This window comes from Papio anubis, chromosome 1, assembly GCF_008728515.1.
Source record: "Papio anubis isolate 15944 chromosome 1, Panubis1.0, whole genome shotgun sequence".
Taxonomy (NCBI): domain Eukaryota; kingdom Metazoa; phylum Chordata; class Mammalia; order Primates; family Cercopithecidae; genus Papio; species Papio anubis.
In genome coordinates this window covers 19,879,529-20,000,410 of record NC_044976.1, presented here as the reverse complement: position 1 = coordinate 20,000,410, position 120,882 = coordinate 19,879,529, and the positions used below count along the sequence as shown (strand labels likewise).

At 42.9% G+C, this 120,882-nt stretch overlaps 1 protein-coding gene and 1 pseudogene across 10 annotated transcripts; one reads left to right on the top strand and one right to left on the bottom strand.

Moving 5' to 3' along the window:
* Nucleotides 1–6,611: 6,611 nt before the first annotated feature.
* Nucleotides 6,612–113,875, top strand: USP48 (ubiquitin specific peptidase 48). 10 transcript variants are annotated; one of them, XM_031665213.1, is made up of 28 exons: nucleotides 6,638–6,975; nucleotides 36,094–36,214; nucleotides 37,175–37,331; nucleotides 40,728–40,855; nucleotides 41,195–41,319; nucleotides 42,236–42,344; nucleotides 45,549–45,682; nucleotides 46,999–47,081; nucleotides 54,741–54,920; nucleotides 61,467–61,592; nucleotides 62,561–62,710; nucleotides 67,235–67,432; nucleotides 69,534–69,648; nucleotides 70,132–70,262; nucleotides 75,117–75,185; nucleotides 83,591–83,715; nucleotides 83,869–83,991; nucleotides 84,271–84,332; nucleotides 84,621–84,731; nucleotides 86,064–86,194; nucleotides 86,813–86,919; nucleotides 88,838–88,942; nucleotides 95,249–95,404; nucleotides 100,495–100,620; nucleotides 100,845–100,960; nucleotides 103,358–103,406; nucleotides 109,791–109,817; nucleotides 111,195–112,033. In XM_031665213.1, the coding sequence occupies exons 1-28, from the start codon at nucleotides 6,842–6,844 to the stop codon at nucleotides 111,222–111,224; spliced, it is 3,228 nt and encodes a 1,075-aa protein (XP_031521073.1). In that variant the 5' UTR covers nucleotides 6,638–6,841; the 3' UTR covers nucleotides 111,225–112,033. The 10 variants fall into 10 exon arrangements, with proteins under 10 accessions (XP_031521087.1, XP_031521073.1, XP_031521069.1 ...); XM_031665209.1 differs by having other exon boundaries at nucleotides 61,464–61,592; XM_031665229.1 differs by lacking the exon at nucleotides 6,638–6,975 and adding an exon at nucleotides 36,915–37,049 and having other exon boundaries at nucleotides 36,100–36,214; nucleotides 61,464–61,592; nucleotides 111,195–113,875.
* On the bottom strand, nucleotides 53,187–53,243 carry LOC116272110 (annotated as a pseudogene).
* Nucleotides 113,876–120,882: the final 7,007 nt, after the last annotated feature.

The following is a 120,882-nucleotide window of genomic DNA, read 5'->3' as shown; positions in this document are numbered from 1 at the left end:
TTTGCCGAAAACCCAATATTAGGATGGATGACGGCTAGGTTTTGCGAAATGACCCTGTCCCTTTGTTTGCGTGTAATTTCATGGCAAAACTGTTGGTGAGTGCAATCTTCTGCAGAAAGTAAAATGTCTCTGTTGCTGAGGAAATTAAATGTATGTTCAAGTGCTATTTTTTGAGACGGTCTCGCTTCTGTCGTCAGGTTCGAGTGCCGATCTCAGCTTCACTGCGTTCATTCCCCGGTTCACGCCGCGATTTGCTCTATTGACTGATTCGCCGCACCTCGCCTGCTAAGGTTTTGTATTTTTTTGAGGAGACGGTTTTCACTGGAGAATAGATGGTCTCGGATCTCCTGACCTTTGTGATCCGCCTCGCCCTGGCTCCCGGATTTATATTTGAGTTCACAAATACTGGCCTTTTGAGGACGGAGTCTCGCCATTGAGGGCCGGATCTCAGCTCATCGTGGTGCCCATCTCCGGTTCACGCCATTCCTCCTCGCCCTCAGCCTCCGAAAGTTGGGATCATGCTGCCACCTCGGCCTCGGCTATTTTGTATTCTTAGTAGAGATGGTTTCAACGTGTTGAAGCCAGGATAACTCACTTCCTGACCTCTGATCCTCACGCACCTCAGCCTCCAAAGTGCTGATTACAGGTTTGCCACCAGCCTGCCTCTTTCTTTTGAGATGGGAAGCCCTGCCTGTCACTAGGCTGGAGTGCAGTGGTGGCCAATCTTGGCTCAGTGCAACCTCCACGCCACAGGATCAAGTGATTCTCTGCCCTCAAAGCCTCCCCAGGTTAGCCAGGGATCAGCAAAGCCACTCATGCCCAGCTAATTTTTGTATTTTTAGCAGAGATGGGTTTCACCATGTTAAATAGGATGGTCTTGATCTCTTTGACCTCGTGATCCACCTGCCTCTAGCCTCCCAAAGTGCTGGGATTACAGGCATGAGCCACCACGCCTCGGGCTCTCAAAGTGCTTATATTTCTTTTCTTTTCTTTTTTTTTTTTTTTTTTTTTTTGGAGGAGGAAGTCTCTTCACACTGTTGCCCAGGCTGGAGTGCAGTGTGTGGTGCCATCTCGGGCCTCATTGCAAGCTCCTACCTGTCTACCTATTCTTTTGCCTCAGCCTCCGAGTAGCTTGGGACTACAGGTTTCCTGCCACACGCCTCAGGTAATTTTTTCATTTTTAGTAGAGAGAGGTTTCCACCATATTAGCCAGGATGGTTTCGGACTCTGACCTCAGGATCCGCTTCACCAGCCTCCCAAAGTGCTGGGATTACAGGCGTGAGCCACCACGCCCGGCCTCAAATGCTATTTCTTTAGGGCACTGGGGAACAAGCATTCTAACAAGACCACCCAGGGAGTAAACAAAGTTAAGGGAGAGGTCCAAAGGACTGAACCCTAGGCCAGGCCCAAGCTCTGTGTTAGAGAGAAAGAACTAGCAAAGAAGCCAGAAGGATGGGCCAGCAGCACTAGAAAATCAGGAGGTGGCGCCCCAGGACTAGGCAGAAAGAAAGTGTTTCTAAGAGGAAAGAGTGAATGGGTTCACAATTTGCCAAGCAACAGGTTCAGCAAGAAAAGGAGTTTACCACCTGGCCAACAAGGTGGAGGCCACAGGATCTTCATAAGTGATGCTTCAGAAGTAGGCAAGAACCTGATTTGGGAGGTTTAAGGAGGAATAGGAGGAGAACTGGAGAAGAGTACAGAAAATGCTTTCCAGGATTTTGCTATAAAGGGAAAAAGAGAAATTGGACAATAGCTGGAAGGGGATGTGGGAGTCAAGAGAGGGTTTGTTAAACTTAAGAGAAAGTATAGCAAATTAGCACATTTGGGCTTTGTTTGTTTGTTTTTGAAACAGGGTCTCCCTCTGTTGCCCAGACTGAAGTGCAGTGGCACAATCTCTGCTCACTACAGCCTTGACCTCCTGGGCTCAAGCAATCCCTCCACTTTAGCCTTCTGAGTAGCTGGGACTACAGGTGCATACCACCACATCTGACTAATTTTTGTATTTTTGTAGGGACAGGGTTTCACCATGTTGCCCAAGCTGGTCTCAAACTCCTGAGCTCAAGTGATCTGCCTGCCTCAGCCTCTCAGAATTCTGGCATTATTTTACAGGTCTGAGTGACCGTGCCTGGCCAAATTATAGCATAAGTGAATGCTAATGAGAATGATCCAGTAGAGACCGAAAAACTCATGATGCAGAAGCAACATATCCCCTCGAGACTCAGACTCACACCTGCTTTCCTGACATGGATGTCCCTGACTCACCGGAAATGCAATATATTCAAAACTGAAATTACCTTCCTTCTTTTTTTTTTCTGAGACAGAGTTTCGCTCTTGTGACCCAGGCTGGAGTGTGATGGCACTATCTCGGCTCACTGCAACCTTCATCTCCTGGGTTCAAGCGATTCTCCTGCCTCAGCCTCCCAAGCCACTGGGATTACAGGTGCCTGCCACCACGCCCGGCCAATTTTTGTAATTTTAGTAGAGACGGGGTTTCCTCATGTTTGCCAGTCTGGTCTCGAACTTCTGACCTCAGGTGATCTGCCCATCTCAGCCTCCCAAAGTGCTGGATTACAGGCGTGAGCCACCACGCCTGGCCGAAATCATCTTCTTTCTAAATCTGCTCCTTCTTTGGTGTTGCTATCTCATTTGGTAGAAATTCTACTTTATTATCCTATTTAGAAAACTGCCATATAGTAGTGTCTTCACGGTGAATGATAGTCACAATTTCATTATGTACTAAGTGAAGCAAGGGATTACACAGGGAGCTGTAGGTACCGAGGAAAGGGGTGTGACCAGACTTGAAGGTCAAATATCAGAAAGGTGAAGAGATACCAGACAAGTCAACATCATCGAGCTACAGCAAGTCCTCATTCTGTCCGAGGTGTTTGAACCAGAGTGACTCTATCTTGAATGGGGGCTGGGTAAAATAAGGCTGAGTCTTATTTTCAGACTGAGTCTCCCACCGTTGCCTGGGATGCAGTGCAATGCCGCAATCTCGGCTCACTGTAACCTCTGCCTCCTGGGTTCAAGCGATTGTCCTGCATCAGCCTCCTGAGTAACTGGGATTACAGGTGCCACCACGCCTGGCTAATTTTTATATTTTTAGTAGAGCCAGGGTTTCACTGTGTTGGCCAGGCTAGTCTCAAACTCCTGACCTCAGGTGATCTGCCCACCTTGGCCTCCCAAAGTGCTGGGATTACAGGCGTGAGCCACCACGCCTGGCCTAAGGCATTCTTAGACACAGGATGAGATAGGAGGTCTGCACAAGATACAGGTCATAAAGACGTTGCTGATAAAACAGAACGCAGTAAAAGTAAGGGAGGAGACCACCCCTCATATTGTCTTATGCCCAATTTCTGCCTCCAAAGAAGTAAAAACTAAAAGGCAGAAATGAAATCCACAGGCAGACAGCCCGGCGCTGCACCCTGGGCCTAGTAGTTAAAGATCGACCTCTGACCTAATTGGTTCTGTTATCTATGGATTACAGACATTGTACAGAAATGCACTGTGAAAATCCCTATCTTGGCCGGGCGCAGTGGCTCAAGCCTGTAATCCCAGCACTTTGGGAGGCCGAGACGGGCGGATCACGAGGTCAGGAGCTCGAGACCATCCTGGCGAACACAGTGAAACTCCGTCTCTACTAAAAAAATACAAAAAACTAGCCGGGCGAGGTGGCGGGCGCCTGTAGTCTCAGCTACTCAGGAGGCTGAGGCAGGAGAATGGTGTAAACCCGGGAGGCGGAGCTTGCAGTGAGCTGAGATCCAGCCATAGCACTCCAGCCTGGGCGACAGAGCGAGACTCCATCTCAACAACAACAACAAAAAGAAAATCCCTATCTTATTTCGTTCCGATCTAATTACCAGTGCAAACAGCCCCCAGTCACATACCCTCTGCTTGCTCAATCAATCACGACCCTCTCACACGCATCCCCTTAGAGTTGTGAGCCCGAAAAGGGACAGGAATTGCTCACTCGGGGAGCTCGGCTCTCGAGACAGGAGTCTTGCCGGTGCCCCTGGCTGAATAAACCCCTTTGTTCTTTAACTCGGTGTCTGAGTTTTGTCTGCATCTTGTCCTGCTACAAAAGAAGTTGGTCAAAACCCACCAAACCAAGATGGCCATGAGAGTGACCTCTGGTCATCCTCACTGCTTATCATATGCTAATTATTATACATTAGCATGCTAAAAGACATGCCCACCAGTGCATGACAGTTTACAAATGCCATGGCAGCATCAGGAAGTTACCCTATATGGTCTAAAAAGGGGAGGAGGCCAGGCGCAGTGGCTCACACCTGTAATTCCAGCACTTTGAGAGGCGGAGGTGGGCAGATCACCCGAGGTCGGGAGTTTGAGACCAGCCTGGCCAACATAGTGAAACCCTGTCTCTACTAAAAATACAAAAATTAGCCGGGCGTGGTGGTGGGCACCTGTAATCCAGCTACTCAGGAGGCTGAGGCAGGACAATTGCTTGAGACCAGCCTGGCCAACACAGTGAAACCCCGTCTCTACTAAAAAATAGAAAAAAAATTATCCGGGCGTTGTGGCAAAAGCCTGTAATCCTAGCTACTTGTGAGGTTGAGGCAGGAGAATTGCTTGAACCTGGGAGGCGGAGGTTGCAGTGAGCCCAGACCACACCATTGCACTCCAGCCTGGGCAACAAGAGCAAAACTCCGTCTCACACACACACACACAAAAAGACTCTTCTCTGCCTCACTACACAAAATGCGAATCTCCATTATAGCACTCAATAGCTTTACATCTTCAGTGGGTACCTTGAATAAAGGCAAGGTCTTCCTTTCAAGCCATAACTCTCACCTGTCCCTGTCTCAGAAATTGTGGCCCTCTCACGCCAAGCTTTTCTCTTCTGTGCCTTTGCACCTTGTGGTTTTTCTGAAATGGTGTCTTTCGTCTGTCCTGGCTAAGTCCAACTCATTAAAGGTGGGCTTCGGGATTACTTCTGGGAAGCCCTTTTTTTTTTTGAGACGGAGTCTCACTCTGTCGCCCAGGCGGGAGTGCAATGGCCGGATCTCAGCTCACTGCAAGCTCCGCCTCCCGGGTTCAGGCCATTCTCCTGCCTCAGCCTCCCAGGTAGCTGGGACTCCAGGCGCCCGCCACCTCGCCGGCTAGTTTTTTTGTACTTTTTAGTAGAGACGGGGCTCCTGGCGAACACCGTGTTCGCCAGGATGGTCTCGATCTCCTGACCTCGTGATCCACCCGTCTCGGCCTCCCAAAGTGCTGGGATTACAGGCTTGAGCCACCGCGCCCGGCCTCTGGGAAGCCTTTACTCAAGTACCCCAAAGCCTCCCAAGACTGGGATGGGGATCTTTGTATTTCTACTGCTCACTCCCTAACCCACCTCCAGAGGCAGGGACCACATCTTACTTTCTTCCTGCTTTCAGTGAAAAAAAAAATTTTTTTTTTTGAGACGGAGTTTTACTCTCGTTGCCCAGGTTGGAGTGCAATGGCGTGATCTCGGCTAACCGCAACCTCCGTCTCCCGGGTTCAAGCGATTCTCCTGCCTCAGCCTCCCGAGTAGCTGGGATTACAAGCCTAAGCGACACGCCCGGCTAATTTTGTCTTTTTAGTAGAGACGGGGTTTCTCCATGTTGGTCATGCTGGTCTCGAACTCCTAACCTCAGGTGATCCGCCCACCTCGGCCTCCAAAGTGGTGGGATTACAGGCGTGAGCCCCTGTGCCCTGCCCAATGAATGTTTATCTGAAGAATTCAGCCTAACGTTTTCCAGCGGGCAAGCAGTTGAGTCAGAAATTAGCGCTTAGATTCTGGCAGGGCTCTGATTCAAATGCAAAATTCTTAAATGGCCTCACTTTAGTAGAGTTCTTTACAGTTTGCAAAACAATTCTCATACAGCTACTCTTTATGTCCTGGGGCAGGCAGGAGTCGCAGAAAGGAAATGTTTTAAACCAGGAGCTAGAGAGGAACGAGAAAATCCCGGCATAGAGATAACACTTTTGAGAAAGGAGCCAACAGCAAGCATGACCTTGCTCACCAGAGAAACTCCACCCTGGCACCTCGGATCCCCGCCCGCACAGTCTGCGGCGCACCGAGCCCTCCCACCTCGAAGACTACCAATCCCAGCATGCCTCACAGTGAGTGACAGAACGCAGGGCATGCCGGGACACGTAGTCCCACCCTAGCACAGGAAAAGGTTAGAACGTCCTATGACGTCAGGAGGGCTCGGGAAAGGGGTTCGGAACCGGTCCAGGCTCAAGTTAAATCTCCCTCTAAAGAGCCGACCCTGGTTTCTTTGGCGACTCGGTTTTGACTCTAAACAGGTCCCGCTCCACAGTCTGGGCGGACCTATGGTGTGTGCTGAGTAGCCTGTAGCGTGAAAACTTCATGGTTAAAAGGGAAGTACTGGAGCCAAGAAATAGTTTTCGAGACACTGGTTTGTTAGAGTAGTGGTACGTAGGGTGCCGCCCTAAACGGGGGCTGAGACGCTGCTTTTTCAGCAGCGCCAGTGAGGACGTGGCAAGACTGCCTCGGGCGTACGCTTCCTCTTCCTTAGGCCGTCGGGTTAGGGGCGCGGGAGGCGCAGAGGCTGCTGGGAACGCGCATGCGCCTAGCGCGGTGGGGAGTCCACCTTTAACGTCCGCGGGCGCGGGGTGTGTCGGGTGTCGACGGCGGCGCTTTGCGGCCGGTCGTGCGGGTCGGGCGCGGGCGGGCGCGGCGGTAGTGGCGCGCACAGGTGATTGACTGGCCAGCTGCCTGAGGGAGCGCCGGGTCCTCCTCGCTGGCAGGTGGCGGAGCCCATTGGGGCGGCGGTGCAGACCGCGGCGGCGGCGGCGGCGGTCTGGCTCGGGAGGCGTTCCTGGGGCCAAGGCCATGGCCCCGCGGCTGCAACTGGAGAAGGCGGCCTGGCGCTGGGCGGAGACGGTGCGGCCCGAGGAGGTGTCGCAGGAGCACATCGAGACCGCTTACCGCATCTGGCTGGAGCCCTGCATTCGCGGCGTGTGCAGGTGAGGCCCGCGCACCGCGCCTCGCGGGCCCCTTGCGCCGGACCTTGGAAAGCCGGGGCGGGGTTGGGGGAAGGAAGACGGCCAGCCCTTTGCGTGCATTTGGGAGGCGCGGAGCCGAGCGAGGTGGAGTTTCTCCTTTTGCGCCGTCTGCGCGACCTGGGAAACGCAGCCTTCCCAGGCTGTGTGCGGAGGTGATGCTGGCCAAAGCACTTTAGGAAGGTTTGGGTTCCCATCCAGAAGATGGCGGTGGAGATGAAGGCAGGAGCCGAGAGCTTAGCAAGCGTTGATGACTGGGGTATCTTGGCCACATCACGGCTCTTTCGTTTATGAAAAGGAACTTTGAAAGTGAGCTTCAATCACAGTGTATCTTGTTGGTGTTGACACCGAAGGCCTGATCATCTTAGTATTATTTTGGAGAGGGCAGCTTTAGAAAAAACTGTGGTCAGCCTACGTCATCGATACCCTGCACCCCCGTTGACCTTCCCTCACTCGTTAATCTAGTTTTTTTTTTTTTTTTTTTAGCATTTCTTTGGTCGTTCTGGTTCGACACCACTTTACCGAGTACCAAGTTTGAGCTGTGATAGTGTTGTCCTTCACGTCTGCCCCGCCCTTGAACCTTCCCTTTCCTTAACCCCCTCTTGTAGATTGAATCCTTAGGCTTTGCTCCCGTTTGTTCCTTTTTTTCCACCTTGTAACGCGGGAACTGTAGTTTTCGTTTCAGAATGTTGTTGAAATTGACTTGGCCAAGCCGGGCATGCTCAGTAGCCGTCTTTCGGCAGGCATTTAGGAAATGCTTTCTGCAGTTTTTACATTCCGCTGGGGGATCCTGAAGGAATGGAAGTATGGTCTCTGGCTTTGGAGCTTAAAGTCTAGTCTGAGACGTGAAATAAGTTAGGGAGTTTCTGTAAAGCAAACGAGTTAAGTCCAAGCTCTGGGCGTCTGTCTCACAAGGAGGGTAAATCTGACTTTAACAGTAAGTTCTGGAATGACTGAAGTCTGTGTATAATAGAAATAATCAAGCTTCAGTCAGTTTCCAGACTAACCAAATAATGTAAACTCTTAATAGTTCTGGTTGTTTGTGAGCCAGGGTCTCACTCTGTCACCCAGGCTGAAGTACAGTGGCACAAGCTCGGCTCACTGCAACCTCCACTTCCCTGGCCCAAGCGATCCTCCCACCTCAGCCTCCCGAGTAGCTGGGATGAGAGGCATGAGCCACCACACCCGACTCAATTTTGTATTTTTAGTAGAGACGGGTTTTCGCCATGTTGGCCAGGCTGGTCTCGAGCTCTGGGCTCAAGCGATCTGCCCACCTCCTCTGGGATTACAGGCGTGAGCTACCATGCTGGGCCAATAGTTCCGAGATATATATATATATATATTTATTGAGATGGTGTTTCGCTCTTGTTGCTCAGGCTGGCGTGCAATGGCGCGATCTCAGCTCACTGCAACCTCCGCCTCTCTGGTTCAAGCGATTCTCCTGCCTCAGCCTCCTGAATAGCTGGGATTACAGGCATGCACCATGATGTCTGGCTAATTTTTTTTTTTTTTTTTTTTGGTATTTTTAGTAGAGACAGGGTTTCTCCATGTTGGTCAGGCTGGTCTCGAACTCCTGACCTCAGGTAATTTGCCTGCCTTGGCCTCCGAAAGTGCTGGGATTACAGGTGTGAGCCACTGCCCACCTGGCTGATACTTTTTCTTTTTTTTTTTTTCCGAGACAGCATCGTGAGACGCTGGAAAAATTTTTAAAAAGAATACATTAAAAAAATATTTTGTGTGTTTTTAGTAGAGACGGGGTTTCGTCGTGTTAGCCAGGATGGTCTCGATCTCCTGACCTCGGAATCCGCCCGCCTCGGCCTCCCAAAGTGCTGAGATTACAGGCGTGAGCCACACAGTTTTTAAAAGAAAAAAAGAATAGACCCGGTGTGGTGGCTCATGCCTGTAAGCCCAGCACTTTGGGAGGCTGAGACCAGCCTGCCCAGCATGGTGAAACCCCGTCTCTACTAAAAATACAAAAATTAGCTGGGCGTGGTGGTGGGCGCCTGTAATCCCAGCTACTGGGGTGGCTGAGGCAGGAGAATGGCTTGAACCCAGGAGGTGGAGGTTGCAGTGAGCCAAGATGGTGCCACTGCACTCCAGCCTGGGCAACAGGGCCAGACTTTGTCTCAAAAAAAAAAAAATTATCTTATCTTGGCCTCTGTATTCTCTGCATGTTCTGTCTCTAAATTTCCCTATTCTGGACATTTTATATAAATGGAATCCTAAAATATGTGGACTTTTGTGACTGATTTCCTTTACTTATCATGTATTTAAGGGTCATCCATGTTGTAGCATGTTTCAGCACTTCATTAAAAAAATACCTGGGAAATACATATAACAGTGTTTACCATCTTAAAGTGCACAGTTCGGTGGGTTTCAATACCTTGATAGTGTTGTACAACCATCACCACTGTCTGGTTCCAGAACTTTTCATTATCCTAAAAGGAAACAGCATCTGTTAGTCACGTCCCACTTTTCCCCCTCCCCCAGCCCCTGGCAACTGCTAATCTACTTTCTGTCTCTGGATTTCTCTATTGATATTTCCATGGAATATTACAGCAATGGAGTTATACAGTACGTGGCCATTTGTGTCTGCCTTCACTTAGCATAATGTTTCCAAGGGTTATCCCTCCTGCACATGTGTCAGTACTTTATTCCTTACGGCTGAGTAGTATTCCATTTTATGGATAATGCCACATTTTATATATGTATTCATCAGTTGAGGGACATTTTGATAACTTCCAACTTTTGGTTATTTTGAGTAGGACTTCTCTGAATATTTGCATGCAAGTTTTGGTTTGAACATCCGATTTCAGTTCTTTACCTGGGAGTGGAATTACTGGGTCATACACAGTCAATTCTGTGTTTAACTTACTGAACCGTGAAACTTTTCCACAGTGGTTGTACCGATTTACGTTCCCACCAGTGATGTATGAGGGTTCAACTGCCTCATCATCCTCATAAACACGTACTATTTTCTGTTTTTCTGATTAGGCCCTCCTAGTTGGGTGTGAAGTGATACATCTTTGTGGTTTTGATTTACATTTTCCTAGTGGCTAATGAGTTCAGCGTCTTTTCATGTGCTTGTTGCCTCTTTTCTTTTTATTGATCAATAATATGCCATTGGCCAGGCGCGGTGGCTTACACCTGTAATCCCAGCACTTTGGGAAGCTGAGGCGGACAGGTTACGAGGTCAGGAGATCGAGACCATCCTGGCTAACACAGTGAAACCCCGTCTCCACTAAAGAATACAAAAAATTAGCCGGGTGTGGTGGCGAGTGCCTGTAGTCCCAGCTACTCGGGAGGCTGGGGCAGGAGAATGGTGTGAACCCAGGAGGTGGAGCTTGCAGTGAGCCGGATTGCGCCACTGCACTCCAGCCTGGGCGACAGAGCGGGACTCTGTCTCAAAAAAAAAAAAAAAAGTAATAATAATATGCCGTCATATCTCTGTATCTACCGCCTTTTTTATTTGCATTCATCTGCTAATAGACATTTGAGTTGTTTCTACTTTTTGGTTATTATGAATAATGTTGCTATGAACGTTCGTGTAGTAGTTTTTATGTGGGCATTTGTTTTTATTTCTCTTGGTTATAGAACTGGAAGTGGGATTGTTGGGTTGTGTGGTAACTTTTAACTTTATTATTATTATTATTATTTTTTGAGACAGAGTCTCTCTCTGTTGCCCAGGCTGGAGTGTAGTGGTGCCATCTCGGCTCACTGCAACCTCCGCCTCCTAGGTTTAAGCGATTCTCGTGCCTCAGCCTCCCAGTCGCTAGGCTTACAGGTGCCCACCACCACACCCGGCTAATTTTTTGTATTTTTTAGTAGAAACTGGGTTTCGCCAAGTTGGCCAGGCTGGTCTTGAACTCCTGATCTCGGGTGATCCACCCACCTCAGCCTCCTAGAGTGCTGGGATTACAGGCTTGAGCCACCTCACCCAGCACTTTTAACTTTTATTTATTTATTTTTTAAAATGAGGTCTCACTCTGTAACCCAGATTGGATTGCAGTGCAATTATGGCTCACTGCAGCCTTGAACTCCTGGGCTCAAGGAATCCTCCCGCCTCAGCCTCCTGCCACTACAGGCACATGCCGCAACACGTGGCTAATTAAAAAAATTTTTTTTGCCAGGTGCGGTAGCCTGTAATCCCAGCACGTTGGGAGGCCGATGCAGGCGGATCACGAGGTCAGGAGATCGAGACCATCCTGGCCAACATGGTGAAACCCTGTCTCTACTAAAAATACAAAAAATTAGCCAGGCATGGTGGCGGATGCCTTTAGTCCCAGCTACTCAGGAGGCTGAGGCAGGAGAATGGCGTGAACCTGGGAGGCGGAGCTTGCAGTGAGTGGAGATTGCATCACTGCACCACTCTAGCCTGGGTGACAGAGTGAGACTCTGTCTCCAAAAAAAAAAAAAAAAAAAATTTTTTTTTGTGTGGAAATGGAGTTCCACTTTAGTGCCCAGGCTGATCTTGAACTCCTTGCTTCAAGTGATCCTCCTGCCTTGGCCCCCTAAAATGCTGTACTTGCATGAGTTCATGGCCTTTTTTTGGCTTTTTTTTTTTTTTTTTTTTAAATATGAGTGTCTTGCTGTATTGTGTAGGCTGTCCTTGAACTCCTGGGCTCAGTCGATCCTCCTGCCTCAGCTTCTCTGGTAGGTGGGACTGCAGGCACGAACTACCATGCCTGTGTTTAATATTTTGAGGAATTATCAGGTTGCTTTCCAGAGTGGCTACTGTTTTCCATATTCACAAGCAGTGTATGAGGATTCCAATTGCTGCATGTCCCTGTACTTGTTTTTTTTTTTTTTTTTTTTTTTTTTGAGACGGAGTCTCAGGCTGTCAGCTTCAGGGCTGGAGTGCAGTGGCCGGATCTCTCAGCGCTCACTGCAGCCCGCTTCCGGTTCACGCCATTCTCCGCTCAGCTCTCTCCGAGTAGCTGACCATACGCCACCTCGCCCGCTATTTTTGGCCGGTAGAGGTTAATCAGAAAGTTAGCCAGGATGGTCTCGATCTCCTGACCTCGCGGATCCGGCCATTCGGCCTCCCAGTGCTGATTACAGGTTTGACACCGCTACCGCCCCTGTAATTTACTGCCTTTTTTCTTTTAGCCATCCTAGTGGGTGTGAAGTGGTGTCTTTTATGTTTTCATTTGTGTTTCATTGATGACTAATCATATTAAACATCTTTTTGTGTACTTATTGGCCATGCATACATCTTTTTTGGAGAAATGTCTGTTGAAATCCTTTGCATGCTTTTAAATTGAGTTGCCTTTTTATTATTGAGTTGTGATCTTGTTTTGGTCTTGTTTTTGTTTTGGTTTTTTTTTGAGACAGAGTCTTGCTCTGTCACCCAGGCTGGAGTGCAGTGGTGCCATCTCAGCTCACTGCAACCACCGCCTCCCAGGTTCAAGTGATTCTCCTGCCTCAGCCTCCCGAATAGCTGGGACTACAGGCTCACACCACCACGCCTAGCTAATTTTTTTTGGTATATTTAGTGGAGACAGGGTTTCACCATGCTAGCCAGGCTGGTCTCTAACTCCTGACCTTATGATACGCCCACCTCAGCCTCCCAAAGTGCTAGAATTACAGGCGTGAGCCACTGCATGCGGCTGAGTTTTGTTCTTTATATATACTGCATATAAGTCCCTTATTAGATACATGATTTGGAAATATTTTTTCTAATTTTTGTGGCTTTGAATTTTATTGGTGGTATCATTTTCAGTACAAAAGCTTTTAATGTTGATGTAGTCCAATTTCTTTTTCTTCTCCATCTTTTTATTCTTATTAATGAAGCAGGGTCTTTGTTGCCTAGCCTTGAGAGCAGTGGTGTGATCATAGCTCACTGTACCCTTAAACTCCTGGGCTCAAGTGATCTTTTTGCCTCAACATCCCCAGTAGGTACAACTGCAGGTTGTACCACCACACCCAGCTAATTTTTTTGGTATTTTTTGTAGAGTTGGGGTCTTGCTATGTTACCCAGGCTGACCTTGAACCTTTAGCCTCAAGCAGTCCTGCTTCAGCTTCCCAGAGTACTGGGATTACAGGTGTGAACTACCTGGCCCCAACATTGTACTATTTGATACTTTTGGTCTTGTAAGAAGCCACACCTCACCTAAGGTTTGAGCAGTTTTAATTAATGAATTAGTTAATTTTATGAGACAAAGTCTGGCTCTATTGCCCAGACTGGAGTACAGTGGTGCAGTCTTAGCCCAGTGCAACCTCTGCGTTGCAGGGGTTTCAGCCATCCTCCTACCTCAGCCTCCCAAGTAGCTGTGACTAGAAGCATGCTTCACCACACTCGGCTAATTTTTGGTGTTTTTTTTTTTTTTTCAAATGGAGTCTCACTCTGTTGTCCAGGCTGAGTGTAGTGGTGCAATCTTGGCTCACTGCAACCTCCGCCTCCCGGGTTCAAGCAGTTTTCCTGCCTTAGCTTCCTGAGTAGCTGGGATTGCAGGCACCCACCACCATGCCGGGCTAATTTTTGTATTTTTAGTAGAGATGGGGTTCTGCCCTGTTGGTCAGGCTGGTCTCGAACTCCTGACCTCAGGGATCCCCCTGCCTTGGCTTCCCAAAGTGCTGGGATTACAGGCGTGAGCCCCTGTGCCTAGCCCTGTCAGCTTTTATTTAGATATCCAAAAAGCTCTCTTTCTACTCAGTTTCTTCGTTTTTGAGACAAGACACTATTCACTTTCTCCTTTTTTTTTTTTTTTGAGACGGAGTCTTGCTCTGTCACCCAGGCTGGAGTGCAGTGGCTGGATCTCAGCTCACTGCAAGCTCCGCCTCCCGGGTTCACGCCATTCTCCTGCCTCAGCCTCCCGAGTAGCTGGGACTACAGGCGCCTGCCACCTCGCCCGGCTAGGTTTTTTTGTATTTTTAGTAGAGACGGGGTTTCACTGTGTTAGCCAGGATGGTCTCGATCTCCTGACCTTGTGATCCGCCCGTCTCGGCCTCCCAAAGTGCTGGGATTACAGGCTTGAGCCAACGCGCCCGGCCCACTTTCTCCTTTTTTATGGAGACAGTTTTACCACGTTGTCCAGGCTGGTCTCAAATTCTTGGGCTCTAGCAGTCCTCCCTCCTCAGCCTCCTAAATTGCTGGGATTCCAGGCATGAGCCTTTCTCCTTTTGTTTATTTTTTCTCTTTGCAAGAAGAGATTAAATAAATAAATAGTATCACCAATATGTATATTTCATACTTTATGCAACGATTTGTTATGAGATACCAAAGCTGAAGAATGAGGTGTTTGACCACATTCAAAGACCACATGTGTCAGGACTGTTTACATTTCTGAAAGTACTTAGGACAATCACAGGATGAAAGCAGTGTGTACTAAATCGTCTGTCCACAGAATTCTGCAAATATTGTATGTTTTGAGGGCAGACTTGTTTGCTCACAGTGAGGTCAGTGGTCAAGTAAGTTCCTGGAAGTAAAATTGTTTGGTATGGGATGTATGTTTTTCATTTTGATCCATATTGCTAAATTGCCCCTCAGAATGAGGATTTCTCTTTACGTTTCCCTGTCAATGTGTGAGTATCTTACATATATATCATGCCCTCACCCACATAATATGTTAGTCACACCTTTCGATCTAGTGCAAAGGGTGTCATATGTTTAATACGTATTTCTTTTGTTACAGTTTCTTTTTGTTACAGTTTTTTGATGTGAGATTTGTTTTGTTTTGTTTTTGAGAGGGGGGTCTTACTATGTTGCTTAGGCTGGTCTCAAACTCCTGGGCTGAAGCTATCTTCCTTCCTCAGCTTCCTGAGTAGCTGGGATTACAAGTGCATGTCACCATGCCCAGCCTTGATACGAATTTTCAGAGACAGAATTTACTTATATTTCCAGCCATGTATAGGAGTACAATGTCTTGTTCTCATTAGGGAAACATCATATGACTATTACCAAATTAAAACATTACAGAAATGTGTGAAGCACTCTAGAAAGCCAGTGTCATGCCACCTTACATCAGTGGCTTTGTAGCTCTAGTCCAAAACCCTAATGAGGGTCATGTGCGGTGGCTCACGCCTGTAATCCCAACACTTTGTTAGGCCGAGGTGGGAGGATTATTTGAGGTCAGGAGTTTGAGACCTGTCTGGTCAACATGGCAAAAACCCATTTCTACTAAATTAGCCAGGCATGGTGGCGGTATACACCTGTAATTCCAGCTACTCAGGAGGCTGAGGCACGAGAATCACTTGAACCCAGGAGGTGTAGGTTGCAGTGAGCCAAGATTGAGCCACTGCACTCCAACCTGGGTGACAGAGTGAGACTCTGTCTCAATAAAAACCAACCAACCAAACAAAATAACCCTAATGAAGACCCATAGTCCCAGCTATGCTGGAGGCTGAGGTGGGAGGGTGGCTTGAGCCTGGGAGGTGGAGGTTGCAGTGAGCCAAGATCATGCCGCTGCACTCCAGCTTGGGTGACAGAACAAGACCCTGTCTCAAAAAAAAGGAAAAGGAAAAAAGAGGAGTCACAATGCATACTTTGTTGCAACTTGTTTCTATTATTCATGCATGTAAATCTGCCTTATTTATTTATTTATTTTTGAGAGAGTCTTGCTTTGTTGCCCAGGCTGGAGTGCAATGCGTGATTTTGGCTCACTGCAACTTCAGCCTCCTGGATTCAAGTGATTCTTGGAGCCTCAGCCTCCAGAGTAGCTGGGACTACAGGCATGGGCCACCATGCTTGGCTAATTTTTGTAGTTTAGTAGAGATGGGGTTTCACACTGTTGGCCAGGCTGGTCTCTAACTCCTGACTTCAGGTGATCTGCTCGCCTCAGCCTCCCAAAGTGGTGGGATTACAGGCATGAGCCACCGCACCCGGATATTCTTTTTTCGTTTGTTTGTTTGTTTTGAGACAGAATCTTGCTCAGTCACCAGGCTGGAGTGCAGTGGCGTGGTCTTGTCTCACTGCAACCTCCGCCTCCTGGATTCAAGCGATTCTCCTGCCTCAACCTCCCGAGTAGCTGGGACTACAGGAGCGCACCACCACACCCGGCTAATATTTGTATTTTTAGTAGAGATGTGGTTTCACCGCGTTGGCCAGGATGGTCTTGATCTCCTGACCTCGCACTCCACCTGCCTCAGCCTCCCAAAGTGCTGGGATTACAGGCATGAGCCACTGCACCTGGTCCTATTCTTTTTTAAAAAAATATTTTTATGTGTGTTTATGGTATATAGCATAGGATACTGTGTTTATGGTATATAACAGGATACATTAACAGATAGTAAAATGGTAACTGTAGTGAAGCAGATTGACATCTATTATCTCACAGTTACAAATTTTGTGTGTGACAAGAGAAGCTAAAATCTCATTTAGCAGGAGCCCCAAATGCATATCTGCCTCACTATTATTATTATTATTATTATTATTGTTGTTGTTATTTTAGATGGAGTTTTGCTCTTGTTGCCCAGGCTGGAGTACAACGGGGCAATCTTGGCTCACTGCAACCTCCACCTCCCGGGTTCAAGCGATCCTCCTGCCTCAGCCTCCCAAGTAGCTGGGATTACAGGCACCCGCCACCACACCCGCCAAATTTTTGTATTTTTAGTAGAGCCACCACACCCAGCCAGTTATATAGTTTATTTAAAAATAGAGATGGGGTGTTACTATGCTGCCCTGACTGGTCTTTTTTTTTTTTTTTTTTTTTTTTTTTTTGAGACGGAGTCTCGCGCTGTGTCACCCAGGCTGGAGTGTGCAGTGGCGCGATCTCGGCTCACTGCAAGCTCCGCCTCCCAGGTTCAGGCCATTCTCCTGCCTCAGCCTCCGAGTAGCTGGGACTACAGGCGCCCGCCACCACGCCCGGCTAGTTTTTTGTATTTTTAGTAGAGACGGGGTTTCACCATGTTAGCCAGGATGGTCTCGATCTCCTGACCTCGTGATCCGCCCGCCTCGGCCTCCCAAAGTGCTGGGATTACAGGCTTGAGCCACCGCGCCCGGCCCCCTGACTGGTCTTGACTTCCTGATTTCAAGCAGTCCTTCCACCTTGCCCTCCCAAAGTGCTGGGATTACAGGTGTGAGCCACTGTGCCTAACCTGCATTTTAATTTATTTGACCAGTTTCCTGTTGATGGACTTTGGGGTTTCTGGGTTTTGATATTACAACCACTGTGCCTAACCTGCATTATAATTTATTTGACCAATTTCCTGTTGATGGACTTTAGGGTTTCTGGGTTTTGATATTACAACCCGTGCTGCCCTAGCCAGCCCTCTGCATTGATCTTGAGTGTTGAGTGAGTGTTTTCACTTAGGTTGCTAAATGAGAAATTGCTGAGGTAAAGGAACTGTTCAGAATTTTGATAGATGCCAAAAGTTCATACCATTTATCCTGGTCCTCTAGAGTGAGTGTGCCTATTACCTTATTCAAAGCATTCCTGTTCCCAACTTCCATTTGATTAGCGAAAAATAGCATCTTCTTTTCATTTGCCATTTTTTGCTGGTGACATTGAGCATCTTTTTAATTTTATTTTTTAGTTTTATAGAGATAGGATCTCGTGTTGCCCAGGACAGTCTTGAACTCCTGGGCCCAAGCAATCCTCAGCTTTGGCTTCCCAAAGTGCTGGGATTACAGGCATGAACCACTGCGTCCCATCTCCTTTTTTTTTTTTTTTTTTTTGAGACGGAGTCTCGTGCTGTGTCACCCAGGCTGGAGTGCAGTGGCGTGATCTCGGCTCACTGCAAGCTCCGCCTCCCGGGTTCACGCCATTCTCCTGCCTCAGCCTCCGAGTAGCTGGGACTACAGGCGCCCGCCACCACGCCCGGCTAGTTTTTTGTATTTTTAGTAGAGACGGGGTTTCACCATGTTAGCCAGGCTGGTCTCGATCTCCTGACCTCGTGATCCACCCGCCTCGGCCTCCCAAAGTGCTGGGATTACAGGCTTGAGCCACCGCGCCCGGCCCCATCTCCTTTTTATATTTACTTGCCATTTGTATTTCTCCTGTGAATTGTGTGATCTGCATTGTTGGTCATTTTCTTACTGATTTTCAAGAGCTTATTGAATATTTCTGTTTTGTTTTTTTTTTTTTTTTTTTTTGAGACGGAGTCTCAGGGTGTCACCCAGGCTGGAGTGCACTGTTGTGATTTCAGCTCGCTGCAACCTGTGCCTCCTGGGTTCAAGCAATTCTCCTGCCTCGGCCTCCCAAGTAGCTGAGACTACAGGTGCCCACCACTATACCTGACTAATTTTTGTATTTTTGTAGAGACGGGGTTTCACTATGTTGGCCAGGCTGGTCTTGAACTCCTGTCCATGTGATCTGCCCGCCTCAGCCTCCCAAAATGCTGGATTATAGGCGTGAGCCACCGTGCCTGGCTGAATATTTCTTTCTTTTTCCTTTTTTCTCCTTTTTTGAGACGGAGTCTCGCTCTGTTTCCCAGGCTGGAGTGCCATGGTGCGATTTCAGCTCACTGCAACCTCTGCCTCCCAGGTTCGAGCTATTCTTTACTTCAGCCTTCCAAGTAGCTGGGATTACAGGTGCGCGCCACCACTCCTGGCTAATGTTCGTATTTTCAGTAGAGACGGTTTCACCACGTTGGCCAGGCTGGTCTTGAATTCCTTACTTCAGATGATCCACCTGCCTTGGCCTCCCAAAGTGCTGGGATTATAGGCGTGAGCCACCACGCCCGGCCTAGTTTATTGACTATTTCTGTCGAAGATATTTTCTGCGGTATTTTTGGACTTTGTGGGCTTTTTTTCCTTTTGGTACATTAGTTTTTGATTTTTTTATGTGGTAAAATTTGTGAATGCTTTTTTTTAATGGTTTCTGGATTTCCCAATTCTGAGGTTATAAAAATATTCACTCATGTTTTGTTTTAGTACTGATGGTTTACTTTTATGCAACCTTTATGTTTTTATAATTTAATTTGATTTATGGATTGGGGTAGGGATCCATCAATATTTTAATTTTACTTTTTACCAAATGGCTACTCAATTGTTTTAAACCGTTTATTGAACAATTCAGTCTTTTCCCTCACCAGTTAAAAAGCCACCTTTATTACATGGCAAATTCCCTGTTTACTTGGGTTTATTTCTCAGCCCTATTTTTTTTTTTTTTGAGGCAGAGTTTTGCTCTTATTGCCCAGGCTGGAGCGCAATGGCGCAATCTCGGCTCACCGCATCTTCCACCTCCTGGGTTCAAGCGATTCTCCTGTCTCATCCTCCTGAGTAGCTGGGATTACAGGCATGTGCCACCACGCCTGGCTGATTTTGTATTTTTAGTAGAGACGGGGTTTCTCCGTGTTGGTCAGACTGTTCTTGACCTCTCGACCTCAGGTGATCAGCCTGCTTTGGCCTCCCAAAATGTTGGGATTATAGGTGTGAGCCACCGCGCCCAGCCTCTCAACCCCATTTTTTTTGCCATTGATTAATTTCATTGAATAACTGTACTGATGCCACAATTCTAGTTATTTTATAATATTTAAAAACTATTTGATAAGGTGAGACCTAAATTCCTTTTAGAATTTTTCTCATGGTTCTCATGAAAAATAAATAATTTATAATTATTATATTAACTATAATTTATACTTATAGAATCATAATTATAATTATGAATTATAAAATTGATAATTAATATATTAGTAATTACTAATAATTTATTTATTTTTTGAGACGGAGTCTCGCTCTGTTGCCCAGGCTGGATTTCAGTGGCATGATCTTCGCTCCCTTCAGCCTCCACCTCCCGGTTTCAGGTGATTCTCCTGCCTCAGCCTCCCTAGTAACTGGAACTACAGGCGCGTGCCACCACGCCCAGCTTTTTTTTGTATTTTCAGTAGAGATGGGGTTTCACTATATTGGCCAGGATGGTCTCGATTTCGAAAATGTATTTAAACAATTATTTGTATTTTAATTGTTTTTTGAGACAGTCTTGCTTTGTCACCTGAGCTGGAGTGCAGTGCCATGATCTTAGCTCACTGTACCCTCCCCCTCCTGGGTTCAAGTGATTCTTGTGCCTCAGCCACCTGAGTAGCTTGGATGTGCCACCGTGCCTGGCTAATTTTTTTGTATTGTTTAGTAGAGATGGGGTTTCACCATCTTGGCCAGGCTGGTCTTCAACTCCGGGCCTCAAGTGATCTGCCTCAGTGTCCCGTAGTGCTGGGATTACAGGCGTGAGGCACTGTACCCAGCTTGAAAATTTATTTTTTTACAAACAAAAAGCACACAAATCATAAGAATAACACTTGATTGGCTGGGTGCAGTGGCTCATCCCTGTAATCTCAAGGCTTAGGGAGGCCGAAGCATGCGAATCACCTGAGGTCAGGAGTTTGAGACCAGTCTGGCCAATATGGTGAAACCCCATCTCTACTAAAAATACAAAAAATTAGCAGGGCATGGTGGTGCGCGCCTGTAGTCCCAGCTACTCAGAAGGCTGAGGCAGGAGAATTGCTTGAACCTGGGAGGCAGAGGTTGCAGTGAGCCGAGATCATGCCACTGCACTCCAGCCTGGGCGACAGAGTGAGCTCTGTCTCAGAAAAAAAAATAAAAAGAGTAACATTTGATTGACTAATTATCACAAAAGAAATTTATCTGTCATGTATCTACCACCAAGATCGAAACATTACTAGCACTTCAAGACACCCTTATCTTCCATTTTTCTCCTACCAGTTACTACTACCTCTCTTCCTTGAAGGGAACCACTTACCCTTACTTTGAATTCAGCAGATTATTTTGCCTATGTTGAACTTTATGTATATAAATACATTGTCATTGCTTCTGCTTCTGTTTTCTTTCACTCAACTTTATAAGATTAATTTATGTGTAAGCAGTAGTGTGTTCACTTTTAGTGCTGTACAATTTTTTTTTTTTTGGTGGGGGATGAGGTCTCAATATGTTGCCCAGGCTGGTCTGGAACTCCTGGGCTCAAGCAATCTGCCCACTTCGGCCTCCGAAAGTGAAGGGATTATAAGCGTGAGCCAATGGGACCAGCAGTGCTGTACGTTGTTTCAGTGTGTTAGTATATACTATATATTATATTCCTTTCTACTAGTGATGGTCATTTTGACTTTTCTGTGTATTTGGTCATTATGAATAAAGCTGCAGTGAACATTCTGCATATATATTTTAGTGTCTTTTTTGTTTTTTGTTTTTTGTTTTTGATAACAGGATTTCACTTCATCACCCAGGCTGGAGTACATGGTGTGATCACAGCTCACTGCAGCCTCGACCTCTGGGGTCTGTCTAGGTGGTCCTCCCACTTCAGCTTCCCCAGTAGCTGAGACTACAGACACTCACCACCATGCTTGGCTAGTTCAAAATTTTTTTGTAGGCCTGACACAGTGGCTTATGCCTTTAATCCCAGCATTTTGGGAGGCTGAGGTAGGTGGATCACTTGAGGCCAGGAGTTTGAGACCAGCCTGGGGAACATGGCGAAAACCTGTCTCTACAAATATACAAAAATTAGCCAGATATGGTGGTGCATGCCTGTAATCCCAGCTACTTGGGAAGCTGAGGTGGGAGAATTGCTTGAACCTAGGAGGTAGAGGTTGCAGTGAGCTGAGATCTTGGCACTGCACTCTAGCCTGGGTGACAGTGAGACCCTGTCTCAAAAAAAAAATCTTTTCTGCTCCCCTCCCTCCTCCCACCTTCCACCCCCAAGTAAGACCCCAGTGTCTGTTGTTTTGTTCTTTGTGTTCAAAGTTCTCATCATGTAGCTCCCATGAAATAAAGATTTAAAGATTTATCATCCTTAGGGTCCTAAATATTCTCCTGTGTTATTTTCTATAAGTTGTATTGCTTTATCTTTCTTTCTTTCTTTCTTTCTTTTTTTTTTTTGAGACTGAGTCTCCCTCTGTCACCCAGGCTGGAGTGCAGTGCCACAATCTCAGCTCACTGCAGGCTCTGCCTCCTGGGTTCACGCCATTCTCCTGGCTCAGCCTCCAGAGTAGCTGGGACTATAGGTGCCCACCACAACGCCTGGCTAATTTTTTTGTGTGTTTTTAGTAGAGACGGGGTTTCACCATGTTAGCCAGGATGGTCTTGATCTCCTGACCTCATGATCCGCCTGCCTTGGCCTCCCAAAGTGCTGGGATTACAGATGTGAGCCACCGTGCCTGACCTGCTTTATCTTTCATGTTTAGACCTGGAGTTGACTCCTCATCAGTTGGGAAATAAGATCATGGAATAATTTGAGGTTACTTGATCTCTATGACTTTAGCAAAGTAGCAGAGGATTGAATGACTGAGAATCTGATGTTAGCAGAAGCAACAACTCTAAGCAAAAGGAAGACATACATGGGGAAAACAAATACAATTACTTAAAATTAAATACATGACAAGACTGTGTGTGTGTTTTAAAAAATGATATTGGGCCACGTGCGGTGGCTTATGCTAGTAATCCCAGCAGTTTGGGAGGCAAAGACGGGAGGATAACTTGAGGCCAGGAAGACCAGGCTGCACTGAGTTACGATTTTACTGCTGCACTACAGCCTGGCCAATAGAGCAAAACCCTGCCTCAAAACACAAACCAAAACCAAAACAATACTGTTTTATTACTACTAGCAGCAGTGGCCTGCATGGGTAGTGGGTATGCTGGGTTTAGGGTGTGTGGGAGCCATGAGGAGGAGATGGTGACTGAGAGCCTTGAAGGAAAGAGGGGGTGGGGCTTGACAGGGGCGGGGCTTGAAGGCAAGACCCAAGGGTTCCTTAGATTTGCTTCTAGGAATAGGTAGCCATGATAAAGCAGTCATGGCTTATGGTGAACTAGGGCCATGCTGCCCATAAGATTAAGAAATTTTTCAGTCTGAGGTGAGGGAAACAAAAAAGATTAAGCCATTTTTGAAAATCTTAACTGCCTGTCACAGTTGAGGTGTAGTTTCTTCATCATGTGGTCAAGGACACCAGGGTCCTTGTGGTTCTGCGTGAGGGCAGCCAGTTCTGTATTCACAAAACTGAGGGGCTCCCCTTTTGGAGAGTTTGTGGTTGTGGCATCCTTTCCAGCATCCTCCTGGAAAACAGCGATCAGGAACTTGATGCGATGCTCAGTCTCTGTAGGGCTGGAAATTTTTTCCATGTTGGAGTTGAGTGAGGTACCTGCTGAGACTTTTTTGTATTTTGCAAACTTCTTATACCTCATTCATTTCCCTTGGCTTCCTGAGGTAGCGATCTAATCATTAAGAAAAAATTAGCCTTGCATTTGGGACAATGTAAAAAAGAAGTACAGTAGAAGAAAAGCTTCATATTGGATCTAAACATTCTTATGTTTTCTGTGTGTTTGAAAAACTTTGTTTGTTTATGAGACAGTCTCACTCTGTTGCCCAGCCTGGAGTGCAGTGGGATGATCATAGCTCACTGCTGCCTTGAACTCCTAGGCTCCAGGAATGCTCCCTCCTTAGTCTCCCAAAGTGCTGGGATTACAGCTGTGAGCCACCGCATCCAGCCTCCCCCAGAAAGGTGGAATCATTGTGCAATACTCCATTTTACATACCCTAAAGAACCATTTAACTGTTTGCTGTTGGGCATTTGTCTACCTGCCTTTGTCTTCTTGTTGTGTTCCTTGCCCCTCCTCCACTTCCTCTTCCTTTTTGTAAGGGAGGGAGGCTCTTTTTTTAATATTGAGAACATCTTGTAAGTAAATATTATCTGCCCATCTAATTATTTTCTTAGAAAAACATTGCGAAAATAGCATGAACATAATGTGTGTCGAGAAGGCTTTTGATATACATGACCTTTGCAGGGTTTTCTCCTACCAGCTGTGTGCGGTATATGAACGTTCCTGTCTTTGTGTTCTTGCCATCGGAGTATTAAATTGAACTCTTTTTGGCTGGGTGCGGTGGCTCACACCTGTAATCCCAGCACTTTGGGAGGCCGAGGCAGGCAGATCACAAGGTCAGGAGATTGAGACCAGCTTGACCAATATGGTGAAACTCCATCTGTACTAAAAATACAAAAATTAGAGACCAGCTTGACCAATATGGTGAAACTCCATCTGTACCAAAAATACAAAAATTAGCTGGGCGTGGTGGCGCATGCCTGTAATCCCAGCTACTCAGGAGGCTGAGGGAGGAGAATCGCTTGAACCCGGGAGGCGGAGGTTGCAGTGAGCCGAGATCACACCACTGCACTCCAGCCTGGTCAACAGAGGGGGATTCCTTCTCAAAAAAAAAAAAGAAAAAGAAAAAGAAAATTTATAAGTAAATAATGGTATCTTGATTTCCAGTAAAATTGAAAGATACTGTGTGTGTGTGTGTGTTTTTTTTTTTTTTCCCAAGTGCTTGGCCAGTGTTTCCCAAATCGTATAAAGCTTGAGAAACATTTCAAATCATCCTTGGAAAACCAAGAAGTCCCACTGTAAGAAAAAAAAAAAATCGTTACAGTTTGAATAGCTAAATAATCCTCTTTAGACTGGGCAACTCCTTTTGACTTGCCAGTTAGTTCTCTCCTGCCCTGAACATTTTCCCTTTAATACCAATTTGGGAGGTAGCCTTTTAGAAAGATTATAGACTGGGCATGGTGGTACACACCTGCAGTCTCAGCTATTCGGGAGGCTGAGGTGGGAGAATTGCTGGAGCCCAAGAGTTTGAGTCCAGCCTGTGCAACACAGCAAGACCCTGTCTCTTAAAAAGAAAGTAGATTTCTAGTGTTTCCAAGTAGGCTTACCTTAAAAATCATTTTTGCTTTGCTGGTTCTCCTTTTTCTGTAGTGTGTGAATCCCAGTTTAGTGGGCCCTAACTTTGGAGGCTTGGAAAAAATGAAGTTATTTCATGTTTGCTAGGTTGATTGGATTCTTTATTTTTTTTTTTTTTTGACGGAGTCTCGCTCTGCCGCCCAGGCTGGAGTACAGTGGCCGGATCTCAGCTCACTGCAAGCTCCGCCTCCCGGGTTCACGCCATTCTCCTGCCTCAGCCTCCCGAGTAGCTGGGACTACAGGCGCCTGCCACCTCGCCCGGCTAGTTTTTTTTTGTATTTTTAGTAGAGACGGGGTTTCACCGTGTTAGCCAGGATGGTCTCGATCTCCTGATCTCGTGATCCGCCCATCTCGGCCTCCCAAAGTGCTGGGATTACAGGCTTGAGCCACCGCGCCCGGCCTGATTGGATTCTTAAGCTTTAAAATATATTTAAGCCAGGTGCAGTGGGTCACGCCTGTAATCTCAGCATTTTGGGAGGCTGAGGTGGGCGGATAACTTCAGGTCAGGAGTTTGAGACCAGCCTGGCCAACCTGGTGAAACCCTATCTTCACTAAAAATACAAAAATTAGCCAAGCGTGCTGGTGCACGCTTGTAATTGCAGCTACTCGGGAAGCTGAAGCAGGAGAACTGCTTGAACTTGAGAGGTGGAGGTTGCGGTGAGCCGAGATCATGCCACTGCACCCCAGCCTGGTCAAGAGAGTGAGACTCTATCTAAAAAAAAAAAAAAAAATATATATATATATATATATATATTTGGGTTTTATTTGAGTACTGACTATACTATTTAAAGGATTGCTAACAATTTAAGAAGCTTTCCATCTTTGATGTTTTATGTAACTTTGGTGTTGAGTTTTATTTTGCTTTGTCAGTTGTTTCCCAAACCTTTTATGCCCGACTTCTCTATACATATATGGCAGAGGAGTTCTAGGAAAATAGTACGTAAGTGCTAAGTGACCTCTTTGTGGTTGCTTTGTTTTTATTGTTTATTTGTTTTTTTGAGAGAGCCTTGTTCTGTCATCCAAGCTAGAGCTGGCTGGCATGAGCAGCTCACTGTAGCCTCGACCTCCTGGGCTCAAACAGGTCCTCCTGTCTTAGCCTCCCCAATAGCTGGAACCACCCACATGTGCCACTCCACCTGGCTCATTAAAAAAATTTTTTTCTTTGTAGAGATAGGGTCTCACCATGTTGCCCAGGATGGCCTTGAACTCCTGGGCTCAAGCAATCCTTCTGCCTTGGCCTCCAAAAGTGCTGGGATTACAGGCATGAGCCACCATGCGTGACCTGTTTTTAGATTTGCTTATTTCTAGCATGTCTAATTTATGAGACCTTGATACAGTAATGCCATGAGGCATTACATGAAAATCACTGTAAAGTTTTTAGTAACTAGAACCTAGAATTTATATTATCTTGGTTCTCCTTTATTTTTGCTTTCAGGAAAATCTGTACTTCAGTGTTTTAAGCACTTTGGGAGGCCAAGGTGGACAGATCACGAGGTCAGGAGATCGAGACCAGCCTGGCCAACATAGTGAAACCCCATCTCTACTAAAAATACAAAAATTAGCCGGGCACGGTGGGGTGTGCCTGTTGTCTCAGCTACTTGGGAGGCTGAGGCAGGAGAATCGCTTGAAAACGGGAGGCAGAGGTTGCAGTGAGCTGAGATTGAGCCACTGCACCACTGCACTCTAGCCTGGGCAACAGGACGAGACTCCATCTCAAAAAAAAAAAGGTCCCAGGCACAGTGGCTCACGCCTATAATCCCAGGACTTCGGGAGGCTGAGGTGGGTGGATCACTTGAGTCAAGGAATTCTAGCCCAGCTTGCGCAATGAGGGTAAACCCCATCGCTACAAATAATACAAAAAAAAATAAAAAAAATTAGCCAGGTGCAGTGGTATGCCTGTGGTCCCAGCTGTTTGGAAGGCTGAGGTGGGAAGATCACCTGAGCCTGGGAGTAGAGTATTATACACCCTGAGTGCCCAGGAGGCCATGGATTTTCTTTTGTTTTGTTTTTTGTATTTTCTTGAGACAGAGTCTTGCTCTGTCACCCAGGCTGGAGTGCAGTGGCACGATCTTGACTCACTGCAACCTCCACCTCCCGGGTTCAAGCGATTCTCCTGCCTCAGCCTCTCAAGTAGCTGGGATTATAGATTTCTGCCACCACGCCGGCTAATTTTTGTATTTGTAGTAGAGACAAGGTTTTGCCATGTTGGCCAGGCTGGTCTTGAAGTCCTGACCTCAAGTGATCCACCCATCTCAGCTTCCCAAAGTGCCAGGATTACAGGCATGAGTCTCAAGAGGCTGGGGCAGGAGAATCTCTTGAACCAGTTAGGTAGAGGTCGCAGTGCACTCCAGCCTGGGCAATGGAATGAGACTCCATCTCATAAATAAATAAATAAAAACTAAGAAACTAAGAGGTGATGAGGAAGAAGAAGCAGAACATCTGTAAACGACCACTTGGAGTGAAATCCCTACCCCCTTTCCCATTCAAAGGATGAATCTTTGAACTGCATAGCCACTGTGAAATCTTTGATTATATATTTTCCACTCATCGTGCATACTCTTAAATGACAGATCCTTGGAGATCTACCAAAACAGAACTGAAAGTGTATCTCCTACCTATAGTCAATATATTATAGAAGAAACTTAGTCTTTCATACCCTTTGATACCTAGCCTACTACTTTTCTACTCTCCGAACACAAATTTTGATTTGTGGAAAATTTTTTTTTTTTTTGCTGTGTCACCCAGGCTAGGGTGCAGTACCATAATCTCGGCTCACTGCAACCTCTGCCTCCCAGGTTCAAGTGATTCTCGTGACAGCTTCTGGAGTAGCTGGGATTACAGGCATTCGCCACCACACCCAGCTAATTTTTATATTTTTAGTAGAAGTTTAGTAGAGTTTTGCCATGTTGGCCAGGCTGGTCTTGAGCTCCTGGCCTCAAGTGACCTTCCCCCCTCAGCCTTTCAAAGTGCTGAGACTATGGGTGTGAGCCACTGCATCCAGCCTGGAAAATCGTTTTGTTACAATTTTGGGCATCATTCCAGATTTCTCCTTTTCTTTCTTGCCTGTCGCATCTTATTAGTCCCCAGGTTCTATTGATTTATTCCCATCAATATGCTTGAACTTCCTCCGTTCCTATTCCCACTGAATTGGCTTTTTTTTTGGAGATGGAGTCTCACTTTGTCACCCAGGCTGGAGTGCAGTGGGATCTCGGCTAACTGCAACCTTGGCTTCCTGGTTTCAAAGGATTCTCCTGTCTCAGGTGATCCGCCCACCTCAGCCTTCCAAGGGCTAGGATTACAGGCATGAGCCGCCGCACCCGGCCTGAATTGGCTTTTTAAGACCTCATCTTCCACGAGAAAAATTGTTAGTTATGTCTCACACCTTGTTTAGCTTTGGAGTTATGTCTCATGCCTTGTTCAGCTTCGGGCTGTCATTATTATTATTATTTTTTGAGACAGAGTCTTGCTGTGTCACTCAGACTTGAATGCAGTGGTGGGATCTCGGCTCACTGCAACCTCCGCCTCCTGGGTTCAAGCGAGTCTTCTGCCTCAGTCTCTGAAGTAGGTGGTACTATAGTCGCACGCCACCATGCCTGGCTAATGTTTGAATTTTTAGTAGAGACAGGATTTCACCATATTGGCCAGGCTGGTCTCGAACTCCTGACCTCAAGCGATCCGCCTGCCTCAGCTTCCCAAAATGCTGGGATTACAGACGTGAGTCACCGCGCCGGGCCCGGTCTGTCCTTTTTAGTGCTGCCAAAGTGTGTCTCTGGCCTAAAATCACAGCAGATGTCTGCCTAGCACATCATAACCAAACCTTTTGGAGCCTATCCTCTGCCTAACACTTTCCTGTTCTCATCTAGTGCAGTCTTGGAACAAAGTACCCATTAGGGTTATCTGAATTCCTTATTGTGCTGTGGCATTGCCAATGTGCTGTTATTACTCAAGTTTTGTGGACATGTGCCCAGAAGTAGAATTATTGAAACAAAAACGTTGGTGTCATTTAACATTTTTGGGATATTTTCTTTAGTTATTTTCCCTGCAGGGTTATATGATATTTTGATTTATAAGAAATATATGCTGGCCGGGCGCGGTGGCTCAAGCCTGTAATCCCAGCCCTTTGGGAGGCCGAGACGGGCGGATCACGAGGTCAGGAGTTCGAGACCATCCTGGCTAACACGGTGAAACCCCGTCTCTACTAAAAAATACAAAAAAGACTAGCCGGGCGAGGTGGCCGGCGCCTGTAGTCCCAGCTACTCGGGAGGCTGAGGCAGGAGAATGGCGTAAAAACCCGGGAGGCGGAGCTTGCAATGAGCTGAGATCCGGCCACTGCACTCCAGCCTGGGCGACACAGCGAGACTCCGTCTCAAAAAAAAAAAAAAAAAAAGAAATATATGCTTAGTCTTTGTACTACTTCTGGCACAGCTCCTAAAACCTTTGGAATCTCCAAAGTGACTAAGTGTCTTTTTGTATGCTAATGAAATGACTGATGGCTGGGAGCTCTTAGTAGCCTCCAGACAGAGGCTGGTTGCCAGGAGAACCAACCACTTGATGAGAGGGTTAGAACTTTTATTCTGACCTCTGGGAGGGGAGAGGAGCTAAAGGTTGTTGATCTCCAGTGGCCAGTGATTCAATCAGTCATGCCTGTGTAATCAAGTCTTTTCTTTTTTTTTTAATTTTTTATTTTGAGACAGAGTGTCACTCTGTTGCCCAGGCTGGTGTGCAGTGGCATGATCTCGGCTCACTGCCACCTCCGCCTCCCGGGTTCAAGCAATTCTCTGCCTCAGTCTCCAAAGTAGCTGAGATTACAAGCGCCTGCCACCATGCCCGGCTAAGTTTTGTATTTTTAGTAGAGTCAGGGTTTCACCATCTTGGCCAGGTTTGTCTTGAACTCCTGACCTCATGATCCACCAGCCTCGGCCTCCCAAAGTGCTGGGATTACAAGCATGAGCCACTGGGCCCGGGCTTTTAAAAATTTTTTTTTGGAGATAAGGTCTCTCTCTGATGCCCAGGCTGGAGTGCAGTGGTGTGATTTCAGCTCACTGCAACCTCTGCCTCCAGAGTTCAAACAATTCTCTTTTTTTTTTTTTTTTCCGGGGGCCGGCACCCCGCCCGGCTAGTTTTTTGTATTTTTAGTAGAGACGGGGTTTCACCGTGTTAGCCAGGATGGTCTCGATCTCCTGACCTCGTGATCCGCCCGTCTCGGCCTCCCAAAGTGCTGGGATTACAGGCTTGAGCCACCGCGCCCGGCCAAACAATTCTCTTATCTCAGCTTCTTGAGCAGCTGGGACTACAGGCATGTGCCACCACGCCCGGCTAATTTTTTGTATTTTTAGTAGAGACGGTTTTTTGCCATGTTGGCCTGGCTGGTGACAAATTCCTGGCCTCAAGTGATCTGCCTGCCTCAGCCTCTCGAAATGCTGGGACTACAGGTGTGAACCACTGCTCCCTGACACTGTCTTATATTTTGTGAAACACTCAGCCTCCTTGATCTGTCTTTATAGTTGATAGACACAAGTACACGAAACTATTTTTCTACTGTAAGGAAATTGGCATACATACACATGATGGTAAATGATCCTTGACACCTGGGGCCTACTCCTAATGAGGGATAAAATGGAGTTAGGGGCATTGGAGAATGACGAATGGGAGAGGCTACAGCCCTCTGTAGTTGGCATTCTGCTGTGCTGCTAAGGCTGGCTTTAGAAATAACAGCTTATAATTAGAACTGTGATTTGTGTCTGTCCTTTTCTTTTCTTTTCTGATACAGAGTTTCTCTCTAGTTGACCAGGCTGGAGTGCAGTGGCGTGATCTCGGCTCACTGCAACCTCCGCCTTCCGGGTTCAAGCGATTCTCCTGCCTCAGCCTCCTGAGTAGCTGGGATTACAGGCATGTGCCGCCATGCCCGGCTAATTTTTTGTATATTTAGTAGAGACGGGGTTTCTCCATGTTGGCCAGGCTGGGCTCAAACTCCTGACCTCAGTGATCCGCCCGCTTTGGCTTCCCAAAGTGTTGGGATTATAGGCGTGAGCCACTGCGCCCGGCTGTTATTTGTGTGTGTTAAGTAGATTCTTTACCTCTCCAACTAAGAGAACAAACACAACACCGCCCCCCTCCCCCCGCCCCGCCTCATATTGGGCTGTTTATGAAAGGCTTAGCAACAATTTAGACATTTAGAAAGTCCAAGCCTTTTTAATGCAAAGCACCGCCTTTGGCTTTTTGGTTCCCACCTGAAGTGTGGCCATAGAGGCTCGGAAGCCATAGGTTTGGCCGGGGGTGGTAGGCTATCACAGGTCACCTGCACTTGGCATTCTGCTGTGATGGTGTTCTAGCCAACTGAAGACTTACTCAGTAATACCTAGCAAGCAATTAAGAAAATTTAAAAAGAACAACGCCAGTGTTCTGGGGCCTAATAATACAGATTGCTCCCAGCTTCTCATAGTAGCTTTTGAAAGTCTTATTGTGGTAATATTTAGGCCATAGGTTGTGTTTGCCTTTTGATTCCAGCTTTAGAACCAGTTAAGTATGCGTGATTTTTGGGTGGGGAGTGGTAGAGGTGAGGACAGGGAGAGCCTACCTTTTGTTCATTGTCTGAATTATTTTGCTATCAGGAACTGAAAACTAAAATCTGACCAGATCCACTGGAACTATTTTCTGAGAATCATGTATGTGTTTGACCCATGGGAGTGTCTGCCTCCCCAGCCAAGTCATGTGAAACATGTTTACCACCCACTTGTCCAAGAGGAGGGAGTGAACAAACAAGACTTGATGTTACACTTTTGAAAAGCAGAGTTGAAAGAATTGATAAAATAAGTGCCTACTTTGTTTTAGAGGTGTGTTTTCACCATGGTTACTGACACTGTTTTTTCCTATCTCCCAAAGACCCTTGAGAGAGTCCATTGCCACTAGCTGTAGTTTTCTTTCAAAAGAACCTTCCTAATATATCCTTGTCACTGTTCCCAGGAAAGATTTTATGTTACTTTTCTCAGTCCCAGAGTCAGCGTTCTTTTCTTTTCTTTTTTCTTTTCTTTCTTTTTTTTTGAGACAGAGTCTCGCTCTGTTGCCCAGCCTGACTGGAATGCAGTGGTGCGATCACAGCTCCCTGCAAAGCCCCGTCTCCCTGGTTCAAGCGATTCTCTCACCTCAGCCTCCCGAGTAGCTGGGATTACACGCACACACCACCACGCTTGGCAAATTTTTGTATTTTTAGTAGAGACGGGGTTTTGCATGTTGGCCAGGCTGGTCTTAAACTCCTGACCTCAAGTGATCTGCCCACCTTGGCCCCCCAAAGTGCTGGGATTACAGGCAGGAGCCACCGTGCCTGGTCAGTTTTGTTTCTTTAACTCTTTTATAGTAGACCTTTCCCATTAGAGGTAAGTTATAAGCACTAAAAACCCTAGCTGCTTCTCCCCACAGTGTATGGGTTCTACTTTTATTTCATTAATAAGCTTTTTTCCCTCCTGGCTTTGACATAAGCTGACAAAACTGTCCTTAAATTGGTCGAACTTCAGTTTTCATTTTTATTATTTCAAAAGTTTTAAAATAGAGATAGGGTCTCACTTTGTTGCCCAGGCTGTAGTGCAGTTGCTGTTCACAGGTGCAATCATAGTTCATTGTAGCCTCCAACTCCTGGGCTTAGGCCATCTTCTGCCTGAGCCTCCTGAATAGCTGGCATTTTAAGCATGTGCCACAACACCCAGCTTCATTTTTATATTTTAGAAGATAGTATGTTTAAACAGAACATTAAAACAATTATTTACTTATTTTTGGAATATGTAGTACATTTTATTGTTCAAAGCCTGAAAGATATAAAAGGGATGGGGTCAGCCTGGGCAACATGGCGAGACCCTGTCTCTACAAAAAAAAATTAAAAAATTATCCAGGAATGGTGGCATGCACCTGTGGTCCCAGCTACTCCAGAGGCTGAGGCTGGAGGATCATTTAAGTCCAGGATGTAGAGGCTGCAATGAGCCATGAATGTGCCACTTCAGTGTGGGAGTCTCAAAAAAAAAAAAAAAAAAAAGGAAGTTCAGAGTGTTGTTTACTTCTGACTTACATCTGGCAAGTACAGAGATAATCTTTGCCAATAAAGTTGTTTCCACTTTATAGCATACTTTTCTATCTAAACAAACAGGTGTGTTTACCCCATTTGTAAATTTTTAAAAATGGCAACATTTTGTACCTTCCTTTTTTTTTTTTTAAGACAAAGTTTCACGCTTGTTGCCCAGGCTGGCGTGCGGTGGCACGATCTCACCACAACGTCCACCTCCCAGGCTCAAGCAATTCTCCTGCCTCAGCCTCTCGACTAGCTGGGATTAACAGGCATGCGCCGCCATGCCCGGCTGATTTTGTATTTTTAGTAGAGACAGGGTTTCTCCATGTTGGTCAGGCTGGTCTTGAAATCCTGACCTCAGTTTATCCGCCTGCCTCAGCCTCCCAAAGTGCTGGGATGCACCATGCCTGGCCCACCTTCCTTTTTTCAACTAATGATACCGTTATATATCACAACATTAAAAACTTTCCCTACCTTTTTATTTATTAATTATTATTTTTATTTTTTTTGAGATGGAGTTTCGCTCTTGTTTCCCAGGCTGGAGTGCAGTGGCATGATCTCAGCTCACTGCAGCCTCTGCCTTCTAGTTTCAAGTGATTTCTCCTGCCTCAGCCTCCTGGGTAGCTGGGATTACAGGCGCCCTCCACCACACCTGGCTAATTTTTGTATTTTTAGTAGAGATGAGGTTTTACCATGGTGGCCAGACTGGTCTCGAACTCCTGACCTTGTGATCCACCCGCCTGGGCCTTCCAGAATGCTAGGATTACAGGCATGAGCCACTGTGCCCGGCCTACCTTTTTATTTTATGACAGCAGTAGTTTTTAATTGTTTGGTTATATTGTAATTTATTTTATTACTTCCGTATGAATTTCCAGTCTTTTACTGTTACCGGTAATCCTTTAGTGGGCATCCTACAGAGATGCGCAGAACTTTGTCCTGTAATGTTCCATTATAGCAAAAGAAAAGCTAAGCGTATGTTACATTCAGTTGTGTCTCTTCGGTTTCCTTTAATCTGGAACGGTTAGTGGATCTTTCTTTGTATTTCATGACAGTGACTTATTTTGTAGAAAGTCCCTTGAGTTGGTTTGGTCTAATGTTTCCTCATGATTCAATTAAGGCCATGCATTTTTGGCCAGAACATCACAGAAGGGATTCTGTGCTGTGCATTATACCAGAAGGTGTGTGGTGTCAATTAGATTCATTACTGGGTGTGTTAAATTTAAGTATTTGGTTAAGGTAGTGTCTGCCAGGTTTCTCCACTGAACGTTACTATCTTTCCCTTTGTAATTAACTTGTGCTGAGATACTTTGAGACATTGTAAATGTTGTTATTTCTCCAACTTGCCTACTTTAGCATCCGTGATGATTCTTTCCTGATTCTTTTTCTTTTCTGAATCTGATGTATGTCAAATGGAGATTTTTAATTCTGTCGTTCCTTCCACTTTGGTAGTTGGTTTTTTCCTAAAAGGAAGAGATTTTTCTTCCATCCATCTCACCATGAAGTGATGGATTCTTACTTTATACTATTGCTTATTTTGTTGCTAAATTTTGTTGCCAAATTTGACCAGTGGGACCTCCCCTTCCAGCCAGCTCTTGTGTTCTTTTAACATGTCTCCATCACTCTTTCAGTACATCCTTTTAGGACAGGGTAAGATGTTGTAGGTTCATTTTCTAATTTCACTGACTGCCCTGGCCTTGGAATCAGCCATTTATTTCTCCAAGGAGCACTGGATTCTTTTACTGGATAATATTTAGAAGTCAGGATCTGTGTTTCAGAATTATTAACCCATGTCTCTGTGGAAAAGAAGCCTACTAATTAGAGTTGGATATTTGTTCCTTTTGTCTTTAGCCAGAGGGTACTACTAAATGAGCTTGATGACTGTTCAAGTTACTTTGGTCAGTCACACCCCTCCCTACCCCTCCCCCACTCCTGCCTTCCCTTCAGTCTGGATCTTTTAGTTAGTTGAAATATGGTCTCTGTTTTGAATTTAGTTAGGGTTCCTGACATCCTTGTTAATTTTTTTTTTTTTTTTTTTTTTGAGACAGAGTCTCGCTCTGTTGCCCATGCTGGAGTACAGTGGCACAATCTCGGCTCACTGCAACCTCCACCTCCTGGGTTCAAGCAATTCTCCTGCATCAACCTCCAGTCTTCAGCCTGTAGCTGGAATTACAGACGTGTACCACCATGCCTGGCTAATTTTTGTATTTCTAGTAGAGACAGGGTTTCACCATGTTGGCCAGGCTGGTCTCAAACTCCTGACCTCAAGTGATCCTCTTGCCTTGGCCTCCCAAAGGACTGGGATTACAGGCGTGGGCCACCATGCCTAGCCAGTTGATTTTTTCGTTTGTGTGCGTGCGTGAAGTAGTATGAGAAACACTCACATGGTCCCAAATTGTGCATTATACGAAAAGGTACATTTCCTTTTCATTCGTTCATTCATTCATTTTTTCCGAGACAGAGTCTTGTTCTGTCGCTCAGGCCAGGGTGTAGTGGTGCAGTCTTGGCTTCCTGCAACCTCCGTGTCCCGGGTTCAAGCGATTCTCCTGCCTCAACCTCCCAAGTAGCTGGATTACAGGCCCGCACCGCCACACCTGGCTAATTTCTGTATTTTTAGTAGAGACAGGGTTTCAGGCTGGTCTCGAACTCCTGACCTTGTTATCCACCTGCTTTGGCCTCCCAAAGTGCTGGGATTACAGGTGTGAGCCACCGTGCCTCCGGCCAAAAAGGTACATTTTTTTTTTTAACCTTATTCCCACTCATGCTCTGTAGGTAACCAGTTTCATTAGTCTCTGGTTTTTCCTTTCTGTGTTTCTTTTTGTTCGAAATAAGCCAATATATGTGCACATGTATTTTCTTATATATTTCTTACATATAACAGTATACTACAGATACTCCTTTGCATTTTGCTTTTTTTACTTAATAATGTGTCCTGGATTTATAAATTACTTCGTATCTGTTCATAGAGATCTTTTTCATGCTGTGTGTGTATGTTTTTTTTTGCGTGTGTGTGTGTTTTACAGTTGCATAGTACTCTGCCATATAGATGTACCATATCGTCTGTGTTTGGGCATTTCAGTGGCTTCCAATATTTTGTGATTAACAGACAGTGCTGTAATAAATAACCTTATGCATGAGATTTTACGTTGTTGGAGGTATAGCCTAAGGAAGGATAAATCCTCAGAAATGAGATTGCTAGGTCTAAAGGTAGTTGTCTATGTGGTTTTGTCAGCAATTGCATTTCTTCCAGCAGGGTATGCATGCTTGCTTCTCGACAGCCTCAAAAAATGAGTGTCTTATACTTTCTCAGTTTTGCTAATTTATAGGTGAGAAGTGGTATCTCATTGTAGTTTTAATTTATTTGTCTCTCATGAAACTATGGTCTTTTAAAAGTTAAACTTTTTTTTTTTTTCCTTAGACGAAACTGCAAAGGAAATCCGAATTGCTTGGTTGGTATTGGTGAGCATATTTGGTTAGGAGAAATAGATGAAAATAGTTTTCATAACATCGATGATCCCAACTGTGAGAGGAGAAAAAAGGTAAACCATCATTTTTTTAAGCGATTGCTATTATGCTATTTTTTTGTTTTTGTTTTTGCTTTTGTTTTGGGCCTGTGATCAGAAAGCTCTACTGATTTCAGGTAACCTGTGCAGCTTTAAGATAAGTAGTAGAACTTAAGGCTCTAAGCCACTTGAATTGGAACACTTCTTAATGATATGCTTTAGAACAGGCAGCTGCGTAATTCAGTAAGCCTTTAAATAATAGTTTTAGTTTGAATGCTGATTCTATGTTTGCTTTAACATTGCATGTTTTATTTCGAAATCTTAAAGCCTCTTTAAAGGAGATGGTAATTCAAGGGAACAAACTCACGATGATAGCATTTTGCTTTCTAGGGCTTGTATTTTATATATAATTTTGCTTTTTAAAAATATACATTAAATTTTCTAAACATAAAGCTTAGCGTTCACGAAATAGCCAAGTTTGTTGTATAGATATTTTAATAAAAGAATAATTCTTTGTAAGGTCAGGAATTCCCAACCTTATCTTTGGAAAAAGTTGCAGCCAGTTCCCTCTACCACCCCCAATCTTTAAAATCTCTAGAATATAAAGGAAGTTTTCTGCATAAGTTTTACTTGGTCATTCTACTGAATGCTGGCAGTTTAGAAATACAGCAAACATAAAACCTATGTACGCTTTTTCAAAACCGATCTTTTCTAGAATCCACTGTTCTAATTTTAGATTTAAGTGGCTGGAGAAGACGATATGCTAGAGATGAGCAGTGATGCTGTCCGAAGTCTTTTTCACTCCTGTGGTCAACCCAAAATGGGGCTTTCATGAAAATTATGCCCTACTTCCAGCCAAGAGAAACTTAAGGTGGCTATACCATGTTGGTTGTGACGGTCTTACAAATTTTTAATCTGAAAATTTAAGAATAATGCTTAGAAATGTGTTGTTTAAAGGACAGTGGATTTTATAATGATAAATTTTGTATTTTGTAGAACTCGTTTGTGGGCCTGACTAACCTCGGAGCCACTTGTTACGTCAACACATTTCTTCAGGTGTGGTTTCTCAACTTGGAGCTTCGGCAGGCACTCTACTTATGTCCAAGCACTTGTAGTGACTACGTGTTGGGAGACGGCATCCAAGAAGAAAAAGGTGGGTGAAAGGGGTGGGGGAGAGCTCTCTTCCTGAACATTTTTTTAACTTTTTTTTTTTTTTTTGAGTCTTACTCTGTTTCCCAAGCTGGAGTGCAGTGGCGCCATCTTGGCTCACTGCAGCCTCTGCCTCCTGCGCTGAAGCGATTCTCCTGCCTCAGCCTCTCGAGTAGCTGGGATTATGGGCGCCCGCCCACACGCCCGGCTAATTTTTGTATTTTTAGTAGAGACAGGGTTTTACTATGTTGGCCAGGCTAGTCTCGAACTCCTGACCTCAAGTGATCTGGCTGCCTCGGCCTTCCAAAGTGCTGGGACTACAGGTGTGAGCCACTGTGTCTGGCCTAAACTTAATTTTTTTTTTGTTAAGACAGTTTCACTCTTGTTGCCCAGGCTGGAGTGCAATGGCACAATCTTGGTTCACCGCAACCTCCACCTTTCAGGTTCAAGCAATTCTCCTGCCACAGCTTCCTGAGTAGCTGGGATTACAGGCATGCACCACCGCGCCCGGCTAATTTTGTATTTTTAGTAGAGACGGGGTTTCTCGATGTTGGTCAGGCTGGTCTGGAACTCCCAACCTCAGGTGATCCGCCCGCCTCAGCTTCCCAAAGTGTTGGGATTACAGACGTGAGCCACCGTGCCTAGCTTAAACTTATTTTTTTTATAGAGACAGTCTTCTCTGTTGCCCAGGCTGGTCTTGAACTTCTGGCCTCAATCAATCCTCCTGTCTCGGTCTCCAAAAGTGCTGGCTTACAGACATGAACCATGGTGCCATGCCTTGAATAGCTTTTACCAGCCTGCAAAGCCTTTCCACCCCAAGGAGTAACATTTTATCTTTATTTTACAGATGATATATTGACTTGCTGAAAGCCACAGTTGGTAGTAAGGATATAAATATTCAGTCTGATTAGAAGACAGAAGCCACACAATAATTTGAACAGAAAAGGTTTTCTTTTGTTAGTTGTTTGTTTTTTGAGACAGGGTCTCACTTTTTCGCCCAGGCTGGTGCAAACACAGCTCACTGCAGCGTCAACCTCCCAGGCTCAAGCAATCCTCCTGCCAGAGCCCCCCAAGTAGTTGGAACTACAGGCGTGCACCACCACCTCTTGCTAATTTTTGTATTTTTTTTTGGAGGCAGCATTTTACCATGTTGCCCAGGCTGGTCTCAAACTCCTGGATTCAATCGATCCACCTTCCTTGGTCTCCCAAAGTGCTGGGAAGGCATGAGCCACAGCTCCTGGCCTTAAATAGCTTTTACTGGCCTGCAGTGCTTTTGCAGCCCAAGGAGTAATATTTTATCTTTATTTTGAAGATGATGTATTGACTTGCTGAAAGCCACAGTTGGCAGTAAAGAGATAAATATGTAGAGTCCATTTAGAAGATAGAATAATTTGAAAAGGGAAAGTTGAGAATTAATAACAGGAAATTAGAGAAATGAGGAATTGGTTGATAGAAGTTAAAGAGGATTTTAAAGAATACAAGGACAGCAGATACAGGGAGCAACCTGTATCCCTGGGCTGAAAGAGAACATCCAACGGACAGTCTGCCACCCCCATGGCCCAGGCTTGAGATCCAGACCTCTTTGGACACTGCTGGGATGCACTGGGTGGCTGAAAAGGTGCTGAAATGCCTCCCTGGGCATCCCTACTGGAAACTGTCCATGAGAAGGTGCTGGGCCCTGGAACCCCCTACAGAGTCACCTGAAAGAGTGTCTGGGAGGCCATTCACAGGGTGGTCATTCGAGAGGAAGTGCCTCACTGGAGGCACTGTACTGTGAAGCTATTAAAAGAGGTGCTGGGGAAGCTGCTGACCACTGTTAGGTGCAGGAACCTGGAGCCCTGGAGGAAGCTGACCTGCAGCAGGCTGGTGAGGAGGCACAACTAAACCCTGCAGTGCCCTTCACTGATAAGCCTTACCTTCTTGATAACTGGCAAAGGACAAGTATTTGCAGAGCCCATCTCTCATCACTGAGCAAGCAAAGAAGGGTGGATTTGGAGCTGAGAAGCAATAAGTTAATAACTTAAAGAAGATAAGACTTTGGTCTTCTGGGCTCTTAAGATCCATACTTTCTGTTCTGTCCCCTGCACTAGCTCATTAAAACTTTCAACTCTGAAATTCTAGGGTTTTGTATTCTTCACTTGAGTGTAAATTGCTGTGCTTGAGATCCCAAGTCCACATTAACTGAACTTTAAAAAATCATGACTAGACACTGTAGTCATGATTGCTGTTGTTGCTTTAATACAGGTAGGCTCTTGCCTTTGGGGAGTGTATGTGGACAGTCCTGGCTGCCTCATGATGTCCACAAAACACGGTTGCTAATTCTATTTCTTTTTTTTTTTCCTCCCAGACGGAGTCTCACTCTGTTGCCCAGGCTGGAGTGCAGTGACACGATCTCAGCTAACTGCAGCCTCCATCTGCTGGGTTCAAGTGATTCTCCTGCCTCAGCCTCCCGAGTAGCTGGGATTACAGGCGTGTTCTCCCATGCCCGGCTAATTTTTGTATTTTTAGTAGAGACAGACGGGGTTTCACCATGTTGGCCAGGCCGGTCTTGAACTCCCGACCTTGTGAACCGCCCACCACGGCCTCCAAAAGTGCTGGGATTACAGGCATGAACCACCACACCCCGCCTTGAGCCACTATGCCCGCCGTGTCTTTTAAAGTTGTTTTTTGTTGTTGTTGTTTTTTAAAGAGTCTCGCTCTGTCACCCAGGCTGGAGTGCAGTGGCATGATTTCTGCTCGCTGCAACCTCTGCCGCCTCAGTTCAAGCTATCCTTGTACCCCAGCCTCCCGAGTAGCAGGGATTACAGGTGCTCACCACCACACCCGGCTAATTTTTGTATTTTTAGTAGAGGTGGGGTTTTACCATGTTGACCAGGCTGGTCTTGAACTCCTGACCTCAGTTAATTCTCCTGCCTCGGCCTCCCAAAGTGCTGGGATTACAAGTGTGAGCCACTGTGCCCAGCTTTGTTTTTTGTTTTTGAGACAGTCTCGCTCTGTTGCTCAGGCTGGAGTGTAGTAGCACAATCTCGGCTCACTGCAGCCTCTTCCTCCTGGGCTCAATAGATGCTCGTGTCTCAGCCTCCCAAGTAGCTGGGATTACATGTGTGTACCACCACATCCAGCTAATTTTTGTGTTTTTTTTAGTGGAGATGGGATTTCTCCATGTTGGCCAGGCTTGTTTTAAGCTTCTGGTCCCTGCTTTGGCCTCACAAAGTGCTGGGATTACAGTCATGAGCCACCGCTCTCAACGTTTTTCTTTTAAAGTTTTAAACTGATAATAAAGTATTAATCTAGTTTGGGTGTAGGGGTGTTTATGTTCTCATGTGAAGAGGAAGTACCATTTTCTGAAAAGAAAAGTAGCAACTTAAAAAAACCCAAATTTATATTTTTGTTTTAATAGATTATGAGCCTCAAACAATTTGTGAGCATCTCCAGTACTTGTTTGCCTTGTTGCAAAACAGCAATAGGCGATACATTGATCCATCGGGATTTGTTAAAGCCTTGGGCCTAGACACCGGACAACAGCAGGTAAGAACTGAATTTTTTTTTTTTTTTAGTATTCAGAGGTACCCAAGCATTCCTTAGAATGTTTATAAAGGGAGATGAAATAGAATGCTTTTTAAAATTAAATTTTTTCTATTTTGAGTGAAAGCCTTTATTTACTGTCAAATATTTTACACATTATACTTGATTCCATTTATGGAAATTCATATGTGGGCACAAACTGATTGAACATAGCTGTAGCCCCTTTTTGAAAATGTTAAGTTGAAAGTATAGGTAGATTCTGGAATGTTGAATATATTACTATTTGTAGTAGAAGTTGAAAAGCAAGATATGATTTTTCTTTTCAATAACCTAAACTTGTAGGATGCTCAAGAATTTTCAAAGCTCTTTATGTCTCTATTGGAAGATACTTTGTCTAAACAAAAGAATCCAGATGTGCGGAACATTGTTCAACAGCAGTTCTGTGGAGAATATGCCTATGTAACTGTGTAAGTCTGTTTCAACTTTTTCATGATACATTTTGTTCTAAGACAGTTGCTCATATGTTAACTATTTTTCAGTGCAGTTCCAGGTTATAGCTTTAGTGGGTTATCATGGGACTTGAAATATTTATGGTAATACATTTCCATGGGAACACATAAACAAGTGACTTGGTAATTGCAGTTGAACCCATCCAGGTGTTCAGAATGGTGTCTGGGTGAGCTCTTGCAATCTGCTCTTGCTTTATGGCTGTGTGGTATGAGTTAAAGAGGAAGATTGGAACTGGCTAGAATACTAAAAGTAAATGTAAAATGCCTGTTAAAAAATTCGCATGAGTACAATGTACAGCATTTGGGTGATGGTGACACTGAAACCTAGACTTTGCCACTGTGCGATATGTTCATGTAACCAAACTGCATTTGTACCTCTTAACATTTATTTTAAGCAAATTTCTCAATGAATGCTTAGCTTCACCAGTCACTTTCTGTTTTTCTTTTCTTTTCTTTTCTTTTTTTTTTTTTTTGAGATGGAGTCTCGCTCTGTTGCCCAGGCTGAGTGCAGTGGCGTGATCTCGGCTCACTGCAGCCTCCACCTCCCAGGTTCAAGTGATTCTCCTGCCTCAGCCTCCTGAGTAGCTGAGATTACAGGCGTGTGCCACCACACCTGGCTAATTTTTGTATTTTTAGTAGAGACGGGGTTTCACCATGTTGGTCAGGCTGGTCTCGAATTCCTGACCTTGTGATCTGCCCGCCTTGGCCTCCCAAAATGCTGGAATTATATTTCATTTTTAGTATACATAATTTCTGTGAAAGAGAACTAATGAAGGTTATAAATACTTTTTTCCATCTTTCTAGGATGTAATACAGTATAACTTCGTTGCTTTCCACACTCTGATTTGAATTTTGTCATTCTATTTTATTATAGTTGCAACCAGTGTGGCAGAGAGTCAAAGCTTTTGTCAAAATTTTACGAACTGGAGTTAAATATCCAAGGCCACAAACAGTTAACAGATTGTATCTCGGAATTTTTGAAGGTATTCACATTTTGGTGTATGTATTGTTCCTGCCCATTAACAGTTAAATGGTATGCTGAATGCTATTCTGTTTTGATTTAGTGACTAGAGCTTTTATTGTGTCAGCTTTTTCTATATAAGAAGCGTCTCTGTTTGTGTAATGATTCAGAAGAAACTTTATGAAGTACCAAAGCAGGCTGTGTCTTAAAAATAATTTTGCTTATTTCAAGTTATTTTGTATGTAAAGTTATGTATGTGTGAGAAGATACTATTCTGTGAGTGGGTAGTGGGGTATTGAAAGAGCTCTATGCTCGGTTATCATAAAGGTAATTTACCTTGTCATGCAGTGAAAACTAGAATGTGTTAAATATGCAACTTTTTTTACATTGATCAGGCCATTCTGCTTTCTGTATATTTAGATTAATGTGGAGATAATTCAGTGATTCTGTTCTGAGTGGAAAACTGCTAAGAGGAACCCTTTGTTGTCAAGCATGAGTGTATACATAGCGTAATAGACAAGCTTATTATCTAGCTAGCTAGCTAGCTAGCTGTCTTCAGATATATTTTGTGCTTTCTTACTTCCTCAGCTCATCCATGAGCATGCCTAAAGTAGTCATTGAATTCATTTCGCTGAATTTTTTTTTTGAGATGGAGTTTCTCTCTTGTTGCCCAGGCTGGAGTGCTATGACACAATATCGGCTCATTGCAACCTCCACCTCCTGGATTCAAGTGATTATCCTGCCTCAGCCTCCCAAGTAGCTGGGATTACAGGTGTGGGCCACCATGCCTGGCTATTTTTTTTTTTTTTTTTTTTTTTTTTTTAGTAGAAATGGGGTTTTACCATATTGGTCAGGCTGGTCTCGAACTCCTGACCTCAGGTGATCCGCCCACCTCGGCCTCCCAAAGTGCTGGGAATACAGGCATTAACCACTGCGCCTGGCCACTGAATATTTATTGAGTGCTCACTGTGTCAGATACTTTCAGCTGTTGGGGATTAATTAGCCTTTATGGAGCCTATAAAGTAGTGGTATAGGCACCAGGGAGGGACAGTAAAATAAAGTTAGAATAGATAGTGGGTCAGCTATAATAAGGGCTTTGGAGAAAAATAAAGCAGGGAGGGTGGCGCTGGGCAATGTGCTAGGGAGTAGGGTGGAGTGGGTGGAGTTTGAAATAAAGTGATTGAAGGTGAAGGGGTGAGCCCTGTTAGAATCAAGAAGAAGAGTGTTCTAGGTAGATGAAATAGCAAGTGCAGAGCCCAAAATGAGAATGTGCCTTGCCTGGTGGATTGAGGAACATCCTGGGCGGGGGGCGGTTAGTGTGGCTGAAGTGAGTAAGTGATAGAAGATAAAGTCATAGAGATGACACAAGGGCCATATCAGAGAGGGCCTAGTAAACCTTTGTCAGAAGTTTGACTTCTACTCTGTGTGAGATTGAGATGTCATCAGGGTCATACGCGTAGGAGTGATACAGTCTGTTTTAAAGGGTAACTGGGTGCTGAGAATAGGCTGAAGATGGGTTGAGGGCAGATGGGAGTGCATGGTGGCTTGGACCATGGGTTAACTGAAGAGGTGATAAGCACCAATTGGCTTTTAGATATATTGTCTAAGAGCAGATAAAATTTGCAGGCCGGGGCCGGATGTGGTGGCTCATGTCTGTAATCCCAGCACTTTACGAGGCTGAGACAGTAGGATCATTTGAGAACAGGAGTTTGAGACCAGCCTAGGCAACATAATGATAGACTGTCTTTGCAAAAGATAAAAAAATTAACCAGGCATGGTGTTGAACAGCCATACTCCCAGCTACTCAGGAGGCTGAGGCGGGAGAATTGCCTGAGCTCAGGAGTTTGAGGCTGTAGTTGCTAGCTATGATTGCACCACTGCACCCCAACCTTGGTGACAGAGCAAGACCCCATCTGTAAAAATAAAAAAATTTTAAAAAAAGATTTTTTTTTTTTTTTAAATTTGCAGACTGGATGTGGGAGAGTAAGAGGGGAGTCAAAGATTACTAAGATTTTTGGCCTGATCAACTGAAAGAATGAAGTTGCTCTAACTGAGATGGGGAGGACCTGAGAGGAGCAGGATTGAGAGGAATTAGGAGTTTGGCTTTGAGCATGTTACATTTGAGAGGTATAGTTCCAGGAAGAAGTCGTGGCTGGATAAAATCCCCAAGGACTGAGGCCTGGGACATTCAAATTTTAGGGATCAGGGAGGTAGGAGCAGCTGGCACAGGAGGCTTGGAGGAATGCCAGTGAATTAGGAGGAAAGTTGGTGAGTGTGGTATCCTGGAAGCCAAGTGAAGAGATGATGGTACCAGTATTGCATTACTTACGATAATATGGCACAAAAAGCTTGAGCTCAGGAGTTTGAGTCTTCAGTTAGCTATGATTGGCTGCAATTAGCTTTATAGAAATATAAAGGCAAATTTTAAAAAGAAATCACTATCAGCTAAAATGTTTGATTTTTCTACACGTCTCTTTTTAGCTTTTTCTCATGAATATGTTTCAGTAATTTTAACCAAATATGTATATAATTTTGTATTCTGGTGCCCATATGTAGTTTTTACACTCCCTCCTTTTTTTTTCTTCATTTTTTTGAGACAGAGTCTTGCTTTGTTTCCAGGCTGGAGCGCAGAGGTGTGATCTCAGCTCACCGCAAGCTCCACCTGCCGGGTTCAAGTAATTCTCGTGTCTCAGCCTCCTGAGTAGCTGGGACCACAGGTGTGTACCACCATGCCTGGTTAATTTTTGTATTTTTAGTAGAGACGGGGTTTCACCAGGGCAGCCAGGCTGGTCTTGAATTCCTGGCCTCAAGTGATCCGCCCACCTCGGCCTTCCAAATTACTGGGATTACAGGCATGAGCCATGCTGCCCAGCCTTTTTGCTGTTTTTAAATGAATGTTGCATCAAAATACATGTGACATTTCTTTTTAAAACTTACTTTAGAATTCCCAGAAGTGGGATTACCAGGACAAAGAACCTAAAACAAGTATTTTTAATATCATACATTTGGGAAATAGGCACATCAGTTTTAAATATCAGTGTATACAACTTGATAATGTCACTGCTGAACAGTTCCCATTACTTTGTGTGTCCATTATTTATAGTAGCTGTTTTTAAATAGCGTGAGAGCTGTTAACTAAAATGAAATTATACTTTACATCCAGGGTTTTATCACTTGTTTTAAACCCATCTTCTTTTTAAAATTAATATGTCTTATTCTTGATCAGGAAGAAAAATTAGAAGGAGACAATCGCTATTTTTGTGAGAACTGTCAAAGCAAACAGAATGCAACAAGAAAGATTCGACTTCTTAGCCTTCCTTGCACTCTGAACTTGCAGCTAATGCGTTTTGTCTTTGACAGGTAAATGTGTGCAAATAGTAGTATTTGTTGTTCATTGTGGTACTATGTACAGACTTTACCATAGATAGATGAGATGATAAAATGATTGTAATTTGAAACTCCAGATTTGAGGATGAAAGTTATAGATGGAGCCTGTCATTTTGAAATGTCAGTATTTCATGATTTTATTATCATAAAAATTTTAAAGAAGCCAACCATATATAATTGATAACTAGAAAAGTAAAAAATCCTTACTTTTTTTATTCTAAGAAAGTATTAAAAACTGTAGGCCGGGCGCGGTGGCTCACGCCTGTAATTCCAGCACTTTGGGAGGCCAAGGTGGGCGGAATCACGAGGTCAGGAGATCGAGACCATCCTGGCTAACACGGTGAAACCCCGTCTCTACTAAAAATACAAAAAAATTAGCCGGGTGTGTTGGCGGGCACCTGTAGTCCCAGCTACTCAGGAGGCTGAGGCAGGAGAATGGTGTGAACCCAGGAGGCGGAGCTTGCAGTGAGCCGAGATTGCGCCACTGCACTCCAGCCTGGGCAACAGAGCGAGACTCCACCTCAAAAAAAAAAAAAAAAAAAAACTGCAAGGGCCGGGTGCGGTGGCTCACGCCTGTAGTCCCAGCACTTTGGGAGGCTGAGGCGGGTAGATCACCTGAGGTCAGGAGTTTAAGATCAGCCTGGCCAACATGGTGAAACCCCATCTGTACTAAAAATACAAAAATTAGCTGGGCATGGTGGTGCATGCCTGTAATCCTAGCTACTGGGGAGGCTGAGGCAGGAGAATCACTTGAACCCAGGAGACGGAGGTTGCAGTGAGCTGAGATTGCACCATTGCACTCCAGCCTGGGCAACAAGAGTGAAACTTTGTCTTGGGAAAAAAAAAAAAGAAAAAAGAAAAACTGTAAGTAAGTGAATTATCCTGATCTTCAGTATTATCCGATATTTTAAATAGAATAAATTTTGTAGTCATTACACCCCCGCCATGGGAACGTATTTTTCATTTTATAATTAAAATCAAGGCAATGTTGGCACATGTGCATGTCTGCATGTCTTCTGTAAAGCAGGATAATCTGTTTTTCTTTTGTGATTAAGCTGAAACTTCTGGAAAATAAGCTGTGCTTGGAATCAGCACTTTGAATTCACATTTTTTAACCTATTATTTGTCCAGCTATAAAGTGATAATTCTGTTTACTTCTAATTGTACATGTTTTGGAGGAAGATTGTTAAGTGAAAGCTACCTACTGTTGAGTTTATTAAAATAACTAATAGAGCTTATATGTTATGATTGTTTTAAATGTAAATATAATCAGCTTTCCTCTTGGTTAGGCAAACTGGACATAAGAAAAAGCTGAATACCTACATTGGCTTCTCAGAAATTTTGGATATGGAGCCTTATGTGGAACATAAAGGTAATATTTTTACTGAGAAGTAAACATTATAATGCTCAGAGACTCTAACTTGTGATCGGCTTGTGATGAATATAGAATAGCAGTCAATTGCCAGTTTTTGTTTGCTAATCTCTGGAAATTTCTGTCTAGGAACAAAGACTTTTTTAGGAGAGCCAAGATGTTAATTCCATTTTGTGAGAGTAGGTACATAGCAAAGATGAGGTGGTTCATGGATATGTACAGAATTAAGAGTATAAAAATAATTTGTAAAAAATGAATACTGTTTCTGAACCCACACTTGCCACCTTAGTTTCAATACTATTATTTGTCATTTCTCAAAACTAACAGTCTCCAAGTTGCCTCTATTCACGTTTTAAAAAATGTTGTCCCGGAAACATTAGGTGGCGTAATTCCAGTATTTATGCTTTCATTTTTCATATCTGCAACCAATGGTATGCCCTAGGATGCTATCATTGTTTTAACAAGAAATAAGTACTGCTTTTTTCTTTTGGTAGTCTTCATCCTACCAAACAGGATGAGTCTTACTAGAGAAAGAACTGTTTCACTTCCCTTTAAGGTTGATTGTAGTACTTATGAAATATTATGTATGTATGTATGTGTGTATGTATTTTTGAGACAGAGTCTTGCTCTGTTGCCTGGGCTGGAGTGCAGTGGCACGATCTTGGCTCACTGTACCCTCAGCCTCCCTTGTAGCTGGGATTACAGGTGTGTGCCACCAGGCCCAGCTAATTTTTGCACTTTAGGGTTTTGCCGTGTTGGCCAGGCTGGTCTCAAACTCGTGGCCTCAAGTGGTACACCTGCCCCGACCTCCCTAAGTGCTGGGATTACAGGCGTGAGCCACTGCCCCGGCCTCAAATTTTTAATGTAGAAATAATTTTATAAATAATTTTATAAATTTTATAAACTGTCTCTTTCCAAAAAAAGAAAAAATTTCTAGAGGCAGCTTACAATGGAAGCAAGCTGTAAAAACCTTTAAGAGACATGATTGGGAAGGTTGGGGAGGAAAGTGCTAAATAGATACGTAAGCTTTCAAATGTATGATACTCTTCAGTACTGTACTTTAAAATTTGTATCTCTAGGGAACAAGGAAACTGTTTTCAACTTTGCTTTTGGACTTCAAAGTTAGATTGTTATATTTTGTTGAATAAATAAACTTAGCTCTATTTTACTTTATATAGTAGTTTGCTGCTTGCCTCCTTTGTTCAGGTAATTGAAATTGAGGAAAATCTAATGGGTTAGTGGCTTCCTAGTCCAGAAACTTAGGAGATGTGAAATGAGCACTTTGCTTGACTCAACTAGATGAGTTTGAATTGTTACTATTAATAGTTATTAAGTTTATTACATAGTTGTCCAGTTTATGCTATAAAGAAAATATTTATCAAAAGGACGTGTCAGATCAAAACCTGTGGAAATATTTAATTTTGGTATGTTGGTTTACTAAATATAGTGCTTTTTATTTTTTATTAATTTGTTTTCGAGATGGGGTCTGGCCCTGTCACCCAGGCTAAATTGCGGTGATGTGATCACTGCTCATCACAGACTCAGCCTCCTGGGCTTAACCTGGAACAACAGGCATATTCCACCATGCCCAGCTAATTTTTAATTTTTTTTTTTAGAGACAGGGTCTTGAACTCGGCTCTAGTGATCCTCCTACCTCAACCTCCCGAAAGTGCTGGGATTACAGGCATGAGCCACCATGTTTGTCTCCTTAATTTTTGAATAAATAAGTAAATAAATAAATATTATCTTCTCATTTTAGAATTGTTAATTAGGGCTGGTAAAAGCAATCTAGTGGTTTATAGTTATAGGCTTGTCTTTTACACGCTGTAATACTTGCTCTGCCTTATATAGGTAGAAAACTAAAAACAGTTAACTTTTGTTAATTGCTTGGAGTTTGTTCTAGATAATTTGGGAGATTCAGAAAGCATAAAGAAATACAAACCATGGCCGGGCGCAGTGGCTCAAGCCTGTAATCCCAGCACTTTGGGAGGCCGAGACGGGCGGATCACGAGGTCAGGAGATCGAGACCATCCTGGCTAACAGGGTGAAACCCCGTCTCTACTGAAAAAATACAAAAAACTAGCCGGGCGAGGTGGCGGGCACCTGTAGTCTCAGCTACTCGGGAGGCTGAGGCAGGAGAATGGCGTAAACCCGGGAGGCGGAGCTTGCAGTGAGCTGAGATCCGGCCACTGCACTCCAGCCTGGGCGACAGAGCGAGACCCCGTCTCAAAAAAAAAAAAGAAATACAAACCATGTGTAATTCTGTCATCCAGATAATTAGTATTTATATTTTCCCATACCCACATATAACCACACAAAGCTGTACACACATAGCTACACAAAGATCAGAAGATGGATCTAAAAGATGATCTGTTGTTAAAAGGAGAATCCACCTGTTTATTTAAATGGTGAGCCTGCAGATATGCAGACATCTGTAGAATGAGGGATTCTCATTTTCAAACATTAGCCCCTGACTCTCCGACTCAAGTCTTGCCATGTTCCTTGGGGATTTAAAAACTTATCTTTTTTTTTTTTTTTTTTTTTTAATTTTGAGATAGAGTTTCACTCTATTGCCCAGGCTGCAGTGCAGTGGCATGATCTGGGCTCACTGCACCCTCCATCTCCTGGGTTCAAACAATTCTCCTGCCTCAGCTTCCCTAGTAGCTAGGATTACAGACGCCTGCCACCATGCCTGGCTAATTTTTTATATTTTCAGTAGAGACGGGGTTTCACTATGTTGGCCAGACTTGTCTTGAACTCCTGACCTTAAGTGATCTGCCTGCCTTGGCCTCCCAAAGTGCTGGGATTATAGGTGTGACCCACCGCCCCTGGCCTAAAAACTATGTTAATTCTGAAGTTTTTCTTTTTCTTTTTTCCTTTTTCTTTTTTTCTTTTTTTTTTGAGACAGAGTCTTGCGTCACCCAGGCTGGAGTACAGAGGTGCGATTTCGACTCACTGCAACCTCCACCTCCTAGGTTCAAGCAATTCTCCCTGTCTCAATCTCCCGAGTAAGCTGGGATTACAGGTGCCCGCCATCATACTCAGCTAATTTTTGTATTTTTACTAGAGACGGGATTCGCCATATTGGCCAGGCTGGTCTCGAGAACTCCCAGCCTCAGGTGATCTGCCTGCCTTGGCCTCCCAAAGTGGTGGAATTACAGGTGTGAGCCACCACGCCTGGCCTTCATTTTAAAGTTGATGAGTTTAATGAATTGATGAATATAAATCCAGGTTATCTGCAAGAATTAAAATGTCAAAATTTTTAATGCTGTCTGTTGGTAATAAAGTTACAGCTACTGCTAATACCTGTGGATTACTGTCTTCATTAATGATATAGGGAATATTATTAAGATTCCTTTGTATACGCTCCTTCCAGCTGACCCAATAACAACTTCTCTTTTTCAGTGATCTTGCATTCCACCCTTGTTCGGCCCTTACTCAGTGCCTTACCTTGCCTTGTCCTTCCATAGTTGAAATTTCATGTATCTCAGCATATTTTAGTTTTTTCTTTTCAAAATTTGAAATATATCATATTCCTAAAAGTTCAACATGCAAAAATGCATGGCTTAGTGAATTATGAATTATGCGTACTCCCCAGATCAAGAAACAAGAACATTTCTGGAACCCCAGAAGCCTCCTTTTGTGCCCCTCCCAGTTGCACAGTTAAAACCACCTTCCTCCCCTTAAGTGTAACCATTTATCTGACTTTCATGTGGAACGCTTCTTTTATTTTTTTCTTCTTTAGCATTTTACTATAGCATGCATCCCTAAACATAGCTTACTCTTTTTTCTCCTGGGATATTGCCAGCCATAGCATAACCCATAATTAAATCTTACTGTGCTGCCCCTGCTTCTTTACCTGGGTTATTGAAGGTAGTGGGAGAAGAACCCCACTGGTGACTCCTCCAGATCCTGCTGAGTCTGTGATAGTTAACAACCTTATCAAACTTTGTTCCTCCCAGACCCTGCAATGTCTTTGGACACTGCTACCTTCTGTGTTTTCAGCTGAGGTTTCATCCGTTGGACACTCTTGTGTTTGTGAGAACTAGGTCCCGCTGAGGTTTCTGGGACCCAATGTACTCCCATACTCTGGAGGCTGATGCATTTCTAGAGAATCCTGGGCTTTGGCTCCTCTTCAGCCTCCTTTTCTTTTCTCTTCCTCTCTTCCTTACCCATTGTCTTGCAAAACGAGGTGCTTTTGACCAATTAGGGTCAATAGAGCCACAAAAAGAAATGTATTACCGTTCTCAGTTACTGATCTATTTAAAGTGAGTTGTCATCAATATTTGTTCACAAATGTATTAAAGGTATCCAGAGTATTAAAAAAAATTTTTTTAACCACTTTAAACATTAAAAATACCCAATTTTTATAATCCATTACTGACAGTGTTGGAATATTGTTCAGGACGATCTCTCTACCTGAGTTGGTTGTTGCAGTGTTGTTTTGTTTCTTCTGTCCGTGGTTGTCTTTGACTGCATGCTGCTTATTGCACATAGAGAATTATTTATGGGGATTCCCCTAGGGCTAGGATACATGCCATCTCCTCTGCAAAGCCCTTAGGTTTATTTCTGTCAGGCATTTGGGGCCTCTGCTGGTTAGGTATGATCACAGAGTTCAAGGCTTGAGGTTCCCTGGCTTACACAGACTGGAAGAACTTGGTATGGGCAATCTAAGACCATGACATTTCCCCCTCCTTTTTATTTCTGCTGCTCTGTTCAGGACTCAGGAGTTTTTCTTTCTTTTTTTCTTTTTTCTTTTTTTTTTTTGGAGACAGAGTCTCGCTCCATCACCCAGGCTGGAGTGCAGTTGTGCAATCTTGGCTCACCTCAACCTCCGCCTCCTGGGTTCAAGCGATTCTCATGCCTCAGCCTCTCGAGTAGCTGGGATTACAGGTGTGCACCACCCATGCATGGCTAATTTTTGTATTTTTAGTAGAGACAAGATTTCACCGTGTTGGCCAGTCTGGTCTCGAACTCCTGACCTCAGGTGATCCACCTGTCTCGGCCTCCGAATGTGCTGGGATTACAGGCACAAATGAGCCACTGTGCCCAGTCAGTAGTTCTTATGGTTCCCTGAGGTTAGGAAGATAGGCTTTTTCTGGCTCACCTTCACATGAAGTAACGGGGAGAGTGCATGCAGTAGAAACAACAGTGGGGGGTGATTCCAGGTAAGCCCTAAAATTGGAGTATGAAAATGCCCCCTAAGGCAGCCTGGGCCAGCTAATACTAATAATTAACCTAGAAAATATAACATGTGTTCTTAACTCTCCAGATAACATCTTTACCCTCAACGATCTCAAAACATTAAGCAATCGACACTCCCCTAAATTATTTTTAAGATGGTCTTGCTCTGTCATCCAGGCTGGAGTGCAGTGTGGCACGATCATGGCTCACTGCAGCCTTGACCTCTCAGACTCAAGCGATCCTCCCACCTCAGCCTCCTGAGTAGCTGGGACCACAGGTGTATAGTACCATGTCTGGTTGATTTTTTTTAAGTTTTTATAGACTGGGTCTCTCTATGTTGCCCAGGCTGGTTTTGAACTTACGGCCTTAAGCAATCCTCTTGCCTTGGCTCACAAAGTCCCGGGATTACAGGCGTGAACCACCACACCTGGCCTATTTTTCATATGTATTTTAGTTCTACCTTTTTTAAAAAAGAAATTTACAGACTATCTTGTATAGGAATCCTGGTGTTGACCCACCTCCTTTGTTTATCATTCTTTGCATTCTGGACCTTCCATCTGGAAGAGTTTTAAAATACTGAATTAGAGCTTATAAAATTCTTTTAGTAAGGGTCTATGGGTGAAAGATTCTTTTCACATATTATTGTCTGAAAGTGTCTATTTTGTCCTTGTGGAATTCATTTTCTCTAATCATGAATGGTTACTTTTACTCATTGAAGATATCATTGAAGAAGATAGCATTCTGTTGCCTTGGGGCATCCGTTGTTGCTGTCGAAAAGTTGGTTGCAGTCTAATTCTTGTTTCTACAAGAGGCCTGTTTTATTTTGTCTAATTTTAAGACCTCTTCTTTGGTTTTGGTGGCTTGCAGTGTCACTGTGACCAATTTTGGTTTGTTTTTTAATTTTGATTCTTTAAAAATCTTTCTGGTTTTCTAGTAGGAAAGCCTGCTAGACAAATTCTAAAAGAGCTGTTAACACTTGGTTTGATTTTTAATTGATTTATTCTTCTCACCTAGGGCATCTGAAAATTTTCCAACTATTACCTCTGAATGCTTTTTCTCTTTTCCCTTTCCTTCTGGAATGCCAGTTAGATATGTGTTAGATTTTCTTACTCTATGTTGCACGACGCCCAACTCTTCATTGCTTTGTCCTGCATTCTGCATAATTTCTTCAGCTCCACCTTGCACTTTATTCATTCGCTGTTCAGGTGAACCTGATCTGAGGTTAAATCATTTTATAGAGTTTTGACTGTCGGTGACTATGATTTCCATTTCTTGGAGTTTGATTTGGTTCTTTATCATTTGATTTTCATTTTCTGTAGTCTCTATTCCTCTTAATCTCATCATTTACTTCTTTAAATATATATATATATATTTTTTTTGAGGCGGAGTCTCGCTCTGTCGCCCAGGCTGGAGTGCAGTGGCGCGATCTCGGCTCACTGCAAGCTCCGCCTCCCGGGTTTACGCCATTCTCCTGCCTCAGCCTCCCGAGTAGCTGGGACTACAGGCGCCGCCACCACGCCCGGCTAATTTTTTTTTGTATTTTTAGTAGAGACGGGGTTTCACTGTGTTAGCCAGGATGGTCTCGATCTCCTGACCTCGTGATCCGCCCGTCTCGGCCTCCCAAAGTGCTGGGATTACAGGCTTGAGCCACCGCGCCCGGCCTTCTTTAAATATATTTAAAATTTTATTTATGTATTTGCTATTTCCACTGACTGAGGTGAAAATCTTCATCAGTTTGATTTTGCTGCTGTTTGCTACCTCGCAGTTAGAGTGACTTGTGTTATGTGACGTGTGTGTGTGTTGACGGAACTCATTTCTTAGGACTATCACTCGTCCCAGGACCACATCAAACACAACTCTTGGCTTGGGGTTTTTCTGACTTCATAGGCAGTGTGAATTCATAGTAAAGAAATCTTTTTGAGGGCTGGCTTCTTATGAAGTTGTAATGGAGACTTCCTTTTGGTTTTTGATTTTTACCCCTAGGTCCCAAAGTATAAGTTTTCATGACTTGCCGTCAGTTTTTGCCAAAGCGTTTATCTTCTCTTCTATAAACAATAGCCTTTTCATTTGACATTCGTGCCTCCCTGGTTTGTGTAAGTTTTAATTTTTGTAACACATCAGAGAGTATGAACAGCCGATTCTTGGGATGCATGTGGCCTCGCTAGTCTGTGCTGAAGAGCACAGTATGTAGTAGAGTAGCTTATACTCCCTGAGTGCCCAGGAGGCCATAGTTTTTCAAAAATCCATGTATTTTGCAGAGACTTGGAGAGTTAATACAGTATGCTTAGAGTGTGGTTAAGAGAGTTAAGGGAGTGTAAATATACATTATTTTGTAAAAGTAATTTGTAAAAATTTTAGGTGACATGTTTTTAGTTATACCACATGTATAAAGAATCGTAAACATTACAATTCAGGCTCAGGATATAAGAAATACTGTTATCCAATGTTTCTTTTACTTTCTCCCTTTCTCTCCAGGTGGGTCCTATGTGTATGAACTCAGTGCAGTCCTCATACACAGAGGAGTGAGTGCTTATTCTGGCCACTACATCGCCCATGTGAAAGATCCACAGTCTGGTGAATGGTATAAGTTTAATGATGAAGACATAGAAAAGATGGAGGGAAAGAAATTGCAACTAGGGATTGAGGAAGATCTAGGTAAAACCTTTAAGTTGTGAGTGCCCTTTTAAAATATAAATTTATTTAGTAGAAATATTTGTGATAAATTATTATGGCTCAAGATTATTATGTTACAGACTCTCAAGGATATTTGCATTTCTTAAACACATGTAAAGTCACTGAACATCTTGTATTAGCAATGCTTGTTTTTCAGTTTTGTGTTCTTTTCGAGTCCGTGTCTTACTCTGTTGCCCAGGCTGGAATACAGTGGTACAATCACGGTTGACTGTAGCCTAAACCTCCTAGGCTCAAGTGATCTTCCCACCTCAGCCTTCCTAGTAGCTGGGCCTGCAGATTTGTGCCACTACACCTGGCAAAATTTTGTTTTTTTTTGTGACAGAGTCTTACTCTGTCATTAAGGCTGGAGTGCAGTAACACCATCTCGGCTCACTGCAACCTCTGCCTCCTGGGTTCAAGCAGTTCTCATGACTCAGCCCCCTGAGTAGCTGGGATTACAGGCATGTGCCACAATGCTCAGCTAATTCTTTTTCCTTTTCCTTTTCTTTCCTGTTTTTTTTTGGTCACTCTTGCTGCCTTCTTGTCCAGGCTGGAGTGCAATGGGAAGATCTCGGCTCACTGTAACCTCTACCTTTTGAGTTCAAGAGATTCTCCTGCCTCAGCCTCCCAAGTAGCTGGGATTACAGGCATGTGTCACCACGCCTGGCTAATTTTGTATTTTTAATAGGGACACGGTTTCCCCATGTTGGTCAGGCTGGTCTTGAACTCCTGACCTCAGGTGATCCACCTGCCTCGGCCCCCTAAGGTGCTGGGATTACAGGCATAAGCCACTGCACCTGGCCTTAATGTTTTCTATTTTTAGTAGAGATGGGGCTTCACTGTGTTGGCCACGCTGGTCTTGAGTTCCTGGCCTCCAGTGATCTGCCCACCTTGAACTCCCAAAGGGCTGGGATTACAGGCGTGAACCACCATGCCCGGCCAACCTGGAAAAAATGTTTAAAAGTTTTTTTGTAGAGACGGGGTCTCACCTGGTTGCCCAGGCTAGTCTCGAACTCCTGAGTTTAACAATCCTCCCGCCTTGGCCTCCGAAAGTGTTGGGATTATAAGGCATGAGCCACCACGCCCAGCCAACAATGCTTGCTTTTTAAAATTTTAGTTAAAAAAGTTTACAATTATTTTTTTCCAGAGATGGTTTTCATAGTGTCATGTTTTCAGTAAAGCTTGAAGGCAAATGATCAGTTTTTAATTACCAGGCTTATTTAAGTGGGTAGGGGAGGATCATAGGTATTAAGTTAATGATGATGAATAGTAGATTTAATGTAGTAGGATTAGTAGTTGTTTTCCTTGGGTCAGGAAATTTATTTTGGGGAACTAACTGTAGCAGGTAAACTTTGTTTTTCCTTCCTTTAAGTATCTTACCCAAATCCTTGAGCAGTGCTTCTGTGGAGAATGAGCTGGTTGCTACTGTGTAGTGGTGAGGTCTCCCATAAAGAGTACTTCTTGAAATAGTGGTGAGGTCTGCCATAAAGAGTACTTCTTGAAATAGTATCCTAGTATATACTTTCATCACCTCAGTTGTCTTGGGCCTAAGTACCCATTTATTTTCCAAAGGAATGGACAGTTTTTCTACCTGGAGCCGTCTCCTGAGCTGTTTATCACTTTCTTCCCATTGTCTGTCAGACAGGTATAGGCAATTGTCCAAGGGCACAGGCTTTGTTCTGGAAATCCAACACACAGCATAGTGAGATGACACATGCAGACTCACAACTGTGGTCATCATTTCACAAGAAAGTGCTAAACAGCTTTGGATGAGGTTCAGACTGTGGTATCTGAATCAGAGAAAAGAAATGGGAGTAAGTGTGTGTGTGTCTCCTGCCACTGTTTTTTCTTAGTGGGTCAGAGACATTTATTCAAGGTGTCCAGTAGGCAGGAGCGTAGCAGTTGAGATTTGCTTTCAAGACACATGCATCATCTCTACAGATAATAGATTGTTAACTCCATTCATGTAGCTTGGAGAAGTCATTCTTTCACTTTTAAATTTTATTTTCTTTACTTTTATTTATATATATTTTTTGAGACAGAGTCTTGCTTTGTTGCCCAGGCTGGAGTACTGCGGCATGAACATGGCTCACTGGAGCCTGGAACTCCTGGGCTGAAATAATCCTCCTGCCTCAGCTTCCCAAGTAACTGAGACCACAGGTGTGATCCACCACACCTGGCTAATATTGTGATTTTTTTTTTATAGAGACAGGGTCTCCCCGGGTTGCCCAGGTTGCTTTTGAATTCCTGCCCTCAGACAATCCTCCCACTTGGCCTCCCAAAAGTGTTGGCATTACAGACATGAGCTTCCGTGCCCAACCTGTTTTCTACTTTTAAATAATATTTCTGTGTTTATAGAATTTCAGCAATCTCACTCCCATTTTACCTAAGTAAAACTCAAATTCTAAACATTTGCTTATACAGTATGTGTTTTCATTATGACATTCCTACTAGGAACAGAATTGAGATAGCACATTAATTGGGTTGAGTGAGGTGGCTTACACCTGTAATCCTAGCACTTTTAAGAGGCTGAGATAGGAGGATGCTTGAGCCCAGGAGATCAAGACTTCAGTGAGCCATGATTGCACCACTGCACTGCAGCCTGGGCCACGGAGTGAGACTTTGTCTGGAAGAAAAAAAAAAAGAACTTTAAATTGTGAAAAGTTATGTCTTGGTTTTGACTGTTTTTTATTGGTTTTTTTTTTTTCTTTTTTTTTTTTTAATCTGTCTACATTCTAGGATTAAAAGCATTGTTAAGGCTGTCTTAAATATGGGTAGTCCTAAATTTTGAAACAGTTCAAGAAAACACTAAACACCCACTGGCATCTCATTCCAGTGTTTTCATAACTCATTATTTTATGCAGCATATAATTTAGCTTTCATCTTTTAAATCAAAAATAGAAAATATTTTTAAATTTCATTAGACATTCATTGTTATGTTGTATCCTGAAGTTTTAGGAATCATTTTATATTCCATCTTATACAAAATCATGAACATCTTAAATCTTGGGTACTTTTTTTTTGAGATGGAGTCTCCCTCTGTCAGCCAGGCTGGAGTGCAATGGCCCGATCTCAGCTTACTGCAATCTCCACCTTCCGGGTTCAAACGATTCTCTTGCTTCAGCCTCCTGAGTACCTAGGATTACAGGCGCATGCCACCACGCCTGATCAATTTTTTGTATTTTTAGTAGAGACGGGGTTTCACCATGTTGGCCAGACTGGTTTCAAACTCCTGACCTCAAGGGATCCGCCTGCCTTGGCCTCCCAAAGTGCTAGGATTACAGGCGTGAGCCACCGCGCCCAGCCTGTTACTCTTAATTAGGAATGGATGACTAATCTCCTCTTACCTGTACATGTTACTGGTATTTTAATTCCCTGTGACAGTACAGTGATCTTCCAACCTTTTTTGTTCACATGTTGTCTGTAATACTGTTGAACATCCAAGCATGGGTGCAAGGGAAAACAAAAAAAAATTGAACAACTTTTTTTTTCTTTGCACATTTTAAAATCTAACAAATTTCATCATAAATTTTAAGCAGCTCCAAATGCTGTAATTTATGACATAATAAACACCAAAACTTAAATTGTAACATCACTCTTTTATTAATGTCCAGATGACATTAAATACCATAGAGATTTTATGTCCACCAACATCCTTTTCAGGGATAACTGAACAGGTCTTATTTTATAGTAGGCATTTTTAACAATTCAGTTTTCTTCTGTACTACTATTTCCATTACATTTACCCTACAGAATTTTATTCTAATGGAATATAGTAAGTTTTTTGTGACTATAAAGCTCTGAATACTTAAAAAGTACTTCTGGATAGAGTGCTGTTTTTAAAATTATGACTATTACTACATAATTGATAAAACTCATAAAAGTATGTTATAAATTTTATTAAACAGTACAACTTCTCTGTAAATGTATTTTTTTTTTTTTGGTAAATATATCTTAATGTGATAGATGAGTCCTTTTTCTGTCACTGGCTGAGAGGTTCTATCTTTCTTTTGTGACATGGGAGTCAAATGATTGTGAAAAGAAAGGTAGAAACCATCATGGGACCTCAGTGTTGAGGCAGATCCATTTTAGAAAAGCACCTGGTGAATTGAGGATCTGGTAACTGGATTTCCTTAGAACTGCCCATAACCTTTTTTGTTCTTTTTGAGACGGAGTCTCACTCTGTCGCCCAGGCTGGAGTGCAGTGGTGCTGTCTTGGCCCACCACAACCTCTGCCTCCTGGGTTCAAGCAGTTCTCCTGCCTCAGCCTCCCAAGTAGCTAGGATTATAGGTGCACATCACCATGCCTGGCTAATTATTTGTATTTTTAGTAGAGACGGGGTTTCACCACATTGACCAGGCTGGTTTCGAATTCCTGATCTCAAATGATCTGCCGCCATAACCTCTTACCTCTCAGAAAGTTACCTGGAACACTGAAACCCAATTTGAAAATCGTTTTCATGTGCTGTAGTTGCCATCTGAAACACTTCATGTTTTCCACTTGCTGTTTATTTTATAGAGATTAGTGGCTAATGTTTCTGGTTGTTAGCATTTCATTCCTTTTGTTTTTTCTTTTTTGAGACTGAGTCTTACTCTGTCACCCAGGCTGCAGTGCAGTGGTGTGATCTTGGCTCACTGCAACCTCTGCCTCCTGGATTCAAGTGATTCTGCTGCCTCAGCCTCCTGAGTAGCTGGGATTACAGATCCCAGGCTAATTTTTGTAGTTTTAGTAGATATGGGCTTTTACCATGTTGGCCAGGCTGGCCTCAAACTCCTGACCTCTGGTAATCCACCTGCCCCGGCCTCCCAAAGTGCTGGGATTACAGGCGTGAGCCACCGCACCTGGCCCATTTCATTTCATTTTTAAAAATGATGCTATTTTAGGCTGGGTGGGGTAGCTCACGCCTGTAATCCCAGCACTTTGGGAAGCCGAGGAGGGAGGATCACCTGAGGTCAGGAGTTTGAGACTAGCCTGGCCAACATGGTAAATTCTCGTCTCTACTAAAAATGCAAAAATTAGCTGGGCGTGGTGACACATGCCTGTAATCCTAGCTACTGGGGAGGCTGAGGCAGGAGAATCACTTGAACTGGGAGGCAGAGGTTGCAGTACACCGAGACTGTGCCATTCTACTCCAGCCTGGGAGACGAGTGAAATTCTGTCTCAAGAAAAGAAAATATGCTATTTTATTTCTTTGGGCAATTAAATTAAGTCTAGATTTATTTGTATTATTTTGACTAAATTGAAGAAAATCTGTTTACTAAAATGATTACTGAGCTAATTTTTATTTTTCAAACTGTACATATACATTTTATATTTGCTTTTATTAAAAAACAACATTAGGCCGAGGTGGACAGATCATGAGGTCAGATGATTGAGACCATCCTGGCTAACACAGTGAAACCCTGTCTCTACTAGAAATACAAAAAATTAGCCGGGCGTGGTGGCAGGTGCCTGTAGTCCCAGCTACTCAGGAGGCTAAGGCAGGAGAATGGCGTGAACCTGAGAGGCGGATCTTGCAGTGAGCCGAGATTGAGGCACTGGACTTTAGCCTGGGCGACAGAACGAGACTCCATCTCGAAAAAAAACCAAAAAACAAAAAAACCACACACACACAACATTAAAACAAATACTTGTGTACCAAGCAATCATTAAGAATAAAAATATTTCGGCCAGGTGCAGTGGCTCACGCCTGTAATCTCAGCACTTTGGGAGGCTGAGGCTGGCAGGTAGTGAGGTCAGTAGATCGAGACCACACTGGCCAACATAGTGAAACCCTGTCTCTACTAAAAATACAAAAATTAGCTGGGTGTGGTGTTTTTAGAGAGACGGTTTTCACCATGTTGGCCAGGTGTGAGCCACCGCGCCTGGCCTATTTTGATTTTTTAATTTAATTTAATTTAATTTAACTTTTTCTTTTTCCTGAGACAGAGTCTCGCTCTGTCACCCAGGCTGAAGTGCAGTGGTGTGATCTTGGCTCACTGCAACCTCCGCCTCCTGTGTTCAATCAATTCACTTGCGTCAGCCTCTCAAGTAGGTGGACTGCAGGTGCGCACCACCACGCCCGCCTACTTTTTGTATTATTTGTAGAGACAGGGTTTCTCCATGTTGGCCAGGCTGGTCTTGAACTTCTGGCTTCAAGTGATCCGCCATCTTGGCCTCCTAGAGTGCTATGATTACAAGCATGAGCCACTGTGCCTGGCTTCAGTTAAGTTTTGTAATTTAAGACTAACATAAAAATCAGCTTATGGCAATAGTGATTTTTTTTGTTGTTGTTCCAGGTTTGTTCCCCAGAAAAACGTATTTTCTTTTTACCTTTTAAAAATGTAATGTGGTTGGCAATAGCGGTAGTAAACTTTTTTAAATATTAGAAGCTAAAGAGCCTGCCAAATTTCTATGGCATTCGAATGTTTTAGATTGGTGTTAATGTCTCTTGGGTGTATGTTTTGGAAATTGTTTTCTATAGCCCTGCTAAAGAATAAACAAACTCTAGGCACTTAAGGTACCTTTTGATTTCTCTATCTCAGCAGAACCTTCTAAGTCTCAGACACGTAAACCCAAGTGTGGCAAAGGAACTCACTGCTCTCGAAATGCATATATGTTGGTTTATAGACTGCAAACTCAAGAAAAGCCCAACACTGCTGTTCAAGTTCCAGGTAAAGCAGTTTTCCAGGATTATATCAGGCAAATGTTTTAGAATGCCATACTCAAAGATTAATGATAACTAGTGGATTGCTTTTAGTTATTATGATGAATTGATTCCATAAGCTGAATGTTGGTGAAAGTAAATATCAATTGCAAATTTACTTTTAAAAAGTGAGCTTCTGAAATAAAGCAATGCAATTATTAAAAAATCAGAAAGTAATCAAAACATGTATTTAAAGTATAATTTGGTTTTAGTTTGTTCAGTTTATAGAGTATTTGTGAATTTTATTCATTTATCTGTAGATTTCCTAGACTTCATAATATAAAAGGTAGAGTTGCTGCTGCCCTGAAGACAGTCTTAGTCATTTTACTCAGCACTTTTCTAAGTTTGGTGGCATCATCTATTGTTTTTTATTTATTTATATTTTTTTACTCTACCGCCCGGACTGGAGTGCAGTGGTGCAGTCGTGGCTCACTACAACCTCTGCCTCCCAGGTTTAAGCAGTTCTGTGCGTCAGCCTCTGAGTAGCTGGGATTACAGGTGCATGCCACAATGCCCAGCTAATTTTTGTATTTTTAGTAGAGACGGGGTTTCACCATCTTGGCCAGGCTGGTCTTGAACTTCTGACCTCATGATCTACCCGCCTCGGCCTTCCAAAGTGCTGGGATTACAGGCATGAGCTACTGCGCCCCGCCTGGCATCATCTTTCTAAAGTGGTGATTTTGAGCCATTCAGTTGTTCTGGGAGGCTGATGATGTCATGGAGAGCTAAGTGGGGGGAATCAACTTAGTATTATTCCAGTGTCTGTCTTCAGTTTTACTTCTACCTTCAGATTGAAGGTTTCTAGCAGACAGGGAGACCATAGTTGGAATTTCTGACAATGTTTTAATCAGTATTTGATATGATTTAGAGATTAGCATGGTTCACTATATTTGAAAACAAGGATAAAGTTGTTTTTTGACTTTCTGTTTTGAATAGCCTTTCTTCAAGAGCTGGTAGATCGGGATAATTCCAAATTTGAGGAGTGGTGTATTGAAATGGCTGAGATGCGTAAGCAAAGTGTGGATAAAGGAAAAGCAAAACACGAAGAGGTTAAGGAGCTGTACCAAAGGTTACCTGCTGGAGCTGGTCTGTAAGATATTCTGGGACAGCACTGTTGCCATTAAGTGCCTTGTTTTTTTATGTTCACAAATGTATATGAAGAAACTTTCTCAAACTTACTCTTTCTAATAACCCACTAAAGCCAGCTTAAACACTCTAAAAGTACTTTGTAAACCGACAATAACTTGATGTGTAGCATTCCATATTATTTCATTACGTTGTACTTCTAAAAATGGGAAGCTGTTAATAAATTATAACATTTAGGTCAGCACTTTGCATCCATGAGTATTGTAGATATTTATATTTTGTGAGATATTAACTTGTTTAAGAAAAATCCGATTGGATTACTATGGAAAAAGCAACTTGCCTGTTCTGTTTCTTTGCATACTTTGTGACCTGACAGTTTTAACAGACATTCTATTATATGAGTAGTTTTTTTTTGATACTATTAGATTAACTTGAAGTTTAATACCAAATATTATGCTAAGAGGAGAAAAACTTTCTGCTGACCCCTGATTTCTTAGAAATATCCTACATAATCCAGCTTATCCCTTTTCTGTATATGTTTATTCAGGTTTACCTGGTGTCTCAAAATGAAACCAAATTAAGCCTTTTTAAAGGCTGATGTGCCATTTGTATTAAATTATCTGTCATTTCAAAGACATGAATTTCCCAAGCCTAATTCCTACTTAAGGAAGAGAGACAATTTAGTCCTTACTTTAGAAAATAAATACTTAAGCATAATTGTACTTGTGGTTTGTCTTTTTAATATCTTAATTTTCCATTACTAGTATAACTTTAAACAGAATGTAAACAAAAATTGCTAAGTCTATAAGAATAGATTTTAACTGAATTTTAATTTGATTCTGACCCTTCTTTGTAATCTGTTACTTCAACTCTGTCCAAGGGTTGGGATTATCCTAAAGAATTAAACTGACCTTAATTTAACTGGAAATGATTTGGGAATGAACCCATGATTCAAATCTCTAAATTTATAAGTCTTTGTTCAAAGGTGTCGGGACCTAGAAATCTATTTTCCAAACTTTATTCATGGTTTCCTGTGTCCACTGGACAAGAGAAAGGGACTTAACTGGGTCTAAAGCGAAATACTCATTTGAACCACTCTTTAGAACTATGGAGTTCAAAGATGTTATGTGTCAAGTTAGCACTGTGCTTCCTTTGGCTGTTTTCATTCAGCGTACAGGCACCTTATGTTCTTAGAATATGCTTATGTTCTTAGAATATTTCTCTGTGTTATTTATACTTTTACCAATTATGAGCTATATAATTATTTTCCATTTGCAGTAAACTTATATTGTAGAAATTCCACATTGTAAAATTATGTAGAATCTCAAAGTTAATGAGCGTGGTTTTGTGCTGGCAAGAGAAATCTTTCGTTATGCATTTTCTAAATCTTATTTTTGTGTGTGAACATATTTAAAGAAAGATCACTTACCCTAAAATTTAAGCCTCAGTAGGAACATGCTTTTTGCCCTTTTTATTTCCATTGAAATATACTTAAATTTATCTCTAGGTAAAGTGTTTCAGATGTTTTTAGTGCTGTAATTGTTCTAGACCATATAACTTTCCTAAGAAAATGTGTCATGTTCAAAATCCAGGTGTTTTTTTTTTGTTTGTTTGTTTTTTGTTGGCTTTTTTTTTTTTTAAGAACTTTAAACCAAAATGTATATTTCCCTGTGGTAAATATTTTAATATTTTGCTTTCCTCATCAAATGCTGAGGTTTCATACAGTCCAGTATCTCCAGCTTGATAATGGGAGAGTTCTCCCTCATTTGGAGTTGATTATATCCATGGCCTTTGGAAAGCAAGCCTTGTAGTTTACTGAATCACAAATACTAGGGAATATATTTGAGGGGCCCACTCAGAGTCTTTTTCTAGTGCAGAAACATCTGTAGTGTAAAAACTTTGCCACCAGCAGAATCTGCCTTAACCATGAGACTTGTGCTCCACTTGTATTCTCAGGCAAGCTCTTGGCAGAGGTCAGTGCAACTCTTTATGATGATAAAGACTGAGAATGGAAAGAAAGACAGACTTCTGTGACCATAGTCACTCTTCCCTCATGGAGCCCACAGCGCACTAAAGTGAAATCTGGAAAACTTGCTCAGTTAGTAATAAGCATGGTATTAGATTAGAATTATAGGCCTGTTCTCTGCTTTCTGTCTTCCTCCTCTTACTATAAAACCATACATCGTTTTTCTAATTATTATATCTTTCATTAAATTTATATTGAACAATTCAAAAACCAAAACAACAAGCTTTCCTTGGAAGTTTTCTGTGAGATTGGAAAATGTTGTCTTTCCTTTGAGCCACGTTGTTGCTGGACAGTCAGGCCACAGTCACCCTAGGCTTTGAATTCCTGCAGACGTACCCTGGCAAGGAGGGCTTTGTGCATTTTGAGCTTTCCTAGATTCCTTTCATTGTGAGGGCCGGGATTCTTAGGGTGTTTTCTTCAGTTGGCAGTAACAGATACTGCTGTCTGTCCGCTCCTCCCCAGCTGCTGGGGAGACTAGAATGCCTAGTGACTTATTCTTGAAGGTTGCTCTTTATCACAATCCTGTTTTTTCTCCTCTGATAGCCTTTGTATTACTTACCATTTTAATCTAATTGACTGTCCTTGGGAAAAGATTAGAGTATGCTAAGGCCTTTATTTTGCTCTCGGAAAGGGATCATTTATCTTTGCATTCCCCAGATACCCAGCGTACTCTATCCCTGGCAGATTAAGCTTGATAAATGGCAAATAAAGTCGGGAGGCATTTTGAATGCAATTAGCCTTACCATGATATACTGTAAAGTGCTGCAGCTGTGTTACATATACTGCATCTTAAGGTCTCCTCCTTTTTTTTTTTTTTTTTTTTTTTTTTTGAGATAGAGTTTTACTCTCGTTGCCCAGGCTGGAGTGCAATGGTGCAATCTCAGCTCCCCACAACCTCTACCTCCCGGGTTCAAGTGATTCTTCTGTCTCAGCCTCCCAAGTAGCTGGGATTACAGTCATGCGCCACCATGCCCAGCTAATTTTTTGTATTTTTAGTAGAGACGGGGCTTCTCCCTGTTGGTCAGGCTGGTCTCGAACTCCACACCTCAGGTGATCCGCCCGCCTCAGCCTCCCGAAGTGCTAGGATTACAGGCGTGAGCCACCTTGCCCAGCCAAGGTCTCCTCTTTTATATAATAAGGTTATGTAAATGTGTCATTAACTTTTCCATATCTCTTTTCTTCCAAAAAGCTCAAAATGCTTCATATAGCTTATCTTTTATACTCAACAACATCCCCATGAGGTAGGTAGAAGGCAGGTATTATTACCTTCATTTTACAAATAAAAGACCGGAAACATAGAGAGTTTAAGTGACTCGCTCAGGTTCATTTTCTTGGTGGCAGAACTTGGATTAGACCGTGACCTCGACTCACAGTCCTGTGCTCTTCCTCTGGAGTCACTTTCGATTTGACCAGTCAGAAGACTCTTAGTCGATGATGTACAGTGCCAAATTTTGTTGTCATAAAAATTGAAATGGTTCGCTGTAAAATTAAAATGGGAGTTAGTTTTCTAGACATGTAACTCTCTGGGGAGTATAAAACTGGTCACAATGGGCTTCGTTGAAGTATCTGTCCCTCAGATCTCATCAGAAGGAGTATATAATACAAAAATATAAATTCAACCTCTGTATGTTTTCTTCTATGTTTTATGCTGGGACTCACTGGAGATCTTTGTAAGTAATCAAAGCTGGCCCTTTATCTTTGATTTTGGCTTTTAGGGAATTCTAGGGACTTCCTTTCCCCAAATTAAAACTCATTTTGAGGTGTTTGGTTTTGTCTTTTAATTTTTGCAACTTCAAAATTGATGACGACTCAGTTCTAGTGTACTTTATCCTGGAACTTGTTTAAAATAGGTTAGTTTCTTGAAATTAAATAATAATATAATGAATAGATGATGACTTGGATTTGGGTGGGGGAATTAAATACCTTTTCAAAATTGCCATCAGTGTCATCTTGGAAAAAGAAAGTTCAGTAGTTAAAAGGGTCTTCTGAAGTGTGGTCATAGTTGGTGAGGTTAATTTCTAACTTAGAGGTCAGTTTGGCTTCTCATTTTAATTTTCAGATGTATATCACATATATGTGAAAAGTAATGACAAAAATAATTTATGAAATAAACATAGTAGGGCATGAGGTTGTGTTATTTGTGAGGCAGCAATGGAGCATGACTTGTAGTCAGCAAACATGGGTGTCTTGATCAAAACTCTGCTGTGCTATTAGGCAAGACTCTATGTGGATGCCTCTTGTAGAATGTGGTTAATAATACCAGCCGATCTCATAGGGCACTGTGCAGACTCAGCATTACTGTGCAGAGCTCCTTGAACTCAGAGGAGTGGCACTTAACTGGAGCTTTGTGTCGTAAAAACATCTTCCCCCAGACAATGATTCTTCTGATTCTGCTAACTCTGGACAGAGTTTGCATTGTCTTTTGAAAAAAATGAATGTATCACTTAGTCCAAAAACTGTAAAAATACATAGGCTCTTTCCGATGCTTGCTTTCTCAGAGCCCTATGAGTTTGTCTCTCTGGAATGGCTGCAAAAGTGGTTGGATGAATCAACACCTACCAAACCTATTGATAATCACGCTTGCCTGTGTTCCCATGACAAGCTTCACCCGGATAAAATATCAATTATGAAGAGGATATCTGAATATGCAGCTGACATTTTCTATAGTAGATATGGAGGAGGTCCAAGACTAACTGGTAATTCAAGATGTCCTCTCTGTTTAAAAAAGAGCAGCTCATTAAATCTTCATCTTATGGTCTTTATGAGTGTGGCTTATGATGATTTGACCCAAACTATGCTAGACCAAATATTCCTTACACTTTGCAAAAAGAATTTGCTAAATAAAGTAGAAGTGAAGCAACTGATGCTATTCATAGAGGGTTGGTTGGGGTTTTTTGGTTCATTTTTTGATTTGTTTTGTTTTTAACCCCTCTCAAAGCAGACAAAATAAGACCCTTTTGAGAAAACTGTCTGGTACTTGAGGCCTTGTCTGGTTAATTACAAGTTTGTGCCTCCATGTTATGGTGACTTTTTTTTTTTTTTGAGATGGAGTCTTGCTCTGTTACTCAGGCTGGAGTGCAGTGGCTCAATCTCAGCTTGCTGCAACCTCCGCCTCCTGGGTTCAAGTGATTCTAGAGCCTCCCGAGTAGCTGGGATTACAAGCGCACACCACCACACCCAGCTAATTTTTGTATTTTTAGTAGAGACGGGGCTTCAATGTGTTGGCCAGGCTGGTCTCAAAACTTCTGGGCTCAAGTGATCCACTTATCTTTCCCTCCCGAAGTTCTGGGATTACAGGCAGGAGCCACCACGCCGGCCTGTGGTGACTACTACCAGTGTCTGAGCTGTAGATGGTTACTTAGTTTATGAATGGAAGCTGCTTGATTCTACCTTCAATATAGACCTATATATGTGACCACATTGTATCCATGGTTTTATTTTGTTCTGGCTGCCTTTCTGTTCTGCCTCCTTGAAACATTTTTCTTTTTACATGAGTAGCTACCAACATAATCCCCCCTCCAATTTTCAGATGAGACTGTAGGAAATTACATGACACCTCCCTCCCCAATACACTATTTCTGAAATTAAGTGCTGTTTTCTAATGGTATACAACTTACTGCATAAACCAGATATTTAACTACATGCTGCAGGCCTTCTGTTAAACACCACTGGAGTTTTGTTTCCTAAATTTCTGGGAATTTTTTTTGTTTTTTTGAGACAGTGTCTCACTCTGTTGCCCAGGCCAGAGTGCAGTGGTGCAATCACAGCTCACTGCAGCTTTGACCTCCTCAGGCTCCCATCTCAGTCTTGCAAGTAGCTGGGACCACAGACATGCACCACCATGCCTGGTTAAGTTTTGTACTTTTTGTAGAGATGGTGTTTCATCATATTGCCCAGACTGGTCTCAAACTCCTGGGCTCAAGTAATCGACCTGCCTCGGCCTCCCAAAGTGCTGGGATTACAAGAATGGGCCACCATATCTGGCCCGTTTTTTTTTTTTTTTTTTTTTTTTTTTTTCCTGAGACAGAGTCTTATTCTGTTACCCCAGCTGGAGTACAGTGGTGGAATCATAGTGCACTGCAGCCTTGAACTTGTAGGCTTAAGCAGTCCTCCCACCTCAGCTTCCCAAGTAGCTAGGACTACAGGCACACACCACCATGCCTTGCTAATTTTTACATATTTTTGTAGCGACAGGGTCTCACTGTGTTGCCCAGGCTGGTCTCAAACTCCTGTCCTCAAGCTATCCTCCCTGCCTGGCTTCTCAAAGCTCTTGGTGGTATGAGCCACTATACCTGCCACTGTTCTTAATTCACAATGAGTAAACCATGCAGTGGGAAAAGCGTTCACATTTTAGATGATTCCTAAAACTTCTTTGTGTTTTAAACCAGACCCTTCGTTTTGCTTTTCCTTTTAGTGTGCTTTGAAGATCACTTTCACGTGAAGATCATTATTTATAATTATCAGCTATATTTAACCCCTCCACCTTAGAACCTCAGTTATTTGATTATCATCTTATAAAAATTACATGTAAGCCTTGTCAGATACTGTATTTAGATACTTTTAACATAATATAACATTTTCTCTTTCATTTTTCTTTCTTTATTCAGATAACAGTATTGCTGTCTTGGTATCTAATTGTCTTAGTAAAATAATTTAGGGTATATATCAGTTTGCCACATTGCCAACATTTGTGACTTTGGTTTAGAATGTGTCTGTTTGTGAAGTGCTAAAAACATTTTCCTAACAGGAAGTCTGTTTGAATGAAATATATTTCCTTTCATTCTTTCTTGCCTGTAGTGAAAGCCCTGTGTAAGGAATGTGTAGTAGAACGTTGTCGCGTATTGCGTCTGAAGAACCAACTAAATGAAGATTATAAAACTGTTAATAATCTGCTGAAAGCAGCAGTAAAGGGGTATGTTGCACAGCGTACATTGTTTATGATAAACTAAGAAATTTTCAAGAGGTCATAACCAAGCAGCTCGTTATTTATTGAAAATAGGAAGTTGGGATGTTTAGAAGAAGGGTGATAAAGTGAATGGCAGAGCCAGATCAAAAGTAAATTTTGCAACAACCGCCCCTGTGGCAATGATAAAGAAAGCTGCTGAGTCAGATAGCCTTTGCCACTGTATTCCATCCTACCATTTGATTGGTGTGATTGGCATGAAGGTAGGAAAAGCAGGATAATATTTAGAATGGAAACAAAATATTAGATCCCTGCAGTTCAATAGTGGACAGAGAAAATGACCAAAATTAGGAAGTAGGTTAAAAACAATTACATGTACAGTAGCTGATGTTGAGTGTTTGTAATTCACTTTAGTTGTTTTTACAGGCAAAGAAGGGAGGACAGTGTTTGGAAATATTACTTGTATGATTTAACATTCTCTCTGTTCCACAGCAATGATGGATTTTGGGTGGGGAAGTCCTCCTTGAGGAGCTGGCGCCAGCTAGCTCTTGAACAGCTAGATGAGCAAGATGGTGATGCAGAACAAAGCAACGGAAAGATGAATGGTAGCACCTTAAATAAAGGTAACAATTTAAACCTATATGTGAAATTATACCATGAAAATATAAGTGGGCTGGGCACAGTGGCTCATTCCTATAGTCCCAGCTACTTGGGAGGCTCAGACGGGCAGATCACTTGAGCCCAGCGGTTATGCCAGCCCCACTGCACTCCAGTCTGGGTAACAGAGTGAGACCCTGTTTCTCTAAAAAACAATTTTAGGCCGGGTGCGGTGGTTCATGCCTGTAATCCCAGCATTTTGGGAGGCCGAGGCAGGTTGATCACTTGAGGTCAGGAGTTTAAGACCAGCCTGAGCAACATGGTGAAACCCCGTCTCTACTAAAAATACAAAAATAATTAGCCAGGAGTGGTGCTGCACGCCTGTGGTCCCAGCTAATCAAGAGGCTGAAATAGTAGAATCGATTGAACCCAGGAGTCGCAGGTTACCATGACCCGAGATTGCGCCACTACACTCCAGCCTGGGTGACAGAGCGAGACTCTGTCTCTTAAAAAACAACAACAAAACCCAAAAATTCGTAAAATTGGTTTCATACCCATCCATGTAATTTTAAAGACAACTTTTATTAAACTACAAGCTCTTGACTGGGCACAGTGGCTCACGCCTGTAGTCCCAGCACTTTGGGAGGCCGAGACGGGTGGATCACGAGGTCAGGAGATCAAGACCATCCTGGCTGACACAGTGAAACCCCATCTCTACTAAAAATACAAAAATTAGTCAGGTGAGGTGGCGGGCGCCTGTAGTCCCAGCTACTTGGAAGGCTGAGGCAGGAGAATGGCATGAACCCGGGAGGCGGAGGTTGCAGTGAGCCGAGATCGCACCACTGCACTCCAGCCTGGGCGACAGAGCGAGACTCCGTCTCAAAAAAATAAAAATAAAATAAAATAAAATAAAATACTGCAAGCTCTCACAAGTAGCTCAGAGCAAATAAAAGATTTTTAAGCTATTGAAATTCAGCAAGGACTCATGTGAAATTTTCCTGTATAACCTATCATGCTTTGGGCTCAAGCTCTCTCTAGTTAATCACATGCAAAATTAATATTAATTCTGTTCTAGGCTAAGAGTTTAAAGAAAGGTTAAGTCTACTGCAAATTGGCATAATATATTGTATGCTCAGTACATTTTGGTTTTAGATTATCTGCCACACTTCCTTTGTCAAGTAAATGAGCTTGTACTTCTTAATCTTTCATCAAGTAGAGAGGGCAGCTTTTAAATAGCTTTCTGCCTGTAAATTCTTCTGAGTTTCATATGCTTTCAAATCAGAAATTATGTTATTGTAAATCAAATACTAAATTTAATTTTATAATCAGTGCTTCATAAGATGTCAAGGAAATTTATTACTTTAATGTTCTTGACCTTTATTGAAATATTCTGTATTTTCTGCATTCAAGCATTTCATATCATTTATATCATTATTTTATTTTTTAAGTTTTAATTTAATTTATTTGTTTATTTGAGATGGAGTTTCGCTCTTTTTGCCCAGGCTGGAGTGCAATGACGCGATCTTGGCTCCCTGCATCCTCTGCCTCCCAGGTTCAAGCGGCTCTCCTGCCTCAGCCTGCCGAGTAGCTGGGATTACAGGTGCACACCACCATGCCCAGCTAATTTTGTATTTTTAGAAGAGACAGGGTTTCACCATGTTGGCCAGGCTGGTCTTGAACTTCTGACCTCCAGTAATCCACCTGCCTCAGCCTCCCAAAATGTTGGGATTACAGGCATTAGCCATCGCACCTGACCAGTTTTTATTTCTTTTGAATTCTAGAGATACGGCTTCACTATGTTGCCCAGGCTGGTCTCCCTCTTGTGCTCAACCGATCCTCCCACCTTGGCTTCCCAAAGTGCAGGGATTATAGATGTAAACCACTGAAGCTGGCCCATTTCTATCACTTTATATTATATTTATTTTATTTGGTATTGATCTTCCCATCTCACCACCTTACTTTTTGAGAAAACCAACCCAGTATTTTAAACTCCTTGAGCTGTGATTAATATTTTCAAACTTGAAGAGTTTTTACTTTTTTTGAGACTTTTTTTTTTACTTTTTTGAGACGGAATCTCACTCTGTCCCCCAGGCTAGAGTGCAGTGGCGTGATTTTGGCTCACTGCAACCTCTGCCAACATTCCCCACCACCCCCCGTTCAAGTGACTTTCCCGCCTCAGCCTCCTGAGTAGCTGGCATTACACATGCGCCACTATGCCCGGCTAATTTTTGTATTTTAGTAGAGATGGGGTTTCACCATGTTGGCCAGCTGGTCTTGAATTCCTGAGCTCAAGTGATCCGCCCACCTTGGCCTCCCAAAGTGCTAGGATTACAGATGTGAGCCACTGCACCCAGCCGAGTTTTTACTTTTGATTACAATATTTTATTGTGCTATATAATTCATGAACTTAACATCAATTTGAGTTTTATTATCCTGTCATTTGAAAAAACATACTATAATTTTAGTGATAACATGTGACTTAGTGTGAAGTATTTATTTACTGCTTTTTAAAACCTCTTTATTTTGGGAGGCTGAGGTGGGCGGATCACGAGGTGATGAGTTCGAGACCAGCCTGACCAACATGGTGAAACCCTGTCTCTACTAAAAATACAAAAATCAGCCAGGCGTGTTGGCATGCACCTGTAATCCCAGCTACTCAGGAGGCTGAGGCAGGAGAATCATTTGAACCCAGGAGGGGGAGGTTGCAGTGAACCAAGATCGTGCCACTGCACTCCAGCCTGGGAGACAGAGCATCACTCCGTCTCCAAAAAAAAAAAAAAAAAAGCCTCTTTATATATCAGTGTCCCTTCATTTTTAGTAAAATTGGATGCCGTAGTAGAAAGTGCCTTCATGTTGGCATAGCTTAAAAGTATTTTTCATGTTGCTTTCAGAGTAATATGCCTCTATTTTCCTTCCCCCATTAAAAAATTTCAAAAGCTTCAAGCAGCACAAATGTGACAAAGTAGAACTTCAAAGCCTTCCTACCAGATACAATCACTGTAAATAGTGGCTTTTTATAATGCAACTCATTTGGGCACAGTTGTACATATGACTTACTGAATGTCAAAACATTCAGCCCTTTTTATTGATTGATTGCATTTTGTTTTGTGGATCCATTATGTTTATCTGATTCTATTTTAATTTTTTACGTGAGTATGTACACACAGATGCAGTGAGGGTCCTTTTGTGTCCTGTACTTACATCATTACAAAATTTTCAGATTATTTCTGAGAAATAAATTCCTAGAAATCTCTGGATCAGAGAATTACAAATATTTATAATTGCCACATACTGACATATTGGTAAATTTTCTTCAATATATTCATATTAGGGAGTTCATTTTGCTTGCTTTTGTCAACATAAAGAATACATCATTCACATCAGTTTTGTTTTTTCTTGTTTTGTTTTTTTGAGATGGAGTCTCCCTCTGTCGCCCAGTCTGGAGTGCAGTGGTGCAATCTTGGCTCACTCCCACCTCCACCTCCCAGGCTCAAGTGATTCTCTTGCCTCAGCCTCCGGAGTAGCTGGGATTACAGGCACGCACCAGCACGCCGGGCTAATTTTTGTATTTTTAGCAGAGAGGGGGTTTTGCCATGTTGACTAGGCTGGTCTTGAACTCCTGACCTTAATCTGCCCGCCTCAGCCTTCCAAAGTGCTGGGATTACAGGCATGAGCCATCATGTCTGGCAGTCACATCAATTTTTATCAGCCCGATACAGGAAGTTAGACTTAGCAGTGTTGAGGCTTAACGTTTTTCAAAATGTCATTGAGGTTGACCATCTTCTTAGGCTTGAGAAGTTATTTGTATGTGTGACCGAGAGAAAAAGAGGAGACAGAATTATCTGGTCATATCCTTCCTTTGCCCATTTTTTTACTTGATTTTTGTGGGGGGTTTTTTTGGTTGGTTGGTTGGTTGGTTGGCCTGCGACGTGAGTTTTCCCTGTGTCCAACTTATCCATGCTATACATGCTACCCACTGGTCACCTAGCAATCCTCTTGGTGCTCAGATTGACTGTAGGAGTGCCAGTGTTCAAGTCACCCTTATTTTACTTTAATGATCTCAAAGTGGAAGAGTGGTAATGTTGGTAATTCAGGTATGTCAAAAAGAAGCCACAAAGTGCTTCCTTTAAGTGGAAAGGTGGAAGTAAGTTCTTGATTTAAATAAGGAAAGAAAAAAAATTGTATGGTGAGTTTGCTAAGATCTGTAGGAACAAATCTATCTATGAAATTAAGAAGGAAAAAAAATCGTGCTAGTTTTGCTGTCACACTACAAGCTACAAGTTATGGTCACAGTGTGAGTTAAGAGGGAAAAAGCATTAAATTTGTGGGTGGAAGACTTGAACAGAAATATGCCAATGGATGTTTATGGAGTTCGGTAGTATATGAGGTTTTAGGCATCTATGGAGGGTCTTGGAACATATCCCTGGACGGATCAGTGGGGACGACTATGTTTGATGGTAAAGGTTAAGTCCTTATTTCATTTGTCTTTAATACTTTGTGTTCACCCCCAAAAAGTGTAGGTAGGTGAAAATGACATGCCATGACATGACAATGTAGGTGATTAACTTGGTTCATGACACAGTATTCTCAATACCTTGACTAGAATTAATAGAAGAATTCCATTTTTTCAATTTAAAAAGGCACATTTTCTTGCATAACCTAAATCTTTAAAAGTTAACTGTCATTGAGATGTTCCTCTTTCCTTTTAAGGGAAAGAAATATAACGCTTTTTAGCAGAACTGTGTAGGAATCACATGGGTCTAATTTTCAGAGTTTTAAAGTTTTCTTTGTTCCAAATTGTGCAGAGTAGTATATCTGCTACTTTGAACTTTAAGTACACAATAACCACAGCAGATATCATTTGTATTTCTTTTGATTAGATGAATCAAAGGAAGAAAGAAAAGAAGAGGAGGAATTAAATTTTAATGAAGATATTCTGTGTCCACATGGTAAGCTAGAAGCATAAATGAGTTCTGTTTTATTATCCTTTTTTACTTTTAGCTTCTACTGCCTGGCTTTCATGCCAGTGTCTCTCACATCTTACCTGGGAAAAAAAAATTTTTTTAAGTAGAATTTCCCCATATTTAGAGGAAATCATTGGAAAAGAAACTTCTTGTCACTTGTCCCATTGACGTGCTTTTGAATTTGAAGTATTGAATTTCAGTTGTTTCCCATGACTGTCATTGTCCAAGTTAAACACTTTGAGAATACTGCTCATATGTTTCTTCTTCTTCATCTTGTTAGGGCTATCTGTAGTTTTTTATTTATTTATTTTATCTGCAACATGATCTCTGTCGCTGTCCTAGCTTAGTGCAGCATCAACATCCTGGGCTCAAGTGATCCTTCTGCCTTGGCCTCCTGAGTAGCTGGGACCGTAGGCATGCACCATCACACCCAGCTAATTTTTAAATTTGCTTCCCACCTTTACCTACCATAGTGGTGAGATTATAGGCATGAGCCACTGGTCTTGACTTGGTTTAGTTTCTTGTTTGTGTATTGACCAGCTGCTGTGTACTATGTGCTAGATAGTTTTTTAAAAAGCCAAATTCTAAATCCTCATTTAATCCTATGTATTTGTTCATGTATTTGTTTACTTGGTCTTGGTGAATGCTTACTTCTGATAAGTAGCTTTTACAAGATGATTGTGCAAGGGATTCATCATATATTAGACACAATTTTCTATTCTAATAGCACTCTGAAAGTCAAGCAGGTGTCTGTTTCTCAAAGCTTTCTACTTCATAAGTTCCCCTTCCCACCTTCAAAAAGTCTGAGCACTGAGTGCCGTAGCTTGCACCTATAATCCCAGCTACTAGGAAGGATCAGGTAGGAGGATTGCTTGAGCCCAGGAGTTTGAGACTAGTCCGGGCAACACAGCAAGACCCTGTCTCTAAAAAAATGTTAAGTGGGTTTGGTGGTGTGTGCCTGCAGTCCCAGTTTCTCAGGAGGGTGAGAGGATCACTTGACCCAGGAGTCTGAGGCTAGAGTGAGCTATGATCACGATGCTGCACTCCAGCCTGGACGACAGCGCATTACCCCATCTCATTAAAATAAATAGGACGATAAATTTGACACAGAAAAGTTGGCTTGTCAGTGGTTTGTTTTGTTAACCCATGTTCATGCGTTTCTTGTTATGTGCTAATTTATTGCTAATATTTCAGATTCCTGTTAATCCTAATAAATTCTTAACTATAGTTCTTGTTTCATCAGTTGACTGTGAACCAGTGGATAATGTCTCACTTTTATCCCTGATGCACGCTGGCACTTTTATATGAAGTGCCGTTAATGACACTAGTGATGGTGTTTGTCACTAGAGTGGTACTACCATTCTGGATTATCTCACTGCACTTTAGGCCACTAGGTGAGTGGCATTCCCATTTACAGGCCACACAACTAGCAAGCAGCCATCCTGGGGTGTGTGTTTGGGTCTTGGTCTCTGTGAGTCCCAAATTCCTCTGTTCTTTCCATCGTATCACCCTGTCTGTCTACTGGTTGGTCTTTTACACTACGGGGTGCACAGCAGAAGAAGGTGAGCTGACCTCATGAGTGCTGAATAGCATGAGGAAATAAACAGGGGAAGGAAGTTCGGGTGAATAGCCAGAAGGAGGTGTATTTTTCCAGTGATGCTCTCTTATCACCTTTTCTAACCTTCACAGCATAGTTGTGGACACATGGGATTGGTGTCTCCATATTGAGAGTTGAAGCATCCGTGGCAGAGTATTGTTTCATGCTTGGTGCTACCACTTGAAACAGTGCTGGAACTTAGATTGTCCTCGTGCTCCTTAGCTCACTGACCTTTGTTCTGCCTTCCCACCTTTCATCATGTCATTTCAGTACCGACAGTTTTGACTACAAAGCATGGCAAAGCTGAATGTCATTTCAGGACACATACTCCACTCCCTAGCCTATCAGAAATTGTACATAAGAGGCCGGGGGCGGTGGCTCACACCTGTAATCCCAGCACTTTGGGAAGCCAAGGCGGGAAGATCACTTGAGTCCAAGAGTTCGAGACTATCCTGGGCATCATGGCAAGACCCCATCGCTACAGAAACATCAAGAAATTAGCCAGGGGTGGTGATGGTGTGCACCTGTGTTCCCAGCTACATGAGAGGCTACATTGAGAGGATTACCTGAGCCCAGGAGGTCGAGGATGCAGTGAGCCATATTCACATGCCACTGTACTCCAGCCTGGGTGACCAAGCAAGACCTTGTCTCAAAACAAAACAAAACCGAGAGAGTGAGAAAGAGAAAGAAAGGAAGGGAGGGAGGGAGGGAGGAAGAAATTGTATACAAGCGTGATTTTTTTAGGCCGTTATCTTGATCTGTAACTCTAGTGTTTTGGTGCCATACTTTGTTCTCTAATATTTTAAAGGATAGTTTGGCCGGGCATGATGGCTCATTCCTGTAATCCCAGCACTTTGGGAGGCTGAGGCGGGCGGATCACTTGAGGTCAAGAGTTTGAGACCAGCCTGGCCAACATGGTGAAACCCCATCTCTACAAAAATACAAAAATTAGCTGGGCAAATTTACAAAATTTGTAATTATTTTGGGCAAAAATACAAAAACCATGGCGGGCGCCGGTAATCCCAACTACTCGGGAGGCTGACCCAGGAGAATTGCTTGAACCCAGGAGGCGGAGGTTGCAGTGAGCCAAGATGGCGCCATTGCACTCCAGTCTGGGCAATAGAGCGAGACCCTGTCTCAAAAAAAAAAAAAAAAAAAAAAAGGATAGTTTTCTACCGTTGTTTTTGTGTTATGTTATCTGTCAGCGTACCATGTGTCCAGGGTAAAATTTTTCTGGTATAGGATACCTAGCCTTACTTAGAAATCCACTTTACTCATTAAGTTTCTGTTAAAACCTCTTTCTGGAGGTGTGCTGATGATGCTGGTAGGAGGAGATTATAGTGGGCAATTATTGAATGTTTACCATTTGCCTGTAGTTTTCCACATTTATAAATATTAACTCACTTAATCTGGTTTTTTGTTTTTTGGTTTTTTTTTTGAGATGGAGTCTCACTGTGTCGCCCAGGTTGGAGCGCAGTGGTGCGATCTCGGCTCACTGCAACCTCCACCTTCCAGGTTCAAATGATTCTCCTGCCCCAGCTTCCTGAGTACATGGAACTATAGGCATGTGCCACCACTCCCAGTTAATTTTTGGTTTTTAGTAGAGATGGGGTTTTGCCATGTTGGCCAGACTGGTCTTGAACTCCTGACCTCAGTTGATCTGCCTATCTTGGCCTCCCAAAGTGCTGGGATTACAGGCGTCAGCCACCATGCCTGGGCAACTCACTTAATCTAACAACCCTGTGCTATCAGTAATATTATCGCATCCATTCTACTGATGAGTAAGTAAACTGAGGCACAGAGAGGCAAGAGTCACCTGTCTAGGATCACCACACTGCAATGGATAGTTTTGCCTGGTATTTAACTGTCTGTTGGAAATATTTTTTCCGTGAAAACTAAAGAGACTTGTGATAATGGTTTGAACGTACCATTCAGAAGTCCAAAGCCATTGTTTGTAGGTAATTTTTCTCCACTTCAATTTCTGGTAGGCTCGTAAGATCTTTGTCCCCAGTGTTGTACGGGTTCATTTATTATGCTAGGCACTCTGTGGAAGCCAGGTGTGTCTTGGAGGGGCTTGGCGACTGAACTTCACTAGTTCAGTGCCCCAGCCGGCTTGTTTCACTGGGAAATTCCCAATGGCGCTGTCTGCTATTGGGCCACCAAGGTTTTTCCATAAGTATCTTTCATTTGCCTGCCTAGAAAATTCAGACCTGCTGTCACTCTTCAGAAGCTGTAGAAAGAAGAGGACTTTGGAGTCCCCGCATTCAAGAGTGGAAAGGTTTAATTCTCCCTGTCTCAGCTTGTCGCTTCATTTGTCTCTGTGTTTTGTGTCCCCTGTGCAGGTTAGGTTTTGTTGTCTGAAAATAAGCATGTAGTCTTTGGTGGCTAGAGGGGACAGTGATCTCAAGGGCAGAGAAGGGGACTGAGCATCTGACTACATACCTCTTAAGTAGACTTTCCATCCCTTCTCTCATTTTTTGTAAATCCCTACCTTCATGAGCCCCCAGTTCTTGCGTCTGTGGGGACAGTACTGCAGTGTAGCAAATCTGGCTACTTCTTGACTTTTGCCAACTTAAGAGTTAATTTTTATTGTGTCTCATTCACCTTCTTTTAAACCCTTATAATTTTTATCCCTGTTGTTCCCTCTGTTGTTTTCATCTTTATAGCTGTATGTCTTTTTATATAAATATAAATCCTTTGGTGTGGTGGTCCACATCTATAATCACAGCACTTTAAGAGGCTGAGGCATTTGAGAGCAGCCTGGGCAACATAGTGAGACCACATCTCTATTAAGAAATAAAGTAAAAATTAGCCAGGCAAAGTGGCACATGGCTGTAGTCCTAGATACCCAGGAAACGGAGGCAGGAGCATTGCTTGAGCCCATTAGATCGTGGTTACAGTGAGCTATGATCACACCACTGAACTCCAACCTGGGTGATAGAGTGAGATCCCGTTTCTAAAAATAAAAGTTTATTTTTTATTTTTTATTTTTTATTGTGATTTAATGATGTTTCATGAGGCTCTTAAAGTAAATGCAGTTTTAAACACCATTTTAACCTGGAAAGTCCTTGACTTAAATTTTGATATTTTTATAACAAAATTCCTGTATATTTCTAATGTATTATATGTATTTAATATATCATAGGTTTTGTGTGAATTAATCATTGGATTATATTCCATTGGAAGATTTACTATCCTAGAGTTCAGTATTGGTTGCAGATATTATATAAGAAGCTTTATAATACAGATATTATATGTATCAAGTTTTCTTATCCATTTTACTTTGTATTCCTTTAAGTGAATAACTTTCCTATAGCTTACCTTGTTTATTACACCTAGTTTGCTTAGATGATGGGCTGTGTTGTGTTTTGTTATTTTGAGAGTACTTCTTGAGATGTCCCGAAGCCCAAAGTATTATATGCAGTTTGAACTAGATTTAGGATGAGGGGTTGAGGATCATTTATCCAGTATCTCTAAATTCATTGTTAACTAGATTTCTCTTTTTACCAGAAGAATCTTTGAGCTTTAGAATATCCAGTTATGTTTAGTGAATTGAATCTCTCTTGACTGCTTTGATCTTGTTTTGGGAGATATTGCTCATAGAATGGATTTAGTTGATTGGCTTTCTCTTAAAATTTAAGAAATACCATGATTCATTGCAGGATACAAGTTTAATTTCTAACAATTTATATGTCACAGTGAAAAGAGCAACCCAAATTTATTTAACTATTTTGAGGTCATAGACAATATTCAAGTATATTTATTTCATTATTAATTACATTAATTGTATTAATATTCATAGTTAATATTACATATTAGCAACTACTGTGGTAGTAATTATTAGAATAATAGGAAATTAAATTTAGAAACTCAGCTAAGAAGTAGAGTGAAGGACTATATATATTTATTACCAACTAGACTATAGTAAAATGATTATTTACTATTATTCTGATCTCAGAAATGAATTTTGGTTGTTCTTTCCTAATCATATGAGAAACACTCATCCCGCATAAAAGCCAGTCACTACCTAAAAGTACCCCGATATCAGAATGAAGCCGCGCACCCACAGTGTCTGTGGTCTCCTCTGCTCATTTAATAGTAAACTGTGTGTGCACATTCCCATTATTGTTTCCTCATAACCACATGGAGTTATACCACACACAAAGGATCTCTTTTTTTTTTAAAGCATAAAAAAGAAACCATTTAAATATTATAATTGCCATGGAGTTCTTTCCAAATCAGGTCATGGAAGTCTACCTTAATCTTTTTTATAGTTACATTATACTTCACCATAAGGACTTACTAAGTTAAGGTTTGATAATCCAATTAATCTTTTTCTTTCATTTTTAAAAAATAAATTCCCTAATTGTGTCTGAGGATGGGCATGTTAGAGTAAGTTTTCATAGACTTTCGGGAAATTTAAATTAACAGCCCACCCAGAAAGAAAATACATGTTTACTTTGTGACCTCATTTCTCTGGTAACAAGTTTATTAAAGCAAAATAATTTTTGAGGATTATTCAGAGATCCAGAAGAGATGAGGGGTAGAAGTTAAGTTGCATTTTGAGGTATTATAAATTATAGGGACCAGGCATAGTGGCTCATGCTTATAATCCAGCATTTTTGGAGGCTGAGGTAGGAGGGTTGTTTAAAACCAGAAGTTCGAGAGACTCCCTCTCTACAAAATAAAATATTAGTCAGGCATGGTGGCTCGTGCCTGTTATCCAAGCTACTCAGGAGGCTAAGGCAGGAGGATTGCTTGAGCCCAGGAGGCGGAGGCACCAGTGAGCTATGATCGTGCCACTGTACTCCAGCCTGAGCGACAGAATGAGACTCTTGTTTTTTTTTTGAGACGGAGTTTTGCTCTGTCACCCAGACTAGAGTGCAATGGTGTGATCCCAGCTCACTGCAACCTCTGCCTCCCGGGTTCAAGCGCTTCTCCCGCCTCAGCCTCCCACGTAGCTGCAATTACAGGTGTGCACCACCACTCCCAGCCAATTTTTTTTCGTATTTTTAGTAGAGATGGGGTTTCACCATTTTGGTCAGGCCGGTCTTTACTGACCTTGTGATCCTCTCACCTCAGCCTCCCGAAGTGCTGGGATTACAGGCGTGAGCCACTGCCCCTGGCCTATTTCCTATTAAATAAAAAAAAATACATTTTAAAATATATTATGGGGTTTGAATGAGCTATAGACCTGGGTTTGTTTGTTTTTTTTTTTGAGACAGAGTCTTGCTTCTCGCCCAGGCTGGAGTGGAATGGCACAATCTTGGCTCACTGCAACCTCCGCCTTCCTCATTCAAGCAATTCTTCTGCCTCAGCCTCCTGAGTAGCTGGGATTACAGGTGCCTGCCACCATGCCTGGCTAATTTTTGTATTTTGAGTAGAGACAGGGTTTCGCCATGTTGGCCAGGCTGGTCTCAATCCTGATCTCGTGATCCGCTCGCCTTGGCCTCCCAAAGTGCTAGGATTACAAGTGTGAACCACCAAACCCGGCCTTAGACCTGGTTTTGTTGTTTTGTTTTGTTTTGTGTTTTTGAGATGGAGTCTCTCTCTGTTGCCCAGGCCACTGCAATCTCTGCCTCCCAGACTCAAGCAGTCCTCTTGCCTCAGCCTCGGGAGTAGCTGGGACTACAGGCAAGCACCACTATACCCAGCTAATGTTGGTATTTTTAGTAGAGGCAGGGTTTCATCATGTTGGCCAGGCTGATCTCAAACTCCTGACAAGTGATCCACCTGCCTCGGCCTCCCAAAGTGCTGGGATTACAGGAGCAAGCCACTGTGCCTGGCCTATAGACCTGGTTTCGTATCCCAGCTTTATTACTTGCTAGCTGTACTCTGCCTGGTTATATTCATCTTTCTAAATTCATTTATTATGGAAAGTATAGTACGTATTTAGAAAGTTCCTGGCTTTATTACTCTTAATAAATCTACAAGTACCTTGCCAATGGGTGCAGAAACAAACATACGACGTTAGAAATTTAAAGATCGTTTTCTGGGTAATGACCGATATGGGTAGATAAGTGAAGTTCACTAACTTACCGCTTTGAAACAGCTGAAACAATACTAAATATAACCACAAGTAGAGCCAGAGGAGAATGGTCCTGGCAGAGTGGCAGTGACTAGTATTTTTTTTTTTTTTTTTATGTCTTCTGGGATTTTTGAAGATTGAAGGGGATCTTTAGAATAAATTGCAAATAGCAAACAAGTTGGTGCTTGACTGGAGATGGTTTTCAGATTGAACAGTAGATTGCTTTATCTTGTTTGAATTGATAACTTAAGGTAATGGTCCTGTGATGGTTGGATGCAGCTGTCAAAATATTATTTTAATGCAGTGTGATTTCAGGATTAGTCCAATGGGAGACAATAAAGTCTGCAGGAAATGATAACCTTTGAGTGTGGGAGAACACGTGATTTTGTTAAGCAGCCCCTGCCATGGCACAGAGGTCCCAGGACTCCTGGAATCCCATTTTTGACTACTTCCTTCCTTGCAGGGAGAAAGAAAATGCACGGTTTTAGCTTTGTACATTTGTTTTTATCTCATGATTTTTTTTTCAACCACGGACCTAGATTAAGGACATAAAATTGAGGTTAATGGCTACCTCCTTTAGAATTAAAATGAAATTGGAAATTCAGAAGTTTTTGAAAACAAGAAAAGAAAGCTAGAAATACCACACTTTAGCAAAGCAAGAAAAGTGCACCTATGGATTTTTCTTAAGTTTAAGAAATAGGAAATAGATATTGACTTTTTTTCAGCTTTTTTTTTTTTTTTTCAATTTTTTTTTTTTAAACTCAGGTGAGTTATGCATATCTGAAAATGAAAGAAGGCTTGTTTCTAAAGAGGCTTGGAGCAAACTGCAGCAGTACTTTCCAAAGGCTCCTGAGTTTCCAAGTTACAAAGAGTGCTGTTCACAGTGCAAGGTACTGAATGCTACTGACATCTGGGGAAATGGCATGCCACCTCCTGGGTTGACTTCCCAGGGAAATTAACATTGTACTTCTGACGGGGGTGTAGGGAGGAGGCAAGTCATGTGCTGTCAGCAGGAGACAGTTGATTGCTTCATTCTCTTTCAGATTTTAGAAAGAGAAGGGGAAGAAAATGAAGCCTTACATAAGATGATTGCAAACGAGCAAAAGACTTCACTCCCAAATTTGTTCCAGGATAAAAACAGACCGTGTCTCAGTAACTGGCCAGAGGTATAATGATTCCCACAAAGGAAAGAATGCATCTTTACTTTTTAAGGCCCTTGCCAAGTTCCCAGTGAGCTATTTCAGAACAACCCAGAACTTCTCATATTCTCATTTGTTTAGTTATCTAACCAGGGGATTTACTCCAGCCTGCTATTTTTTGGTAGAGGACTGTGTTTTCATTTTATTTATAAAACTTGAATAAGGACAACCAAAGTATATTATAAGGAATTTGTGTTAAGCAGGCGGTAAATTGACGGATACTGTTTTGTGATTTTTGTGTTCTAGGATACGGATGTCCTCTACATCGTGTCTCAGTTCTTTGTCGAAGAGTGGCGGAAATTTGTTAGGTAGAAACAAAATATGTTTTATTTCCTTTATTGTTATTATGACTCGGTTTGACTCTGGTATTTTTTAAGATTCCATGGATTATGTTTGTTGTACCCTTCCTGGTTACTTTCACCAGCACACACTGAAAGCTTTCTTTTCTATTAAGTTAAATGAATAAGCCTAAGAAACACATTTAATTACTAATATTTTCTTAAATATATCTCTGATTTTGAAATAATTATTTTAAAATCTTCTCTTTCGTCATGCAGTAATTAGGTATATTTCTCCTCCTTGTCTTATTTGAGTAGAAAGCCGACAAGATGCAGCCCTGTGTCATCAGTTGGGAACAGCGCTCTTTTGTGTCCCCATGGGGGCCTCATGTTTACATTTGCTTCCATGACCAAAGAAGATTCTAAACTGTGAGTTCCTTTTCTTTATGTGATTTTTTTTTTCTCTTTCTGATGATTAATAAAGTGTGTTTAGGAAATTTCTCATCTGACATAGTCTATTTTAAGAATTTAGTCCTTTGTTGAATTGTGGGTTTCCCCCCGCTTTTAAAAGAAAAGAAAGACTACTTCTCCAGGAAAGACAAGAGGCTGCCAAGGCTATTTGTCTTTTTGCTCCTTCCTTGTCCCTCTTGGAGACAACACAGCCACCCTTTCTCCTCCTCCCGCTGCTGGTGACCAGCGCTGTGACCTCTTCCAGAATCACAGAATCAACATGGTCTTGGTTGTAGGTTTCGTTGTGCCACTGCCAGGCTTCAGACAATTGAAGGAGGAAGATAGCAGGGTGGCAGAGCAAAGCCACTGCACTGGTCATCTGGAATTCTAGGGTCTTAGAACCAAAATTTTATTCCATGCTTTAAGTACTTTCAGAGGTGTTCGTCTGTGAATTTCTCCCCTGATTTTACCAAAAATCATTATATACGAGAAGGTAGAATGCTTCCAACATTGTCAGAAAAATCAGGAAAAGGAAATTGGAACACATAAATAAAAATGCCGTTGGGGTTAAGCTAGAGTTTTATTATTCATATTTCAGTAATTTAACATCATTGAAGGGACTTGAAAGTTTATATATTCTCTACATTTTCTCCCTACCTCTTTTTCTCCCTCACTCTCTGCATCCCTCCTTCCCTGTTACTCTCTCTCTTGCTCTCCATCTCTCTTCTGTTTCCTCCCTCCCTTTCTTCCTGTCATTGTTATTACTGCAAATGTCAGACTTCAGGAAAATATACCAATAAGCAAATGTGTGTTACCAGTCAGTTTAAAAGTTAAATGGTTCAAGTATGATTAAAGGCCCCACAGTGCTTATCCTTCTGTTGCTACTTCTCTCTCTGTCTCCCACCCTTCCTCTCGCAGGAACCACTGTCATGAATTTATAGAGTTTATCTGTCTCAGAAAGTATTCTGTTAAAAAAAAAAATACATGCACATAATGTCTTGCATATTTAAAACTTTTTATATAAATGGCATCATACTGTATTTATACTTCTGCAACTAACTTATTTTACTCAATTATGTTTTTGAGATCTAACCATGTTGATTCATGTAATTTCAGTCCATTTAGTTTCGCTGCTGTGGTAACATTCCTTTGTATAAAAAACTATTCTTTGTTGATGATATGTATCTTTTCCCTCTAATTCCTTTGGATTAAATGTTAGTGTTGATGGTTTTGGTTTAGCAGACTAATGGATTATGTTAATTCTCTTAATTTCCATGTGTCTTAAGGCATGTTGTGTTTTTTTTTGCACAGTATAGCTCTCATATGGCCCAGTGAGTGGCAAATGATACAAAAGCTCTTTGTTGTGGATCATGTAATTAAAATCATGAGAATTGAAGTGGGAGATGTAAACCCTTCAGAAACACAGTATATTTCTGAGCCTAGTAAGTTTTCATATTGCTTTTGGTTTCTGTAGTTAAGAGCTGACATTTTAAAAAGAATGGGTGTGTCAGTGTTGTCTGCTTAAAGATCGTGTGGTGGTCCCAACTCCCCAGGTGGAAACTCTCATTATAATCATCTCATTATTTGTACGTTTCTTTATGGACAGTAAATGGATTTCCTTATCATTTGCATGTAATAGAAAATATTATTAAGAGTTTGGGCCAGCACACTAGCTCACACCTATAACCCTAATACTTTGAGAGACTAAGATGGAAGGATTGCTTAAGGCCAGGAGTTTCAGATCAGCCTGAGCAACATAGCAAGACCTTCTCTCTACAAAATAATAAAAATGTAGCACATGTCTGTAGTCTGAGCTACTCGCTGAGAGTCTGAGTCAGGAGCATGGCTTGAGCCCAGAAGTTTGAGGCTACAGTGAGCTACGTTCATACCGCTGTACCCAGCCTGGGTGACACAGCAAAACCTTGTCTCAAAACAAGAAAATGTTACTAAGAGTTTAATGAATATTCACTAGTAACTTTGATATATGTTTTTAGATCTTTGATTCTTTAACAATGATTCCTCAGCCACTTCTGTTTTCCCTTTTTTTTTTTTTTCCAAAGAACTCTGTCCAGAATGCAGAGAAGGCTTATTGTGTCAGCAGCAGAGGGACCTGCGTGAATACACTCAAGCCACCATCTATGTCCATAAAGTTGTGGATAATAAAAAGGTACTGGTCCCTCTTGTGGCGATGACTAGTAATGATCAAGCGTGCTCTTTGACTTGATTTGCTGTTGTATTTGCACTGAGGGTCTGCCTAGGACTGCATTTTTGTTCCTTCAGAGCTGTTTGGCATCAGAATTGAAATTGGGCAGTAATTGAAAATGAACAGTTATGTGATTGTATGAGAATTTAGTTTGTTATTAATTGATACATAGATATTTATTGAATGTCAGCTGTGTTCCAGGAATGGTCCCGGTGCTGAGGATACAGTGATAAAGAAGGCAGGTATAATACCTGCTTTCAAAATTATAGGGACCTAGTGAGAAAGATCAGGAATAAACTATAAATTCATATGATTTCACACAGAAATGATTGTTTTGAAGGAAATTTAGCAGGGTAAAGTGGAGGTTAGCGTGAGACAGGGAGTAGACAGGAGAGGCATCTTGGAGAAGTTGTTTTTACCCAAACCCTCACTGTCAGGGATGCAGCCTGGGAAGTGTTTTCCAGGCAAAGGAAACAAAGGTCAAAAGGATAAGCCTAATGTGCTTATACAACAGAGTGAAAACCATTGCACCTAGAACAGCGCTGTCCAATAGAGCTTTCTGTGGTGATGGACAGGTTCTAGGTTCTGTATCTGTGTGGCGCACTTCAGTAGTCACTGGCCACGTGTGGCTGTGGAGCATTCAACGTGGCTAGTGTGACTGAGGAATTTAGTAGTTGATTTAAAATTAAATAGCTGCATGTGGCTAATGGCTACCCTAGTGGCTATTGCTGATCTAGAATGAAATGTATTCCAAGAAGGGATCATGATACGGAGTGAGCGACCATACACTATCAGGTTTTATACATCATACCTTTATCAAGACCGGGTTTATTGGGTTTATTCCCAGTGTAGCTATAAGCCCCTGCAGAGTTTCAAGCAAGGCCATGATATGATCTGATTTATAGTTTAAAAAAAAATCACCCTGGCTATAGTGTTTGGAATTGCTGTGAGGGCGTAACAGGAATAAGAGAGGCCAGTTAGAGCCTTTTGCATTGACCTGCAAGGACAGGTGAAATCGATTGGATATATTTGGGAAGTGGAGGTGTTAATACTTGCTTGGATTGGATTTCCAAGCATTTTTATTATATTAGGGATGGCTCTTGGGTAGATCCTGACCCAGATCTCCAGATGTCTTATTTATTTAATTCCACGGTTTCTAGGATTAAAGACAAAATGGAATACGTTTTATTTGATGCTCGTTTCCAAACACATTTTTTAGAAGGGTAACTTACAAATTATGCTCTGGAGGCCAAGGGTTCTGCTTTACAAGTTAAATAAACTAAGGCCTTCATTTCCTAATTTGCCGAGAAAATGAAGTTAACGAGTATAAATGTCTCTGTTTCTCCCTGTAGAATTTTCTTAAATCTCTAGTTCTCTAGTATAAAATACTATCCAATTTAGCTGTAGTTTCATTGTTCAGTTTAATACGAGCATTTCATAGTGTTCCGCAAGAGAACGCTTCTTCCATCTTTCATTTTCTCAATTCTTAAAGAGCATGTGACTCCTGCCGCTATTCAGTTTGAGAACTTGAAAAGGCTTGAACAATCAGTGTGCTGGGGAAGGTGTCAAGCACCTTCGAACTTCTGCAAAATAACATCATTGTACAAGACTGATAGTAATAACTGCTCTGCAGAGACCTCTTAAATGTATGGTGAGCACATTAAATACTACAAGAATAAGTCATAGGGTAAAAAACCAACATGTTAAAAGAGCATAGAAAACCGAGAAGGCTTGATTCTTGATCCACTTTCCAGTCTATAATCCCACCATGATAAAGGTGTTCCTCCTCTTGATAAAGGTTGCCGGTCCCAGCCCCTACATCCTCCATAGCCTGCCTTCCTAGGGTCTGACCTACTTCTCTTTGTTGTCCTGGCACATTCAGGTGATGAAGGATTCAGCTCCAGAGCTGAATGTGAGTAGTTCTGAAACAGAGGAGGACAAGGAAGAAGCTAAACCAGATGGAGAAAAAGATCCAGATTTTAATCAAGTATGTGTTGAAGCTGCTTTTCATTGTTATACTTTCTGCTGTTCTCTCTTCGAGAGCAGCCACTCGAAGCCCCTGGCCATCTCTCTGTACCCTATATGGGCTATTGGTTCTTTTCTTTCCTTTTTTTTTTTTTTTTTTTTTTTTTGATACAGAGTCTCACACTGTTGCCTGTGCTGGAGTGCAATGGCACGGATCTCAGCTCACCGCAACCTCCGCCTCGCAGGTTTAAATGATTCTCCTGCCCCAGCCTCCTGAGTAGCTGGGATTATAGGCGCCCACCACCACACAGGGCTAATTTTTTGTATTTTTAGTAGAGACAGGGTTTCACTGTGTTGGTCAGCCTGGTCTCAAACTCCTAACCTCGTGATCCGCCCACCTCAGCCTCCCAAAGTGCTGAGATTACAGGCATGAGCCACTGCACCCGGCCAGGATATTGGTTCTTAGCTCCCATCCTTGTCTTTCCTTAGTTTTGGTGGCATGCTACAGCCGTCCTGATTTCTCATGAAAAGCCATGAACCACATGATTCCAGAATGAATATATTTCTTGCTATTAAGTAAGAAAGGCTAAAATGTAATGTGATGATTAAATTTTTAGCTGAGAAAGAAGACTAAAACGACACATATCTTGGTTTCCGGCTCAATCAGAATCTTTATGAAAAAATTATTTAACTCAGATTTTCTCATTACAAACAATAACCTTAATAATGGAGTATATGAAGTTTCTAATTAAGATGTTAATCAAGCGATCAGATCAGCTGATGTGTTAGTCTTTCATTTTTCATTGTGGCACACTTTAAATTCTTGCATTAAGATGGACTGTTTTCTGGGCTGGATGCAGTGTCTCGCACCTGTGATTGCAGCCCTTCAGGAGGCTGAGGCAGGAGGATCACTTGAGACCAAGAGTTTGAGGCCAGTCTGGGCAATAGAGCAAGATCCCATCTCTACAAGAAATAAAAAATTAACTGGGCATGGTGGCACATGCTTGCAGTCCCAGCTACTCAGGAGGCTGAGGTGGGAGGATTGCTTGGGCCTAGGAGTTCCAGGCTGCAGCGAGCTATGATTGTGCCACTGTACTCCAGCCTGGGCAACAGAATGAGAGACCCTGTCTCAGAAAAATAAATTTAAATAAGTTTTCTGGACTGTTTTGTTAGGACTTTCTTCCTTTTTTTTTTTTTTTGAGACAGAGTTTTGCTCTTATTGCCCAGCTGGAGTGCAGTGGTGTGATCTCAGCTCACTGCAACCCCTGCCTCCCAGGTTCAAGTGATTCTCCTGCCTCAGCCTCCGAGTAGCTGCGATTACAGGCATGCGCTACCACGCCTGGCCAATTTTTTGTATCTTTAATAGAGACGGCGTTTCAACCAGGCTGGTCTCGAACTCCTGACCTCATGATCCTCCTGCCTTGGCCTTCCAAAGTGCTGGGATTACAGGCGTGAGCCACCACACCTGGCCCGTAAATTGTCTTTTGAGAATAGGAAATCGTGGGACTATGGTTGATGTTGGTGGAGATAAGTTTCAGCTTCTCAAAAAGTCAGACCCCCACATTGGAGGATATTTTGTACTTTAAACTCATGGATATTCTACTCTACTTAGAGTTTTATTTTTAACAGATGAGATGTTTGTTTTCTTTCTTTACTGCTAAAATAGTGTAGTGAAATTATAGATAGCGTTCTCCCTGAAAGAATGAAAGTGTTAAAATAGCCATCTGCGGTATCTGTGACAGAGCAGAGGTATCTGGGCTTGTTGTCCTGTCTGCACGTTGATACTGTTACTTCATTTTTAACATTGATTGAGAGAGTCTGAAAAGCCCTCTTGATTTGAATCTTGGTGTGCCCAAAATAAATGTTACTTGTGGTTTCCCAACTGGTATAAAGGGATGTCACCATTTGTTTTCCATGGCTTATTGGAGCTCATAAAATAACCTCAAAACACCTGTGAAGAAGCAAAATCATGCAGTTTGTGACAGTGATCAGCCACTCTTGAAGTTGTCCTTCCTAATCTGTATTTCAGTCAGTCAACACTGGAGGGCCCTTTGTTTCAGTGCTAACCAAATCTGTACACTTGATGAGAATGCAGGTTTTCAGTTTAAAGGGGATATTTTTGTATAGTAAGTGATGCCCTTATTAAACTCTGTGTGCATATATACATCTTGTGTTCCTTGGTATAAGAAACAAGGTAAAGAAGGGCAGCAAAGTCATGTCTGCAAATGCTTGTTGAGACGTATTAGTTGACTCAGTACTAGTATGTCTCCACAAGCGTTTGCAGACATGACTTTGCTGCCCGTTACCCTGTTGTCAGCTCTGTTTTCATGTCCCCGTCTCTGTGGTCTATACAAGCCATCTTTCAAGCCACATTTTGTACAAACTCGATTGTGTGCTTTTTAGTTGATATATTAAAAGTGTGTGTGTATGGCCGGGTGCAGTGGCTCTCGCCTGTAATTCCAGCACTTTGGGAGGCTGAGGCGGGTGGATCACTTGAGGTCAAGAGTTTGACACCAGCCTGGCCAACATAGTGAAACCGCATCTCTACGAAAATTACAAAAATTTGGTGTAGTGGCACGGGCCTGTTATCCCAGGTACTGAGGAGGCTGAGGCAGGGCAGGAGAATTGTGGAGGTTACAGTGAGCCAAGATCACGTCACTGCACTCCAGCTTGGGCGACAGAGCAAGACTCTGCCTTAAAAAAAAATGTGTATGTATGTACATATCCATCTCGATTCAGGACTGCATTCTCTTTTGTCTGGCAGTACTGTATGTTTTGGTTATTATCACTTGGTATTATGGTTTAATAATCAGTTGGGAATCTTTTTTTTTTTTTTTTTTTTTTTTTTTTTTGAGACTGAGTCTCACTCTGTTGTCCAGGCCGGAGTACAGTGGTGTGATCTTGGCTCACTGCAAGCTCCGCCTCCCAGGTTCACGCCATTCTTCTGCCTCAGCCTCCCCAGTAACTGGGACTACAGACACCCGCCACCATGCCCAGCTAATTTTTTTTTTTTTTTTTTAAGTAGAGACGGGGTTTCACTGTGTTAGCCAGGATGGGGGAATCAAATCTTTTATTGCCTGTTGTCACTAATTCTCTGTTCTCTGGTTAACTTTGTAAATTAGTTTGTTAAACTTGACATGATGTTCTTACTGTCTTTAGTTTCTGTTATTTTAAGCTTTGCTTTTCACCCTAAGAGTTGTTTAGAAAAACCATCTACATTTTCAAGTGATTTAGATTTTAGAAAGCTAACTTTTTTTGATTATCTAGTTTTATTCATTGTGGTCATGACCACAGCAGTTTTTCAAAGTGGTTGTGGAATCACTCTACTTAGTTGTGGACGACAACAGAGTTCACGTTTATAAATATGATAGAGAATGTTGGGGAACATTGCTTTTTATACTATAATTATTTTTTATACTTCATAATTTTCTTCTGTCTTCCTTTTCCTTGTTTGGATGTTGTAATACTCTAGAATATTTTACATTTTGCTTTCTCACAGAAAATTTTTGGCTCACAAAAAATCTCAAGTGTAACCTTCCTCTTTGGAAAAGAATAGATAGTCCCTGAAAAATGTTCAGCATTTTCAAAATGTCACCCTCTTCATCACATATCTCAGTACATAGATAGCTTCTGTAATTGCTGCTTTAAATCCCTGAAATAAAAAATGATGTGTTTCTGCTTGTCCTTAGTGGAGATAAACAAATCCCCTTTCCTCTTTTCTCTAAGCTAGATAAACCTAACTCCTTTGAATTCATCTAAAAATTTAGGTTCATCTAAATTTAGGTTAATACTCGGTATTGGGTATCACTTAGGTAATTGAAAACCTTCTAAAACCAGTGGGCTGGTTTTTTTGTCAGTTAAGTTGGATTTAAATTCTCCAGATTAAGAAAGAAATAATTCCAGGAAAAGCCTTTAAACCCATTTAAAATCAGAGTTATTAAAAAAATCTGTCTTGCTTGATGCTCAGAGTTTTGTTTTTTGGTTGTTTTGTACTTCTAAAATAAAATTATATGTTAATGTAGTTATTTTTCTTTATATTCCTAATTGTAGAATTTGGATTCAATTTGATCTTTACTTTCAACAGTTGAGATTGAGAAAAATGTTTCATCAGCTTTCATTGTATTTTTTTTTAACCCATATGTCCATTTAACTTTTTCTCGTGAATCTTAGAATCACCCAATTGCCTATGTAGATTGAGGGCTAGAGCTGAACTAGCCTCAGGCAGTGTCTAGCCAGTTCAGGTTTGGGTCTTGATCACCTTCTGCTTTGCAAACTGTGGAGCTCGTGAGTACTGAATACGTGGCATCTGTGTCCATAATGACCACTAAACCGCTCTGCTTATGCACAGCTGACGCTCATTGACAACTGTGGAAACCAGAGCCAGGGCCTTGAGGTTACCTCATCCAGATTTAATTAAATCAGAGGAAAAGATTTTCTTAAAAATCCTGCTGCTTTTATTCCCTGGCCTGGTTGGCAGAAGAATCTCCCGTGTGCTTCTCACCCACCCCCTCACCGGCCACCACCACCACCACCACCTTTGGTACAAAAAGCAGAAGAATCTTGATCGTTAACCTCTTTTATTTTATTTTATTTTATTTTATTTTATTTTATTTTTTTATTATTATTATACTTTAAGTTCTAGGGTACATGTGCATAACGTGCAGGTTTGTTACATATGTATACTTGTGCCATGTTGCTGTGCTGCACCCATGATCATTAACCTCTTGATGAGGGATTTATAGGAGTACTGTAGAGGACATTTGGTCCTCATCTATTATTTTTTTCTTGACTAGTACCGCATATATCATGCATACCCATGGGCATCCTTTTTATAGCACCTTTAGGTAGTCATGGCCATGATGACATTTCCCCTCTAAAAATAAAGACAGTGTCTACATAATACTAACAATGTGCTTATAAATAAGAAAACTAACGAAAACTCCCTAATGTCCTCTAATACCCATACTCAGATATGTCTTGAACAGTTTTTTCCTCTCAAACCAGTATGTAATCAGGATATGTGTTGTTTGTATCACTTTAGACTTAGAATTTGGAACAGTTACTCTGCCTCCGGACCCCCTTTCTCTCCCTTCTTTTTTTGAGACGGAGTTTTGCTCTTGTTGCCCAGGCTGGAGTGCAGTGGCGCAATCTCACCTCACCGCAACCTCCGCCTCCTGGGTTCAAGCAATTCTCCTGCCTTAGCCTCCCTAGTAGCTGGGATTACAGGCATGAGCCACCACACCCGGCTAATTTTACATTTTTAGTAGGGATGGGGTTTCTCCATGTTAGGCTGGTCTCGAACTCCCGACCTCAGGTTGATCCGCCCGCCTCAGCCTCCCAGAGTGTTGGGATTATAGGCATGAGCCACCATGCCTGGCTCTTTCCCTTCCTGACGTTGAGCTTGGACCAGTTTGATTTCTTTTAGATTGTTCCATGTTCTGTATTTGGCTGATTGTTTCCTTATGTTACTTATTTTATTTATATATCCCCTATATTCCAATTTCTATAAATTGAAAGGTGGGCGTAAATGTTTGATTACATTCTGGTATAACATTTTTGCAAGAATATTTTATGAGTAAGGCTGTATATTTTGCCATTAGAAAAAGTGGTACAGTCTTATTTTTAGTCAAATTGTTTTTTTTTTTTTAATTAAGGTTCTATATTTTATTTTTAAATTCACGGCAGTTTATACTTAGTTTCTATGTCATTCTCAAGAAGAGAAGAAAATGTTTAAAATTCAGGTTGTTCATTGAAGTTTTTCAATTTGTTATGTTTTTCTGATGTAAGGTCAGACTTAATCATTTTGATTTTAAATGTCATCTTTCTCTTTTTTCTTTTTCATAAAAGAGATTGGAATCTCTGTCACCAGACTGGAGTACAGTGGTGCAATTGTAGCTCACTGCAGCCTGGAACTACTGGGCTCAGATGATCCTCCTGCCTTACCCTCCAAGTAGCTGGGACTACAGGCTCATGCAACCATGCCTGGCTAATTTTTGGTGGAGATGGGTCTTAATATGTTGCCTAGGCTGGTCTTGAACTCCTGGGATTATAGGTGTGAGCCCCCTCACCAAACTTTAAATTTCTCTTGTAACAAACATTTGAACTGCTTACATGCAGTTAGAGGTGTGTATTACTCATTCTTTTCTTCTATCAATTATATGTGAGCTTGCTAAGAAAGTCTCGTTAGTCACTACTCATTGTTTACATTGAATTTCAAATGGTTAAGGGACCAATAAGGAAACAGCTTTTGTTTGCCTGAAAACTTCATGAGCAAGGGTCACATTGTGGTTAATTTCAGTGCTTTCTTCATTTCCAATCTTCATTATAGAGCAATGGTGGAACAAAGCGGCAAAAGATATCCCATCAAAATTATATAGCCTATCAAAAGCAAGTTATTCGCCGAAGTATGCGACATAGAAAAGTTCGTGGTGAGAAAGCACTTCTCGTTTCTGCTAATCAGACGTTAAAAGAATTGAAAATTCAGGTGAGGAAAATGTTTGTTCAAGTTTGCTCTAGACTTAAGAGGGCCTTCATGAATTCCTGCTTTCCACCTGTATTTACATGTATGTATGTATCTGTTTTTTTTTCCAAAAGACTTAAAGTTTTCAAAATAGCCAAAAATCTTTTTGTGAAGATGAAAGTGAATTTTGGGTTCTGGAAACTTGGGCTGGTTCTGCAATAGCTTTCTAATAATGAGAAACATTGGGAACCACTTAATTTGTCACATGTCGAGGTTGTGCCGGGATAACTGTTCTCTCACTTTATTGTGCTCTGTGCTTTTCTTTGACCACTTAATAGGTATTGGAGCCTGTTACCAGGAACTGCTGTGAAATTTAATGGGAGATAAAAGGCAGCTTATTATTAGCGATTAGTGATTGCTTATTCACTAGGCTGTCACAGTATTTTTGGTGGCAGATAAATCTATTTGATAGAGTTGTTTTGTGTGTGTGTGACAGAGCCTCACTCTGTCAGCCAGGTTGGAGTGCAGTGGTGCCATCTCGGCTTACTGCAACCTCCACCTCCCGGGTTCAAGCAGTTCTCTGCCTCAGCCTCCCGAGTAGCTGGCATTACAGGTACATGCCACCACACCTGGCTAATTTTTGTATTTTTAGTAGAGACAGGGTTTCACCATCTTGGCCAGACTGGTCTTGAACTCCTTACCTCGCTATCCACCCACCTCGGCCTCCCAAAGTGCTGGGATTACAGGCATGAGCCACCACGCCCAGCCTTGATAGAGTTTCAGAATTATCTTTACCTTTCTTTATGCAGTGATGTTCTCCAAATTGTTATATAGATTTATTTTAGATATGCCCTCTCCATTCCCCCACCAAAGCATGCATTGCTTTACAAATCAGTTCCACTGCCATAGTGCAGGCATTATGAAATGGTTTCATGATACTGTTATTTCTTGGTATCAATACTGACATACCATAAATAAGCATTCCAGTGGTAAATCTCAAACCCTAGGCAGAAGGAACTGATAAATTCAAGATGTCCATGAAAAAATCTGGCCTCTAATCTGTTTCAGTCACTGATAGATATCCAAAAAGTTGACCAAATTTCCTCCTTTGCTACTTTTATGTGGCATAGTTTACTGGTTACACATTTTTCTTGTTGCTGATATTTATCATTGTAATCGAGGCAAAAGTACAGGCTTCCTTTGAGGGTGTTATGTGTTCCAGATTGTCCTGAAAACAGTATTTCCCTTGGTTGAACCCATGGCTCTGAAAATAAGTGTGTTGGCATAATATCTTCACTCTGTTATTGTACCTTTTACATCTAAGAAACCTTGTTTCTATCACTGACTTTCTGCCTGTCATTGGGAAACCTCGAACATTCAAAACCTTTAAATTACAGAAAGAGCCCCTGTGCATAAAGATATTTTTTAAAGCCTGTGCTGCTTTTATTATGGACTACAATTTTTGAAGAATAAACCAGAAGTCAGCAGAAATAACCCTTCCATCTGAGAGCATGTTACCTGCCCGAATGAGCTGCTAGAAGATGGCAGCTGTTCACACAGCCCTCAGAGGTGCTCTTCCTGAATGGCTCTCTCATCTCCCACTCTTGCTTCAGGGACTACCGTGGGCCAAACAGAGTCAAAGAAAGGGCAGCGAAAGGTCTTTCCCCTCACTACATAGTGGTGGGAGCTTGTGATGCTTCAACTAGATATGAGCCTGGTAGCGTGGATAGCATCAGAGTTTGTGGTGGGCATGTGCGTGATCCGCAGCTGGTGGTGGTGGGTGATTTTCTTAAGGCATGTAATTTGTGTTTTAGTGTTTGATGGAGCCTTTCCTCTGGGGGTACTGCATTTCTAAGTTAATAGGATGACAACCATTGCAAATCTGTAAATGTTTGTTTCTAGACATATCTACCATATACAGTTGCTTGAAACCTTACAAAGCTTGCTGTGTCTAATCAGTAATTCATCCACCTTTGATCCCATGAAGTTAATGAAGTACAATTTGTTCATCTCCTTTCTCAAAAGATGTTCAGTGTTTAATTGTATTATTTCATTTTCCCAAAGATAGATCTTTAGTGGGTGGGTGGTATTGCCTGCCTGAGAAAGTAGAATATTTTGGCACAGAGGTGAAATGCCTGGCAGCTGAGACGATTGCTTCTGTATTTTCTTTTTTCAGCCCCACATACCATCACAAGCAGAGGAGAGCCACTCCCTGATAGCAACAGGGTTTTCATGGTTCCTGTTAGCTCCATAGACCAGGAATACCGCACCTACTCGTTAAGCAGACCTCTATCATGTTCTTTATACTCAGGCATTTTCCTAGCACTTAGAGTTTAAGGATTATTACCGTAGGCCTCCCTGCCTTGGTTGGCCTGTTCCATCTTCTCCTCACTAGTAGCATGTGTTCATCTTTCATGGTGACTCGTCTGTGAAACCTGTCTTGGCCCCTTTCATGGAACTGACTGTCCCCCTGTGCTCGCTAGATCCTGCACATACCTTCTGCTACCATCCTCACAACTTTGTTTTGACCTCACTCCTGGGAACCCCTCCAGGGCGGGATTATTCACTTTTATATTATCAGCACCTAGAACAGTACTTGACATATGGTAGCTTCTTAATAAATGCTTCATTAGTTGTTGACAGCACCTCAGTGTCCTTGTCCATTCTCAGAATATAATGTGTGAACGTCAGCCCCTCCGTTGTGGCACTTGTGTCTAGAGGTATCTGCTATTTGTCCAGTTTCATAGGGTAGTACAAAAACACTTAGCATTTAGGGGCATGAACAAGCATTTCTGCAGTCCAGCAGCTGTGACGTTATCCATGTTAAGTTAGCATCGCACACATCCACCATAGCTCCGCTCGATCTTCATGGTTCCAGAACATTTGCTGGTGTAGGGCTGGATATGCCTCTGCTTGATGTTTGCATGCTGAGCTGGCTTGGGTAGAACTGTCCTATCAGTACTTCCTGCTTATTGCTTCATGAAGACCATTGATGATGCCAGTGCACTTTTCATTGCTAGCCACAATGTTAGTTCTCCCTGCCTGCTTTTTGGGTGCTAATGTTCTTTTGAAAAATCCAGGTAAGATTCTGTCCCAGCAGTTAGGGAGGAGGCCAGTGCTGTTATCTTTGTTCTTATTTGTCTTTGGTGCCATTATTAAAATCACTTTTCTGGTCCCCATCACCCTGGCCTGTCAAGCTCTTGGGCCCTGTTACACACGCAGTTCAGGGTTGATTTGTGAGGCTCGTTTTGTCTTTCCACATCCAAAGAATAGAGTACAGGAAAGGGCAGAATGGTTTTCCCATGACATCATGGATGGTGGTGTAATATAAGATACATGTAATAGCATACATTTTATGGGTAAGTTAAAAAGCATACTAAAATGAATATTCTTGGACTTGTCTACCGACTTAAGAATTAAAGGTGTCATTGAAGGTTACCTGTGTTTGCCTCTCTGAGCCCAACTTCTGCTTGCCCTCCAGAGGTAAACATGACCCAGAAATGATAAAATTTAAAAAACCTTTCTGAATTTGTAAAAACATTTAAATATTATGAATACCATTATTTTGGAATGTATGTATGTATGTATGTATTTTTGAGACAGTGTCTTGCTCTTTCGCCCAGGCTGGAATGCACTGGTGCAGTCTCGGCTCACTGCAACCTCTGCTTCCTGGGTTCAAGTGATTCTTCTGCCTCAGCCTCCCAAGTAGCTAGGATTACAGGCACGTGGCACTACTCCCAGCTAATTTTTGTATTTTTAGTAGAGATAGGATTTTGCCATGTTGGCCAGGATGGTTTCGAACTCCTGACCTCAGGTGATCCACCTGCCTCAGCCTCCCAAAGTGCTGGGATCACAAGCATAAGCCACCACACTCATCTGGAATGTATTTACTTATTTTTTTTTTTTTTTTTGAGATGGAGTTTTGCTCTTGATGTACAGGCTGGAGTGCAATGATCTCGGCTCACCACAACCTCCATCTCCTGGATTCAGGCAATTCTCCGACCTCAGCCTCCCGAGTAGCTGAGATTACAGGCATGCGCCACCACACCCAGCTAATTTTGTATTTTTAGTAGAGACGGGGTTTTGCCATATTGGTCAGTCTGGTCTCAAACTCCTGACCTCAGGTGACCCATCCACCTCGGCCTCCCAAAGTGTTGGGATTACAGGCATGAGCCACTGCACCCCACCATATTTAATTTTTAACACTTGGCCAGAACTGGGGTGGGGCATATGGTCCCTACCCTTCAGAAATTCATATTTTGCTTCCTAGAGGCAAGACTCAGTCTAAGAATATGTGACAGTTCCAAGGGCTGAATTATATACCCCAAGCCATTTGCTGAAGGAATAAGAACAAAAGAGAGAATTTAAAGATGGTTTTAAGAAAGAATTTTGGGCCAGGTGCAGTGGCTCATGCCTGTAATCTCTGCAATTCAGGAGACTGAGATGGGAGGATTGCTTGAGTCTAAGAGTTCGAGACCAGCCTGGTCAACATAGCAAGACCTCGTGTCTACAAAAAAAATTAAAAATCAGCCAGACATGGTGGCACACATCTGTAGTCTCAGCTACTCAGAAGGCTTAGGTGGGAGGATCCCTTGAGCCTGGGAGTTCAAGGCTGCAATGAACCATAATCGCGCCACTGCACTCCAGCCTGGGTGACAGAGTGAGACCCTGTCTCAGCACACACCAAAAAAAAAAAAAGAAAGAAGAAAGAATTTGGACTTGACTTGTTGATGAAAGGATATGGGGCCTGGGAATGGTGGGGTGACAGTGATGACCTTGCCCAAGCCTCAGAGTAGCCATCGGCCCAGCGCCACTTTTTACTCATTTTATTTCCCCACACCTCCATCCTTGGGAAGCTGGTAAGGTAAGGAACAAATGCATCTGTGTGTGTAATTGTTTCCTAATACTCTACCAGACCTCCTAAGGATGTTCCCGGATATATAGGGACGATAGCCTCAGTAGGAGTATAACAAGTAGGCTGACTGTAAGCAACAGTGGTTTTGTACTCTGAAGCCTTTTTGTTTTTTTAAGAATCCATACGTAATTTATTTAAATAGGGTATAAGTCTTAGTGTTTTGCATTATATGGACTTTGTCTCTTTTATATTGGCACAGATCATGCATGCATTTTCAGTTGCTCCTTTTGACCAGAATTTGTCAATTGATGGAAAGATTTTAAGTGATGACTGTGCCACCCTAGGCACCCTTGGCGTCATTCCTGAATCTGTCATTTTATTAAAGGTAAGTAAACAGCTCCTTAGCTAAAGAACTCAAGGTTTTACATGTTATATAACTATGTGTAAACTGTGTGAAATGGTGGTTAAAGGATGCGTTGGGTCTTTAGCAGAGGGCAGTGGTAAATGAATGCTGTGAGTTTTTGCAGCTCAGCCTAGCTCTGACTGAGCCCCAAGAGACTTAGAGGAGGTCAGGACATCATCATATCTTGTTCTTATGTGTTACAGTAGGTGCTGTTATGCCACAACATCAGCAACTGCTGGTACCCTGAGAAGGTGAAAGTGAAGGCTTTCCTTGGCCTTTCCTGGATCACCTGGATCAATTTCTATGCCTTGGTGGGATCAGGGTACATCATTACTTTCCTTTTCCCTGGTAGGGCAGGGCAGTGGTATAAATCCCACCTGCCCAACTGCTAAGCTTCACGCCTCATTTTTCCCGTTTGATTTTCTGTCACAAGGGCCCCCATTCTTCTCCAGATACAGATCTAGTTTTCATTCCTCTCACACTGGGAGGAAGGGAGTGATACTGGGTTGTGGCCCTCTGAACACTTGAGGATTGACTGTCATTCCAAAGAGGAAAGCTGAGTGATCTGGTCTCAGGTCACAAAGTTTCTGTGGTGTCCCCTCTCCAATGCCCTCCAATCCCCACCCCTGCTTTTTTTTTTTTTTTTTTTTTCTTCCTTTTTTGGACTGGATGGATCTGTTCTTAAAACCACACTAATGATACTGATGTCTGCAACTTAATTTGAAATGCTACCCCCACAAAAAAAAAAAGCAAAAGATGGGTAGAGGATAGACTTGTGACCAGTGTGAATAGTAACTTATTTTATACTTTAAAATATATGTCTGCTGAGATTTTCATAGTTTTTCATAGTTAAAAGTAGATTCAGCCTCCTCCGTAAGCTTTTCCCTAACTTCCGGTTCAGCAGAATTAGTTAACCATACTTCATAGTATTAAAGTATCTCCTCTTTTCCTTTTGGTTCAAAAGTACTAGCCAGCCAAGCTAGGAAACAAGGGTAAAAACACAAGGTTCTGTCACAACAGTCACATACATGACTTAATGGGATTCTGTCCAGGACATGGAAATTGGTTTTGGATTTAGTAGATATAGAAAGTAGGGACTTCTTTTTTTTTTTTTTTTTGAGATGGAATCTCGCTGTGTCGCCCAGGCTGGAGTGCAGTGGCACCATCTCAGCTCACTGCAAGCTCTGCCTCCCAGGTTTAAGCAGTTATCTTGCCTTAGCCTCCCGAGTACCTGGGATTACAGGCATGTGCCACCACTCCTGGCCAATTTTTTGTATTTTTAGTAGAGTCAGGGTTTCACCATGTTGGCCAAGCTGGTCTCGAACTCCTGACCTCAGGTGTTCTGCCCGCCTCCACTCACAAAGTGCTGGGGTTACAGGTGTGAGCCACTGCGCCCGGCCTCAGTGACTTTTCTTTGACAGTGTCTTAGAAGCCCCTACTTCCACTGGGCATGGTGGCTCACGCCTGTAATCTCCACACTTTGGGAGGTTGAAGCGGGCGGATCATGAGGTCAGGAGTTCAAGACCAGCCTGGCCAGCATGGTGAAACCCCATCTGTACCCAAAATGCAAGAAAATTAGCCGGGCGTGGTGGTGGGCACCTGTGATCCCAGCTACTCGGGAGGCTGAGACAGGAGAATGGCATGAACTTGTGAGGTGGAGGTTGCAGTGAGCCAAGATCGCGCCACTGCACTCCAGCCTGGGCAACAGAGGGAGACTCTGTCTCGAAAGAAAGAAATAGAAAAGTCACTGAACCAGCCTCATTTACCCAATTCTACCCTCTCTAAGGGCCTGATTTAGTCGCTTCCCATTGCCTCTTTTGTTTCTTGGCCAAAAGAATCCCTGCTGTTCCAAATACCACCACATCATGTGGTAGAATCATTGTTCAGGTTTTTTATTTTGAACTGTGAAATGTATGCTTTTCCCTTGGAGCCCCAGTTCTGGTGTGATAAAGTTAGGCCCTGGAGTGATGAGGCAGACCCATATCTACCCCATCCATGCACACACACCCCTCATCCCACCACCTAACCCCTCTCTCTGTTTAACATTCTGCATTTCCTGGAACTATAGGCTCTGTGAAATGGTTTTAAAAACACACTGAGTTGCTAGATCCTAATGATCCTGTCTAACGTCCTAGAAACAGCCTGTATTGTTGAACGGTTTGTACTTCACATGGGCAGCTAGAGTCTGTACTGGTCATTGGCCTCATTATCCTTGCAGCTAACCTCATCATAAGCTCAGACATCATAAGCTTCCTCCTGAAAAGGAAATGGGTATCTTGTTCTTGCTGGTGACGTGGGACAAAAGTATAATTTTAACCTAATTGGTATTCTGAGAGGACCAGTCTAACTTTTTATTTGTACCCCTCACTACCACTACCAGTATCTTAGCTCACATTGGTTACATCAGTCTTTAGTAACCCCAGGGTGTCTAAACATTTCCATGTCTAAAGGTGTCTTTAAGAGTGGGAAAATAGTCCCCTCTGCCTTTCCTCTTCACACACACAGTGTACCATTTCTGAGGTGTTGACTCTAGACCCATAGCCACCAGGGCATCCACTGTTAAACCTGGACACCGCTGGCTGTGGCTCAAACTGAGTTCTCTACTGTATAGTGTGTTTTTGTGTCTTGTAGCAATATCAGTAGTTGAATCATGGGCCATACTTCAGATTTCAGATTCCTACTCCCTTGTGGTTTTGAATTGTCTTCATTTGTTTTCTAGGCTGATGAACCAATTGCAGATTATGCTGCAATGGATGATGTCATGCAAGGTAAAGATGAATTTGTTTTAGGAATCTGCTGATTAGGTGTTAAATGGAGGTGGGATTTTAGATATTGAAGCTTTAGTGTACAATGCTTTTACTTTGCACCTCGAAAAAAGCTTCCACATGTTATTACAGTAGAATACATTGTTGGTCTTAAAAGATCATAGAAAGGAGAGAAAGGTATCTACAAAAACTTGGAAAGCTAACCTGAGGAAACTGAAATAAATGTGAGCTCTGCCGATGGAGGAGGTCAACAAGAAGCAAAGCTAAGTCAAATTGCAGTGCCCCAGACAGGCACACACAAATTAGAGGCCCAGGTACCTCTGAAGGTGGGAATGAATTGTGAGCCTAAAAACAAGATAACACGATACTTGTTTGGAAAACTGTTTAAGAAGCAGTTAGACAACTCCCTGCCCTTCACATCCTTTTCACTTCCCCACCCCACCTGTACCTCAGATGGGCACCCAGAATTATGTGTTTCCACACTTGGAAAAATTAAACTAGTTGGGAACAAAGCCTATACCAAATAGGAGACTATCTCCTAGCCCTTTGCTCAAATTCGGGCAGCCCATTACTTACCTTCCCCCAGGTGGGAAGGGATTTCTCTCCAGGGAAACTAGTCAAAAAAATAACCAATAGATGTAAAAAGTCTGGTTCTGTATGATCAAGTGGGATTTCTCCCAGGGATGCAAGAATGGTTCAACATATGCAAATCAATACATCACATCAGCAGAATGAAGGACAAAAATCATATGATCATCTTAATAGACAAAGAAAAAGCATTTGATAAAATTCAGCATCCCTTCATGGTAAAAACTCTCAACAAATTAAGTACAGAAGGAACATACCTCAATATAATAAAGGCCATATGTGAGAAACCCACAGCTGACATCATACTTAATGGCGAAAAGCTTAAAGGCTTTCCTCTAAGAACTGCAATAGAGAAGGAGAGGCATTTTCACCACTCTTATTCAACATAGTATTGGAAGTCCTAGCAAGAGCAATTAGGCAAGATAAATAAGTAAAAAGCATGCAAAATTGGACAAGAGGAAATTAAATGGTCCCTTTTTGCAGATGACATGCTTTTTTTTCTTTTTTTTAAATAGAGTCTGTCTCTGTTGCCCAGGCTGGAGTACAGTGGCACGATCTCAGCTCACTGCAGCCACCACCTCCTGGGTTCAAGTAATTCTTGTGCCTCAGACTCCTGAGTAGATGGGACTACAGGCGCATGTGCCATGACACCCAGCTAATTTTTGTATTTTTACTAGAGATGAGGATTTCCCATATTGGCCAGGCTGATCTCGAACTCCTGACCCCATGTGATCCGGCCACCTGGGCCTCCCAGAATGGTAGGATTACAGGCATGAGCCACCGTGCCAGGCCGACATTACGTTATATATGTAGAAAAACCTAAAGATGGCCAGGAAAATACTCTTACAACAACTGATAAACATTCAGTAAAATTGCAGGATACAAAAGTCAGTGTACAAAGTGAGTTTCTATAGTGTAGTGATTATCATGTTCGCCTAACAAAAATCAACATACAAAAATTAGCAGCATTACTATACACCAATAAGAACTAGCTGAAAAAGAAATCAAGAGAGCGGCTGGGCGCAGTGGCTAATGCCTGTAATCCCAGCACTTTGGGAGAGCGAGGCAAGTGGATCAGTTGAAGTCAGGAGTTCGTGACCAGCCTGGCCAACATGGTGAAACCCCTTCTCTACTGAAATTACAAAAATTAACCAGGCATGGTAGTGCATGCCTATAATCCCAGTTATTAGGGAGGCTGAGGCAGGAGAATTGCTTGAACCCAGTGGGTGGAGGTTGCAGTGAGCCAAGATCACACCACTGCACTTTCTAGCCTGGATGACAGAGAGACTCCATCTCAAAAAAAAAAAAAAAAAGAAAGCAATTCCAATAATAATAGCTACAAAAAAATTAGGATTAAATACCTAGGAATAAATTTAACCAAGAAGGTGAAACACCTCTACAAGGAAAACTACAAAACACTAATGTAAGAAATTGAAAGACACAAACAAATGGAAAGACATCCTGTGCTCATGGATCAGAAAAATTAATATTGTTAAAATTACCATATTACCCAAAGTAATCTACAGATTAAATGCAGTCCCTATCAAAATACCAATGACATTCCTCACAGAAATAGAAAAATACAATCCTAAAATTCATATGGAAGCACAAAAGACCCTGAATAGCCAAATCTTAATCCTCAACAAAAAGAACAAAGCTGGAGGCATCATGCTACCTGGTTTCAAAATATACTACAAAGCTATGGTAACCTAAACAGCATGGTATTGGTATAAAAACATAGGACAATGGAACAGAATAAAGAATCCAAACATAAATTCATGTATTTACAGCCAACTAATTTATGACAACAGCACCAAGAACATACATTGGGGAAAGGGCACCCTCTTCAATAAATTTTGCTGGGAAAACTGGATATCCATATGCAGAGAAATGAGACCAGACCTCCGTCTCTCACTATATGTTAAAATCAACTATAAATGGATTAAAGACTTAAATGTAAGACTTGAAACTATGAAATTGCTAGAATTCAATATGGGGGAAATGCTGTCAAACATTGGTCTAGACAGATTTTAGCTGAGACCTCAAAGCACAGGGAACAAAACCAAAAATAACGAGATGGACTATATTAAACTAAAAAGCTTCTGCACAGCAAAGGAAATAATCAGCAGAGTTGAGGAGACAACCTGTAGAATGGGAGAAAATATAATCTCATTAAAAAGTAGGCAATGGACCTGAATAGATGTTTCTCAAAAGAAGACATAAACATGGCCAATAGGTGTATGAAAGATGCTCAGCATCACTAATCATCAGGGAAATTCAAATCAGAATCACAGTGAGATACCACCTTATCCCAGTTAGCATGGCTGTTATCAAAAAGACAATAACATGTAACTAGGATGCAGAGAAAAGGGAACTCTTATACACTGTTGGTGAGAATGTAAATTAGTACAGCCATTATGGAAAACAGTATGGAAGTTTCTCAGAAAACTAAAAATATAACTGCCATATGATCCAGCAATCCCACTAGTGGTATTTATCCAAAGGAAAAGAAATCAGTGTATCAAAAGGATATCTGCAGTCTCATGTTTATTGCAGCACTGTTCACAACAGCCAAGGTATGGAATCAACCTACATGTCCATCAGTAGATGCAATGATAAGATATGTTATATTTATATGTACACATACAATGGGATACTATTATTCAGCGATTAAAAAAATGAAATCCTGTCATTTGCAGCAACATGGATGAAACTGGAGGAAATTATGTTAAGTGAAATAAGCCAGGCTCAGAAAGACAATACTATATTTTCTCATACGTAGGAGCTAAAAAAGCTGATCTTGTGGCTGTAGAATGATAGTTATGAGTGGGTGGGAAAGGGGCTGTATGAAGGGAAGTTTGTTAATGGGTACAAACATAGAATTTGATAGAAGGAATAAGTTCTGGTGTTCGATAGCACAGTAGGGTGATATGTTGTATATTTCAAAAGAGCTAGAAGAAAAGATAATGCAATGTTCCCAACACAAAGAAATGATAGGCCGGGTGCAGTGGATCACTTGAGCCCAAGAGTTCAAGACCAGCCTGGGCAACATAGTGAGACCCTGTCTCTACTACAAATTTTAAAAAGCCAGGTATGGTGGCTTGCACCTGTGGTCTCAGATACTTGGGAGGCTGAGGTGGGTGGATTGCTTGAGCCCAGGAGTTGGAGGCTGCAGTGGGCTGTAATCATGCCACTACACTTAAGCCTGGGTGACAGATTGAGACCCTGTCTCAAAAAAGACGAAATAATATTCAAGGTGATGGATATACTAAATACCCTGATGTGATCATTATACATTGTATGCATATGTCAAAATATCACCTGTTCCCCATAAATATGTACAAATATTATGTTTGGTTTTTATTTTTTATTTTTTTGAGATGGAGCCTCGTTCTGTCACCCAGGCCACAGTGCAGTATGGCTCACTCTGCCTCCAGGGTTCAAGTGATTCTCCTAGCTCAGCCTCCTGGGTAGCTGGGGCTATAGGCATGTGCCACCATGCCTGGCTAACTTTTGTATTTTTGGTAGAGACGGGGTTTCACTATATTGGCCAGGCTGGTCTCAAATTTCTGTCCTCAGATGATCCGCCCATCTTGGCATCCCAAAGTGCTGGGATTACAGATATGAGCTATTGAACCTGGCCTTGTGTGTATTTTTTTTAAAGCTGGTTCATGTCCCAGGCACCCTTTAGTCAATCCCACCATTGCCCACTGAACAGAGATTTCAGACATCTTTTTTTTTCCCCCCGAGATGGAGTCTCACTGTTGCCCAAGCTGGAATGCAGTGGCGCGATCTCAGCTCACTGCAATCTCCCCCTCCTGGGTTCAAGCGATTCTTCTGCCTCAGCCTCCCGAGTAGCTGGGACTACAGGCGCCTGCCACCATGCCCAGCTAATTTTTGTATTTTTAGTAGGGACAGGGTTTCACTATGTTGTCCAGGCTGCTGTAGAACTCCTGACCTCATGATCTGCCTGCCTCAGCCTCCCAATTTGCTGAGATTACAGGTGTGAACCACTGCACCTGGCCCAGAAATCTTTTTAGTACATCATACTTAGGTAGATATGAGCAGCCAGATAGTTGAGGAATGAAAGCCTGGGACCAAAATTTGTCGAGGAAATAGCATAGGAAGCATAAGAAAGCTGGAAAATAACCTATAAATAATGGCCAAAAAAAAAAAAAAAAGAAAACAATAGGAAGAGGAACTATATAAAAGGAACATTTGGAGCATAGAAAAGAGTTCATGGAAATGTAAAAAATGATTGCACCCTGGGTTTGATACAGTAAGTAAAAAACTAAGGGTAAGACGGTCAGGAAAGCATCTAGAAGTAGGAGGGAAAGCCAGTCGAATTCACAGGATGAAGTCAGGAAGACGAGATAATGGAGCAGTGCCCACGAGATCTGAGGGAAAGCGAGTTCCAATCTAGAATTCTGTAACCCTCACACCTGATGGCCCCTTGAACATATATAAGGCCTCAAAAGATTGATCTGTCATGCACCATCTGCCAAGATACTGTGTGAGGATGTGTTCTTTTTCTTAAACATTAAATCAAGAAAGAAATCAACAGTGGACCCAGTAAATAGGGGATCAGCCTAGGATAAGATGCCCTAGAAGATGGTGAAGGGAAGTCTCAGAACTGCTGTTCTTCAGCAGGCAGCGAAGACACCTGATCCATATTGGAGTGGTGGGACGCGAGCTTCAGGAAGGGATGCCACAAGGAAAAGTGGAAGTGATGATGAATGTCTTCAAGAGGTTACAAGTCTTTAAGAATTTACATGTGAATTGGAGATAAATACAGAGAAAATGAAACACATCAGTAATTCAGTAGTTACTAAGCCCAGAAAGACCAAGTCATACCACATAGGAAATAAAACCAAGGTGCACGAAGGCATTCTACTGTGACCAGTATTAATGGAGTAAAAAGTAATGCCAGCCCTGGAGACTGGCTTAACAACAACAAATACCACTTCATCAGGAGGCTGGGTCAGGGGCAGGTGCTATGTAAGCGGTGAAACGGCTGTTTGTATCATTCACTGAAGAATTTATTAGATTTTATCTAAAATTGTGAAGTAGGCCGGGCATGATGGCCCACTCCTGTAATCACTTTGGGAGGCCGAGGCGGGTGGATCACTTGAGGTCAAGAGTTCAAGACCGGCTTGGCCAACATGGTGAAACCCTGTCTCTACTAAAAATACAAAATTTAGCCCGGCGTGGTAGCAGGTGCCTGTAATCCCAGCTACTTGGGAGGCTGAGGCAGGAGAATTGCTTGAACCCAGGAAGCATTGGTTGCAGTGAGCTGAGATCATGCCGCTGCACTCCAGCCTGGGCGACAGAGCTAGATTCCCTCTCAAAAAAAAAAAAAAAGTAAATAAATAAAATTATGAAAAGCATGTTATTTAGAAATAGGCTAAACACCAGAAGAAGCTGCTATGAGAGTCAAAAGTGACTCCTTCCAGAACTTGGGAACGGGAGGAGGAGGCCGAGAGACACAAGTCCGGAGGAGTCAGCTACGTGGCTTCCCCCCAGGCCACTCCTAGAGTCGTGCACAAGGTGTGCCCCAGTTACAAACCTTGTCCTGTCAGTATTTGACTTTTTAAATGATGCATATGTATTGCTTTGATAAAAACAGAAACAAAGATTGTTCTGAGATTAATAACATCCATAACTTCAAAGATGATTATTACAGGTGACTAAGATAATCAAAAGTTATTTTAAACTTTGTCTTTAAGCATTGAAGTGATCTTATTACTGTCTGTCACGACAATCTTTTCAATTTAGAATTACTTTTTTTCTTTTTTTCAGTTTGTATGCCAGAAGAAGGGTTTAAAGGTAAGTTACATTTGTCATGTTTTGTTCATGAATGTCAGAGTCATCCTGTAATTTTCTATTAAAGCGAAGGCTATAATTTGATTTTTAAATTTTAATCCAATCTGAGTCTCATGACTGAAATTAATTTTAGTTAAATGCATTTCTTATTCAAGCTTCTTCATTATCTTTTTCAACACTCAAGCCTCAGATGGGGCCTCAGCTGGGGCCTGTGTGTGAGAACTGTTTCTTGCCAGATGTCCATTTGGCCTTCCCTTTCTCATTTTATGGGAGGTTGGGAAATTAGCTAGTGGCATTTCGAGATTTATTTTTAACCTTTTCCCAGTTCTTCCTATCAAGTCCCCTCCTAGAGCAAAACAGTTTGTGTGTAACTATTAAGAATTAGTGGTACAAGAATTTGTCAGATTTTATCAGGTTCAGTGAAAAGATTTAATTAATCACTTAGCATTAAGGCATTTGTTGGATTATTACTTCAAGAGGAGACATGGTGGTGCTCATACTACATCTGGGCCATGTAGTTGTGCACACCGATAATATTCAAGAAGTCATCAGATACAGACCTTTGACGTTTTCGGATTTTCCTGTTGCTGTCTTGATTCTTTGCCGGCTACTCCAGAAGCCCATGGCAGGCTGTGATTTTACTAAGGAATGACTTTGAATCACATACCAGGTATTCCTTGCTAAAGCAAATAAGAGACAAATCTACTGGCCGAAATAAAGTCTTCCTCTTGCTGCAGCTTTGTTGTCTGCATGTTACCACTACAAAGGGACTCCTGATGGGTCAAAACAAAGCAAAAAATGTCTTTATGAAAAATGGTCACTGGCTGGGTACGGTGGCTCTTGCCTGTAATCCCAGCACTTTGGGAGGTCAAGTCAGCTGGGTCACTTGAGGTCAGGAGTTCGAGACCAGTCTGGCCAACATGGTGAAACCCCGTCTCTACTAAAAATACAAAAATTAGCCAGGCGTGGTGGCATGCACCTGTAATCCCAGTGACTTGGGAGGCTGAGACAGGAGAATTGCTTGAACCTGGGAGGTGAAGGTTGCAGTGAGCCAAGATTGCACCATTGCACTCTAGCCTGGGCAACAAGAGTGAAACTGTCTCAAAAAAGAAAAACGGTCATTAAATGAAAGCATCAATAAAATCTGGTTAGTTTGTGTGAAGATACACTTAGGAAGCACATGGCTTTCAACAGAAATGTGATTTAGCGTAGAGCCTGGAGTCTGCTGGTATTTTGTCTTATCCTCCCACACCAAGGTGCTGCTGTGTTCATTTATTAAATTGGATGTTCCCTGTTGATGATGTGTTCTTGGTAAATGGAATCCATGACCTTTTAATCTGTAGTTCACAACTATCCCTCCACGTGTGTTTCTTTTCCCAGGTACTGGTCTTCTTGGACATTAATCTTTGAATACTTGCTGACTGCTAAGAAATGACCAGAGGGGAAGAGGAGTTTGACATGTTAGGGCATTAAAGCAAAGGTGGATTTAAGAATTAAACCATTACATGCCCCTTCCAAAAGGCAGAAATCGATTCAAACGTGACTGTCCCAAATGCCTTATGTCAAATAAAGCAGATTGCACTGATGGACATCAGACTTGAAGGAAATGTTTCCAATTTTATATTTAAGGGGGGTGGTGGGTGGGAGGGGGCAAGTAAAGATGGAACAAGTTTAGTAGCAGTAATAGTAAATCATGTTTACATATGAGATTTATAGTCGTGGGAGGGAATAAAGTTCTGTTATATTTCCTTGCTCGAGTTTCATACCAGATGCGTTGGTCCATAAAGGATTGTATCAAGTAGATGAGACAACATTCTGCTCTGAACGAAAAGTAATTTTAGAGACATAACCTGCTTACCAATGCCTGTCTTTGATTCATATTCTACTTTCAATAAAGCATGAAAGTGAAGAACTTGTCCTAAGTGTGGAAAAGTGTCTTCAGATTTAGACTCTCCTCGATGTCAGCTGCAGCGCCACCCGCCTTACACTGCCTGGCCATCGGTCTCTTGGTGTTGGGTAAAGGAGGGGCACTTGCGTGTCTCCTGCAGTGAGCAAGGAATTATGTCTCATTTTTTGACTTCAGAGGCTTTTTGCTTTGGTGCATTTCAGAAAGGATGGAGAACATTTATTACGTGTAAAGCATCTTTTTCCGGTTTTGCTGTTACTCAAAAGTGGGAATTTTACCTGGCACGTTTGAAAATAAAAAATCTGCCTACCTATCAGAAGCGTAAATCAGACTGAAGTACATTTGGATAACACAAGGTTTCTATAAAACTTGTTCTTCCTGTTCTCCATGTCACTGTTTCTTGGACCTCAGTTCCCTTTTTGAAAGCATTCTTCCAAAATGCCCTGAGAGAGGATATCTTAGATCCTATTGTTTAAAAAAAGAAAAGAGTATATGGATGGGGATGTGCTGTCCATCTAACTCAGGATTGTCATTCTTAGCAACACGTAACCGAAGCAATATTCTTAAGAATATTGAAGGGTTTTTTTAATTGAACTTAAGTCTGGAGTTTTTCCTTTAAAAAAAAAAAGTTTTCTCTGTTGAGTACGTATGTATAAGTTTGTGGCTGAGATGCTAGCTTAGGCATCTCTCTTGTTAACACTTTTCTTGGCCTTGGGTTTGTGCAAGGCGTTTTCCCCCTTTCATGAAAATTTGAACTCAGATAATGGATGAGGAAGGCAGATTGTGGTTTGAGACCCAATAACCTTGGCAGCATCCCTTTTGAATAGCTCCTTTTGTCAGAGTAATTATGGCTGTTTAGTAAAATTCTAACTTCGTGTTTGTGTTTCCCCTCTGTGTTTCTAATGTATTCAGTCTGTGCCCTCTGAGGAGGCAGGGGGTCTCTAATGAGCCTGTGGGAGAAGGTGAGAGCTGCACATAGTCCCCCTCAGAAGCCATCCTAGGAGCGGAACCAAGAGACCAGCTGTTCTGGTCTTGCGGTTGGCACAGGTGAAGGACTTGAACTTGAGCTGATGGATCCTGATTTTTAGATCTCATTGTTTTATTAGCTCCAAAGAAATGAATGCAGGAGCCTAAAAGTATAACACAAACTTCTTCTTTCTCAAGGTAAAGACTTTTATACAAGTTCACATAATGCTTGATGAAGCGGCTTCCTTTTCCTTACAAAGAAGCTTGTTGGCCAGAGAACGTTCTTTTCGGGGATTGACATAAACATGTTAGTAGCCCCCAGAAATCTGATACATTTTCCCCAATTTGCTGTTGATAACAGTTTTGAAATTTGTTACTTGGGTATTTTTTCCGCCTGCAGTGCTACAAAATAACAGCCTTTTGTAAATCTTTCAGGCTGGTACCTGCTCTGAGTACTGGCTTCTTTATTACCTCTGCCAAGGGGTGGGGTAGACCCCAAGCGAGTAGCTCAGGGTCGTCTTCCTCCTGCTCTGACAACTTGCCTTGTTCTGCCGGCACTGCTCAAAGTAACTGCAGCCCAGCGGCTCCAGCGACACTATGAAGCTTTATTACAAAGGCAGGAGATCAGGCCCTAGACCCACTGAATCGGAATCTGCATCCACAGGCCACTCCTGTGCTCTTAGAAATCCTGGACTGGGGCCTCTCCCACCCATAGTAGGCAGAGTTGCAAAGACACGTATGCTTGTATTGAATGGCTTTGCATTGCCACCCTTCTCACTTTGTACTTCCCTGTACAGGTAAAGGGTATAATCTAAAGCCCGATTCTCGTTTCTGTAATTACGAATAGATGGAGTCCATTTGCCTTCTGGACTGTGAAAAGTTCAGAGACTCTTTGTGTTGGGGTTCTAATGCTGTGCATGTGTACTTTTTTATATTAGATTAGTCTCCTGTACAAGGTATAATGAAGCTTGGGTCTTTTCCCTTTTGTATTTCTGACCATTCTTTAATCTCAAATGGATGTGTACAACATACTACACTGGTACAGATTGTCACCACGAACTGAAATAGGCTGCATTTGGGTGTCTTCATTTCCTGGGGAGTAAGTATCTTTCTGTGTATTTATGAACTCTATTGTTTAGAATTACTGTTAACCTTCTGGCCAAATTAAAAAGATATGAGTGTCCTTTTATTTCTGTGGAATCATAATCCAGAGTGAATTTTTCAGTTATTTTAAATGTCCTTTTGGTTGGTCCATGTGGTCATAGATCTGCTCATCAGACTCTGGTTAATATTGGAATCTAATGCTCAGGTTGAATAACCTGTTTTAAAAACCCAGGCGATGATTTATCTCTGTCTAAACAAACTGCTGAAGCGAAATGAGCAGGAAAGCCTGTCTTTCCTGTTACAGAATCGTGGGGCAGAATCATATCCTTTCTCTCGGGCACTTTAGTCCTCAGCTCGTTCAGTGTTGCAGGGGACTGCGAACACAGTGCATGCAGATGAAAAGCCAGCGTTTGCATTTTACGAAGATTTTCCCAGCCTGAGCAACATAGTGAGACTTCATCTCTATAATAAAACAAAAACTAGCCAGGTACGCCAGTGGCCCCAGCTACTCAGGAGACCGAGGCAAGATAATTGCTTGACCCCAGGAGGTCGAGGCTGCGGTGAGCTGTGATCACACCACTGCGCTCAGCTTGGGCGACAGAGTGAGACCCTGTCACCAAAAAAAAAAAAAAAAAAAAAAGTGCACATCTATGATAACGTCCCATACTCCCACCCCCACCCCAGAGTACAGGGTTTTGTCAACAACATTTCTCATTCTGAAAGCTGGCATCACTCTCCCCCCCACACCCCCCACACACACACCCATCTCCTAGACATTCTATGGGCAGAAATACTGGCTGGGGATTTGATTATCAACATTATTGGAACCCTCTATTTTTCATTAAAGTACAAATTATAAACATTCGTAAAATAGCACTTTGTTGATTTCCCTGAGCAACATTTCTGTGTCAGGTCCTGTGTGCCAGGTAGACAGTCTCATTGGAAGACAAAAACCACTTCTCCATCCCATATATCCCAAACCTTGGATTTTTTTTCCCCCTTCTGACGTTAATTGGGCTATGAAGTCCGCTAGCTATCCAGATAGCACATAAACATACAGGCAGGTGTTGAAAGTGTGGAGTTGTAGAAGTTGGACCACCTGTGTTACAGATAATGTCACCATTTACCTTGTAACTAAGAAAAGTGACTTAATCTTGCTTTACCGTAATTTCTTCATCTCTAAAAGTAACAGTATTTGCCATTTTTGTTTACTACACTCAGAGGATTAAGCAATAATATTGTTGAGGCAAAAGGCTTTGGATTTTTCTTTGTAGTTAGAAAAACGGTTGCCTTTCTGAGGAAATGCTGTTGGAATCTCTTCTGCAAGTCTTCAAAAGGAGGTCTTGTAACCACATAGCCAGGCTACCTGGAGCATCTTCTCTGAGAACTTTAGAAACTACATTTTACTTCAAGCCCTTCCAGCTAAAATGATAGCTAGACAGGTGTTCCACCATCCTGCTGCATAATCTTTCCTTCTGTCCCATAAGGATAATAAAGCCAATGGCCAAACTGCAAGGCTTCTCGATTCGGTGTTTATCTTGCAGGGTTATGTTGAAAGGTATTTGAAACACGCTTAGAATGCATGTTGAAGATTTATGTCTCAGTGATGGGCAGTTTCTGCCCCAAAGGGGCAGCTTCAGTTGTTTTGATCGTCATTGCCAAGAATATCAGGAACAGATGTCTCAAGCTGCCGAGGCAGGGCTCTGCGGGCACCGGGAAGCAAAGCCATGTGGAGTCCTGTGGCTGGTGCTCAGAGGTCACTTCCTGGTCCGAGAATTGTGTTTTTCATTATTTATTTACCTGGTGACACTTAGTGAATAATATCGTTCAAGGGTAGAGTACACGAAACAGGTATTTCTTGTCTCCCCTCCCCCAACAAATGATAGAACCAGTTACCAAATAAATACATGATACTAACCATGTGAGATATCTGCATATGGTAAGGTTTAAGTATCTCTTGAGACTCACTAGATATGAGGAAGGAGGAGGTTGCAGAATTGTGGCTTGCCAGGAGTTATATGACCTCTTCAAAGTGACATTGGTTTAACTTTATTTTATTTTATTTTATTTTTTGAGACTGAGTCTTGTTCTCTTGCCCAGGCTGGAGTACAGTGGCACGGTCTTGGCTCACTGCAACCTCTGCCTCCTGGGTCCAAGCGATTCTTGTGCCTCAGCCTCCTGAGTAGCTGGGATTACAGATGTCTGCCACCACGCCTGGCTAATTTTTTTTTTTTTTTTTTTTTTTTTTGAGGTGAAGTCTTGCTCTGTCACCAGGCTGGAGTGCAGTGCTGCAACCTCTGCCTCCAGGGTTCAAGTGATTCTCCTGCCTCAGCCTCCCCAGTAGCTGGGACTACAGGCACGTGCCACCATGCCCAGCTCATTTTTGTATTTTTAGTAGAGACAGGGTTTCACCATGTTGGCCAGGATGGTGTTGATCTCTTGACCTTGTGATCCGCCCTCCTCGGCCTCCCAAGTGCTGGGATTGCAGGCATGAGCCACTGCACCCAGCATTTTTGTATTTTTAGTAGAGATGGGGTTTCACCATGTTGGTCAGACTGGTCTCAAACTCCTGACCTCAAGTGATCTGCCCGCCTTGGCCTCCCAAAGTACTGGGATTACAGGAGTGAGCCACTGTGCCTGGCCTGGTTTGACTTTAGAATTGAGACCTGCACCAGCTTGTAGTAGATTGAGCCTCTGCTGTGTCTCACCCAGCAGAGGCCAGACCAAGGTTGCTGCAGAAGGGGATCCTACTGTGTAACGGGCTGCATCCCACAAGCGAAGCGCGGGTGGCAGGCTGTCCCTTCTCATTCTGTGTGCTTTCACACTCCTCATTCATGAGGCTGTGAATTCCCCCTCAAGTTAGCCCTAAGAGCTTGTCCAACATAATTACTGTATTGATCTCAAATAGAGGGCATCATCTGTTTCTCCCCAACATGCTGAAAAAAAAACACCCTGCTTTCAAGGACTTGGAGGGCCTTTGAAGTGAAATTGCTCTCGGACAGGGAGGGAGCCAGCCTTATAACAGCAGCTGGAATGGCTGCTTGAATTCCAAATCTGCATTAGTGCTGCCAGGCAAGGCAGGCCCTCAGCCACAGGAAGTGGGACATGCACTCCAGGGAGGCCAGGAGGCCGACGCAGCCACTGCCTGGGTTGGATTGTTGCCTGCTGGCACACTGGCCTCCGCACAGTTCTATCTGGGTTTTCCTTTCCCTGGTGCTCTGGTGTTTTGTAACCAAGGGAATGCTAAACTGCAACCAGTTCCTTTTATGATCCTGGACAAGTCTGTTCCCCTTTGAGCCTCAGCGTTCTCTCTGAAAGGAAGTGGGATGTGTAGAAGTTGTCAAACATGAACTCCGTGGAAGGAGATAGTGGGGCCTCCTCCCACACCCACCTACTCCCTTGAGGAAGCTCCAGGCAGTACATTTGGAAAGCCACCAAACAGGACTACCTCTCAGGACTTCTCTTGTTTTATTAGTCTCTGAGCTGTCTCTTTGGTTGGTTTGTCTGGAGTTTTTGTAGCATCTTCTCACTCATCCACAGCATGTCTCTGGTTCTCTGGGTGAAGGAGGCTCCAAGTCGTACTAGACTGAGTACTGGAACTAGAGTGTACTGTTTATTTCCTGTACTGGAAGCCAGAGTTAGGGCCGGGCAGGATTTTATGTCTGCACCTAAAACCACTCCATCCCCCACAAATGAATCAACCTAATTAGTGCTAGACTGTTGTAGCTCCCTGAGAGCAGGGCTCTGGCCATCTTACCACTGTGTCCCACAGTGGCCCACATGGTACATCCTCAGGAAAAAAGAACAGCTACTTCAGAATCTGCTAGAAGTTTTCCCATGGTCTCTTGGGGGAGAGCTCTTTTTATTACTTTGGTTTGACCTGTACTGTCCCCACCTTCAGGCTTCTTTGTCCTCAAAACAGGGACTTCTTCACATTCATGATCCAAAAACCTCTAACCCCAGGGTGGGTCCCCCAGTAGTCTCTGCCATGTCTGCTGCACCAGCTTGGCAGCCTCCCGCCCAGACGGGGGCCTCTGGCCCTTCCCTGATGCATGTGCCCTGGCACCTACTGCCACTCTTCATCCTGCCTTGCTCTGCTTACAGTGGAACTGTCCTCTGCTCCAAGCCGCCCCTGAAGCCCACCCTCCTTGCTGGCCTTTCCTAGACCTTACCTGCTGCTCTGTGGACAGCACACCTTGAGGACTTGCTGCTTTGGGGTTTTCTTCTACTTGCTCTGGTGGGCAAGCCCTATCTCAGTTTTTCTTCCATTTGATCTGACTGGGAAAGAGTGGGTGGGCAGAGATGGGGAGTTCTTTCCAAGAGGCATCATTCCCATTTTAGGACTCTTCCTCCCTCCCCCACCCGTAGTCTCGTGCATTATTTGGAGTTTACTGTGGTGCCACCCATGTTTTCGTTCTCTGGCCTTCTTGGATGCCAGATTTTTAAAGCCAGCTTTCATTTCTCAGTGATCGGGACCACAGAGATGGTGGCTGAGTCGCAACATATTAAGTGTCTGAGACAAGGCTTGTGCCCAGAGGCAGCCATGCGTGAGTGGTCAGTCCTGAGTGGTTTGGATTGAAATAGGACAGGGAAAGCAAAGCTCCGGGGCCTTTGTCCAATCTTCCCCCTCAGTAGCTAGGCTCCATGCCAAGCTCTATGCCCAGCCCCCTATGGCACGTGCTGCCTCCTCACCAGGGACCCTGACAGTCTCAGAATGGTGCCCCCTAGGACACATGGGAGATTATAAGCCTCTTACATTGAGGGAGGTTTTCTGTAAAGAGGAAAATGCGGTAATTGAAAAGCTCCTTGATTATAAAGAAGAAATAGAGACGCCTGGCACAGGAGAGCCTTCGTTCTTTGGTCTACTCAGCCAGGGTCGGGGACATTCAGTACCGCCATGCTAATAGGCTCTTGGGCTCTTAGGGACCTTGGAGTCTGCAGGTCCAGACTCCAGAAGGTTATGGGACCATGAAGGAGGTCACAGAGCTGTACTCCTTGGCTTGCTGCATTTCTGCATCTCCAGTGCCTCCATCTGCCCCCTCCCTCCAGCTCAGGTGGCACACCTTTGTCTCCACTCAGCACTCTGGGATGTACCATCAGTAATGCCTGACCAGAATTGAGGGTCTGTCTTACAGCATGGTGGAGAAAGGGGCCCTTTTGGAACAGGAGTTAGGGAAGCAAGAAGCATGGAGATTGTGCTCAGAATTGAATTCAAGGAGCAATGCATAAAAAAGCCAAAGGATGGGCGGAGACATGGTGCTTAAAAGGATCCTGGAATTCATGTACTTCTGAGATCTGTGAGCCCCGCCCCTGCTGAAGATGAGCCAGCCCCAGTACATGCTGCCCTTGAAGGTCTATAGGCATTCCGTTGGCATTTCATAAATAGGATGTATTTCACCAAGCATCTCCCAGGACCAGAGCCCTCAGGACATACCTGTCTAGTGCAGTTGCTACCCCCCATAGCCCCTTCCTCACCATCCCCAGAAGCGCCTTGGCCAGCCTCATTCAACTTCTTGCCTTTTTATTACAGTGTTTGAGCCAACTCTATAGTCCTGGTGTATTTCTAGGCCGGAGATCAAAGGGCCCCCGGGGTCAGGTGGGCCGTGAGTGAGCATGTGATACTGCAGGAGTCTTCCTCCCGCCCTGACAACTTGCCTTGTTCTACCAGTGCTGCTCAGGATGTCTGCAGCCCGGCAGCGCCAGCAGTGCCACGAAGCTTCATTATAAATGCAGGAGCTCAGGCTCCAGGTCCACTGAATCTGAATCTGCGTCTACAGACCGCTCCTGTGCTGTTAGAAGTTTGAGAAACCCCCCTGGGCTGGGGTCTCTTTCCCATATGCAGCTGGGGAAGCTTGCTGGAGGGAGAAATCCACACGGGACTGAAAAGAACAAGTGCCTGATCTCCTACCTTCCCCTCTGCCCTTTCACAGGTGGGTGGATGGGTGGGGTGACGGTGGGGCATTTCCTGCTGTTCCCCCTTACCTCTTATCCACGGGGGTGAGAGTCTTGACTGGGAAACATGGCTCTGGTCCCCAGCCCCTGTGGGACTGAAAACCTGGAGGCTTGCATGTCTCAGATCCTCCGGAGGCTGATGGAAGGGTTGCTGAAGACCTCAGATCTTTTCTTTTGTGAAAAGGAGCCCATGTGGCCAGGAAAATAGTGGGAGCTGGAGGTGACAGTTGTGGTTTTAAGCACACAGTAGATGCTCAAGAAATATATTGAGTACATGACTTGGACTTTCCCCTCCCTAAATATTATCTGTGAAGCGGGCCTATTGGACTTGCTGACCTTGGAGGTGGCTTGAGCCACCAGTTCCAAATGGTTGAGACAGAGGTTTGTCTTTACGCCTTTTGCAGCCTGTTTTCCCAGTTCTTAGAACATTGGGGTGAGATCCAGAGATCCCAGAGATCCCCCTGGAACACGAGTGTTCTGCCACGAGTTCATGACTTTGGAGCCACCAACCATACCCTCACCCCTTGTCCCCTGCAGTTCTGGCCTTGCAGACCCACTGCGAGTTTCTTTGCTTCATGTGGGCTGTCCCCTGGGGAGGGAGCTCCGTGGAGAACAGAAAGAGGTGTGGGTGTGGGCTCCCCCTTGGTGGGGAGTGGGGCACAGGAGCCTCAGGCTCTGTTGACCATCAAAGAAGGGACTCGAGTGGGCAGGCTGCTCACTTGCTGTGGACGTTGGGCAAGTCTCTAACTCTCCCTGGGCCTTGGAATTGAGGCTGGGGTGATCTCTGCGCCCCCTTCCTGCCTGGGTTTTCGCTCTTATCCTGATCCCACTCTCCTCCCGGTGCCTCCCTTCCACTTCTCCGTGGCCTGCGGCTCCCCTCCCCATACCCGCCCTGGGCCCGGGCTAGGTTGGGGCGGGGGCGAGCTGCCCAGTCCAGAAAGTCCAAGAACCGCGAATGGGATGGCGAGGGTCAACCGCGTGGCCTCTGCCAGGAAGCGCACCAAGCGCCCAGGCGAGGAGGGCGTCAGCCAGGGCGCAGCCGCTTCCTCGCCCAGCGAAGCCTGTGCGCCTTCCTCCCGACCCTGCAGACAAGCGGAGCCCATGGGGGCCGTGGCTCCCACCTATCCCGACGTCTCCACT

What these genes read in the sequence shown, in the direction of transcription:
- USP48 (XM_031665209.1), top strand. Translation starts at nt 6,842, where the DNA reads ATGGCCCCGCGGCTGCAACTGGAGAAGGCGGCCTGGCGCTGGGCGGAG. An exon ending in GAATATGCCTATGTAACTGT is followed by an intron (nt 41,320 to 42,235) that starts GTAAGTCTGTTT and finishes ATTTTATTATAG; the next exon opens with TTGCAACCAGTGTGGCAGAG. An exon ending in GTATCTCGGAATTTTTGAAG is followed by an intron (nt 42,345 to 45,548) that starts GTATTCACATTT and finishes ATTCTTGATCAG; the next exon opens with GAAGAAAAATTAGAAGGAGA.